This window comes from Pelophylax lessonae, assembly GCF_965119305.1.
Source record: "Pelophylax lessonae genome assembly, chromosome: 2".
In the NCBI taxonomy this organism is placed as follows: domain Eukaryota; kingdom Metazoa; phylum Chordata; class Amphibia; order Anura; family Ranidae; genus Pelophylax; species Pelophylax lessonae.
The window spans coordinates 251,012,506-251,156,684 of record NC_138769.1 but is presented as its reverse complement, the minus strand read 5'-3'; the positions used below and the strand labels follow the sequence as shown (position 1 = coordinate 251,156,684).

The 144,179-nt window shown below is 41.0% G+C and overlaps 1 protein-coding gene across 1 annotated transcript; it reads left to right on the top strand.

The window, feature by feature from the left end:
- The first annotated feature begins 38,599 nt into the window (after positions 1–38,599).
- Positions 38,600–138,999, top strand: CAMK1G (calcium/calmodulin dependent protein kinase IG). The gene is made up of 14 exons (XM_082246860.1): positions 38,600–38,741; positions 95,419–95,477; positions 97,559–97,679; positions 111,557–111,685; positions 114,460–114,534; positions 117,791–117,929; positions 119,622–119,745; positions 120,702–120,777; positions 122,122–122,234; positions 122,553–122,631; positions 127,020–127,107; positions 127,507–128,657; positions 135,132–135,264; positions 137,863–138,999. The coding sequence occupies exons 2-13, from the start codon at positions 95,441–95,443 to the stop codon at positions 135,220–135,222; spliced, it is 2,223 nt and encodes a 740-aa protein (XP_082102986.1). The 5' UTR covers positions 38,600–38,741; positions 95,419–95,440; the 3' UTR covers positions 135,223–135,264; positions 137,863–138,999.
- Positions 139,000–144,179: the final 5,180 nt, after the last annotated feature.

The window sequence follows — 144,179 nt, the reverse complement described above, 5'->3', positions numbered from 1 at the left end:
TGTTTAACTTTTTAATATCTTATTCATTATTGTTCTGTGTTATTCTAATCCTATCTTCCGATACATTTCTGATACAGTGGCAGGAAGGACTTGTAGGCCAGCAGTAACCCAGCAGTGGTCAACGGAGAAATGACAAGCTGGAAAACATTGAAAGGGCACTGTTGGAGGACATAGAGAAAGATAATATAGTCATAGCTTTAAAGAGAGAACATTAGCAGGTGACTTCATTCCAAAAGTATTAATAAATATCATTAAATGTTCAGCTATGCTGTTGTCTGGTACATCCAGGAGGGCACTTTGGTTAAAGCCTCCATTGCCAGATCCGGCATATAAAACATTCTGAAGCAAAATTCCTTATGACGGATTGACAGCTTTTTCAAGTTACCCCATCTTTAACGACTTTACCACCGGAGGATTTTGCTGTCTTACGTCCAGGCCACTTTTTGCGATTCAGCACTGTGCAACTTTAACTGACAATTGCGCAGTCGTGCGATGCCATACCCAAACGAAATTTACGTCCTTTTTTTCCCACAAACAGAGCTTTCTTTTGGTGGTATTTGATCACCTGTGCGATTTTTACTTTTTGCGCTATAAACAAAAAAAGAGCGTAAATTTTGAAAAAATAACAATATTTTTCACATTTTCTATATGAAACCCCCCCCCCCCCAAAAAAAAATGTAAAAATCAAAATTTTTAAAACATTTTGGCCAATTTGTTTTCTGCTACCTATGTTTGGTAAAAAAAATCACAATAAGCGCATTTTGATTGGTTTGCGCAAAAGTTATTGCGTTTACTAACTAAGGGAAATATTTCTGTCAATTTTGGTGTTTTTTTTTTTTAATGAGTAATGGCGGCGATCTGCCATTTTTTTTGTGGGACTGCGACATTGCAGCGGACAGATCGGTCCCTTGACTGACATTTTTGACACTTTTTGGGGTACCAGTGACATTACTGCAGTAATCAGTGCTATAAATATGCACTGTTACTGTAAAAATGACACTGGCAGGGAAGGGGTTAATTTTATTGGAGAGGGAGGGGTTAATGTATGCCTGGTGCTTACTAACGTGTGTGGGGGGAGGTGACTGAGTGACACAGGGACAGATCGCATGTTCAGCTATGCTGAACCCTGCAATCTGTCACTGTCTGTCACTTAGGAGATCCGCCTTCTTTGTTTACACAAGCGGGCGGATCTCCAAACTCGATTCCCCGACGATCGGGGAAGAGCGGCGGTGATCACTGCCGCTCCTCCCCTGGCCCGACTCCCGCTGTGACTGAATACAGCGGGAGCGAGCCTCCGGCGGTGCGCGTGCGCCGCCCACAAGGGGAGGAGTCCAGTGACGTAGGTCTACGTCGCTGGACAGGAACTAACCACTTTGCCACAGTAGAACTCGAGTGAGCGGTCAGCAAGTGGTTAAAGTGGAGTTTCTCTGGTGATGAAACTAAGCTTAGCTTAGCTGTGAAATTATCATGTGAAAGAGTCACTTCTCTGGGTGATCTATGTATATTTTCCTTTTTTTTAACAAACTTGGTTGTAGATTCTTACCTTTTGTTATTCTGAAGTAATAGTTGTTTGATAATTGTAAAGTCTCTCCCATTCACATAAACTTTGCACATGGACACAGACAAGCGATCAGCTGCTGCACTTACAGGGTTCTATTGAGGAATGTGCTAAGGTCTAAATCCCCTTAGACATGATTTCCCTTTGCGATAACTTTTTTGTTGCGGAGGATGCCCAAAATATGACTTGTATCTTAGTGCAGACTCCTGGGAATATCAGTAAGTTTATCACACAAGCAAGAAATTACGTATCTGGGGAGGGGGGGGGGGGGCGTTCCATATACCATCTATGTACAGAACACCTCCAGGTAGCCATATTGCATTGCATTTTACAGAAAATTACAGAGCTGCAGACTAAAAAGGAAAGGTAATATTTATTACCATACAATTACAATATGACTTGTGTAGCAATTGTATATGCTATACATTTTTTGTTTGTTATTTTTTTCCCATGAAGTGGATATACCCTTTAAGGGTCCACTTCTAGGACCAAGTGGCACAGGGATGGATGACATTTGATCTCTGAATTATGTATCAAACATGCTAAAACTTAGGCCTGCATAAAGATTTTACTAGTGTTTGCCCTTCTGTTGGATGAAATTAGGGTTATTTTGCATCTGGACAAAAGGGCAGTAGCGTACATTCAGAGACAAGATGGGATAAGAAACCAGACCCGATGAGGGAGGTCCAGTCAACTATCAAATGGGTGCAACAATAACTGTTGGACTTGAGAACATCTTCAATCGACTAGCTCTTTTGTGGGGAACACAACAAACTGACCTGGCAATGATACCTTAAAAGTCACAATGGGATGTATTTCTTGCACCATCTATGGTTCAATTGGGGATATATTTTTCCCCTGACTCCTTTTATATCCAGGTTCAGTACCATCAAGTGCTTGACCAGTATCAAGTACCATCAAGTGATGATAATAACAGTAATACCATTCTGTCCAAGTAGTTTGGGCCTAGAACCACTAGTTTCCCTCTCAAGCTCCCAGAGTGTTTGTAGTGTCAAAATCTCCACCCAGCTAGTGAGAAATGACATCTGATGGTATGAATATTGAGAGGCAGAGATTGCTAAACAGCAACCTAAAATGAATGTGTAAAACATTTAGGAGAATCATAAACTTCATAACATCTTTAGCCTAAAGCAGTACCACCAATATACCACAAGGTGGCAACACGTGCTAATATGCAAAGCACATACTAGCTACATTACTACAACTTCAAAAAAGGAGTATTTGAATGTTGAATAAGAAAAATATCAACAGTTGTGGAAAAGTAATGTTTTAAATATAGTGAAAAAAAGAAGCATAAATGTAATAATATGTTTTATGTGCATTATATAGTATTTTATGCATATATGTTTACTGTTATTCTTAGTATAAATACCACACAAGGTAATGTGCTTGCTGAGGTCTACAGCTATGTTTTGAAGCTGGAATGATTGCTCCCTTGTGCAGAAACCACAACTTACCTTTTAAAAGCTTAAGATGAGGCTGTTGCTGCCCATTTCCTATAGGGGTGTAAGGTGAGTCCTGCTTAGGGTTGCCACCTTATCCCTTTAAACCCAAACACATATGAATTACACAGGTCCTGAGGCTAATTTAAAGCAGAGTTCTGCCCACAAAATCGACATCGTCGATTTTGGGCCATCCGCTTGCTTTTCGTCACCTGAAAAAGAAATGGATAGTTACGATTTTTTTTTTTTTTTGTTTACTTACCTTGTTATTGAAAGAAAAATATACTCACCTTTCTTCCACTTCCTCCCTCTGCGGCCGCGGCCCACGCCGTCACTTCCGCTTTGCGTTGATTCCTGGGAGCTGAACATCATCGCTCCCAGGAATCAATGCGCCTGCACCGGCCCCGCTCGTCACTTCCTGTGCGGGCACGCCATTCCCTTCTAAACAGCTTCTGGGCATGGAGGGATGACGCACCCTCACCGGAAGTGGCGATCGGGGCCAGTGCAGGCGCATTCTGGGAGAAGAGGACATGGAAGAGGACGCAGAAGAGGACGCGCTGGCTTCAGCTGCCCACATCCGAGATGGCAGCGCTGGAGAATAAATTTACAAGGTAAGTATTTCTTCTAAAAGGTAAGTGCGACCCGGGACAGTACAGAGGCTATCCATTGTGAAATGTACTAGCCCTGACTGTCCGGGGGGTATTTTTATTGAAAAAACTTTTTTTGTGGCCAGAACTCCGCTTTAATGCAGATAAGGCACCAAGTAAGTTTAATTACTACCTTAATCAGCCCAGAACCTGTGTAATTCATATGTGTTCAGGTTTAAAGGGATGAGGTGGCAAAGCTAGTACTACTCAATATTGTCAAAATGTAAGAATTGCTTTAAAGAGGCAATGCAAGACAGGGAAGAGGGGGTCTCTGGTTAATTGCACCTAGGCCCACAAAGCAGTGACAAAAAAGCAAGCAAAAGCTTGTGCAGGCTAACTCCTGTATAGGTAAAAAAAGGAAGAACTTTTCCTCTGGACAAAGAGTATACTTGAGCATCAGGTGATGCTTTAATGTATAGAAATGTTAGCCAAAGAAGTTAATTCTTAGTAGTAGTAGTAGTATTAGTATTACGTCGCTCGCCCAGGAGCCTGTAGGTTCCCTCCCCCGCTCATTCACGGGCATCCCCGCGTGTTTGACCGGCGGCTCCGATGTCCGCCGGCCACTCGCGATCCCGCTCAGGAGAGGGAGAAAGGCAGACGGCTGATGTAAACACAGCCGTCTGTCATTCTCTCTGATGTAAAGGCAGAGACTATATGATCCTGCTATGTAGGATCATATGTCTCTGTGCTTACATCACTAGCCACACCCCCCCACAGTTAGAAACACGCCCTCAGGGATACATTTAACCCACTGATTACCAATAAAGTTAACCCCTTCCCTGCCAGTGTCATTTTGACAGTAACAGTGCATATTTATAGCACTGATTACTGTAGCAATGTCACTGGTACCCCCAAAAGTGTCAAAAATGTCAGTCAAGGGTCCGATCTGTCCGCCGCAATGTCGCAGTCCCTAAAAAAAAAATTGCAGATCGCCGCCATTACTAGTTAAAAAAAAACAATAAAAATGTCATAAATCTTTCTCGTAGTTAGTAAACACAATAACTTTGCGCAAACCAATCAAAATAGGCTTATTGCAATTTTTTTTACCAAAAATATGTAGCAGAAAACCAATTGGCCTAAAATGTTAAAAAATTTTGATTTTTACATTTTTTGGGGGGAATTTCATATAAAAAAATGTGAAAAATATTGTTATTTTTTCAAAATTGACGCTATTTTTTTGTTTATAGCGCAAAAAATAAAAATCGCACAGGTGATCAAATACCACCAAAAGAAATCTCTGTTTGTGGGAAAAAAAGGATGTCAATTTTGTTTATGTACAGCGTCGCACGACCGCGCAATTGTCCGTTAAAATCATGCAGTGCTGAAGCGCAAAATAGGCCCTGGTCTTTGAGCAGCCAAATCCTCCGGGGCTTAAGTGGTTAAACTTAGCGCTGCTTCCTTATATCAATAATACATGTTAATACATAAAGTGTCAGTACATTTAATGATCCATAAAGTGCCTGTGCAATCAATAATACATAAATTGAAGGTGCAATCAAACAAATAAATGTCACTCAATGATAGTAAGGTGCAAGTGCTAGTGATGTCTTCCCATATAGGTTTCAGGTGACACTCCGTGCTCCCCTCCTAAATCCCCACTCACCAGGTTAAATAACAAGCAAAGCTATTTACAATACAGACACTAGAGGTCAGCATAACCATACATGTGTAAGAATGTTTGCAGGCCGAAGTTATTTGTCCAGTCCTAAGCCTAGAGCAGAGAAAAGGATTATATTATCCTATTGTCCTGGTACACATTGCTTTAGGAAGGTTCAGATCAATCCTGGATCTAATGTGTCTGAATGTGTTCATGAAAATTAAGTGGCTTTACATGAAGTCATTGTGGATCATAATTTTATTGGTATAAGAGTGGGACTAGATGATATCAATAGATCTAGAAGGTGCTTATGTTTATATACCAATAGCCCAGAGCACTCAAAAGGAACTCGGATTTGTAGGTTCCAACCAGCAGATCTGCAATTTTGGTGGCCCCTGTTCAATCTGTTCTCATCCCTGCTGTAAAAAAGGGTTCATCTTTATTATTTATTTATTTTATTTTTTACAGATTCCTATGTTTAAATCTGAACTTAAAGTTTAAGCGCCGGTTCACACTACCGCGACGCTACTTCCCGGGGCGACCTCCGAGATCGCGGTGCGAGCAGCGCGCCGCGACCTCGGAGCGGCCGCCAAGGACTTCATAACATTGAAGTCTATGGCGGTCGCCTCCTGGTCGCCCCAAAGAAGCTCCGGACCCTTTTTCTAGGTCGGAGCGACTTGTGTCGCTCCTATTAGAACGGGTCCGCAGCTTCCCTATGGGAGGCGACCTGCGGCGACCTGTGAGGCGACCAGGTCGTCTCACAGGTCGCCCTAGTGTGAACCGAGGCTTAGAGAAAGTTTGTTTATTTGGGCCAAGCTGGTCCAAATGAACTATTACCTTAACTACCAGATGTGTTCTCTGTGTTCCCTGTATATATTGTATGTAGCCTCAGCTACAGTACATACAGTATACAGTGTTAGGTTTCGGCAGCAGTTGAGTAAACTATCTGTTATTCATTGAGTAAACTATCTGTTAAAGTCATCATTCAACCTGCTGCACACACTTTCAGACTGGGTCTACAAGAAGGTCACAGGTACAATCGATGCTGAGACAGAACAGTAAATTTCCATGAATCCATCACATGGTTATCTCTGCAGCTTCAGAAAGTAAATTTCCAGAAGAATCCATCACATGGTTATCTCTGCAGCTTCAGAAACGTGAGTATCCACATGCCTATGTGAATAACAAACACCCTAAGACAGGAACCCATCGTCAGACTGTGCACTGAAAGTCAATGCCTGTGTGTTACTGCTGCAGTCACCAGAAGCATTACTCTGCATATGAAGCCAGCCACCTACTGAATGCTTCATTACTGTTACCAGCTCCTCAGCTCAGCCTGCTTACTAACAGAAGTCACTACTTACAGAGCCGAGGTCTGGCAGATTTCTAACAAGACACCAAAACGACAGTACTTGTCATTATGTCTGACAAAGATCCCACAGAGTTACCTGCATTTAGTCAAGATAAAGCAGACTCCTTACTTCATTCTCCTCGTCCTGTTAGAGCCCCTCATCCATCCTTGAAGGCAAGGGAGGTTTATGAAGCAAGTGAGGAAGAAACATCTAGTAACCTGACTGTATTATGGGAAAAGACTTTAAGTTGTATAACAGCCACTAATGAAACTAGCAACAATTCTGAGCAATTGAACACTGCTCTCTCAAGGGTTAAGAAGGCATTTGAGAATTATAAAAGACTTTCTGAGAAGTACTATTCCCTATTGTCACATTCCAACATAGAGGAAGCAGCATTGGAATTAAAGGACTTTAATTATACTGACCAGCAGAGGCATAGCACATATCTTGAAGCAAAGGCACAGATAGAAGGTAGATTAGCACAGCTACATGAAACTACATCCTGTAAATCTGCTTCTTCCAGACACTCAGGAAAATCATCTAGATCTGCCCGCTCATATCATAAATCTTCTTCTAAGTCACTGCGGTCCTGCTCTATAAGGTCAATACTGAGCGACCAAATACTCAAAGCTCGCCAAAAGGTTGCAGTAGCCCAGGTTCAAGCCGCCTGCTCTGAAAAAGAAGCAGCCTTCAAGGCAGAAGCTAAATGCAAGGAAGCAGAAGCTAAACGCATTCAAGCAAGAATACAAGCAAAAACAGAGGCTCAGCTAGAAATTCTTCAGAAGAATAGAGAAAAGGAAGTAGCCTTAGCAGAGTTATCTGTCTTGGAACAAGCCCTATTGGAAGAAGAAGGAATAGCTTGTACCAGCTTGGCTGCTTGTCAAGACCCTGTTGAAAGGACCCTACAGTTTGTCTTAACTCAGAACCACGACAATACAGTCCCACCTACAGTTGGAGATTCTTCTCATAATCATCCAACAAGTGGATCAGAAGGCAATGTGTCGCCAAAGCAAGCTGGTCAACTAGACACACCTACTAACAGAGACCCTCCACAACTACCGCACGTCACAAAATCAAGTGAATCAACCTACGCAGCTCATGTGCCACCACAACCCTATGTGCCTAGAGATTACAAGGACACAGCAGAAGACTACAGAATGAACTCTATACCCCCTTTGATACAGCTCTCTTTAACTTCAAATGCTCAGAGACCTTCAGACGACAGACCCTTACCTAGATTAAACCCATCTGCAACACCTTTCTCTCCACCTACCAGCCAACATCATATACCAACCATGGTCCAAGACGGCGCACCATCAGTACCCCCTGTGGCTATAAAAACTGAAAGCACTGACATTGCAGAGTTCAGCAAGTATATGATTCGACAAGAGTTGATTACAACTGGACTTTCTAGATTTGATGACTGCCCAGAGAACTACAGGAGTTGGAGATCTACATTTAAGGCAGTAACCAAGACATTGAACCTCAAGCAGAACTTGACTTACTAATAAAGTGGTTGGGGCGTCAATCTTCAGAACAAGTAAAGAGACTTAAATCTGTCTACATTTATAACTTTAAAGCAGGCCTTGATGCTGCCTGGGAACGTCTAGAACAAGACTATGGGAGCCCCGAAGTCAATGAATCTGCCTTATTCCAGAGACTAAACGACTTTCCTAAGATCTCTGTTAAGGACAATCATAAGCTTAGAGAGTTAGGTGACCTCCTTCATGAACTTGAAATTGCTAAGTTAGATCCTAGTTTACCAGGTCTTAGCTATTTAGACACTGCTCAGGCCGTGAATCCTATTGTAGCAAAGTTGCCTAGTTATCTTCAGGGAAAGTGGACTAGTGTAGGATCAAAGTATAAGTATGAACATCATGTTTCCTTCCCTCCCTTTTCTTATTTAGCAGAGTTCGTGTGGAAGGTTGCAAGATCCAAGAATGACCCAAGCTTCTTCTATCCAGATACAACCACCATTCCTTTAACTACTTCAAGGGGTATTGCCACCAACAGTAAATTCAAGGATTTAAAGCATCCTATTGCCGTGAGGAAGACCGCGATAGCATCCAACGTCTTGGCTACAGACATTAAAGCAAGCAATCTTAATCAACAGTGTCCTATTCATAATGCGCCACACTCTCTCTCCAAATGTCCTGCATTTAAGGACAAGCCTATTGAAGAACGCAAGTCATTTCTCAAAGAGCATAATATCTGTTTCAGATGTTCTCTTTGTAACAGTGCCAAACATGTGGATGCTCTTTATTCAGACCTGTTCAAAAGGAAACCTCCATACGGCAGCAACCCCAAGACTACATCAGATGATGACGGGGAGAGAACTGAGCAATATGCCAACCCCGTAACCACAAGGTGTACAGAGGTATGTGGAGAAGGGCTTCATAGCAAGTCTTGTAGCAAGATATGTCTTGTAAGGGTTTTTCCTGAAGGATGTCCACAAAATTCCATAAAAATGTATGCCATACTCGATGATCAGAGCAATCGCTCATTGGCCAGTACAGAATTCTTTGACCTATTCAACATTCAAGGAGAGACCTGGTCCTATACCTTGCAGACATGTGCAGGAAAGATCAATACTTCTGGAAGAAGAGCCCATGGCTTCATAGTTGCGCCAGAATATGGGGACACAGAGTTTCCTCTTCCAACTCTAATCGAATGTGGTCAGCTACCGAACAACAGAGAAGAAATCCCCACACCAGAGGTTGCACGTCATCACCCTCATTTGAGCCACATTGCTAACTACATTCCACCACTTAACAAGGATGTTAAGATTTTGATTCTACTAGGGAGGGACATTCCTAGAGTTCATAAAATAAGAGAGTTATGTAACGGTCCAGATGATGCTCCTCAGGCCCAGAAACTTGATCTTGGATGGGTGATAATAGGAGAAATCTGTTTAGACCAATCTCACAAGCTCTTGGATGTAGCTTTCTACAAAACTAATGTTACCTGTCGATTGATGAAATGTCCATTGCACTATTATGTGAAGGAAAGACTTGATTTCAAAAATGAAGTTCCATATCAAGCACTCCAAAGTATTAACTGCAAGCAGACTTCTCAAAAGGACTTTGGTGATTCAGTGTACCAGACTACTTGCTACAAGATTGCTCCTTCAGTCAAAGACAAGGAGTTCATCAAGATTATGGATGAAGAGATCTTCAAGGACAATTCCAACAGACCCAAGTTTTTAATGGACCAGTCTTCTACAAACTCAGAAGAAGATATCGATTTCCACCTGGAGGATCCAGATACTGATCCCGAAATCCGGCCTTAAGTTGTAGCATTGAGTTCCAACATCTGCTCAAGAAGAAACTTGGAGGTAAGGCGTTTTGAACGTTTCTCCTCTTGGAAAAGGTTGGTCAAGACTATAGCAAGATTGAGTCATATTGCACAGATTTTTTGCAAATCTAATCAGACATTGTCTTGCCATGGATGGCACACCTGTAAGGAGTCACCCAATGCATTAGAGTATGAGAGGGCTGAGCTGTTCATCATACGTCGTGTGCAAGAAGAAGTCTTTGAGGAAGAGATTAAGTGCTTAAGAGGCAATGGACCAGTCCCAAAATGTAGCCCACTATTCACACTGAACCCAGTGATCGACAACGAGGGCATGCTCCGAGTCGGTGGACAACTGAAAAGGTCAAACCTGCTAGGAAAAGAACAGAACCCCTTGATAATGCCAAGAAACTACCATTTGGGAACATTGATTATACAGCATTACCATGAGAGAGTCAAACATCAAGGAAGACACTACACAGAAGGTGCAGTCAGAATTGCAGAATTCTGGATAGTTGGAGTGAAAATACAAATAGCCACGATCATTCACAACTGTGTTAAATGTCAGAAGTTACGGGGTAGACAGCATTTTCAACAGATGGCTGACCTACCTGCAGACAGACTGAGTGAAGATACACCCTTTGCATATGTCGGAATCGATGTGTTTGGACCATGGACAGTAACGGCTAGAAGAAATCGTGGTGGTCAAGTCAACAGCAAAAGATGGGCTGTAATGTTCACTTGCTTAACTGTAAGAGCTGTGCATATCGAAATAATCGAGTCAATGGATACTTCGAGCTTTATTAATGCTCTAAGGAGATTTCTTGCTCTAAGAGGTCCCGTGAAGATGTTGAGATCAGATTGTGGAACTAGCTTCATTGGTGCTTGCAGAGAGTTACAGATCGACCGACAACAAGTTGGAAATTATTTGAGTGATCTAGGCTGCATGTGGAATTTCAACCCACCACACGCTTCACACATGGGTGGAGCATGGGAACGTATGATTGGGATGGCAAGGCGCATACTGGATTCTATGTTGCTTGATGTGAGTTCTTCACGTCTTACCCATGAAGTACTTACTACATTCCTTGCTGAGGTCGCAGCAATAATCAACTCAAGACCGTTGACCGCTGTATCCACAGACCCAGAATGTCCGACTGTTTTAACTCCAGCTGCATTATTGAGACGGAAAATTGGACAAATCCCAGCGCCAAAGAGCATCTTTGATGAAAAGGACATATATAAACGTCAATGGAGATACGCTCAATACCTTGCAGATTGTTTCTGGGACAGATGGAGGAGGGAATACCTCACACTTCTCCAAGGACGTAAAAAGTGGCAAACCCAGAAGCCTAACTTAAAGGAAGGGGACCTGGTTGTTCTAAAAGACAAGCAAACTCACCGGATCCAGTGGCCAGTTGGAGTTATTACAAAGGCCATTGCTAGTGATGATGGAAAGGTCCGAAGTGTGGAAGTCAGGATTGTAAAGGACGGGAGCCCAAAAACCTTCCTGAGACCAGTCACTGAGACAGTCCTAATTATGCCTGCTTCCAAAAATTCTGATTCAGTGTTATGTGAAGGAGTCACTTAGACCTCTAGTATAGTTAGCTTAGACTAGAGGGCTACATAGCATTCTACTGTATGCAATGTTTATTGTATGTTCATGGAAAATAATTGTGTAGTGGTATCTCACGATACCAGGCGGGGAGTGTGCTGCCACGCAGCTTTAACTGTCTAGCAATTGTTATTACATGTTATGTTATGCTATGTTATTGGTATCATCCTTGCACCCCTGCTGTTTCTGGCTAGTTGGTTGCTCCCACTCTCCATTTCCTGCTGTAACTTCATTTTGTATAGTTGTTATGAAGAGACTGCAGAGTGTGAAAGCTGTGTAACTTCATTGGAAATTTATCTATGGAAAAGCCTCTATGTTTATGCCTTTGCTAGCTTGAAGCATAAAGAAGCATTGGAGAACACCTCTGGAGTCTTTATTCATTGAGTAAACTATCTCTTAAAGTCATCATTCAACCTGCTGCACACACTTTCAGACTGGGTCTACAAGAAGGTCACAGGTACAATCGATGCTGAGACAGAACAGTACCCATCTTCTGATGGCTGCTTCCAGCAGGATAATGCACCATGTCACAAAGCTCAAATCATCTCAAAATGGTTTCCTGAACATGACAATGAGTTCACTGTACTCCAACTGCCTCCACACTCACCAGATCTCAATCTAGTGGAGAACCATTGGGATGTAGTTGAATTGGGGGATTAGCATCATGGATGTGCAGCCAACAAATATGCAGCAACTGCGTGATGCTATAATGTCAATATGGATTAGAATCTCTGAGGAATGTTTCCAACACCTTGTTGAATTTATGCCATGAAGAATTAAGGCAGTTCTGAAGGTAAAAGGATGTCCAACCTGGTACTAGCAAGGTGTTCCTAATAAAATGTCTGATAAGTGTGTGTGTATATATATATATATATATATATATATATATATATATATATATATATATAAATAGATAGATAGATAGATAGATAGATAGATAGATAGATAGATAGATAGATAGATAGATAGATAGATAGATAGATAGATAGATAGATAGATAGATAGATAGATAGATAGATAGATAGATAGAGATATACTGTATATATTTAATAACATATTATAATTAATAACTTAAAAAATCATACTGTTTCCTGTAAGTCAAAAACTATTACAAATTTATCTACCTGCTTATCTATCTATTACAAATCTTTCTGTTGAAGCTCCATATAGATCCAGACTTTCCATTCGATCATATTCTCATAGAAGAGGACTCAATTAATTTTGATTGTTAATTCATCCCTATTCAAAAGTTGAAGTACCTGGGTGTGTTGTTCGGCATTACAGCAATAAATATATTCCTGCCCTCTCTGAAGGTATCCAATTATGCTGTATGTACCCAAATGGTGATGCATTCTCCTATTGTGTGTTTTAAGGATTGTCTTAGTTTCCTAGCATGCATTAATCCACCATCATGGTTGTCCCCTGAGAAAGTATTCTGTGAGATACAATGAGACTGCAACACTCAAAAGCAAACTATTGATGTTCCTTTCTAAATCAGGAATGATCTGACTTGGTGGACAGTAATGGGCAACCTTTCTTTGTAGAAGCCTTCTCATTTATAGCACCCAGACTACACTTAGGCCAATTCTTTATCTTCTCAGGTTTAAGTTTATTTTGGCAAGATCCACCTCCCTGCTGTTCTAAATCCCCTAGAATTGAGGGAAACTCCTGAAGCCCTTTTAATTTTTAACCAACTCCTCCAGCAAAAACAAGTCAAGCTATGGACAACATAATAGAGGTGTCATATAGAGCACAATTGGGGATCCAAAGCCATACATTTACCAAACTGCAATGGAGATCTTCCAGTTGATGGAGGGACATGCAGTCTTTGGCCAAGTGGAGAAATAGGTGATAGAAACTATACTTTTTGCTGTTTGCTAACCCCAATGAGTGATCTCTGATTGATGCTTATCTACAGTCGTTTTTTTGTAGTATGATAAATCTTGATATCTTGATATCTTAATGATATCGTAAAGCTTCTCAACACAACTTTTGTTTACCCCACTTTTTCTCTCTTTAACTGTGCTAAGGCTGCATTTCTGCAGTAGACACCAAACAAAACCGTGAGTTATTACTCATTAAAGTCCAAGTTTTGGCATTGCCAGCCTTGACAAGGTTTACTTGGTCAAATTATTCCTTGATAACCCAGTTTCTTTTAGCCTTGTTTAGACTGATTATTTCATTGAAAACATTTTTTCCTAAGCGGGACTTACCTCTGATGCTCTATGCCTTGATGGACCCTTTGTTTGATCTCACAGCTTTTCTCACAGCTATATTTTCAGTAAGAAAAGTTTTAGCAAAGTACCCTTGCATTAAAATGCTTTAAGTTCATTAGTCTTTGTACAATCTTTGTGCTGAGGGTGTGATGTTTTCACTAAACTTAATAATTAGTTCTCCCAGCTTTTTCTGCATCCTCCTCCTTTGCCAGTAAAAGTTCCTAGGAAGCACCTAACCTGATGCATCTAATTTTAACCTACCTTAACTAAATAAGCTCCTGTCCAGTAAAACATTTCCACTACCTACAGAACCAAAAAAGGGTCTGGAAGCCTCATCCAAGGTCATCTGCTCATGGGTCATAATAACATTTCAGAGTGCATATGTCTTGGCATGTCTTCCTTCTCTTTTGGAACTCAGTGTTCATTTCACAGATGGTGTGCTGGCATCCTGGGCTTTATATGCAAAGGTATTAGCAGAGACAATTTGTATGGCTGCCAGCTGGATTTCAAGGCTAGCCCCATGTTTAGGTTCATCTGTGCTGTTTGTAACTCTATCCATCCATTAAACAATTATGTTATTTGCATTGCATCTGGTGTCGTTATTGTGCTCTCTTCTCACTGATTGAATATTTCTAACTAAAAAGTATGCTTGTATAATGACATGACGAAGGCCCCCAAAAAATTAAAATTGTATAAATGTGATTCTAGCAGCACATTTGTCCTACTTCAGTTACCACTTTGCCCACTTCAGTTAAAGCCCCTCTTTAACTGTTTAGAATTTCACTTTACTAGCACCTTGTGATAAGTGATACTGTCTTTTAAACATAAAATATACAAAATATATTTTCTATTTTACAGAGTCTGTGTGTTTATTTATAGGTATTGTATAATTGTAATGATTGTATAATTCTATACTATATAGATATGCTCTGCAAATATTGTTGGTTGCCATGGCAACCCTTTTCTACTTGAATGCAGCTACTATAGAGATAATTCTTCTACTTTCACTGTTTAAATAAGAACATTTTATAGGTATGTATAAGTTATACATCAGGTAGCAAATACTTGAATGATATTTGAAGCAGAGTATATAACTGTTGTGAGAGATAGGCAGCTGAAGTATTTTGATAACTGAGATAACTTGCAGCATTTTCAAAGGGAGGCCAGCAAAGACAGACAACATATATATATATATTTTTATGATGGGTGTATTTTAACAACTATTTTACCCCTAGGCGCTGACAGTTCGCAAATATGTGGCTTCTCAGGGGGTGGGCCTTGTCGCAGAGCAACTGCATATTTGCATACCAATTAGCCAACACAGCAGTGCCGAGAGCTCATGCCCTGCGCACTCCCGGCACAGTTACCTAAACTTCTTAAGCTTCTTGCGATCGGAAACTTTCTGATCATATAATCGCCATGACAGCCAATTATGGCAGTCACATTATAATAAAACCCGCCCCGCCTCCCTCCATCTGAAACCTCGTAAAGGTCCAGGAGGCGCTGGTGAAAAGGGGTTAACTGTGAAATAAAGGTTGCAGAGGACCCGGAATCATTTTTGGCTTCCCCATTACTATGGATTTAAGGTGAATCCTGTCGGTTAGAGACTCATGGTCCCGGCAAATAGTGATGTACTGGGTTTGGTTTGAGCAGGACTCGGCAAACTTCAAAGAAGATTGGATGCCAAACCTGAATCCCATTAAAAATCAATCTGTCAAATTAAAGCAAAGGGTTGTTAGAAAATAGCATGGGGGGGGGGGGGAGCACTGGCCTGGGGAACACGTACCAGTGCAAAAAAATAAAAAAGGAACATTCTGCCAGGAGCCATGATTTCTTTTTTTTTTATGACTAAAGAGAAGCTGGCAACAAATATAATTTGCCAGCAATTTAAAATGTATTATGTATTTATTTATTTTTGTTGTAAATAATCCTCCCCTCCTAAATGCACACCTGACCCTCAGGTATAGTTTTTAAAGGGGATACCCCTAGCAAAAAAAAAATGAAAAGAAAAAACTTGACATATCAAAAGGAGAACAACACAGGTACTGGAGAGGCTGCACACCCCAAATATACTAGAAAAAGAAAGTACCCGAGTACAAAGCCCCAGGGGTTTTTTTTTTAGCAGCGATGACTTCTAAGAGTAAAGTGTGAAAGACTGTAACATTGTCTAAAAAAATCTTCTTTATTATCAATAGCAAGGTAAAAAAGCATATGAGTAAAAAAAAAAAAAAAAAAAAGCATATGAGTAAAACATCCCCACAGGGGGAAAGGTATATTATGAGCTCTGGTTACAGAAAACGACATATGTTACAAAAGTAACAATCGCACAAATAATCATCACATAGAGATGCAGGAACTACAACGCGTTTTAACCTATATGGTAAGGTCTTCCTCAGGGGGTCTGTGATGTATGGAGAGAACATATTTTACAATTATAGTACACTCATACAAAATTTGTGTAATAACACATAGATGTATACAAACATGTGAAAATATCTTTATCAGTTTGGCGATGTCAAACAGGGACCAGGGGGGGCGTGGCTTGCGCGCGTGCTGAATGGACGCTTGAGCTGAGAGCTCTCTGTACCCGGCCGAATCTTTCCCCAGCATAACCGAAGCACAGCGGCTCCTGCTACTCGACACATACCGGACTATCTGGCCGAACACATCAGGATAATGAATAACCGCAAAAGGAAGGATGAGCGGGGCCCGAAAAAGCTCACGGCCTTCTTCTTTCCCCAGCCGCTTCTCCCTGAGAGGATCCACGATGGCGCCGCGGCGCGCCATGACGGCGGGAGTCCTGCGGCCTACACGGATCTCCCTGATGCGGTACCAGCGACATCGCCTGAGGACTCCACATCGCTACCCCCCATGCCGGATTCATCTCCTGCTACGCCGGTGACAGGTAGCCCAGCGAAGTCAAGGATGCGCATGGACCCTATTAACCCTTCTGGGATTGCTGTGAGTACCTCCTTTGCCTCTATGCATACTATGTCTGCACTTCAATCTTCTATTGCTGCGTTCCCCACTACTGGCCAGCCTGTACTGGACACTACAATGAAGAATATGCTAATGACTTTCCAATCTTCTCTTATGGCTAATCTTACCAGCATAATGGACAGATTTGCAGGTGAAATGAGGCACATGGGCAGCAGGGTGTCACATATTGAGCATGGTATGCAGGAGTGTGCTGAAACTGTGAATGACCTTGTTGATGCTTATCAGGAGCAGAGGGAGGACACGGATTGGATTAAATCCAAGATAGCGGATTTAGAAGATCGTTCGCGCCGCAACAATATCAAGTTGCGCGGCATCCCTGAATCAGTTCAGCCGAATGATCTTCTCCAACATGCATCCACCCTTTTCACCACCCTGGTCCCAGAGCTGGCTCCCATCGAATTGACTATTGACAGGATACACAGAATCCCTAAACCCCGCCACCTGGAAGATTCTGTGCCCAGAGATGTGCTTTTACGCATGCACTTCTATCCTGCCAAGGAAAAAATCCTTAAAGTCTCCAGGCAGCTGGGAACGCTACCTGATCCGTATGCAGAAGTGCAGCTCTACGCTGACTTGTCTCAGCATACACTGCAACAACGGAGGCAACTGAAAACCCTCACAAAGGCTCTCTTCAATCATAAAATTATGTATAAGTGGCGCCATCCGGCGACTTTGCTTGCCACTCACAATGGGATCCCACACACCATATCCACCATAGAGGGAGGGATGCGCCTCCTTCACTCCTGGGGTATCATCCCGGATCCCCCGAGGAACTTTCATGATGGCTCTCAACATTCTTCCTCAGCTCGCTCAAGAGCTCATCAGGGACAAGGACGCCAAAATCATCGTCCATGACATGCTGTGCTTCCTTACCTCCTCGTCCACTAGCCCGGCGGGCTACAGTTCTTTCTTTATTGTGCTCCAGTAACTGGTTTCTCCACCCTGGTGGAAGTCCCCTATCTCTTGGTCAGTAGGCCTTTTCACAGGATACTCCTACTGCCTCCCAGAGCACATTGGTGATTCAACCATCCAACTAGCCTAGTTTGAGCAACCTCGGTTGGTTGCCCACCAAGAGAAATATTTCATAATTTTTGTTCTTTCTATTGTTTACTTTTATTCTTGGAGTACTTTAAATTTAGTGCCTTCACACGTCATCGGCAGTGACTCTCGGAACTAGCGACAGCAACTGGACTCTCCTGCCTTTCTGGACACCCTTCTACACCTGGAATCTTCACTAGTAGAGTAGAGCAAGTTCAGCTATAAGCCACCTGTCATCGGGACTTCAGGTACTGTCTTCCTCTCCTTTGTCATATCCCTTCCTTCATTCACTCTCTTCTTCCAGGCATGTCTCTCAATGTGCTTTCTCTGAACGCCAGAGGCCTCAACCACCCAGCAAAAAGGTCCTCGTTATGGAAATCTGCTCTCTCCTTTCAGAGTGACATAGTATGTGTGCAGGAAACGCATTTTTCCCAATCCGCAACCCCCAAATGCTCTCATACCCAATTTCCCCACATTTATCTGGCATCAGGCAAGAAAAAGCGTAAAGGGGTTATGATAGCCATCAACCAGTCCTTGTCATACCAACTGCATGACTCTATTTCTGACCCAAAAGGTCGTTACATCATCCTCCGGTGCATTATCGACAATCGCAACTTCACGCTGGTTAATATCTATGCGCCTAATACTCACCAGATGGCCTTTATCCGATCGATTGTGGACAAAGCTAAATCCCTCCAATGGGGATATTTACTTATGTGCGGTGACTTTAATTTGGCTCCTGACAGTGCTATAGATTCATCTGCTTCCCCTAAGAAGCACAATTCTTCCCTGTGTAAGTTTTTGTGGGAATCTGACTTGTACGACGCGTGGAGGTGTTGTCATGCAGGGGAGAGGGATTACTCTTACCTTTCCCCTCATCACGGCACCTACTCGCGTATTGACCTGTGTATTACTGACAAACATCTTTTGGATCATATATCATCTATCGAGCTACACACTGCCACCTGGTCGGATCACTCCCCCTTACGCATCTCGATTGCCTTAGGTGCTCCTAAGATGCCCACATTCGTGTGGAAGCTGCCTAGCTACCTTTTAAACAACCCGGGCTACGTGGCGGAGATCCAGAAACAACTAGAATGCTTTATTACTGAAAATGCTTTACCGGATATTGACCCGGTGACAGTGTGGAACGCTCATAAGGCTGTATTACGTGGTTTGTTCTTACAGTTGGGCGCTAGGGAACGGAAAAGGAGAACGCAGCATATGGATACTCTTACCAACAAACTAGCGTCCCTGGAGGCACAAAATAAGACAGACACTTCCCCAGTCCTCCAAGCTCATATTTTTGCGACTAGACAGGAACTTCGGACTTTCTTGCTGGAGAAATACAGTTTCTCCCTCAAGAAATGGAAAGCCAACACTTACGCTACTAGCGATAAAGCCACCAAGGCTATGGCCCTTCGAATTAAAGGTCAGCGGATCAAATCCAAAATCCCTTGCATGACTCATCCCACGACAAAAGAGAAATTGCTTAAACCTACACTTATAGCCAATGCTTTCAGTTCTTACTACGAATCCCTTTATAACCTTAAGACAGACCCCTTGACTTTTCAACCGACCCCTGCGGATATTGACGACTTTCTCGCACAAATTGAACTCCCTTCCCTGGTACCCCAAGATATTGACTCTTTAAACAGACCCTTTTCCGACTTGGAAATCAAGACTGCTATAGCTTCACTTCCCAACATGAAATCACCTGGACCGGACGGATATTCTGCGGATTATTATAAGAAATTCAGTGACACCTTGACCCCCCTATTACGAACTGTATTTAATTCTGCTGCCTCCTCCTCATCCTTCCCGAAGGAAATGTTGAGTGCATTGATTGTAACCCTACCTAAGCCTGGGAAGGAACCTGATCAACCTCAAAATTTTAGACCCATTTCCCTATTAAACATAGATGTAAAGATTTATGCCAAAGTTATAGCCGCCAGACTAGTGGACCTTCTTCCCCAAATTATACATAAAGATCAATCTGGTTTCACTAAAGGACGACAAACGTCGGACGCGACAAGACGTGTGATTAACGCTATTCACCATGTGGGCCTCAGTGGGACGCCTTCTCTGCTCCTTTCTTTGGATGCAGAGAAGGCGTTCGATAGGGTCCACTGGGGGTTCCTATCGGCCGTCCTTCAAAAATTCGGTTTTCGCGGATTTATTCACGATGCCATTATGGCATTATACTCCACGCCCTCTGCTGTAGTCCGTACAACGGAAGCTATTTCTACTTCGTTTAATATCACTAATGGCACTCGTCAGGGATGTCCACTCTCCCCCCTGATATTTAACATGATTATGGAAACTTTAGCCACACACATCCGCTCTAATCCCAAAATATCTGGTATACATATGGGAAATCAACATCATAAAATTAGTCTTTTCGCGGATGATGTGATACTTATGGTATCAGAACCAGCTACGTCCCTCCCGGAAATTCAAAGGATTCTTCAGTGGTTTGGTAAAGTCTCCTTTTACAAAGTCAATGAGTCCAAGTCCAACATACTGGGTATTGGCATCAATGCCACAATGCGTAACTTATTACAACACCAATTCCCGTATGCGTGGACAGATCAAAGCATCTCTTATCTTGGCGTGCAACTGACTGCATCTACGAAAAAGTTGTTTCACCACAATTTCCTCTTGGCTCGCACTAAATTGCAGGACAATCTCAAGCATGTGGCTTCCTTTGAATTCTCCTGGCTGGGTCGGTTAGCCGCGTTTAAAATGATGTATTTTCCCCAACTACTGTACCTTTTTCATGCCCTTCCGATCCCCCTCCCAAAGTCTTATCTTAGCTCCCTTCAGTCCCTAATCTCCAAATACATATGGCAAAACAAAAAACCTAGATGTGCTCATGCTAAACTGATTAAACATCGTTTGGCGGGTGGGGCGGGATACGTGGACATCTCTGACTATTACTTGGCATCAGTATTGGCTCCACTGCAAGATTGGTTCAGGGAAACCCCTAATACATTGTGGAGTGCGATGGAGGCCACATACTGCACCAGACAGAAATTATCTGATTGGTTGCTGGCGACTACCCTAGGCACCAAATTGCCCTCCTTTCTCCCTCCGTTCATGACTGCTGCAGCTAGGGCGTGGAGAACCCTTGTAACACAAGATAATTCAACTTCTAAAAGGTACCCCACTCAATATTCCATTGTCGACATTACACTCGCTTATACCCCACATTGACGTTTCTGTCTGGCTAATTAAAGGTGTTACCCATCTTGGGGACTTATATGAAGGCCCCAAACTGATTCAGTTTAGCACACTACAAGCGAAATTCGACCTTCCCAGATCTGCTGTATTCACGCATCTTCGGGTGTCACACTTCCTTGATTCCGTGCACTCAGGGCCCGTGACTGTTCCTTCCCAGGCTTGGCAGTTCCTGTCAGATTCAGGACACTCTAACCAGAAAGGAATAACGGTCTTTTACAATCTTCTCCAGGGTAAGACTTTCTTCTCCAAGTCCGTTCCCCACGTTCAATGGGAAAGGGATATTGGTCAAGAATTTACTGACAAGCAATGGAGCAGGGCTATCCGTTCCATCTATTTGGCTACCAGTTGTGTCAAACTGTGGGAGTTACACATAAAGTTTTCCCTCAGGTGGTATCTCACGCCTTCCAGGATATGCAAATTCGACCCCCAAAACGACGGTAAATGTTGGCGTATGTGTGGACACGACGGTACACTTTTTCATGTCCTATGGAGCTGTCCAAAACTTGCCCGTTACTGGACCCAGGTCTTTGATTTACTGGAAGAAATCTTACACTGTCCACTCACAATCAAACCTGGTCTAGCACTGCTGAATCTTGAGATTGAGCAGATTCCTACCCCCTACAGAAATGTTACGACTCACATTCTTCTGGCAGCCAGACTTACTGTAACACGTGCTTGGAAACAACCTGAACCGCCAAATTTTAAGGGAGTCATTGACCTTGTCAATACTCATCACACATTTGAAAGCTCAATTTCCCTCAAGAACCATGCTAGGGCCGCTGTTGTAGCCCGTTGGAAACCGTGGTGTGACTGGATGGAGCATTTGACACCAAGTTCTGGTTTATTATAAATGCCTACCTTGACATGTTTCCTACAGTACTCTGAGAGGATAGGAGCGACCACCCAATCACACTCCTCGCGCCTGGGCACAGTTTAGTTCCCGTTAGGGGTGCCCAGGGGCGAGGAGCTAAGCCAAGCTCTGCCTAGTATTATGGTGGTTCCTGTGAATGTTCTAGAGGTACGTCCCCATAGGCTCTAATACAACGTGTATGACAAGGGTGTAACATTTTTACGGTGTGCAGAAAGGCGAGGGACCCTGCACACTGTATATGCATTGTCTAGTTGATCCAGAATGTGGTTGCTATTTTGTGCTGTCTCTACCTAGCTCCTTTTGCTCAAGTTAAGAGTATACCCATTCACTGCCACTGACTTACACAAAGCTCAATTACTGTTACAATTGTTATGACCGTTGTTGTCTCTGTACCATCTCTTACTTTATTTACATTGATGTATGTACCCCTGCTATGAGTACGAAGGTGGTAGCTTGTACGCTACTTGTTTTGTTTTGTATTGTTTTGAAAAATTAAATAAAAATAAGTTGAAAAAAAAAAACAGGGACCAGAAATCAAATTAGTGGCTGAAAAGTCCTCTTGAAACATTGAGATATAGGTTCCCCCACCAGAGGTAGCAGGGAAAATGCATGGGCTACAAGGAGTCACAAATAGTGCCCACCAGAATGGGGCATGGACACCTGCCTGGAAAACCACATCGTGTAATTTGTTAAAAAAGGAAAAAATGTATCCATATTTTTTGATTGCAATTAGGGGGGGGGGGAGGGGGAAGAGAGCAAGTACCGCCTAAAAAAACCTTTTGTACAATTAATTGATTAGCCTATCTGGACCCAGGGTTTTAACCTTTGCACAGTGAGGCTTCATGCACAGAACCACAAAAGGGCAAAACATGTACAATTCAGGTGTAATTCTCAACCCTGGAGTCAGAGGTGCAGTATAGTCTGCTGCCAGCAACCTGTCAAAATTAATGACGGGCTGTATGCAATATACACACATCCAAGAGGTACTTGCATACAGGATACAGGTGCGTGTGCGCATACATCCCTGTACACAATTGCTGCTTGGATGTGCAAGCAGAAAATTATACTCAAAATATATGCTGTCTGTCCTCCTGCGGTCATGTGCATGCAGCTTAAGAGATTGCCTGCAACACCTCCTCTTCAGTAATGGCAGCATACTCAAAGAGGGCAGAGGCAAAATAGCCAAGAAGTTACCCCTTCTGTTTGGATCAGTGAAATTGGCTGTGTACAGGGTGCAGCAGTATTAGATATCATGTATGTACAGTGCCTTGCGAAAGTATTCGGCCCCCTTGAACTTTTCGACTTTTTGCCACATTTCAGGCTTCAAACATAAAGATATAAAACTGTAATTTTTTGTGAAGAATCAACAACATGTGGGATGAAATTTATTGGATATTTCAAACTTTTTTAACAAATAAAAAACTGAAAAATTGGGCGTGCAAAATTATTCAGCCCCCTTAAGTTACTACTTTGTAGCGACACCTTTAGCTGCGATTACAGCTGTAAGTCGCTTGGGGTATGTCTCTATTAGTTTTGCACATCGAGAGACTGAAATTTTTGCCCATTCCTCCTTGCAAAACAGCTCGAGCTCAGTGAGGTTGGATGGAGAGTGTTTGTGAACAGCAGTTTTCAGTTTTTTCCACAGATTCTCAATTGGATTCAGGTCTGGACTTTGACTTGGCCATTCTAACACCTGGATATGTTTATTTGTGAACCATTCCATTGTAGATTTTGCTTTATGTTTTGGATCATTGTCTTGTTGAAAGACAACAAATCTCCGTCCCAGTCTCCATCAGGTTTTCTTCCAGAATGGTCCTGTATTTGGCTTCATCCATATTCCCATCAATTTTAACCATCTTCCCTGTCCCTGCTGAAGAAAAGCAGGCCCAAACCATGCTGCTGCCACCACCATGTTTGACAGTGGGGATGGTGTGTTCAGGGTGATGAGCTGTGTGGCTTTTACGCCAAACATAACGTTTTGCATTGTTGCCAAAAAGTTCGATTTTGGTTTCATCTGACCAGAGCACCAGCTTTAAACTTCTCCACAACAGTATCTCGGACCTGCCTGGTGTGTTCCTTGTTCTTCATGATGCTCTCTGCACTTTAAACGGACCTCTGAGACTATCACAGTGCAGGTGCATTTATACGGAGACTTGATTACACACAGGTGGATTCTATTTATCATCATTAGTCATTTAGGTCAACATTGGATCATTCAGAGATCCTCACTGAACTTCTGGAGAGAGTTTGCTGCACTGAAAGTAAAGGGGCTGAATAATTTTGCACGCCCAATTATTCAGTTTTTTATTTGTTAACAAAGTTTGAAACATCCAATAAATTTCGTTCCACTTCAGGATTGTGTCCCACTTGTTGTTGATTCTTCACAAAAAATTACAGTTTTATATCTTTACGTTTGAAGCCTGAAATGTGACAAAAGGTCGCAAAGTTCAAGGGGGCCGAATACTTTCGCAAAGCACTGTATAAGTACAATAGTACCCTCTTTTGTTATTTAAAGTTGTGGGGCACTTTATTTCTTTATACTTCTGTTCACTTTTCAGAACAGTTTTGTTTCAAACTCTAGTCCATCAAAATCATTGGTTCTATGTACTGCAGTGACCAATAAGCATGAAAAAGTCAAATGTAGTTTGGACTCAATGGCTGTACAAATAATAAAGATATGAGTATCAGAGTAGCAGATTTTGTTAGACTATTAGCAAAGCAAATAGTTGCAAACATTTCTCACTTGAATAATAGCAGCCTTTCTTGAACTTCGTACCTTGGAAAAAAACTTTGAAAAAATTAGGGTACCCATAAAACAATGGTACAGCTCGTGGTATTTTAGTGTAATGTGATCAGTGAGTTGTAGATATTGTAATAAATAAAATAAGACATAATAACTCGTAAAATGTACATCTTTATTGTGAAACCTGGCGATTGGTGATGACACAAGTGTGACTTGGTGCTCAGTGACAACATAAAACTTACTTTGGTGCTCAGTGTAAACACCAAATTTGCTTTAGTGCTCAGTGATAAAGCTTGATTTAGAGTGGTTGTAAACCCACTTTATTTACTTTTACTTATAGGTAAGCTTATATTAAGGCTTACCTATAGGTACTGTAAATATCTCCTAAACTTGTACCGTTCAGGAGATATTTGCAGTGCATGCAGCCGATGACGTCATCGGCTCATGCGCTCTGAAGAAACGGCCGCCTGTGCCATTACTTCAGAGCCCAGTGCTGTGACTGGCGGCTCCCGCGCGCATGCGCGTGGATGACATCATGCGGCTCCGGCCAGTAATACTGCCGGAGTCCGCAGACCCGGAAGAAGACGGGTGAACACGGATGTGGCCAGCAGCGTGGACATCGTTGGCTTCGTTGGAGGTAAGTGTCATATAATGTGCTAGTATGCAATGCATACTAGCACATTATGCATTTATTTTGCAGGGAAGAAAAAAAGAAAAAATTTTTTTGAGTAGTTTACTTCCTTTTTAATATTAGAACATACAATAGAAACATGTAATTTGATTACATTTCATTGTGGTGACCCCCTCTTCTATTTTCCTTATTTACATTGGAAAATGTGAGTTTTATAGACCATGTCCAATAAATGCAGCTTAACTGTACAGTATCTCACAAAAGTGAGTACACCCCTCACATTTTTGTAAATATTTTATTAAATCTTTTGATGTGACAACACTGGAGAAATGACACTTTGCTACAATGTAAAGTAGTAAGTGTACAGCTTGTATAACAGTGTAAATTTGCTGTCCCCTCAAAATAACTCAACACACAGCCATTAATGTCTAAACTGCTGGCAACAATAGTAAGTACACTCCTAAGTGAACATGTCCAAATTGGGCCCAAAGTGTCAATATTTTGTGTGGCCACCATTATTTTCCAGCACTGCCTTAACCCTCTTGGGCATGGGGTTCACCAGAGCTTCACAGGTTGCCACTGGGGTTCCCTTCCACTCCTCCATGATGACATCATGGAGCTGGTGGATGTTAGAGACCTTACGCTCCTCCATTTGAAGATGCCCCACAGATGCCCAATAGGGTTTAGGTCTGGAGACATGCTTGGCCAGTCCATCACCTTTACCCTCAGCTGGTCGTCTTGGAGGTGGGTTTGGGGTCGCTATCGTGTTGGAATACTGCCCTGTGGCGCAGTCTCTGAAGGGAGGGGATCATGGTCTGCTTCATATGTCTCAGTACATGTTGGCATTCATGGTTCCCTCAATAAACTGTAGCTCCCCTGTGGCAGCAGCACTAATTCAGCTCCAGAACATAACACTTGCACCACCATGCTTGACTGTAGGCAAGACACACTTGTCTTTGTACTCCTCACCTGGTTGCCGCCACACACACTTAACACCATCTGAACCAAATACGTTTATCTTGGTCTCATCAGACCCCAAGACATAGTTCCAGTAATCCATGTCCTTAGTCTGCTTGTCTTCAGCAAACTGTTGCAGGCTTTCTTGTGCATCATCTTTAGAAGAGGCTTCCTTCTGGGACAACAGCCATGCAGACCAATTTGATGCAGTGTGTGGCGTATGGTCTGAGCACTGACAGGCTGACCCCACCCCTTTAACCTCTGCAGCAATGCTGGCAGCACTCATATGTCTATTCCCCAAAGAAAACCTCTGGATTTGAGCATGTGCACTTAACTTCTTTGGTCAACTATGGCGAGGCCTGTTCTGAGTGGAACCTGTCCTGTTTAATCACTGTATGGTCTTGGCCACCGTGCTCAGCTCATTTTCAGGGTCTGGGCACTCTTCTTATAGCCTAGGCCATCTTTATGTAGAGCAAAAATTCTATCTTTCAGATCCTCAGAGAGTTATTTTCCATGAGGTGCCATGTTGAACTTCCAGTGACAAGTATGAGAGAGTGAGGGCCTGCTCCCCATTCACACCTGAGACCTTGAAACCCTAACGAATCTATGATACCGGAGAGGGAAAATGGCTAATTGGGTCCAATTTGGACATTTTCACTTAGGGGCATGGGCGTAGGAACCGGGGGGACACATCCCCCCCAGGAAATAATGCGGGGGGGACGGGTATGGTGAAATCCCCCCCAGTTTAGCAGTGGCTGAATCCCTCTGCGCGTCCGAGTGCAGTACAATTGAATGTCCCGTGCTCGGACCGTGCAGCCGCAGACGTGGCGGCCAGGGAGCAGCAGTGCGCCCCGACCCGCCCATTCTGTGACAATAGCGAATGAGAATTCGCTATTGTCACACGGATCCTCCTCCCGGCCAATCAGGGAGCGGGTCCTCCCACTTCCTGATTGGCCGAAAGGCAAACACCGTGCCATTGGACGAGGAGGAGGCGCCGCAGGAGGACTGAAGACTCGGAGACGCGGGGAGCCGGGGACTGAAGAGAAGCTGTGAGACCGTCCGTGAGGTAAGTGCGGGGGGGTCGCTGGCACTCTGCAATCATTAGGGGCAATGCTGTGGCTGGCACTCTGCAATCATTGGGGGCAATGCTGTGGCTGGCACTCTGAAATCATTGGGGGCAATGCTGTGGCTGGCACTCTGCAATCATTAGGGGCAATGCTGTGGCTGGCACTCTGCAATCATTGGGGGCAATGCTGTGGCTGGCACTCTGCAATCATTGGGGGTAATGCTGTGGCTGGCACTCTGCAATCATTGAGGGCAATGCTGTGGCTGGCACTCTGCAATCATTGGGCATTGGGGGCAATGCTGTGGCTGACACTCTGCAATCATTGGGGGCAATGCTGGGGCTGGCACTCTGCAATCATTAGGGGCACTGCTGTGGCTGGCACTCTGCAATCATTGGGGGCAATGCTGTGGCTGGCACTCTGCAATCATTGGGGGCAATGCTGTGGCTGGCACTCTGCAATCATTAGGGGCAATGCTGTGGCTGGCACTCTGCAATCATTGGGCATTGGGGGCAATGATGTGGCTGGCACTCTGCAATCATTGGGAGCAATGCTGTGGCTGGCACTCTGCAATCATTGGGGGCAATGCTGTGGCTGGCACTCTGCAATCATTGGGCATTGGGGGCAATGCTGTGGCTGGCACTCTGCAATCATTGAGGGCAATGCTGTGGCTGGCACTCTGCAATCATTGGGCATTGGGGGCAATGCTGTGGCTGGCACTCTGCAATCATTGGGGGCAATTCTGTGGCTGGCACTCTGCAATCATTGGGGGCAATGCTGTGGCTGGCACTCTGCAATCATTGAGGGCAATGCTGTGGCTGGCACTCTGCAATCATTGGGCATTGGGGGCAATGCTGTGGCTGGCACTCTGCAATCATTGGGCATTGGGGGCAATGCTGTGGCTGGCACTCTGCAATCATTGGGGGCAATGCTGTGGCTGGCACTCTGCAATCATTGGGGGCAATGCTGTGGCTGGCACTCTGCAATCATTAGGGGCAATGCTGTGGCTGGCACTCTGCAATCATTGGGGGCAATGCTGTGGCTGGCACTCTGCAATCATTGGGGGCAATGCCGTGGCTGGCACTCTGCAATCATTGGGGGCAATGCTGTGGCTGGCACTCTGCAATCATTAGGGGCAATGCTGTGGCTGGCACTCTGCAATCATTAGGGGCAATGCTGTGGCTGGCACTCTGCAATCATTAGGGGCAATGCTGTGGCTGGCACTCTGCAATCATTGGGGGCAATGCTGTGGCTGGCACTCTGCAATCATTGGGGGCAATGCTGTGGCTGGCACTCTGCAATCATTAGGGGCAATGCTGTGGCTGGCACTCTGCAATCATTAGGGGCAATTCTGTGGCTGGCACTCTGAAATCATTGGGGGCGAAGCTGTGGCTGGCACTCTGCAATCATTAGGGGCAATGCTGTGGCTGGCACTCTGCAATCATTAGGGGCAATGCTGTGGCTGGCACTCTGCAATCATTAGGGGCAATGCTGTGGCTGGCACTCTGCAATCATTGGGGGTCCTGTCCTGTCCTTGGGGGTCCTGTCCTGTCCTTGGGGGTCCTTTCCTGTCATTGGGGGTCCTGTCCTGTCCTTGGGGGTCCTGTTCCTTTGGGGGGTCCTGTCCTATCCTGAGGGGTCCTTTCCTGTCTTTGGGGGGTCCTGTCTTGCCCTGGGGGGTCCTGTTCTGTCCTACAAACACAGGCTGGCAGGCGGGTGGAGGGGGGCGTGCACAGCGGAGTGGCATCATGCAAGACGTCTCACCAGCATAGGGACAGTGCGCGGCGCGCACCAAGCACCCAGCCTAGGCGGCCAGGCCTAAAGTGCATGCGGGAGTGGCGTCACATGGGCAGTACTGACTGACTACCTAGCAGTCTGTCCACTGTGTGTCAGGGACCGGGACCGGACAGTGAGGAGGTTCCGGCGGCAGCGCAAGGCAAGGCACTGGCAGCAAGCATATGCCAGCCCAGCCAGCAAGCCAAGCAGCAGCACCAGCACTAATTTTTATTAATGCCATGGGATTAATTTGGGGGTTCATTTTTATTAATGCTATGTGGGTTAATTTTTATTAATGCTACGTGGGTTATGTGGGATATAATAAACAAATTTGATGAATTAATTGTATTGCACGCACACACACTCTCTCTCTCGCAGTTTACTGAAAAAGCATATACCTGGCGAGTAAAAATGCTGTCCCCCCCAGATTTGTGTGGGTTCCTACACCCTTGCTTAGGGGTATACTCACTTTTGTTGCCAGTGGTTTAGAAATGAATGGCTGTGTGTTGAGTTACACAAGCTGTACACTCACTACTTTACATTGTAGCAAAGTGTAATTTCTTCTGACCATTGTGAGTCAAAGTGTGTCATTGGTCTGCTATAAATATCCCTAACAGTGCTCAGTGCTGAAGCCTGCAAAATGAACTAAGAAGCAGCTATTGGATGGATATATATTTGCAGCAATGGCAGCAAGCGGCAGAACCCCAGAGGACCTCTTCCAGAACCCTAGGGTTCTGCAGGAACCAGGTTGAGAAATCCTGAATATAATTAAATTGATCAGCAGTTTTCTGGTTTTCTCAAAAATATATTGCAGATCTGTCTGATGTGAAGAATTTTACACAGTTTGAAATCCACCCAATATAAAAAAACAAAACAAAACAAAACATTATTATTCACCAGTTAGATAAGGGCTCATGCACACTGCAGCTCAAAAATAAAATGCTGCTTTTACAGGCATTTGAGCTTTTATTTCAGCTTGAGGAAGCTTGTGATTTTTTTGTGCTCTTAGGTATGTTATATTATCTTCAAGCTCCTTTCCTTTGAGCTTCTTTAAACTTTTTTGAGCATAAGCATTTTTTTTTCATAAACCCCCCTAGATAGTATTTTCTTAACCACTTTATAAATAAAACATAAATCTGGAACAAACATTTTTGTGTGTTTTTGAGCTCTTTGGGGCACTAGCTCCTCTCAAAAATGCGAGATTGGTGGGTTTTTTTTTTCTGCCTGTAGGAGCATATGCCTGCAAAGCACCTAAAAAAAGCCATAGTGTGCATGGACACATTGGCTAAAATGGAGGGGAGTTTCCAGAAAGAAAAAATAAGAGCTTAAAAGAGCTCAAAAGCCTGTAGGAGCCACTTCTTTGAACTCCTTTGAGCTGCAGTGTGCATGAGCCCTAACTCTGTCTGAAATTATTTGGGTGATCCAAAAATGTGTGATTCATCAAATTGCCCTACATTTTAGTTCCTTCACCCCTACACCCACCCCTACTTTGAAATGCACAGCACATATAAATATCTAGGTAAATCAATCAATGGAGAGCGAGCGCTATGAATAAACAAGCTGCTGGTACTAAAAGGTGAATATATACCTTCTAATTCGCAAAACAATCAAGAGGTGAGTGCAGCGCTAAATAGTAGTTAGAAAATGCTAAATAAACAGTCCATAAATGTAAATAAAAGTTCAAATCTTGAAAAGTCCATAAATCATAATTTCCAATGGAAAAAGACTAAATAACTCAACAGGTGTCCGAGAGTAGAACACGGTTCACACAAGAAATCCACAAAAGGGTGACAGAGCTTCCTCAGCCTGTGCATAACATAACACACCAATCCTCCACCATATATAAATATACATATATATATACAGTGCCTTGCGAAAGTATTCGGCCCCCTTGAACTTTTCAACCTTTTGCCACATTTCAGGCTTCAAACATAAAGATATAAAACTGTAATTTTTTGTGAAGAATCAACAAGTGGGACACAATCATGAAGTGGAACAAAATTTATTGGATATTTCAAACTTTTTTAACAAATAAAAAACTGAAAAATTGGGCGTGCAAAATTATTCAGCCCCCTTAAGTTAATACTTTGTAGCACCACCTTTTGCTGCGATTACAGCTGTAAGTCACTTGGGGTATGTCTCTATCAGTTTTGCACATCGAGAGACTGAAATTTTTGCCCATTCCTCCTTGCAAAACAGCTCGAGCTCAGTGAGGTTGGATGGAGAGCGTTTGTGAACAGCAGTTTTCAGTTCTTTCCATAGATTCTCAATTGGATTCAGGTCTGGACTTTGACTTGGCCATTCTAACAACTGGATATGTATATTTGTGAACCATTCTATTGTAGATTTTGCTTTATGTTTTGGATCATTGTCTTGTTGGAAGACAAATCTCCATCCCAGTCTCAGGTCTTTTGCAGACTCCATCAGGTTTTCTTCGAGAATGATCCTGTATTTGGCTCCATCCATCTTCCCATCAATTTTAACCATCTTCCCTGTCCCTGCTGAAGAAAAGCAGGCCCAAACCATGATGCTGCCACCACCATGTTTGACAGTGGGGATGGTGTGTTCAGGGTGATGAGCTGTGTTGCTTTTACGCCAAACATAATGTTTTGCATTGTTGCCAAAAATTTTGATTTTGGTTTCATCTGACCAGAGCACCTTCTTCCACATGTTTGGTGTGTCTCCCAGGTGGCTTGTGGCAAACTTTAAACAACACTTTTTATGGATATCTTTAAGAAATGGCTTCCTTCTTGCCACTCTTCCATAAAGGCCAGATTTGTGCAGTATACGACTGATTGTTGTCCTATGGACAGACAGGGGCGTACCGTGGTTTCTGGGCCAGAATGGCGCCCGCCAGGGGTGCAGGCCTAGGGGGCGCAAAAACACTGGCAGTGTAGTTTAGCAGGTGCAGTGAATTACCAGTGCCCCCCCCTCCGCTCCAATCCCGGAAGCCACAGCTCTCTGTCTGTGTCTGAGGCCAGGCAGGCGGTGATAGTCAGTGTCGGAGCTCCGTGGCTAGGCGGCTCCCCTCATCACAGGGCTCCGCCTCCGCCCACATGCCCTCATCAGTCGGCTCCTCTAGGCAGCTCCAGGCAGTTCAGTGGTGGGTGAATGTACTCTGCAGTGAAGGAAAGCCTGGCTGGCCTCTCAGGTGCAGAGAGCTGCTGTGTGTCCCCCAGGGAGCTGTGCTCAACGTGTGTCCTCCCTGGATATACTCCCCCACCACCACCCTCTGTAGTGTGCAGCCGGTATGTCCCCCCCATGACTGGCTATAATGTGCAGGGTCATCTGTGTCTGCATTGTACCTCTCTCTCCCTGTCACCCCCCATCTCCTTGTCACCCCCCTCTCTCCCTGTCACCCCCCTCTCCCTGTCACCCCCCTTTCTTCCTGTCACCCCCCCATCTCTCCATGTCATCCCTCTCTCTCTGTCACCCTCCTCTCTCTCCGTGCCACCCCATCTTTCTCCCTGTCACCCCCTCTCTCCCTGTCCCCCCCCCTCTCTCTCCCTGTCACCTCCTCTCTCTCCCTGTCACCCCCTTCTCTCTCCCTTTCACCCCCCTCTTTCTCTCCCTGTCACCCCCCACTATCTCTCCCTGTCACCCTCCTCTCTCTCTCCCTGTTACCCTCCTCTCTCTCTCTCCCTGTCACCCCCTCTCTCTCCCTGTCACCTCTCTCTCTCTCTCTCTCTCTCCCTGTCACCCCCTCTCCCTCCCTGTCACCCCCTCTCTCTCCCTGTCACCCCCCTCTCTCTCTTTGCCATCCCCCTGTCAGCCCCCTCCATGTCAACCCCCCCTCTCTCCCTGTCACCCCCTTCTCTCTCCCTGTCACCCCCCCTTTCTCTCCCTGTCACCCCCCTCTTTCTCTCCCTTTCACCCCCCTCTCTCTCTCCCTGTCACCCCCCTCTCTCTCTCTCCCTGTCACCCCGTCTCTCTCCCTGTCCCCTCTCTCTCTCTCTCTCTCTCTCTCTCCCTGTCACCTCCTCTCTCTCCCTGTCACCCACCTTTCTCTCTGTGCCACCCCCCTCCCTGTCACCCCTCTCTCATTCCCTGTCACCCCTCTCTAACTCCCTGTCACCCCTCTCTCTCCCTGTCACCCCCTCTCTCCCTGTCACCCCCTCGCTCTCTCTCTCCCTGTCACCCCCCCTCTCTCTGTCCCTGTCACCCCCTCTCTCTCTCTCCTTGTCACCTCCTCTCTCTCCCTGTCACCCTCTCTCTCTCTCTGTCCCTGTCACCCCCTCTCTCTCTCTGTCCCTGTCACCCCCTCTCTCTCTCTGTGTCACCCCCTCTCTCTCTTTCTCTCTCTCTCTGTCACCCCCCTCTCCCTGCCCCCCCTCTCTCTCTCTCCGTGTCACCCCCTCTCTCTCTCTTTCTCTCCCTGTCACCCCCTCTCTCTCTTTCTCTCCCTGTCACCCCCCTCTCTCCCTGTCATCCCCTCTCTCTCTCTCTCTCTCCTTGTCACCCCTATCTCTCTCTCCCTGTCACCCCCCTCTCTCTCTCCCTGTCACCCCCTCTCTCTCCCTATCACCTCTCTCTCTCTCTCCCTGTCACCCCCTGTCTCTCTCCCTGTCACCTCCCTCTCTCTCTCTCCCTGTTACCCCCTCTCTCTTTCTCTCCCTTTTACCCCCCTCTCTCTCCCTGTCACCCCCCTCTCTCTCTCTCCCTGTCACCCCCTCTCTCCCGGTCACCCCCTCTCTCTCTCTCCTTGTCACCCCCTCTCTCTTCCTGTCACCCCCTCTCTCTCTCCCTGTCACCCCCTCTCTCTGTCCCTGTCACCCCCTTCTCTCATTCCCTGTCACCCCTCTCTCTCTCCCTGTCACCCCTCTCTCTCTCCCTGTCACCCCTCTCTCTCTCTCCCTGTCATCCCCTCTCTCTCCCCCTCTCTCTCTGTCACCCCTTCTCTCTCTCTGTCACCCCTTCTCTCTTTCACTGTCACCCCTTCTCTCTTTCTGTCACTCCCCCTCTCTCTCTCTCTGTCACCCCATCTCTCTCTCTGCCACCCCATCTCTCTGTCAAACCCTCCCCCTTTGTCTCTCTCTGTCAAACGCTCTCTCTCTCTTTCTCGGGGTGGGGGGGGCGCCGATACAGCTCCTCGCCAAGGGTGCTGGAGACCCTAGTTACGCCTCTGTGGACAGAGTCTCCCACCTCAGCTGTAGATCTCTGCAGTTCATCCAGAGTGATCATGTGCCTCTTGGCTGCATCTCTGATCAGTCTTCTCCTTGTATGAGCTGAAAGTTTAGAGGGACAGCAAGGTCTTCGTAGATTTTCAGTGCTCTGATACTCCTTCCATTTCAATATTATCGCTTGCACAGTGCTCCTTGGGATGTTTAAAGCTTGGGAAATTTTTTTGTATCCAAATCCGGCTTTAAACTTCTCCACAAAAGTATCTCGGACCTGCCTGGTGTGTTCCTTGTTCTTCATGATGCTCTTTGCTTTTTAACCTCCCTGGCGGTATGATTATGTCTGGAAGTTCATACCAAAAGCGGTACAATTATTTTCATGGAAATTTGGTGTTATGTATTATAGGCCTACAATTCTTAGTAATTACTGACTTAAACTTGAGCAAAACAAGACTCTAGTAGACATCCCAGATGTGATAAATTTTGAAACACAAAATCATGAATTATAATCTCATAAATAATGTAATTTTATTCAATAATGCAGTAAATAAGGAAATTTGTCAAAGAAAGAAAATTCAATACAAATGCTGCGTGTGATAAATCTTGAAACAAGGAACTACACAAAGTCCAACGTCACAGTCAGGACAAAGGAACCTAGTTTCCTTTCGGACTTTCTTTCCATTTCTATCGCGTTTCGAGCAGCAAACAACACACATCCTGGTTGGTGCTGCCTTTTTTGCAGTTGGCGGAATATAGTCTGCAAAGTGACGGCCGGTCAGACGCTCTGGGTTGACCACGTCAACAGCGCGACGTCCAGGTCTATTTTCAACTCCTGATGGTGTCTGGTACTTTGCAAAAATCTGCTCAGCCACCTTCCAGACAAACTCGGAATGAGCAAGAGGGTTTTCACTGTTGGCTTTGTGCAGGATGTAAGCGTTCCATAGACATTGTTCCAGAAGATGTCTAAATATTTTTTTATAGTATTTTTTTTGCTGTTTTCGTACAGCGGGATAGAAGGTCATGGCCTGATCGGCTCTGTCCACACCTCCCATTGTTTTGTTATAGTCAATTACGACCTGTGGTTTCAGTCCCACGTTTTGTATGGACCGTGGCAGTGGAGGTAGTGTGAACAGTGCTCATAAGACACACATCCTTCTTGTCTCTCCATCTCATTGCCATCATCTTTCCCTTCTGCCAGGCAACCATTTCTCCGGTTTTTAGTTTTTTTTTGGCAAAAAAAGATGGCATGTCTCGACGGTTAGGCCGAACGGTACCATATGCGTCGGTTCTATTTTGTAGCAAAACATCATATAGTTCCGGGGAGGTATAGAAGTTGTCCGTCGTCAAACAATATCCCTGGTTTAGCAAGGGGTCAAGAAGTGTCAGGACGGATGATGTGGCAATCCCATAGTTGCTGTACCTGGGGTCGAATTTAGTGCCTTTGCCGGTGTAAATTATGGAATTCCATATGTACCCCGTGGAAGACTCGCAGAGCATATATGTTTTGATGCCAAACCGGGCTCTTTTTGATGCGATGTACTGAATCCAACTTAGGCGACCCTTGTAGGCCATCAAACTCTCATCCACGCTGATGTCCCTTTCTGGCACGTAGGTCCGCTGGAAATTTCCCACAATAAGTTGCCATACCTCCCAGATCTTTTTCAGTTTGGGCGCAGGATGCGTGGCCTCATCAAATTCCTCATTGTTTGTGAAGTGGAAATACTTCATAATCAGGGAGAAGCGATACTCAGACATCACGGTCCCAAAGAACGGTGTGGCCAGTAACCTGTTGGTGGTCCAGTACCATTTTTGGAACGGTTTCCCCACCAACCCCTGAAGAAAGAGGAGTCCAATAAACAGCCACATGTCCTCTTTCGTTACCGGTTCCCACCTTCTGCTTCGGGAAAGCCTGGCATGCAGCGTTGCAGATTGCTGCTGTTGGTAGCGATTCGTCTCGGCGACAATTAATTCAATTACCTCCTCAGTGAGGAATAATTGCAGGTAGGCCAGAGGATTGTCATGCTCGACATCTACCTTCATCCCAGGTGATCCGGTGAAGGAGAATCTTGGGGGCGCTACCTGGTCCGCATCGCAATCAATAGCGCACCAAGTGCGCACATCGCTGAGGTCAGGGTCATCGCCGTTCTCACTTGCCAGATCCGTGTCAGTGTCGGATGACAAATCACCGCATGACTCACTATCGCTCACTTCCGCGAGCACCTCTGGGTCGCTGTCGCTGCCGCTGTCACTCAGCTGGTCCAAAAGCGGTTTAGACTGGCGCTTTTTTGATGCCATAATATATATTTTTTTTTTGGGCACAAATCACAAGTTTACTGAAGAGAGGGGCACTGTAATGTCAGATCTGAGGTGATCTGTGGTGATACAGTGTAATCCTATCAGATTACAGTGTATCACCTCTTTTATTTTGTTTTACTTTCAAAACTCCTGCCCAGTTCCGCTCCCGTGCGCCGCCTCTGCTCGCAGGGAACGGAACCAGGAAGTCAGATGCCGGTCACCCGGCGATCGGAGCGAAGGACATCGCTGGATCGCCGGGACAAGGTAAGTGGAATGCTTCTGGGAGCCAAGGGAGGCTCTGCTGGCACTCTGCAACTCTACCCCGAGCGTGACTCGGGGTTACCGCTCTTGATATGAAAATTCAACCCCGAGTCACGCTCGGGATTACCGCCTAGGAGGTTAAACAGACCTCTGAGACTATCACAATGCAGCTGCATTTATACAGAGACTTGATTACACACAGGTGGATTCTATTTATCATCATTAGTCATTTAGGTCAACATTGGATCATTCAGAGCTCCTCACTGAACTTCTGGAGAGAGTCTGCTGCACTGAAAGTAAAGGGGCTGAATAATTTTGCACGCCCAATTTTTCAGTTTTTTATTTGTTAACAAAGTTTGAAATATCCAATAAATTTTGTTCCACTTCATGATTGTGTCCCACTTGTTGTTGATTCTTCACAAAAAATTACAGTTTTATATCTTTATGTTTGAAACCTGAAATGTGGCAAAAGGTCGCAAAGTTCAAGGGGGCCGAATACTTTCGCAAGGCCCTGTATACTCACCAGAATTCACCAGGAGCCAAGCCTTAAATCGAATCCCAATGGAGAAATTCCCCGAGGTTGCAAGATCATTCTTATTCTCACCGTGGGTGCACTAGATGAAAAATGCTCACCACATCGAGCCAGGGATATTTTGTAGTGTAGTATATTTATTCCAAATGGTCATAAAACATGTACATTAAAAGCAATGAAGCAAAAACTCACATCAGATAGTCTGCTGTTCCACGGCAGGGATATAGGGGATGGACGCCAGCATGTAGGCCAAGTCCTGAAACCAAGCAGGACTTGGCCTACACGCTGTTGTCCGTCCGCTGTATCTCTGCCGCGGAACAGCGGACTATCTGATGTGAGTTTTTGCTTCATTGCTTTTAATGTACATGTTTTATGACCGTTTTGAATAAATATACTACATTATAAAATATTTCTGGCTCCATGTGGTGAGCAATTTTCATCTAGTGCACCCACGGTGAGAATAAGGAGGACCTTGTAACCTCAGGGAATTTCTCTATTGGGATTCAATTTAAACCTTGGCTCCTGGTGAATTCTGGTGAGCATACACACACACACACACACATATATATATATATATATATATATATATATATATATATGTGGTGGAGGATTGGTGTGTTATGTTACGCACAGGCTGAGGAAGCTCTATCACCCTTTTGTGGATTTCTTGTGTGAACCGTGCTCTACTCTCGAACACCTGTGGAGTTCTTTGCTCTTTTTCCATTGGACATTATGATTTATGGACTTTTCAAGATTTGAACTTTTATTTACATTTTTGGACTGTTTATTTAGCATTTACGAACTACTATTTAGCGCTGCACTCACCCCTTGATTGTCTTACATATAAATATCTGTGTTTATAAATTAAATCTAATCTCATCAAAATGTTTGTCTATTCTCCTTTTTTTATTCGATTATTATGTATTTGCTCAATTTTATATGAAAGTCTTAAAAACAGAGACTGTTGCTGATATTAGTGGTTTGGTTTAATCACTCACTGTCTTTATTTGCTATAGAAGCACCAGTATATGCTTATAGAGAAAATGTGCACTAATATGACATATACACACAACATGAATGCCAGAATATAAAGAATAACACTATCAAAACATACATTAGGATTTGATACGGGCAGCAGCACACAGAAGCTGTTAAGGAAGATAGGTTTAACCATTCATTCACAATTGCACTACAAGCATTGGCTTTTTTTTTTTTTTTTTTTTTTTTTTTAGTCGATAGCTGTCTTGAATACAAATAAAGACACATAAAGCAACTCTCCAGTTGTGGTAGTGTATGTTATATGGCTCATTCCATCCTCCTCTGTGCATGCTGCTTAGTAACCATACAGCGGAGAGAATAACAGCTCTCCTCCCCTCTAATCCCTGATTCTTTCTAACAGAGTACAAGGGTCTATTCTGATAGTCTCAGCTTGAACTGAACATCTGATCAGAGCATCCTATCTACAGATCTCTAGGTAAGGATCCCCAAACTTATTTATTCTTTACATATCATAAACAGGACATGACCTTTTTTTTCTGTTACATCTGCCAACCACCAAGGTAATCTTTAGCGAAATGTACTGTGTGAAATGTGTTGCATCCTCTTCATTTCAGTGTAAGTTTGCTGCAGGGGAATGTTCTGTGCGTGTTACTTCTCAGCCTGCCATATCTGCAGCTTCATTCATTTTTTTTTTTTTGTGTGTTCTTGCATCCATAACACTGATGATACAGGCCTGGCCAGTAATATAAATGTCAGCAGACTGCAGGACTTGCATTTCCAGACACATCATAAAGCTATGTGTCACTATTCGACATTGCAAATAGAAAAACATAAAGGTTAACTTAATTGGGAATGAAGATGCACGCAAGGGATAAGTACTAGTCTACACGGTATAATCCTGAGTTTCAGCTATCATAAGTTCTATTTTTTGTGTTCCTATGTTATAGACAGTGCTTGTTGGTGATGGTGTTGACATCATAGGTTGTCTGTCCATATGTCAAAATAAGCTATATATTAATGGCATAATGTAGTCTGGAACTACAAGAGTTAACAACGCACAAGTGGGAACCAGAACCTGGAAAAAAATCAGGCTCATTGTCAACATGCATTTGTTGTTCAAGGCCACCTTGCATTGTGACTTGTGCTTAAAGAACCCTTTTTATAACACCTATATGTCTACAAGTTCTTCAATATCCTTAGCACATTTTAAGAATTTACCAATGCCAAAAAAATTGATGTGAATTTATATGTAAACTATAGCATGTTGTTTAAGCATAAAATGGAATATGGGGCAAACAACGGGATTTTAATGGTACCATCTCGTCTATGACTAATAGTACTACGTGAAAACATGAATCTTGTTCCTAAAAAATCACATTTTATTATAAATTTTCATTTAAAAACAGTCAACAAGAGACAATAGCAAGTCATATTATAAAATGTGTACACATCTGACAAACATATATCCAATGATTTGATAGTGCAACAAAACAGAGGAAAATCACAGACATCCGGGCACGACCTCGGTATAGTTTGTGAAGTACTCAATACATATACCCACTACCCGACATGTTTCGCAGAGATCCACTTCCTCAGGGGCATAGTGATGTGCAGTATCATAATAAACGAAACAAGGGCGCCAGGTCAGAGTAGTGTTTGAATTAAAAACAAATTTATTGCAATGCACTTACATTTAAGAGAATCCACATCAGCATTCAGGTGAAAAGCATGGATCCCCAACGATAGGTGCCGAGGGGTGGTTGGGACGCAAGCTCCCAGCCACAGGTGTGTTCACACATTCAGGGATGGAGGATGGGGAGTGGATGGTCCGGAGATCCCGAGGGAAGGGGATCTCGCTGTGCCTCCTCCTCCTGGGGACATCTGACGAAGGAGGTTGATCCTCTGAAACGACGTTGCGGCCCACCCTCTCCACAGTCTCAGCTGTCTCCTGCCGGCTTCCGTGGAGGAGCCGCAGATGTCCCCAGGAGGAGGAGGCACAGCGAGATCCCCTTCCCTCGGGATCTCCGGACCATCCACTCCCCATCCTCCATCCCTGGATCTTTGAACACACCTGTGGCTGGGTGCTTGCGTCCCAACCACCCGTCGGCACCTATCGTTGGAGATCCATGCTTTTCACCTGAATGCTGATATTGATTCTCTTAAATGTAAGTGCATTGCAATAAATTTGTTTTTAATTCAAACACTACTCTGACCTGGCGCCCTTGTTTCATTTATTCTGCATGTCTGGAGGGATCCCTCACCTCTTCTAGGAGCAGCCGGTCTTGAACCTCAACATAATTGGACTCTCTCCCCCACATATACTACAGAGACCATCTCATCTTTCAACCCAGGACACCACAATGAAGCACACCTGTGGACAGTTTTTTGGATTTATGACTATGTGACATATATAACATTATGTACAGTCCTTCATTATGTGATTGCAGTGAGCGCTGATCCATTGATCCTGGTCGGTGTAGTATTGTTTTGTATGTGTGCAGTATCAGGAAAGGTATAGTGACTACAATATGAATATATAAAAATGTCAAAAAAACATCACACAGCAGATATTGATACTTTTTTTCTAAAAATGATATACACTTAATGACATTATCTTGTTTTATTAGTATTTGAGAGCATGGCCTCTGGTTCCCTTATGACTGCTGTCTTACAGGTGGGGGCTCTTCGGTCTTACTTGCTCAAATACTAATATAACAAAAAAATGTCATCAAGTATATATGCTTTTGAGAAAAAAAGTATCAATATCTGTTGTGTGATGTATTTTTGACATTTGTATATCTTTATATTGTAATCACTGTACCTTTCCTGATACTGCACACCCCTATGCCCCTGAGGAAGCAGATCTCCGCGAAACATAAGGGGTAGTGGGTATATGTATTGAGGACTTCACAAACTATACCGAGGTCATGCCCGGATGTCCATGATTTTCCTCTGTTATGTTGCACTATCAAATCATTGGATACATGTTTGTCAGATGTGTGCACTAACACACATTTTAAAATATCAGACCCCTGCTGAGGAAGTCGTGGTTTCGACTTAACACGTACGGGGGAGGATCCTGCACACGCTGTAGTACCCATATCGCTGTCCATGCCCGCACTGGCTGAGTGCCAGCTCATAGAGGAGTGTGAGGAGGCGACCACCCTATCCCCTTCATTGTGTCAGTGAAACTGGGGATCTGGTCATCTTTCACCTGGACTACCTTTGTACAGAGGGAGGACAGGAGGAAGCTACCTATCCATACCTATTAGCACCTGTGCGTGCACAAAGCGGGTTTGGCTCATTATAACTTGTGAGCCAAACCAGGAGGTGAGCGGCCAGCATATGCACCAAGGTACTTTTTAGTTATCCAAGCACTAGCACTTGGTCTCTGGATACCTACACAGTTTAGAAGATCATCACCCACTTTTATGGACTCTGGTGCACTTATTTTTATTTTTATTCTCATTTTCACACTATTGTATGTATATGTGTGACCATTTATTTGCATGAGCACTTATTGTGATTTTATTCCTTTATCATAACAATTGTTTTATTCACCAAAATAGTTTTTATCACCTGGATTGTTTTCTTATCACATAATTTAAGAGCACTTGCACTTTGATTGTGATAGATTTTTATATGTATTTATTCATTTACAGACACAGATGTTTTGCTAATTGACACTCATCGTGTATATATAATGTATTTATCCTTTGGCGCTACATAGTTATTATTTTTGACATTATTTAATATGACTTGCTATTGTCTCTTGTTGACTGTTTTTAAATGAAAATGTGTAATAAAAATTTGATTTTTTATGAACAAGATTCATTTTTCCACATAGTACTATTAGTCATAGACGGTACCATTAAAATCCCGTTGTTTGCCCCATATCCCAATTTTTGCTCAATTGTCTCATTTGGTATGAGATACCTTTACATTTTCTTCTCTAGTATCTGAGCTTATTCTATTGTTTATAGCATGTTGTTGACATTCAAAGAGACATGGAAGAAAAAAACAGCAAAGAAAAATAACATAGTTGGCCTTAGCAGAAAAACTTTTCATATCTTTAAGGCCCCCTTTTTTTTTTTGAAGGGATGCCCCATGCATCCCTAAGGGGCAGCGGATGTTAGCAGAGACATGTCCGCTGATATCCCATCCAATCCGATCCGTCAAATCTGGATGGATGGAAACCCTATTTTCCATCCGTCTGGCGGATCGGATCGAATGGGATCGGATGAGAATGGGCGGGCGGTTCGTTCTCATCTGATTCCCCCATAGAGGGCAGCGGGGACCTGGCAGCTCCGTCTCTGCACACAGTGTGGAGACAGAGCTGCCATCTGCCTGCTCAGCGTGACATCGGCGGATCGATCCCCTGCTGAGAAAAACGGAGTCTGCCGACGGAGCGGACAATTTCAAAGGGGCCTAAATGGAAAAGTTATAGTTAAAGTTATGAATAAAATCTGTAGGCAATAGTTCCACTTTTCTGTAGTTAAGACACCTGTAAACAGGGATATTCAAACCTCTTTAATAAAAACGTGAGCTACAAGAAGTATCCCCGATAATACATTCTATTACTTCCATGGCTCTAGTCCTGCCTCCAGAATTGTCATTGCATTTACCTATACCAATTTGCTATATGAGGAATACAAAATGATGGCTATTAAACGAATGTGATAACATTGAAAATGTATGACGAAGACAAGTATTTTTATATAGATTTCTACACATTGGTTGTTTGTGTTTTTAAACCAGTCTAGTCCTGTATTTGATTCACTAAATCTAATGCCAGTTGTCTTCTCATAATCTGATCAGTAATAAGATTATTATTCATCAGTATTATTATTAATTAGTATTAGGGTTAATAGGACCGGTGAATAATGGAAGAAAACCGCTCATAGCGTAACTCTGTTACCAACTTTATTAATCAAATAAACCCCCCTTTTTACATAATGATAATATATAAAATATAGATATATACTGTAGATAAAAGATAAATAGCACAATCATGAATGTCATTATCTCTGTGATTTGTTTTTTTAAAGAGAGCGTAAAGTCTTGTTTTGATTTCTATTAAACTTACAAACATGTTATACTTACCTCCTCTGTGCAATGGTTTTGCACAGGGCAGCCTAGATCCTCCTCTTCTCGGCTTCCTTGCTGGAGCTCCTGGTCCCTCCCTCCTGTTGAGTGCCCCCACAGCAAGCAGCTTGCTACGGGGGCACCCGAGCCAAGCTGCAGCTCTGTGTATCCATTCAGACACAGAGCTGCCATTGGGCCCCACCCCTCTCTCTCCTGATTGGCTAATCAAGTTTGATTGACAGCAGCAGGAGCCAAATGCCATAAATTCACATTCAAAACGTTTTTTTTTTTTTTTTTTAGGAAGTAGGTTATTCCAAACATCTAGGAGTAACATTCACAGTTCTTTCATTGATTTAGACTGTCTTAGTTGCTTCTGTCTCTTTGTGTAATCTCAGACAGACTTAATGATATTGAGATCAATGTGGGGGCTCTACCATCACTTCCGGAATGGGCAGGTGTTCAAATCAAATCTCTCTTCACTTTATTCAAAACTAAAAAAAAAATGTTTTTCCTTTAATTATACTTTAAGCAAAATCTTGACATGTCTATGCACCATTTAAAACACACAGTAAACTGCACTTTATGTATTCAAAGTCAAGTCAAGCGTATGCTTAGCTAGATAGGTTTAGCAATTCAGCTCCATAAAGTTCCTTTGGTTGCTATCAGCTTTCCACCAGCTGATTTTTCCACAATATGCTAAGCTCAGGATTTAGGTGAGGGATACACTGGCAATTAAATCACTTTGCTACTGAAATATGTAACTGCTTGTTGTTTATTGTCTAATTAACATTATTGAGTCAAATGTGCTTTAACATTATTGAGTTCAATGTGCTGCAAAAGAGGATACTTCAAACAAACAATTAATGTCAGTGGCTAAGATATCTAATTTCCCATGTAGCTCTAGCTTTGGTTCTGTAGCCCATTTAAATGGTTACAATTTATTAAGACCTTAGGTTTGTTAAAAGAATTACATTAGTTGTTTGGTGTGTTGGTCTATATATCGGTCTGCTAGTATGTTAGGCACCTTAAAATAAAGAGACAGAGCACCAGGGATTATTTGTAGAGGTGCCATGACAATCAAACTAGGATCTTCTTTAACTTTTTGATCTGTTTGGTGCACTCTTTATTACAAGTGTAGTTATTTTTGTTCATATGCTCTATATTAACTCTGCATGGTTTCCTTTGTCAGAAACTTTATGAGAAGTACATGCCAGATGGACAGCTCACAATCTCATAAATTTAGCTGCAGATGACAACTGGCATGAGCTGTTGAGCTTGAAGGAGAGTTACCTGGTCCCAGAAGGCAGCGCAGTAGGCTGTGGACTAGTTATGGCAGGGACATTTGAGAGGGACTACTTGGATCTCTGACTGGTGCAGGCTCTGAGAAATGAACATTATTGCAAGTTGTATCTAAAAGACTTATTATCAAGTTGAATTGTTTACCTTGGAAGGATCAAGAGTTCCAAAGTTATATTGCTCCAACCCGTAACCATTGAAGTATATGTAGGAAAGTGTAGATTAAATTTGTTATTCAGCATTTTCTACTTTGTGCCATGTAATAAGCCAACAGTTGACTGAGATTTATCAACACTGTGTCTTTAGAGACTTGTGTTGGCTATTGTGAATGATAGCATTCATTAGGGTGGAATGCCCAAATAATTCACCTGGTCCACAAACTGCGAACATGTAGGGTTCAGTGCAAACCCTTTACTGTCAAGAGCCCAAATCCCATCCCTACTGTCTACTATCAAGTTAGCATCAAGATACCTTAAAACATGAAAACAGTTGACAATGGTAGTGCATACTTTCTTAGTTACACATAATGTGTGTGTTAAATGGCTTGCTTGCAGGTTTTTGGTTTGGAATATGTAAGGGATGAACTAAGAGTTGATGAAGCACTTTTGCAAAAAAAAAAGTAAAAGTGGCTATAACAGTCTAAAAAAGTGGCACTTATGGGGATCAATTAGGATGTTTTGTATACAGGGTTTAGGAAAATTGGGTGAACTATATAAATTAATGAATGAATGCTTGTTAATGTGTTGCGCCTAATTTGATAAACATCTGCAACAGTTGTGGTTCTGACACTGACTTGTATGCCAAATTGAGGGATTTCTAGTATTGCACCACTTCTACCATTGTGGCGCAATGCCTGTGCTAAATTCAAAATAAAATACAAACAGTTTGTGTCTTGCGAAAGTGGATCTAATTAAGACTAAATCTATTTGATTTACAGAGAAACAGAGGTCAGAACGGATCCACAAAGATGTGATACATGTATTTGTGCTCAACTCTCTAGCCTAGACCTTTAAATCAAACATCATAAATTTAAATTTAAATGTGTATGCTTACAAAATAAAAATGACATGTAATACTCTCAAAACTCTCATGTATTTATATATTTTTTAATGTTAGTGGGATAAAACAAATGTTAACTGGGCAAATGTGGGGGGTATGCTCACTTAGGTTTTTGAATGTGCAAGGGACTGACTTTAAAACCTCATATTTTGTAAGAACTATCATTGTATATTAAAAGTAATCAGCTGTAACAAAAATTGCTAAGTTAAAACTTATTTGTATTACCTCTTGTAAAATATTTTAAACATGTTAATCTATATCACATGGAACACTAAACCATGATCAAGTAAAAAAAGGAAAGAAAAAAACAATGGAATGTAGTGCAGTGGCCACTTTTTATTTCTATGAGTCCTGTAAGTTATTTGTTTGAAATGTAATTTATGGACCCTAAAAAGATAAAATGCATTACTGGGAAAACTAAAAACAGTCAAGTCAACAACAAATATGGAATCAAAGCCATGTAGCTTACAATGCATGGCATCAGCCCATACCATGATACCTTAGTGTTTTTTTTTTTTTTCTTCCTATGTAGTATATCCACTTCACCTTCATTGCAAAAATAGACAACAATAGGAAATCTTAGAAAACAACAGGAAATTCTTCAGATAGACATTTTAATGTCTCAGGTACTGTAATTTGATAAGTCTCCAATAAAGATGTTACCTTAACCACTTGGTTTGGTGGTGAATTGGCGCAAGAAGAGGTCTCAAAAAAAAAAAAAAGTCTGGTCCTGGGGACCCGGGGGAGGGGGAGAAGGGAAACACCAGGGGTAGGGGGACCCCCAAACAGTTCAGGGGGTAGCTGTCCACTGTAGCGGCTGCCGGCGGAAGAGACAGAAGAGATCTCTGGGGGGAGACAAGAGGGAAGACAGCGCAGCGCCTTCTAAGTGCAGCAAGACATTTATTGAAGTATGTGCAGCAGTATTACACTCACATTTAGTCGGTGAATAAGATGCAGTTTGTCAAGTAATGTTGATCATCAGGAGCATCACTGGAGCAGGTCCTGGTGGTGGAGGCAGTGGATCCCGGTGAGAGCGGCAGGGGGTTCCTCCGTGTGTACAGGGATGGCCTCGGTGGTGTCCGTGGGCTCCTCGTCAACTGGTGGAACGCTGGCACTCGTGGGTCCTGGGATCCTGGAGTCACTCCTGGCGGTGATGCGGGATGCTACGGTGACGTGTTATCGGAGCATGCGCTCCTTCCTCAGGCCGTGGATGCACCATGTTTGGACAGGGCATTTATGCAGTGATAAGGACGGTGGCTCAGGGGAGGCAAAAAGCATGGCTTGAAAGTCTGCAATAGGTGGAATATAGGTGTTTGGCCACTAGGTGGGGTGTGTGGGTACACAAACTGATGTGGTTAAATGCATGGGGAGGGGAATAACAGACCATGTGGGAAACTATAGTGTAATAGGACCGTAGTTGAAAACTAAAAATGGGAGGGGGTTTTGTTTTGGGGGTTTTTTTTCCACTGGGAGGGATGGAGATGACAAGGGAGGGGGGGGGGGGGTTTTGGGGGGATTATGTGTATAAGTGTCATGGATATGTGTTGCTGTGTGTATGGTGCTATGGGATAAGAATAGGGTATATGGTTTGGGCACGGGGACATATTGGGGGGGGGGAGGGGAAGGACATGTTGGGTGTTGGGGGGGGTGGAGGAGGGGAAGATGTGATGTAAAAAAAAAAAAAAAAAACGCATGTACAATAACTGGGGATGGTTTTGGTTGGTTGTAGCTGTTTTGGGGGGGGTTGTGGGGGTTTTTGTTTTCACGGGCAGTTTGATCCATTGATCCGGGGGGGGGAATGGAAGGGTGTTGTGTTGTCTTAACGGAAAAAAAACAAAAAAAACGCACAAATCAATTAGTAAAATCAATTAGTATCAAATCCGAACTTTTGCAACAGGCGATGGGGGGGGGGGGGTATGGCTGGGGATGGTTTTGGTTGTGGTTGTTTGGGGGGGAGGGAAGGGTTGTGGGGGTTTTTTGTTTTCACGGGCGGTTTAATCCGTGGGGGGGTTTAGTGGGGGGCGTGGAAAGAAGGTGGGTGGGGTGCATGGAGAAGCATTACAGTAAGGTGTTGGTTTCTATTTCCTCGTTAAGGCCTCCAGGCGCGAGGGTGTCAAGTGTGTAGATCCAGAACGTTTCTCTGCGACAAAGTCGCTTGTAACGTTCAGTTTGTGGGAATGAGTTGGGGATGGACTCGATGACCCAGACACGCAGACCTGTGGACGATTTCTCATGGTGTTCGGCAAAATGTCTGGGCACACTATGTTTGTCTTTTCCGGCCTCGACTAGGCGGCGGTGTTCGCCAAACCGCTTTCTTAGGGTCCGGATGGTTCTCCCTACATAGACTGGCCACAAGGGCAGGTGAGGCAGTAGATCACGTATTCGGATGAGCAGTTGTGGAAGTGTTTGATGGTGTATGTTTTGCCTTTTAAGGTATCCTACCGAAAGGCCAGAAGCATCAAAACTCTTGTAGCACCGAGCAAACTAAAACAAGAACAAAAAACCCCACAGCCACCCTATGCCTCATCCCGCTTGTTGGGATGTATCAATGCCGCAAAGCCCTTTGCCTCACCTGCAAGCACATACAACATGGACAAAAAGAATTCAACGTAAAAGGCAAAACATACACCATCAAACACTTCCACAACTGCTCATCCGAATACGTGATCTACTGCCTCACCTGCCCTTGTGGCCAGTTCTATGTAGGGAGAACCATCCGGACCCTAAGAAAGCGGTTTGGCGAACACCGCCGCCTAGTCGAGGCCGGAAAAGACAAACATAGTGTGCCCAGACATTTTGCCGAACACCATGAGAAATCGTCCACAGGTCTGCGTGTCTGGGTCATCGAGTCCATGCCCCAACTCATTCCCACAAACTGAACGTTACAAGCGACTTTGTCGCAGAGAAACGTTCTGGATCTACACACTTGACACCCTCGCGCCTGGAGGCCTTAACGAGGAAATAGAAACCAACACCTTACTGTAATGCTTCTCCATGCACCCACCCACCTTCTTTCCACGCCCCCCACTGAACCCCCCCACGGATTAAACCGCCCGTGAAAACAAAAAACCCCCACAACCCTTCCCTCCCCCCCAAACAACCACAACCAAAACCATCCCCAGCCATACCCCCCCCCCCCCAATCGCCTGTTGCAAAAGTTCGGATTTGATACTAATTGATTTGTTACTAATTGATTTGTGCGTTTTATTTTTTATTTTTTTTCGTTAAGACAACACAACACCCTTCCATTCCCCCCCCCCCCGGATCAATGGATCAAACTGCCCGTGAAAACAAAAACCCCCACAACCCCCCCCCCCCCCCCCCAAAACAGCTACAACCAACCAAAACCATCCCCAGTTATTGTACATGCGTTTTTTGTTTGTTTTTTTTTCTTCTTTTTTTTTTTTTTTTTTACATCACATCTTCCCCTCCTCCACCCCCCCCAACACCCAACATGTCCTTCCCCTCCCCCCCCCAATATGTCCCCGTGCCCAAACCATATACCCTATTCTTATCCCATAGCACCATACACACAGCAACACATATCCATGACACTTATACACATAATCCCCCCAAACCCCCCCCCCCCCTTGTCATCTCCATCCCTCCCAATGGAAAAAAACCCCCAAAACAAAACCCCCTCCCATTTTTAGTTTTCAACTACGGTCCTATTACACTATAGTTTCCCACATGGTCTGCTATTCCCCTCCCCATGCATTTAACCACATCAGTTTGTGTACCCACACACCCCACCTAGTGGCCAAACACCTATATTCCACCTATTGCAGACTTTCAAGCCATGCTTTTTGCCTCCCCTGAGCCACCGTCCTTATCACTGCATAAATGCCCTGTCCAAACATGGTGCATCCACGGCCTGAGGAAGGAGCGCATGCTCCGATAACGCGTCGCCGTAGCATCCCGCATCACCGCCAGGAGTGACTCCAGGATCCCAGGACCCACGAGTGCCAGCGTTCCACCAGTTGACGAGGAGCCCACGGACACCACCGAGGCCATCCCTGTACACACGGAGGAACCCCCTGCCGCTCTCACCGGGATCCACTGCCTCCACCACCAGGACCTGCTCCAGTGATGCTCCTGATGATCAACATTACTTGACAAACTGCATCTTATTCACCGACTAAATGTGAGTGTAATACTGCTGCACATACTTCAATAAATGTCTTGCTGCACTTAGAAGGCGCTGCGCTGTCTTCCCTCTTACCTTAACCACTTGCCTACAGTGCACTTTCATCCCCTTCCTGCCCAGACCGATTTTCAGCTTTCAGCGCTCTCACACTTTGAATGACAATTACTCATGCAACACTGTACCCATAAAAAATGTGTGTGCTTTTTTTCACACAAATAGAGCTTTCTTTTGATGGTATTTAATCACTACTGGGTTTTTTATTTTTTGTGCTATAAATAAAAAAAGACTGAAAATATTGTGAAAAAACGCATTTTTCTTTGTTTCTGTCATAAAATTTTGCAAATTAGTAATTTTTCTTCACAAATTTTGGCCAAAATTTATACTGCTACTTATCTTTGGTAAAAATAACCCAAATAAGTGTATATTATTTGGTCTTTGTGAAAGTTAGAGTCCACAAGTTATGGTGCTAATCATTGAAAATTTATCACACTTGATCACACCTGATGTACTGAAGGCCTATCTCATTTCTTGAGACACTAAAAAGTCAGGAAAGTATAAATACCCCCCAAATGACCCCTTTTTGGAAAGTAGACATTCCAAGGTATTTAATAAGGGGCAGGGTGAGTTTTTTGAAGTTGTAATTTTTTCCCACAACTCTTTGCAAAATGAAGATTTTTTTTTTTTTTTACAAATTGACGTATTAACAGGTTATTTCTCTCACACAGCATATGTATACTTGCAACTACACCCCAAAACACATTCTACTACGCACATGTGTGAGACTTTTTCACAGCCTAGCCACATACAGAGGCCTAACATCCAAGTAGCACCGATTCTAGGAGCATAAATTACACATATAATTTCTTGACAACCTATCGCACTTTTGAAGGCCCTGGAGCACCAGGACAATGGAAACCCCCATAAAATGACCCCATTTTGGAATGCAAACAGCCCAACGTATAATTTTTGAGGCATAATGAGTCTTTTGAATATGTAATTTTTTTCCACAAGTTTTTGGAAAAAGTGGAAAGAAAATGAAAACGCATTTTTTTTTTACACAAAGCTGTCCATTTATGCAATATTTCTAACACATAGCATGTACATAGCAAAAATTGCACCCCAAAATACATTCTGCTATTCCTCCTGAGTATGGCGATACCACATGTGTAACACTTTTACACAGCCTAGCCACATACAGAGGCCTAACATCCAAGTAGCACTTTACACAAAGTTGTCCATTTATCCACTTTAAGACTGGGCCTATTTTTGACACTTGGTGTTTACAAGCTAAAATCATTTTTTTTGCTAGAAAACTACTTAGAACCCCCAAACATTATATATATATTTTTTAGCAGAGACCCTAGAGAATAAAATGGAGATTGTTGCAATATTTTTTATCACACCATATTTGCGCAGCAGTCTTCCAAATAAAATTTTTTTGAAAAAAATTCACTTTTTTTAATTAAAAAATAAGAAAACAGTAAATTTAGCCCAATTTTTTTCCATAATGTGAAAGATAATGTTACGCCGAGTAATTAGATACCCAACATGTCATGTTTCAAAATTGCGCACGCTCACAGAATGGCGCCAAACATTGGAACTTAAAAATCCCCATAGGCAACATTTAAAAAATTTCTGCAGGGCTCAAATTATTGCTCTCGCTCTAATGATCGCGGCGATACCTCACATGTATATGCGGGTCCGGTAAGCTGGGAAAACGTCTGGGACGCGGCGGGAGGGGGGGCACCGTAAGGGTAATTCCGCTGTGAATCCGCCACTGGGACCACCCTTATCTGAAAGCCGACCGCCCGCCGTTTAAAAAAATACCAGGATTATGGCAGCTATCTGCTGCCATAACCCCAGTATTTAGCTTTTAATGGCCGACGTATATAGTCGTTAGGCGGTCGGTAAGTGGTTGCATGTATATAGCAAAAATTGCACCCCAAAATACATTGTATAAAGGAAAGTGTACAGAAATAGTCCGAGTCCATCTCCCATCCGCTACTATTAGCGATGTCAAATTCTGAATCGGATTCGGGATTTGATTTGGATACTGATGAGAGCTCCCCGTGCTCTCATCAGTCATGGAGAGGACCTGAAGGGCCTCCTCACTGCTGTACATCCTTTTTGACATGCTGGCTGTGATGGGCTGTGCGACGGGTGACGGTTGACTGCGGATGATCACTGATGGGTGGCAGGTGACGGTCACTGATGGGGTGACAGATGACGATGACTGATGGATTGACAGATGACGATAACTGATGGGATGACAGGTGACAATGAGTGATGGGGTGACAGGTGACGATGACTGATGGGGTGACAGGTGACAATGACTGATGGGGTGACAGATGACAATGACTGATGGGGTGACAGGTGACGATGACTGATGGGATGACAGGTGACGATGATTGATGGGGTGACAGATAAAGATCACTGATGGGGTGACAGGTGACGATGATTGATGGGGTGACAGATGACAATCACTGATGGGGTGACAAGTGACGATGATTGATGGGGTGACAAGTGACGATCACTGATGGGGTGACAAGTGACGATGATTGATGCGGTGACAGATGAAGATGACTGATGGGGTGACAGGTGACAGTGATTGATGGGGTGATAGGTGACGGGCGATGGTCACCGATGGGTGACAGGTGACGGGCGATGGTGCACGGCGGTACTGATGGCAGTCTCTGGTGACAGGTGAACTTTAGGCTACGTTCACATGTGAGCGTAGCGATCGTGGGCAGAATCACCGCGATTCTGCCCGCGATCCGGAAATCATTGCAAATCGCGGGACACCTGTGCGTTGCCCGTGATTTGCAATAGCACCCCAAACGCTGTGCGATGTTGCCACGATTTCCGCCTGCCGAATCACAGTAACATCGCGCAAACAACGCATGACGCCCCAAAGAAGCTCTTGTACCTTTTTTGGGCGTCATGCGTTGTTTGGCGGAAATCGCGGCAACATCGCACAGCATTTGGGGTGCTATTGCAAATCACGGGCAATGCACAGGCTTCCCACGATTTGCAATGATTTCCGGATCACGGGCAGAATCGCTGTGATACTGCCCGCAATCGCTATGCTCACATGTGAACGTTATGGGTGTCAATTTCTGGGCACTGATGAGGTGACTATTGGGTGACAGGTGCAATTGGGAGGGGCTGAGGACTGTGTGGGGACATTTATTGGTGTGATTTTACTTTTACAGGTACACAGAGCAGTAACTCACTGTTTCTGGCTCTGCTCTCCTCACACTGGAAACTGTGTGAGGGGAGAAGAGCTAGTAACAGTGAGTTACTGCTCTGTGTTTACATTTTGTGATCGGCTGTGAATGGATTCACAGCTGATCACATAGTAAACAGTCACTGTCAGTAACTGTTTACTACCGCCGGTGACTAGCTGTGTTCCTAGGGAACACAGAGTCACTGACATGACCGTGCTGCGCGGTCCTGATCGCGCATGCGCGGTCTTCTTCCGGGCTCCTCTATTGTGATCAGCTGTGTCATTGGAACACAGCCGATCACGTGGGAAACAGCCATGCCCATTGGCTGTTTCCCCCCTGCCGGTGACGGGCTGTGTCCCGGGGACACGCCGACACCGGCAGTGCAGGGCGGCGCACACACGATCGCGCGCCTGCCCTGCTTGAATGGGCGGATGTCATATGACGTCCGCCCAGAACAATGGCCGCACCGTCCCGCCGTCATTTGACAGCGGGCGGCAAGTGGTTAAGAAATAGCCAATAACACATTTAGACCACCGGTTGACCTCAAAGATGCATGCCCCAGTTGAAAAGCATTGCACCAAATTCAAGTACAAGTTCTAGACTGGTACATGAATTTAAAGCATGGTGCTCTACCTTAAGAACTACCACAAGACACTTTTGAAAAATCTCTCTGCACCGTCTATCATTTCTAGGTAATATGTGTTGTTTGTTTATGGTATTTTCTTTTTTTTGTTTACTATATATTCTGTGTTTTCAGTGAACTTCTTGAAATCAAAACCAGCAGAAAGTCCACTAAATCCAAACCCCATTAAATTCCATGGGAGCCGAAACTAGCTTTTTCAAATCCCTTTTCACTTCTATTAGGTATTATTTTTGAAAAAAGAGCACAAAGAGCTTGGCACTTCCATTGGGGACATATACAAATGCAAAAAAATGTTCTCTCCACTTTCTGAACCACACCAGGTATCATGCTCTTCAACATATATTGAGGGACTAGGACCTCTTCCCCACATAAAATGCTCCAAGAAAATATGGAAGATTGTGGGGGGGAGCCTATAGGAATCTGGAAGACTGCCTTATAATAAGGGGCCCCCAGATTCCCACCCCCTCTCAAAGGGAAGGAGTATAAGGATGCATTAGTACCTCTTACCCAGTACTACAAATTAAAAGTAATTAAAGACACCCAAACCTGTAGGAAAGTCCTTTATTACCAAATAAAATGTAAAAAAAAGTTCCCCCAATGTAAATCCATCATCAATCTTGTTGTCAGCTGATGTAGATCTATCATCAGTCAGAATGACCCGCTGTCCAAAATATTTACCTGCTAGCATGAAAGATGATGCTTCCTCACCACATTACCACTGCTAAGTGAAAAATTACCCAGCGAAGAAAAAACTGGCCATATTTGACCAGTTCACCCATCTGAATTGCCAGCTGATAGAATGAAAATCCACAGCCTTGGGGATCCTGGGGGATGTTTCTGACCAACAATGGTTATGATCATATTTGGGCAATGTTGTCACCTGGGATCCCCAGCTACTTGGTTTAAATTCTAGTAACTGGGGATTCAAATGAGCAAACTTGTCAGATATGGCCAGTTTTTTCAGTGGTTTTTATGTACCTCAAATAGGCTTTGTGTCAAATGTAAAAATAACCTAAATCTCATTCCTAGTCATTAGCTAATACCATCAGTATTTCCTCCTAGGAAATAAACAGACTTATTTGTATATAGCCTGCACCAGTACCATAGCTTAAACCAGCTTCAACAATACCACCACCTTACAAAGTTACATAGTAGGTGAGCTTGAAAAAAGATACCAGTTCATCCAGTTCAACCTGTGGTGTGTGCATATGTTTATGTCATTAGTAAATAGTATATCCCTGTATGTTGTGATCGTTAAGTTGCCCATCGAAAAGTTTTTTGAAACTATTGACTCTCCCTGCTGATACCACTGCTTGTGGAAGAGAATTCCACATCCTTACCGCTAGTATATAACCCTTTACACAGTTTGAGGTTAAACTGCTCCAATTTCAGGGAATGGCCATGTGTCTTTTTAAACTTCCTTTCACTGAAAAGTTTTTTTCCCAATGCTAGGGTCACTAGTAAGGTATTTGTATATTGTTATCATATCCCCTCTCTAGCATCTCCTCTCCGGAGAGAATAAGTTCAATGCTTGCAGTCTTTCCCCATAGCTGAGATCCTGTAGTTCCTTTTTAGCTTTGTTGCCCTTCTCTGAACTCATTACAGTTCCAGCACATCTTTTTTGAGGACTGCTGCCCAGAACTGGACGGCATACTCAAGATGTGGCCAGACCAGAGTCTTGTAGAGCGGCAGAATTATAGTTTTATCTCTGGAGTAAATCCCCCTTTATTGCATGCTAATATTCTGTTGGCTTTGCTTGCAGCAGCTTAGAATGGCATGCCATTGCTGAGCCTGTCATCTACTAGGGCCCCCAGGTTCTTTTCCATTCTGGATTCCCCCAGAGGTTCTCCCCCTAGTGAGTAACTTGTGTTAAATTTTTTAGCACCCAAATGCATTACTTTTACATTTTTCAACATTAAACCTCATTTGCCATGTAGTTGCCCACCTCATTATTTAGGTTGTCTTGTAAGGTTTCCACATTCTGCACAGAAGTTATTGCCCTGCTTAGCTTTGCATAATCCGCAAATATGGAGATTGAGCTATTTATCCCATCCTGTCAGGAAGGGATTGCCAGCAGACAAGATGGCTCCCTCAGGCAGCTTCATGTTTCATGAGTTCCACATATAATGGGTGCATGGGCGTGGATGCATACGCGCCGATGCACCAATGTTCCCCGGAATGCGAATGGCTGTGCACGTGCGTGCATTGGCGTGCACGTGCGTGCATTGGCATGCACTGCGCATCCCGTAACAGATGATGGTGCCAAATAGACTATTTAAAATGGGTCAGTACCCAGGATCAGTGCTGTCTTGTCTACAGCGTTCCTGTGATTGTCCTGTTTCCTGTTACTCTGGATCTGTTTCCAATTATTGACCCAGCTTGTTCTGACTACTCTTGCTCTCCAACTGTATCGACCCCAGCATGTACTTTGACTCCTTTCCTGTCTCCGCATCTGTACCTGATCTGACCGCATGTGTATGACCTGGCTTGTCTGACCCTGTCTATTTACCAGTCCTTATGGAACTACCTAGCTGCAAGCATCTGTCGGTTAGTCACTGAGGCCTGCTATTCTGCTCACTACATCCAAGTACCCGCCTGTTCGAGTTCACAGAACATCCGCTGTCATCTAGCATACCAGCCTAACAGAAGTCCAGCAGCTAGCAAGACCACCGGCACTGCATTACTGCGCTACCTGTCTACTCTATCAGGGGCCCAAGTCAGAGGTGTAAAAGAGGCGTTCCTCTGCATATTAGGCTCTTTTACCAAGTACTTACCACAACTTCCATATCATTTATGAATAAATGAAACAGAATTGGTTCCCAGGACAGAGCCTTGGAGGACCTTACTTTCCACACCAGACCATTCTCAGTATTTGCTGTATTTAGAGTATTATCAACACCCCTTGGGCCCACCCCTGCAGCCAGTTTTCAATTCAGGTACATACCCTATGGTTCATGCCAACAGACCTCAATTTGTAAAGTAAACGTTTGTGGGAAACTGTATCAAATGCCTTTGCAAAACCCAGATACACCCCATCCACAGGTCTTCCTTTATCTAGATGGCAGCTCACTTCCTCAAAGAATATTAATTGATTGGTCTGGCAAGAACGATCTTTCATGAATCCATGATGATTACTACTAATGATACTGTTTTCATTACCAAAATCTTGGATATAATCCATTATCTCCTCCATTAGCTTACAGACTATTTATGTTAGACTGACTGGCCTGTAGTTTCCAGGGATATGTCTCGGGCCTTTTTTCAAATATTTGTACCACGTTGGCTTTCCTCCAATCAGCTGGTACCATTCCAGTCAGTAAACTGTCCATAAAAATTTGAAACAACAGTCTAGCTATCACCTAACTGAGTTCCTTTAGGGCCCTTCGGGTGCCAGCCATCTGGTCCTGGTAAATTATTTGTGTTAAGTTTTTCAAGTCTATTTCTGACACTGGCTTCTTCTGCCACAAGGGTGCATTCTGTGACGTGTTATTAACACTACTTTTTTTGTGAAAACTGAGAAGAATGAATTTGAAAGCAATGCCTTCCCTTTGGCTTTTGTAACCAAATTCCCTTCATTATCCTTTATGGGGCCAATATGCTCAGACTTACTTTCTTACTGTTAATATATTTAAAACATTTCTTGTGTTTTTTTTTTTACTCTCCTCCACTCTGTGCCTTTTGTGGTCTATTTTAGCTGCTCTGATTGCGTTCTTGCACTTCTTATTGCTTTCCTGGTATTCTTGGAATGCTGATACAGCCTCATCATCCTTATATTTTTCGAAGGCTCTTTTTTCACTTTTATATGCATTTTTGCATTATAGTTTAACCACCCAGGTTTATTCTTTTTTTTTTTTTCTTCTTTTTCCCCAGGTTTATTCTTAGCTCTTTTTTATGTATTGGCCATTGGAATAGACTGGCCAATATCTTTTCCTAGTATATTTCTGAAGCACTCCCATTTTTCCTCAGTGTTCCTAGGATTTTAGCCCATTTAATATTGTGCAGTATAGAGCATAGTAGTTGGCTCTTTTGAAAGTCAGTGTACTTGTATCTCCCTTGTGTTTCCTTTTCTTGTGGTTTATACTGAATATAATTACCCTGCGATTGCTGTTTCCTAGGTTGCCCCGTGCTTCCCATCCCCTCTCAGGTCTGTGTTGTTTGTAATCAGTAGGTCTAGTAATGCCTCGTGTTGGTGCATTCATCAACTGACCCATAAAATTATCCTGCAAGACATTTAGAAAATTGCAAGCCTAAAATGAGTGAGCAGTGCCTTTTGCCCTGTCAATATCTAGATAATTAAAATCCCCCATCAAAATAGCACAGCCCTGCCTTGCCACCATTTCTAGCTGTGATAGGAGGTCAGCCTCCTCCTCCTCCCTTAGGTTAGGGGGCCTTTAGCATAAGTCCACTTTTACTTTCCCATTAGTTCGCTCCCTTTGGAGCTCCAACCACAGGGATTCCACCTCCTCCCTTGCTCCATAGGCAATGTCATCCCTCAAATTTACTTACAACTCATTCTTTATTTACAGGCATATCCCTCCCCCTTTCCTACCCACCATGTCCCTACAATATAGTGAATTGGAGTAAGTATAAGGAGTTTCTAAAATTCACACAAAATCCTCCTCGTAAATAAGCAGCTCCAGGTCTCCATTTTATTAGTTAGACTTCTAGCATTTGTTTACATGCCTCATAATTTTGTCCTGTCGCATACTATTTCTTTGTTAGTTGTTATGAGGCTGCAATTGAAATTTGCCAACGTACTTACCTTGTGTTTAGGTATACTGGTCTTCTACCACTAATGCCCCAATATAACCCACTGAACCTTGCTTATTGCTGGCTATCACTCCATCTGGTCCCACCCCCACCTAATATGGCCATCTGTCCTCCCAACAGAGCTGCACCCTACCCATTTAGATGCAGCCCATCTCTGCTAAAGAGCCAGTAACTGACTCAAGTCAGCCCAGTTCTCCAGGAACATGGGCTCCCTCCTTTTTATACAAGCTTCTCAGCCTAAAGTTGCTTTATTACTACTGCCATTATGCCATTCTGACACAATCTGTCAGTTGTGCTATTGAACAAAGAATATCTATTGATTCATTTTTGCACCATTTTTGGAAATCTATCAACCATAGTTGCTTCCTGTTGTTAGTGCTGTATTCTACCATCGTTAAAAAAAAAAGTGTCTGAAAAAAATTCAGAAAAAAGCTTTGGGTTTTTCAGTTAGCAAATTGCCCCACACTATTATCACCTAATCCTTCTATGTTTGTAAAAAGCAACAGTTATTTCAGTCCTACCGTAACCTTATGAAGTCTGACCATCCTTTTCACAGACCCATTCTTTCGATACCCAAACAAAAAAGTCCATAAAATTAATTTAAGGGAATATATGGAATATCATGGAATATATAATCCAGAACAATGTCCTAATGTTCACTAGGAAGTGAGGGGACACAGTCAGCATTGCATACCTGGCAGGGGATCTAACCCTTTAAAAAAAAAAAAAAGTCTATTTGGAAATTGAGTGGTTTTAAATGAACAAGGTTTTTTTTTTTTTGTACTTTAATGCATTCTGTGAATTAGGGTAAAAAACCTTTTGCATGCAGCTCCCACTTATACTTATCTTAGTCTAATCTTGATCCAGCAATGTGCACAAGAGCAGCAGCTCTCTTGGCTCTCTCTCACTCCTCATTGGAAATTGAAGCAGCAGTGGTGCCACTGGCTCCTGCATCTGTGAATCACAACCAGTGAGTAGAGAATGGCTTGGGGAGCCAGTCTGCATGATGAGGCCACAACTTTTTGCATTTAGAACAAGACTAGAGATTTTTTGAATAAATTCTGGTGTCTCTTTCGCAGACTTTGGATAGAAGTAACAGGTGCAAAAAAATTGGTCTTTGGGTGTCAGTGGTGCCTTCATACTGTAACCCTATAGAGGTACTCTTGATGAAAGCAAGAATTGGCCTGGCTGTCAAAAACTGAAATGATATGCACCTGTCAAACAAGTGTGGGAAAACTGGTCTTTGGGTGTTGGTGGTGCCTTCACATAGTAACCCTATAGAGGTACTCTTGGTGAAAGCAACAAGAATTGGCCTTGCTGTCAAAAATTTAAATGATATACATTTAAAAAGGTGGAGAAAATCTGGTCCTCGGATGTTGTGCCCATGAAACCTACACTAAAAAATTTCCTCCAGATTAAATAAACACCCACAAAGCTAGGCAGCCTGGACAGTTTTTCAGAGATTCAAGATCCAGAAAGTACTTAATCAGTGACATCAGCATCAGGGGCTTGATAGCTGCTGGTAATCCAGAACTGATTCATTTTGATAAATGTCAGCTGCTCCACAGAGTCTATGGACAGACGCGCTCTCATATCTGTCACAAAACCTTTGGCATCACTGAATTCCACTTGCATACAATGTCAACTGCATGAATGTCAATTGCATACTGAGCAAGTTCTGGCCAGTGGTCTATTCTCATGACCCAGTAACCCAGTGGATCATCAACTGGAAAGCTCTCAATGTCTGGTTTTTGCCCCTGAATAATCTCCCACAATATTATGCAGACGCTGCTGATGGAACGTGGAAGCTGACAGCCCTGGGCGCAGAGGACTAAAAATAAATTTGAAATGCATTTTTGAGGCGGCTCTCTTTCCCAATGCTCCTCTCGTGACCAAGAGAAGCCTCAAAACTACATTTTCCACCAGACAGTAACCTACCAGAGTCGGGAAAGGCATTACATAAGCTCCTCTTTAAGGTGTTCTTAAGAGATTTCATCTTCTGCTCCGGATGATGTCTGGATGGGACAGGATGAGTTGTGAGACTTTCTCCTTGTAACAGTCAAGGAGGGTTGCTAACCAATAGTGATCCTTCTCCTTGATGCCACATATTCTTGGGTCCTTTCGCAGGCTTTGATGAATTAGGAAGCCCATGCACCGCAAGTTTGCGAAGGCATGAGAAGCAGACTCCTCTGGGTTATTGAGGATTACAGTATTTGGAACTGCCCCCTCCCAGCCACGTACTACTCCCAAGGGTTCTGGGAATGGAAAACCATCTGTTAAGGGTTGATATATGTCTTGCTCTTCTCCAATGCCTTGTGTGTTCTGTGGCGTGGTAAGAATAGTATCTGCATAAAATGGGCCATGAGAGAAAAGGAAGTCCCCCTCTTCACTCTGTCTCAAGTGCTCTGTCCATAATGCCACACAGTCTGCTCCAGCAGGAACACAACAGGGATTCTGTCACTGAGGCATGCATTGTCATGGCTCATCATCCTTGTGGCCTCCTCAAATGGTGACAGCACAGTGCATGCATCCTTTGCCAGCAGCCATTGGCGTGGGGCCTATCATTGAGCCATACTCACACAGGTACTCATAGACGGCCCTCTACTGGATGTGCAGCCACTGTTGGTGGGCATGTCACAAATCAGGAAGCCAACCGAGCACTGGCTGTGTATGAATGCCTGAAATAGCTACAGACTCTTCTGGTCTGCTTTAGCAGATCTTCTGACCCTAGGTACCTATTTAAGAAACACTTCACCACCAAATGGAGGACATGTTCCAGGCATGGCATATGTGTCAACTTCCCTGTCTAAGGGCAGACAGGAGGTTTGTGCCCTTATCCCACACCACCATTCCTGGCTCCAGCTGGCGTAGCGTGAACCACCTCTGGGCCTGTTCCTACAAAGCTGAAAGAATCTCTGCTCTGGTGTGGCTCCTGTCCCCTAGACAGACCAGCTGAAGCACTGCATGGTACCCTTTTAGCCTGACTCATTAAATAGCCCCTTGATCACTTAGGGGGTACTTCTGGTTCATAGGACAATTCAGCAGAGGAGGGCATGGAGGAGAAGGAGGAGGGGGTGGAGCTGACAAATCTTGCATCATCACCACTAGCTGTATGGAGACATGGCAGCACTACATGTTGTAGAACTGTGCCCTGTCCTGCATCTTTCTGAGTTGCAAGCAGTTACCCAGTGTGCTGTGAACTAAATATATCATCCCTGACTGTTCTTGCTGGACCCCGTGTCAGCAGTAACGTGGATCTTGCGGCTGACTGCCTTGACCAATGATGTCAAATGTTGCCTTCCATGTGATGGTAGAGAGCTGAAATGGCCTTACGTGAAATGAAATAGCGACTGGGAACCTGCCAATGGGGTACAGCACATTCTGCAAATTCACTGAAGGGGGCAGAATCCACCAGATGGAAAGGCACGAGTGATAAAGCCAGCAGCTTTGACAAGCTTGAATTTAGACGTTGGGCATGTGGGTGGCAGTGACTGTATTTTTTTTTTCGCTGTAGTAGATGGGGCAGAGTAATTTGCCTGCTATAGTCTACAGCTGGTGGTGTGCTACTGGCAGACATGCTGCAAGGACCTGGGACACCCTGCACTATACCAGCATCACTGTCAGTGAGAGATCATGTGGTAAAGCGCGGGTAGACCGGAAAGGGGAGGAATGAAGGGGGAGCAGAATTGCATCCCTTTTCTGTGGATTTCAGGTGCTTTTGCCAATGGGCTGAATGGTGGGAGGTTTAAAGCCTTGTCAAGCATGTGGTACCCAAATGGCTGGTGTTTTTGCCACGCTTGATGTGCTTGAGGGAAAGTTTGTAAATTGCAACTGTACAATTGGCTGCACGTGTTATAAAATAGGCCCAAACAGCTGAGCTGTGGGAAGTGGGCTGGGAGATAACAGCTCCACAATCTGGTGGAATAGGGAGGCTGCTCTCTAGTCTTCCATTTTAGCTGCCTCTTTGGGGTATTGCCAACCCTCACTTTCCTCCTCTGCTCTATCAGCCACCTAAATCACATCAGTGACCTCATTATCATCATCCCCTCCATCCTCATTATCACTGGAGACAACTTGGCAATACACTGTGGCTGGGGGAACATGAATGCCAATATGGTGTTTACCAGTGTTCTCCCCTCTCTGTAGGCTCATGTTCCTACCTTCCTCAACCTCAGAACCGAGATCTGAATAAGGTAATGACTGTGCATCATCAAGAAGCAAATGGCTAGTGCTGTGTTCAAATAACTCAGCTGACTCCTCCATGCTTAATGCTGGGGCTATGTCCAGAGTAGTTAGGGGGCCGACAAGGAGGCAGGATAAGTCACTCGTCAGATGCAGTGGACTGTGCACTAGTCTCTGCTTAGGTGATGAAGGATGAGGATGGTTTAGTAAACCAGTCTACCACCTCCTCTGCATTCTGTGGCAGGATAGCATAGGCAACATCCTAAATAGAGGAAATGATGCCCTGCCTGAGGACAGAGTATGTCTACGTGGACACATACCCTACTGGCCCCCTCACAGTGCCATGGGAACGTCTGCCTCTCTTGGTTGGCCTCCCAGACATGATGGGGGGGGGGCTTATTAATAAATTGTAATAAAGATGTGGAAATGTGTACGTGGATGCACTTTAATCAAAAGAAAGTGATGTTTGGTGCACTTTAACTTGAGTACTCACTACACAGACACACTCCACTGACACACTACAATATACTGCACTGTTGTAAAATTGCATGGACACACTGCTGCAATATATTGTGGTAAAGGTGCACTAATGCACTGAAATATACTGTACTGAAATATACTGTGTTGAAATTGCACCCACGCACTGAAATATACTGCGTTATACATGCACTAACGCAGTGCAATATACTGCAGTAAACATGCACCAACGCACTGAAATATACTGTGTTAAATGTGCACTAACACACTAAAATATACTACGTTAGAAGCGCAGTAACGCATTGAAATATACTGCGGTAAGTGCGCACCAAGGCACCAAAATATACTGCGTTAAACGTGCACTGTTGCACTGCAATATACTGCAATAAACGTACACCAGCGCACTGAAATATACTGTGTTAAATGTGCACTAACGCTGAAATATACTGCGTTAAACGTACAGTAACGCCCTGAAATATCCTACGTTAAATTTGCACTAACGCACTGAAATACACTGCATTAAACGTGCACTAATGAAATACACTGCGTTAAGCCTGCAGTAACACACTGAAATTTACTGCGTTAAACATGCAGTAATACACTGAAATATACTGCAGGAAACCTGCCTAGACAAAATAAACTGACACTAAAGGAAAAATGTATGGTCAAACTACACTCACACTGCACTATCACTAGGTTCACACTAAACTGATATTCTACAATGACAATAGACTCACAATAGCACACTAACTCAATAGTAGCACTGAACATTGACCTGTTCTTTCTCTCTCCACACCAATATCACACTGTAAATGGCCACTATGGGGAGATTGTTTTATAGTGTGGGGTGGGAATAAGACTAATGAACCATGATTTGGCACAGTCATCATTACTTTCTCCAATCATGGCTCTGACAGTGCTCTGTGCCCTGATTTGGCAAAGCTTTCATTGCTTCAGCTTATCAGAGTTTCTAATGCACTTTGCGGCAGTGCAGTTCATTGTGGTTGTTCAGCGGAACAATTTGGGTGTTCATCAAATGGGCGAACAGCCCATTTTTGGCCCAAACTCATGCTCAGGCTAAACCATTTGCCCAACTCTATTCGTGAGGAGAGACTGGGGCAGGGCTGAACTGCGCTATGTGTATCAATATACACCCAGGGGTTGATTTACTAAAACTGGAGAGTGCAAAATTTGGTGCAGATTACCCAACCAACTTCTAATGTCAGCTTGTTCTAATAAGCTTTGGCAAAATTTAAAAAAAAAAAAAAAAAGCCTTAAAGCCGATTGGTTTCTATGTAGAGCCACACCCAATTTTGCAATCTTCAGTTTTAGGAGATCAACCCCACAGAGTCAGCTCAGAAGAGGGGAAGAGCCCAGAGCATCAGCGGGGGATGAGGAAGAAAGAGGAGGATCGAGGCTGCCCTGTGCAAAACAATTGCACAGAGCAGGTAAATATGATATGTTTCTTATTTTAAAAAAAATTGCATTTAGAATCACTTGATACACACTAGGGGAGATTTACTCAATCTGATGCACTCAGAATCTCGTAACGGAGTAACCAATCAGCTTCTAACTTCCGCTTGTTCAATTAGGCTTTGACAATAAAACCTGGAAGCTGATTTTTTTTCTGTGCAGAGCTGCACCAAATTTTGCACTCTGGGATCAGTAAATAACCCCCATTGTTCCATGTAAAGCGACCATTGTAAGGCACTTGTGTAGGTGTGAATTGGCTAAAGTTTCCCTTTACCTTTCACACAAAATATTTATACAGCAACATGCATGAATTCTGCTGTGTCTACATGGATAGGTGTGAAAAGGCCATTGATGATAGTTTTTTTTATTTACAATCAAGGTGTCTGCAAGGAGTCTGCCTTTTGAATTCCATGTCCCTTCTATGATAGGTCTCTCTGGTGTCTGTAGCTTTTAGTAGCTATGCAAAGTTCAATAAATAAATTAAATATGATATGACTATTTTAGAAAATGAAGTATTGTAAAGATTTTCCCTAAATATCAGTAGCTTTTAGTTCAGCTTTGCATTTCTAACTTAGTAACATTTTAATATAGTGTCCCTGAATAATTAATTAATATCTCTAATAAGTAATGAAAAAATGCCATAGGATTCTCAAATGAAATAACTGAGTGATTAAAAAATATGATAATTTGATTCCTCTTTTTTCATGTTTATTCCGAAGGCAAGTTTCTGTGCAGGGATCTATTTGCAGAACAGTAATGTTTCTGCTAGAGCTTCTGGGGATTGCTTAATTAGCCAAGACTGGGCTTGATAAACTGGAAAATGATAAAAGCAGCTTATGTGTTGCTATGTAAACAAAGTGGTAATTAAAAATGAATTACTATGTTAGCAATGCTACTTTATACATCTATGATACAAGGTGAAAGAAGATGCTGCAACCTGCATGCTCTGGTGGTTAAAGTACTGAATATGTGAGTCCTTACCTTGTAAAACAGCCCAATCAGTTTAAAATAGAAATAAGAGGCAAAACAATTACAAATCAATTGTGTGTGTGTGAATATATATATATATATATATATATATATACAGTAATCCCCCCTCCATCGCGGGGGTTACGTTCTGGACCCACCCGCGAAAAGTGAAAATCCGCGAAATAGAAAGACCCTATTTAAATACACCCTAGGCATGTTTTGTTAACTTTTTAATAGCATTTAAAGGTCTTTAAACAAACTTTTAAGCAATAAAAACACATAAAAGATAGAGAGAGAGCAAGAGCATTGTAAAAACACAAAACTATTGTGCTAACAGTACAGTACTGTATACTGTACAGTAGTAAAAAAAAGTACAGTACAACTGTACTGTACAGTATAGAGAGAGAGCAAGAGCATTGTAAAAACACAAAACTATTGTGCTAACAGTACAGTACTGTATACTGAACAGTAGTAAAAAAATACTGTACAACTGTACTGTACTGTACTGTATAGAGAGAGAGCAAGAGCATTGTAAAAACACAACTACTGTACTGTATTGTGCTAACAGTACAGTACTGTACTGTGTACTGTACAGTAGAAAAAAAAGAGTACTGTACAGTACTGTACAGTACTGTATAGAGAGAGAGCAAGAGCATTGTAAAAACACAAAACTATTGTGCTAAAAGTACAGTACTGTATAATGTACAGTAGTAAATAAAAGAGTACTGTACAGTATTTGTACAGTACTGTACTGTACTCAGCAGAAAAGAAGGTGACGATAAGCAGCAAATAAGAACAGCTACTGTCCTTTTGAAGGCGCAGGTTCAGCAGGCGCTTCTTTTGGTGTAGGTGGGTCGTCTTCTTGCTGCTCCATGACCTCCACTTCTACATCAGAGGTGCCTGTGGAGGTACTTGGGGTGGATGTGGCCTTCTTCTGTTTTGTGAAGAACATAGTTATAGGCAGTTGCTGGGCGTGTTTCTTCTTTTGGGCGAGGAGGTTCTTGTACACCTGAATGGCTCCTTAAATGCTGTTTTGGAACTGCAGTGAACGAACCATGTCAGGATCCCAATCAGCTAACATCTGTTTCAGGTCATTGGCCGTACGCATGACCCTGCCAAGGCGCTCAATTGACAAGCCTTCATCTTCTTCCTCCCCCTCATGTTCCTCCATTTCCTCCTCACTCGCTGACTTGGTGAGTTCTGTCAGATCCTCATCGGTTAGTGGAGCTGAATGGGTTTCAATTAGGTCATTGACATCGTCCTGGGTCATATCCTGAAAACCTTCACCTCCTAGCAACTTCGCCAGCCTAATTGATTTGTCCACAGCTGAATGATGAACTTCGTCAGGAGAGAACCCTTCATATTCATGAATAATTTCTGGCCAAAGCTTCTTCCAACAGGCATGCAGGGTCTCCTTCTTCATCTCCTTGAGGGCCTTTTGTATGTTCTCCAGACAAGTTGCAATGGTGTAATTACGCCAGTAGTTCTTCAAATTGAAATTATCATCATTGTTCATGGATTCAACAAGATGATTCAAGGAGTTGCGAGTGTACAGCGCCTTGAATGCTCGTATCACACCCTGGTCCATAGGCTGAATTAAAGACGTGGTGTTGGGTGGAAGGAACTCAACTTGCACTCCTTCGTACGATAGATCCATGGCGTGGCCTCCTGCATTATCCATCAGCAGAAGCACTTTAAAATCAAGACCAAGTTCGGCAAGGTAGACCTTGACGGCTGGGATGAAACAATTATGGAACCACTCAGTTGTGAGGCGTTTAGTCATCCAAGCCTTAGGGTTATGCATCCAATAGACTGGTAGCTGGTTCTTGTTTTTATGCTTCAATGCTCTGGGGTTCTTGGCCTTGTAGATCAGGGCTGGCTTGATCATAAACCCAGCAGCATTTCCACACATAACCAAGGTTACTCTGTCCTTATAAGCCTTGAATCCAGGGGCTCGGGCTTCCTCCTTCATGATGTAGGTCCGTTTGGGCATTCTCTTCCAGAACAAGCCGGTCTCATACATATTAAAGACTTGCTCTGGTTTGTACCCACCCTCCTCGATGAAACTCTTGAAGGTCTCATTGGTGTACCTTTCAGCAGCTTCTTTGTCCGCAGATGCAGCTTCACCTTGCAATGAAACACTCTTCAACTGATAGCGTTTCTGGAAGCGGTCAAACCACCCCTTGCTGGCAGAAAAGTCTCCTGATGAAGATGTACCTGTACTAGAAGTAGAAGGCTGATCAGGATTGTCGTTGGCTGACTGTTCGGCTGCGGCAGAGCCTTCTTCAGAGCCTCCTTGATTGGCAAAAGTGTCGTACAGCTTCTTTGCCTGAGTCCTGATGATGTTACCATCCAATGTGATGCTTTTTTTTCTGCAATCTTGGATCCAAATGGCCAATGCAGTTTCCATCCTAACAATGGTTTTATTGCGGGAAGAAACAACTCTTTTTGCAGCTTGGTTTATGGACAGTGCAGCAGTTGCCCTGATATTCTTGTCATCCTTTTTGATGTATCGAATCGTTGACTCATTCATACCATAATGGCGGGCTACAGCAGCATAACTCCGTCCTTCCTTTATCATATCAAGAAGTTTCACCTTCTCCTGAATTGTAAGGAACTTCCTCTTCTGTTTTGGCTCACCAGAAGCCTTAGCCTTAGATGATGGGCATTTGGGTGGCATTCTTGCGGGAATTCTTGCTTGTGGTTGGCAAAGGAGCACGGAGCACATCTGCACATGCTCCGAATCGCGTTACCGGCCCCTCTAACGTCACCGCGCTCGGTGCGGTCCACGAGCGAGGCATGCGTTCCACCACAGCCTCGCTCTGATTCTCTCATTCACCGCTACATAACCGCGAAATGGCGAAATATTACAGCGATATCCGAATTAATGGGTCCTAATTAGAATAGCGCGAATTACCGGGACCGCGATATCCGAATTAATGGGTCCTAATTGAAATAGCGCGAATTACCGGGACAGCGATATCCGAATTAATGGGTCCTAATTGAAATAGCGCGAATTACCGGGACCGCAAAAACTGAACCGCGATGTAGCGGGGGATTACTGTATATATATATATATATATATATATATAATTATATACTGTGTGCATGTATGTATATATATATATATATATATATATATATATATATATATATATATACACAGTATATAGCTGCTATTAAATTTGGGTGCTCCCTTATATTAACCACTTAACGACCAGCCACGTAGATCTACGTCGGCTGACTTTGAGTGGTTATACCGGGATGATGCCTCTAGCTAGAGGCATCATCCCGGTACCGTTGTTTGAAGCCGACGGTCGGCTTTCTGTCGGTAATGATCGATGCGGCTCGGGAGCCGCTCGATCGTTACCCGGGGGCGGGAGGGGACGTCCCCCCCCTCCCGCCGCCTTCCGCGGCTTTGCTCGGGGCTCCCGTCCCACCGGGAGCCCCGAGCACCCAGCCGGCGCGTCCGCCGGCTGGATGGAGTCCCGATGAATGCCGGAAACGGCATCGATCGGGTCCCCGATGACGTAATCCGGGTTACTGTGCTGCAAAAGGTGGCAGATTTGAAAGACGGCTGTATGCAAAAATGCCGTTTTCGGCGTTTTGCATACAGGGAAGTGTAGTGGAGGGGTCTAGGGTCTTTTAGACCCTCGATTCCTCCATAAAGTGTACCTGTCACACATATTGGTGTCACAAGGGATGTTTACATTGCTTGTGACAGCAATAAAAGTGATCAGATTTTTTTTTTTTAAAAAAAACTGTAATAAAGTTAAAAAAAAAGAAAAAATAAATAGGAAAAAAAAAAAATTTAGCCGCCCCCGTCACCGTTAGCTCGCGCACAAAAAAAAATGTATACGCAAGTCGAGCCGCAAATGAAATCGCTGTTCAAACCACACATGTGAGGTATCGCCGCGATCGCCAGAGCGTGGGCAATAATTTTAAAAAAAGAGCTACACTCTAACTCTAAACTGGTAACCGTTAAATAAATTTAAAGCGTCGCAGATTGAGATCTCTATTGACCGTAGTTTGTCGCCATCCCACGGGGGGGGCGCAATTTTAAACCGTAACATGTTTGGTATCTATTTACTCGGCGTGACATCATCTTTCACAATATACAAACAAAATGGGCTAACTTTACTGTTTAGTATTTTTTAAATGCAGTGAAATGTGATTTTTCAAATTTTTTCCAAAAAAATGGCGTTTTAAAGACCTCTGCGCAAATACTGCGTGACAAAAATTTTTGCAATGACCGACATTTTATTCTCCAGAGTCTTTGCTAAAAAAATATATATAATGTTTGGGGGTTCTAAGTAGTTTTCTAGGAAAAAATACTGGTTTTAACTTGTGAACAAAAAGTGTCCGAAATAGGGCTGGGGGTAAAGTGGTTAAAAGAAAAAATCAGGCAAGGCTAAATTGAGGACAGGGGTCTGCGTTCAAAGGTGGTAGCAGGAAACATACATGCAATAATGGCACTTCAACCCATTAATGCAATCAGGGTAGACAAGAGCTCTCTGTTTCCACTCACCGTGCCTGACTTGCAGTCTCCACACCGCAACATAGGTGTCCTTCCATGTAGATAAAGTCAGCAACGAGGTGAGAATAAATAAAATGTCTCTTTATTTTGTCCAAGGAGTAGACATGTTCCAATCAGAGCCTACACTAACATACACTATATGGAAGGACACTTGTGTTGCGGGGTAGAGGATAACAATTTCTGCAGAAAAAAAGTGGTGGTGTGGCCTCACCATCTTCCAGAGGGAGGACAAGTCTACATTTTCTATCTCAGAGTGGCTCAGCAGAAGGAGGAGAAGTAGCTGACAAAGCTTTTCTCTTATTCCTCCTCTGAAATGCAGAGCTGCCAGTTGTCTGCTAATTCTGCTAATGTGTGCTTTTGCTCCCCCTGTTCCTCCTCTGCTAATCCCGTCATAGCTCTGCAAACTGGCTAGGAGGAGTTGGCATGATCATTTTATTAACATGATCACTGACTTGGTGAAGGAGGATGATCTTGGCCATATGCAAGCATTCCTTCTTCCCAATATTGAATAGGAGGAAGACAGCATCTTCATGGAGGAGGAGAGTTAATCCACAGAGCAATCAGAGGTCAACAGACAGGAAGCAGCAAGAGACAATAATGTTGCAGTAGCTGGAGCTTACTGTGCAGTAGGTTCCAGCAATGAGGAGGTGGAAGATAAGATGGAACCCTGTCCAAGGGTGCCACCAATGGGAAAGGGCAACATTTCTGAGGGAGAAGCAAATAACAATGATTAAAAATAAAAAAGAAATGCACTCACAAGGTATTTAAGGTCTCATCACAGAGTGAAATACACAGCCTTGACTGGTATATGCAGATTTTATTGTTTTCCTCTGTATAAGCCGGCATCAAGAGAGAAGAAAATTCCTGACAGTCAGGCTGACACCATCATGACTGCAGAGGTGGAAATGCTGAACCTGCTATAAAAAAATCCACCATACCCAAATGTCAACACGCATATTCCAAAGATCTGCCTCAGAGTCCCTCTTATGCTCCTCCTATAACACACACTGTGTGGCCTAATATATAGGCTCAGCAAAAATAAAATTACTCCAAATATTTCCATATTTAAAAAAAATGTTCCTGGATTGGGCGGTCCCACACTAACATATTCCTACCTGGCATTGTTTTTATTTATTTATTGTTTCTATTATTTACATTTTGTTTCTCCTTAAGGCAGTCCCTGTATATAGCAAGCAAATGCAGTGGCAAGGCCAGCAATTTAAATTGTCAAAAAATCCACTACTGAAATTGTGCTTTATTTGTGGACAGGCAACATACTGTCCTGTCTCTGCTTACTTTGTTTCACAAGTATATTTTTAATTTATTACACTGTAGATGTTATTGTAGAACGCATACTTCCCTTTTTTTTGCCTGCACAGTTAGGACTATTCTACCTGGATATGCTAAACTGCCATATTGCTGTAGATCAGCTTTTTAAAGTGTCTCACAAAACTGTACTGCTGCTGGTAATTTGTTTAAGATGATACACATTAATTTTTAGTTTAGCAAAACACCTGCCTGGATTGTGTGTCCACATTTTAGGCTTATCTTCCTGAATCCTGACCATATTCATGTACAACCTTGGGAGAGGCCAACTTTAACCAAGCAATGCCTAAGGGTCTTAGCTGTAATATTTTTGAAGAATTAGGTATATGGGGATATGGCAGCGGGATGCCTTGCATCTTTTGGTGAGGGCGTTTTGGGAGCACAGTGCTTTTACATTTTTTATTGTTTCAAGGAATGTAGTCAGGTGCTGCAGAAAGCTTTCATGAAAATAGTAGCTGTAATACTGATACAAAGGTCCTTGTTTGGGCATAGTGTGGTATCGGGGTGACAATGCTATGTGACTGTCTCCCACAATCTCCCGTCTGTAGATCCCATCACATGTTCTCCCAAAGGAAAATGTAAACTTCTGTGTTAATGCACACTACCCCTGCATACAGTATTTCACTGTTGACAAAATTTGAAAAAAGCCTTGAAGAAAACAATTGCAGCCAGCAAGAATTAGGAACTATACCCTGTGAAAAAACACATGCCGACTGATATCACGGCAGTGCATGTGGACAGGCTATAAAGTGGCCTCTTTCCCCTGGTTTCTTTCACAGAGAGAGGCATTACTAGTAGCATTTATAAAATGTGGTGCTTCTAGATATTTAGGCTGTGATTATGTGGGGGAACCACAAAATATTGGAACATGTAATACAGTTATACTCACTGAGGTAAACAGATGGTCATTGCAGTACAAAACATGAAATATATATTTTGATTTGTGTGAAATGCTGAATTCAATACATGAGTAAAACGACTTAAAATCTACAAAATCACTTTTGGGAACATCGTCAAATTATCAGATCTGGGATGAATATTAACTTAGCAAATCGTTTTAAGCTCAAAAGTTGCTAAAATTTGACTATTGACGGGGTAGAATCACAAGCAAGGGGAAAATTGTAGGAAAAAAAGAAAACAATTTGAGGCCCCGTACCTAAATGGGCTAGGTGCTAAATTAATATATAAATACATAAATAATTACATAAATATTGAATTATATAATTTAATTAAATAAGAATATTGAATAAAGTCCATTTAATTAATCCAGCCCAAAAAAATATCATCAAGTGTAAAAAAATTCATTCAGTGCAAAAAAATTCCACCACAATAGTGACAAAGTGCTCTGACAAGTCCTCTTGCTTAAAGTGCTTGTGCTTGTGCTTGTGTTATCCTTCACCCGTTAGTATGAGGATAACTCACCAAAAAACAGAGGGCCTCCAGGACCCAGCTTGCTCAATTAATAATCAGATAGCCTCCTTGGGTAAAGGATACGCTTATGATGGATGGCCCCCTGGGCTCACAAGAGATCGTAATGAGCTTGTCCACCAATCATATAGTTGTGCCGTTTTCTAAAAAAGTAAAGGCATATAATTGCGCAATATCATTTAATATTTATTTGTATTATTATAAACATTAATGAAAACACTCACATTTAAAAGTGCCAAGATCAGCACACTTGAACAGCCAAAGGAAAGTATCTGAACATCGTTTGATTCTGGCATGCGTTCAAAGGTGCTTTCCAATAAGGAGCCGATATGACGAACCCGGAAGTAGTAGTAGTAGTCTCTGGACCAACCTCAAAGCATTTTGCAGTAACACATCATCAGGAAGTTACTGAAGGGGAAAATGTGTTTCAATTCTGGCTAGAAGGGAGGCATACTGGATATTCATCCTTCTTACATGGAACCTACATGGTTTAAACCTTGAATAGGGCTTATAACACTACTATGAATCAGTTTTTCCCTTTTCTATCCCTTTCACTTTCCCTCTTTACTCTCCCTGCCCATCCTTCATACCCTTCTATTTCCTCCTTCCTCTTTCATTCCTATTATACCCTATTATTCCTTGTTAGCTTTTAATCTCTCCTGATTTTTTCCTTTTTATTCCTCTTCTCTTCTTTTCTTCTGCTATTTTGTGTTTTCACATTAATCCTAAGGGTTCTATCATTGGAAATGATCTACATAAGGTTTATTAGGATTTAGGGCCTATTCACACTGTCTGCACATGAAACCATAATGGTTTAGTGAGCCGGCAGTAGGGGGCAGTGTAATGTGTATTTTACCACATCACACAGCTTCTTTTTTTTCCAAACTTTATGTGACTAGGTCAAAGTGACAATTCACTCATGTCACTGAACAACAGTCCGTATGTTGCACTGCTGTACAGTGACATGGGGTGCCTTCCTGTGTGATGTGATAAAATGCAGCATGTCTGTATTTTATCACAGCTTACTGCATCCAGTGCCATCTTAAGAGCAATAAAAGGCCCTGGGCAATGCATTGCACTGGGGCCCTGCCTACACAATTACCCAGGAGAATAAAAATGCAAATTATCGATAAGGCGATATTTATTGGTACAGCAGTGCCAGGCTAATGACAGCTTCCAATTTTGGCAGCCTTGGTCCGGTAAACACACACACTGACAGGAATCAGACTCGACTCTCCTGTGTGTGCCTGTTCCCGTGGAGGTGGACAGGTATTCCTGCAGTTGTGGGCTCCCCCTCCATAGTGCTTGCCACCTGCTAAGTTCAGCGGCGGGATACAAATGGAAATCGGGACTAATGCTTGACTGGGGCTGGGTCGCCGGGCAAGTGAGGCCCCCTAGCAACTGCCCAGTGTGCCCTTTCTGTAAGATGGTCCTGACTGCACCTCAATCCCAGGCTGTGTTGCAGTGCAAACAGGGCACACAATTATTTTCTGTGTGTCCTAGCAGTGACTGGTGTTCTTCCAGTGTGGAAAAATAAATGCCATGTATGGATGAATAGGAACCTATAAGGTCCAGAGACATAAAGAATGATATATGTTTTATTAGATGGTGCTTTTTTAATGCGTAATCAGAGGGGAGCTGAGACTGGCTATTGAAGTTTTAACAATTATGCTGATATTGTTTTTGCTTCTTCTTTAATGCACATAGATAAAAGAGAGAGATGGAGCTCTGCAAGCACAACACCCAATGCTGGCATTTGCAGCCATAGCACCTTGTAACTATCAGTAGTGGAGAGTTGTGCTTAATTGAACAGCTCCACGTGTATGTAAATAAAGTACCAGTATGTACAGTAACAGAAGGCATTTCAATCAATTTTTGGTTTAGAGGTTTAGATTGGTTAAATACTATACACTCCTAAACAAAGTGAAGGTCCCACTAACCACACCCACAATATAACATCCTTTCTGAATAAAAAAGATTTTCACTCGTTCAGCTTGTTCTTCTCAGCAGGGATCAGTGTGTGGCTAAGCATCAGATTGAAATGCCATTACTGAGTCAGCAAAGAACAGGTCTTGAATAATAACACTGTGACTTCATATAAGCTGCTTTGCTACTTCCTTTGACAGTATGTGCATGTATGGAGTTGATAAAGTTAAGCAATATAAAATAAAAACTAAGCCAGCAATTTCAGCACTCACAAGTAGATTGAAATGGAATAACTGTACAGACACATCATATATGAAACCAGTACAGCAGCACAGCACAGCACAGTTTAGTTCCACTTTAATTTATTAATTGATGCCTGCAATCTACCAGTTGCTTTTTTTGTACTCTGAGGCAACACTAACAATTCCAATTTTACCAAAGTATCATTTAGAAAGGAGATCATGCACTTGCCATGTGCAACTGTTGCTAAAGATGGCAATAGACATTTTGTAATGCTAACTTGTCTGGCTGATTTTGGGAAAACCAGGCAATTATTTTGGGTACACAAGAGTAAGCAACCTGGCTAACTGTTCTAACTGGTCTAACTCAGGGAAATGATTCAGCTGTGTTGCATTTTTCACACAAGCTCCTGTGCAAAGTGATATCCCCCATTCCCAAGCAGAGCATAGCCTCCCACTGTAAACATATAAGAGCCCCAAAGGAACAGTCCACATGCCCAGCCACTTTGATCTATACTCACCTTCAGCATGTGCAAATACTCACAATTCTGCTAAATAAATATTTGCAGCATGCATAACCTTACCTTGATCATATAGCCTTTGGTCCAGTCAATATCTCAATTATTAAAATGTAATATGCTTACATAAACAATAGTATTTAATTAGTAGAGTGAGGAAGGGTTTTTATTGCAGTGTTCCTACTGGACATCCTACTTTCCCTCACTTGCAGCATAGTAACTACAACAAGAAGTGAAAGGAAATCTTCCTAGTGATGACTAGTCAGATTGTAGTCAGAAATTAAAAGTGGTGCAGTGAGTGCAAAAAAGTATTTGATCCCTTACTTATTTTGTACCTTTGCCCACTGACAAAGAAATGATCAGTCTATAATTTTAATGGTAGGTTTATTTTAACAGAGAAAGACAGGAATAACAGCAAAAATAACCAGAAAAATGCATTTCCAAAAAGTTATAAATTGATTTGCATTTTAATGAGTGAAAGAAGTATTTTATCCCCTATCAATCAGCAAGATTTCTTGCTCCCAGGTGTCTTATATAGAGGTAATGAGCTGAGATTAGGAGCACTCTCTTAAAGAGAGTGCTCCTAATCTCAGCTTGTTACCTGTATAAAAGACACCTGTCCACAGAAGCAATCAATCAGATTCCAAACTCTCCACCATGGCCAAGACCTAAGAGCTGTCCAAGGGTGTCAGGGACAAGATTGTAGACCTACACAAGGCTGGAATGGGCTACAAGATCATCACCATGCAGCTTCGTCAGGGGGTGAAAACAGTTGGTGCGATTATTGGCAAATGGAGCAAACACAAAATAACTGTCAATCTCCCTTGGTCTGGGGCTCCATGCAAGATCTCACATTGTGGAGTTTCAATGATCATGAGAACAGTTAGGAATTAGCCCAGAACTACATGACACAATCTTGTCAATGATTTCAAGGCAGCTGGGACCATAGTCACCAAGAAAACATTTGGTAACACACTACGCCATGAAGACCCAAAATCCTGCAGTGCCCGCAAGGTTCTCCTGCTCAAGAAAGCACATTGTAAAGGGCCGTCTGAGGTTTGCTATTAAACATCTGAATGATTCAGAGGAGAACTGGGTGAAAGTGTTGTAGTCAGAAGAGACCAAAATCAAGCTCTTTGGCATCAACTCAAATCGCCGCGTTTGGAGGAGGAGGAATGCTGCCTATGACCAAAGAACACCATCCCCACTGTCAAACATGGAGGGGGAAACATTATGCTTTGAGGCTGTTTTTCTGCTAAGGGGACAGGACAACTTCACTGCATCAAAGGGTCAATGGGCGGGGCCATGTACCGTCAAATCTTGGGTGAGAACCTCTTTCCCTCAGTCAGGGCATTGAAAATGGGTCGTGGATGGGTATTCCAGCATGACAATGATGGCCAAGGCAACAAAGGAGTGGCTCAAGAAGAAGCACATTAAGGCCCTGGAGAGGCCTAGCCAGTCTCCAGACTTTAATCCTATTGAAAATATGTGGAGGGAGCCAAAGGTTTGAGTAACCAAACGTCAGCCTCAAAACCTTAATGACTTGCAGAAGATCTGCGAAGAGAAGTGCGACAAAATCCCTCCTGAGATGTGTACAAACATTGTGGCCAACTAAAAGAAACGTCTTACCTCTGTGATTGCCAACAAGGGTTTTCTAAGTCATGTTTTACAAAGGCGTTAAATACTTATTTCATTCAATAAAATGAATCAGTTAAATCAGTTAATAAAACAAAATCAGTTTTTCTGGACATTTTGTTTTTATTCTGTACCTCACTGTTAAAATAAACCAACCTTTAAAATTATAGACTGATCATTTTTTGTCAGTGGGCAAATGTACAAAATTAGCAGGGGGTAAAATACCTTTTTCCCTCACTGTATGTGAGTATATGGTGCAACATATTGATTTGGTGTCTAAGAGCACTAGAGACTTCTTCTACTGCTAGATTTACAGTATAACTGGAATTACCTTGCTGCAATTTACAAGAAACCTCTTAAAGGCAGTGGATGAGCGAGAGAGCTATGGAATCTCAGACCAGAAGGAACAGGGTTAGCCAATACATCAGAAGCTGCATATAAACTCTACTGCAATAAACAGGTTCACCCACTCTGATACAGCAAAATGACCACTGCACATAAACACACATATCACAGACCAAACTATCTGGCATAGTGCAAGAGATAAAATCAAAGGGACAGATAATCTTTTGTCACCAGTCTTTAAAAACATACATCTATACACCCAGAAGCTATGGACAACAATAGTAAACTATTACACATAGAAACACTTATCTAAAAAAATCAGATTCTGGTCTGGATTAGTAGCAGCTCTTTTCTAGTAGGACATGACTCTTTCCTACTTTCTCCTTGTGGGGTTTGCAGCCCAGAAACCCAGAGACAGGAAGTATTTATACAAATTGACTTCAGCCAGGCTGAAAAAAAAAAAAACTGAATGGATTGCCCCATCCACACATTTGAGTTGAATAGGGCAATCCTCCCTGCTGCGCTATTGTATTCTGATAGCGGGACTTCCACTGCCAGAATACACTGATCAGCATACATTTTCCAGCAGTCCTGTTTCGGAGGAGTCTCTGTTTGGTTCTATCATTTTCAATAGCCAAATTTAAAATTAAAATGTAAGAAGGAACTTAATTTTCCTACAACGAAGACTATGAATATGACCATGGTTTCCCACAACTATTATATACACAGTTTGTTATAGTATTAAAACATACAATGATTCAAGAAATCAATCTGAATGCCATTGTGGGGTTTAGTGGGCATTTTCCCCTTGATAAGGAAAAGCTGTCCAAAGCTGCCAAAGCTTTGTTTTTTCTTCCTTGGGACCTATATTTCTCTTTTATATGGCAGCTTAGATTTTGGTAAACGTGTCTCTTTTCAACCTTAAGCCTAGTACACACAAGCCGAATGTCGGGGGGCATCGCCTGGTTCAATAGAAACTGGCCGACATTTGACCGATGTGTACTCCAGCCGGTCAGACAGAAGCCAGCTTCTATCAATGGGGTATGACCAAAAAAGGTCTGCCGTACGGCTCCCATTCAGCACTTTCAGCCAATGGTTGAGAATGCTGACCAGAGTGTTCTGTCAGGGGGCACGATAGCACAGCAGGCTAGAGCGCTGTACTAACATCGCAGCTTTTCTACCCTGCTGGGGTGACGATTAGTGTGTACTAGGCTTAAGCAACTATGTAAATATGCAGCACTTGAGAGTGGTAGTGTAAATAGACTTGAGTTTATAGTTCCACATGTCATTCCATACAATAGTGCATTGCTAGAAAACATCCATGTCGACAATAATTATTCATAAGGATTGTTACAAAAAGCTGTAAAATTTCACTTTCTGCTATTTGTGGTCATCAGATTACCAAAGCAGTTAGTGATCTGACAGCTGCAATTACTGGTCACTAAGAAACTGCATGCTTACAAGCATGCAATTTTTGTTATTTGCTAAAACAGTATGTTTGCATACAGTATGTTTGCATGTCAATTCAAAATAGGTAAAGGAGCGTATTATGCAGCAGCTTATAATCATCATTACGTTTATTTGTTCACTTGATACTTTTTTAATTGTATTTCACTAGCTCAAAACTCATTATGCAGTTGGGTTTAAACAAATGCATGCATACAAAAGGAAAAAAAAAAAACTTGTGTAGCTGTATGTGTGTATGGGCATGTGGCAAACAAATTAATTGCAATGTCTATGTAGTAAAATTCATCTGCAAAAATGAGCTAAAAATGAGATACATTGCTTATGACAACGTGAACAACTCATGAATGAATAGAAATATTGTTACTCTTATGCGTTCTGACAGCCTTTACATAGCAGAGATTTCACGAAAGGAAAGCATTATTGTCACAGAGGACTGCGGGAAGATGTCATTTTGACATTTGCAGCTCATACCAGAGACGGTCAAATGTACTGACCTTCTCCTTCCCTCACAGTATATCTACGATGGACACCTAAGGAGATTTAAAGTGAGCAGCTTTATGCTTTAAGATCACATGTGCTTGTCTATTCCCTGCTCCTTCACATAATCCGATCAGACACTCCCCACTTTTACACCTCTAGCAAACCTTAGGAAAGATTAGTCCATTATTGTGGTGATAGTCTGGCATACAGGAGCAGGTTGTCTCTCCGGACTTCAGGTAGGAATTGTCTCTATATTACCTTATAGGACAAGTTAGAGGACTAGTTTGAATATCAGAGATGTATAAAAACATTACTACCTGGCGCTGGGTGGTATTCACCGCCATTACAAAGCAAAAACTGAAAAATAAATTTAGGATAACTTTAGCATCAATAATGCGTATTAGTTTAGATCACACCAAAAATGTAATTGGTGAGAGGGAACTGGCTAGTAAGTAAAATCAAATTCCACTTTTTCATGTTTTAATTAGTAAGGAAAGTTATTGTACATCATATACAGACAATTTTGAACATTTGTAGATAAAGGAATATTGATCCAAATCAGAAATAATTCAAAAAGTCTTGGTTTTGTTATGGGTGAAATAATTTACATGTGTTGTTTAAAAAAAAAAAATAACATAGCTGATTTTATTGCCCCACAAGTATTTTAATAGAAAACCTTAAGAGAATATGCATACATTCCCTGTCCTTGTTGAGCGGCACAAGATCCACCCTTCCAGTGATTTGACCTCCTTCGCTAACTAGCGTTGATTTCCTAAGTAATATAGATTGTTCATAATGAAAAGAGTATGTTGACTTTGCTAATTAAATGATAGTAAACAAAGGGGTTGATTTGCTAAAACTGGAGGGTGCAAAATCTGGTGCAGTTCTGCACAGAAACCAATCAGCTTTCAGATATGTTTTGTCAAAGTGTAATTAAACAAGCTGAAGTTAGAAGTTGATTGGCTACCATGGAAGCTGCATCAGGCTTTGCATTCTCCCGTTTTAGTAAATCAACCCCACTGTGTTCACTTTTAATGGTTAATTGTGTTTGAGGGAACAAAGGAAAAAGCTCAATAAACATTCAGCCTGCTATGCAAACAGTCGTTACTCCTTTAGTAAATCAACCCTATTCAGCTAGTGGAACTGCAAGCAAATGTATGTAACTTTTTCATTATTTTCCGCTATAAATTGCATCCACTCACTTCCTCACCCAGCAAAACTGTTTGGGGTTAAGGAATATTTTGTTCACAATATCTGTTTATTCAGTTTTCCAGTAACAGAATAAAAAAAACATATCAAACACACATGTCATGTTGATACATAGTTACATAGGTACATAGTTAGTCAGGTTGAAAAAAGACACAAGTCCATCTGGCTTAACCAATAAAAATAAAAAAAAAGGAATTCTACTTTTTGCCTATAAAAACAAGACAGCATAGTTTAAAACGTCAAACAGGAAAAATGTAAAAAAAAAAACTTAAAATATCATATGCATCATAATTTTATCAAACCACAATCCTTTCAACAATTTCAGGATATAATAATGAATAATAACTACATGATAAAAATGGAGAGATTTATAATTTGATCACTATTGCAAAATTGTTAAAGCTTGATGAGGAGCCCAAGTCTATTGAAGCTGAACCAATCTATCAATTTATCATATAACCAAGGTTTCAACCACACAGCTTTAGTAAACTATTACTAAGATTGAATTAAAAACTATAAACAAAACTTTAAGCTATCATGAAAATCCATGTGAAGCAAATTTCTTTAGGTTGAGATTTGGTTTTTTTACAGACTCTTAATTATGACTGCAATCTGCAAATGACTTAGTTGTTTTTTTTTTTACGTTGCATTGTACAGGTAGATAACGTACATTATTGGTTAGTGTACAAACAACCTGTATATATTAAATTGGCTTTTACAGTATGGCAGTATGACAGTAGGAGTCCTGACACCGTTTACTGTCGTTCCACGTGTTTCTCTTTTGGAACTTTTCAAATGTTTCCCATTGCTATAAAGATCTTTTCTGTTGATGCATAGAGTTATAAACTACGTTGTAAATTAAGAATGAGCATCGCCAGTTCTCTTTATTATATTTGAGTCATGGTTGGGGGAATTGTAGACCACTAATGTACAGAAGCCTAAGCTAGGTTCTTATAATAATGTGGTAGAAGGATGCGGAAAAGAGCATCTATTCAAAAAAGTGTACAAATTAATTGTATATGTAAATGCATTTGATAAAATAGACACATTCATTTCAGGGAATTGATGGGCCCTCCAATCCAAAGAAGGTAAAAATTAAGGTTTAAATGTAAATTTTGAAGATAATAAATAGTAGTATTTCTTATCTTTAGGAATCACCTTAAAACTTTGAATTTATTATACACCCCCTATATATACACATATATATATATATATATATATATATATATATACATACATATATATATATATATATATATATATATATATATATATATATATATATATATATATATATATATATATACTGCATGTTATATACTTAAAAAGTTATTTATGTATTAACTATTCTTATAAAATTCCATATATGTATCATTTATATCGAAAAACAAACACAAGGGCGCACCGGCCTGGTGCATTATCCTCCACAAAGATTTTATTATTAAAAGGTATAAAGATACTCACAAACAAGTTCTTGGTACAAGCATATCAAATGGATGTGTTGCCATCAGCATCAGAACCAAAGGGTGTATCATTCTCCGGAGCTTGAAGACTTATTTATGTATCATTTATGTATGAGTTAATTACTTTAGTGTTCTCGTGCAATATTGACTTTTTGCATGTTTGTATACAACTATTGTCTGTTTTGCAAATAATTTGTGAATTTGTAGCCCTTTATCTATTGTATTGTAGAAGGAAAATCATTTAGCATCAAATCGACTTGTATTATGCTGGCCATACACTATACGAAAAACCGTTCAAACGTATTTTCGAAAAAACGAACACTCGGCCGTGAGAGCAAATGATCGTGCCATCATGTAATGACTGATAAATCGTTCAGCGGACATAAACGAATCAGTTTTTTGTTTGTTTTTTTACATATGCCTAGTGCAAACCGTTTGGACAAGAAACACATTACCTTTCAATTTATCGTTCGGCAAAAAATTTCCAAACATGTCCTTTGTTTTTTTGGCTCAAAAACGTCACAACTTATTACTGATTCATGCCCATTAACTGGCCGAAAAAGGAAAGAACTGTCCAAATGACCAAATTTCGGCTGATTTTTCACATAGTGTATGGCAAGCATAAGTCGTTTCACTTGTTGACAGTTTTTGATGTCTATACAATATATTACTAAATCATTTTCAATATTTATTACTCTTTAAATGTGCTTTTTCTAACCCTCGTGAAGGGGGCTCTTTGGAACCGCCAACCAAATGCATTTATGTATTGAATGCAATGATATTTTCTATTGTGTGGATATACAGTCGCTATGACAATGAAACATTTAAACAAACCCAGCATAGTTGTACAGTAAGTACAATTTCCAGACAGGAATCAATATAAATTGCTCATGTGAAACCGGATGGAGGGGAAGCCTTAATAGCCTATACGATCATAAGCAAACAAAATGCAAACACAAATATTATTCTTTGTGTGAATTATGTACTGCTTTGTTTTATATATAATTTTGCACTTTTAATGCACCACTGTGCAATGTTTTGCTTGATAACGTTGCCCTGAGAAATATGTTCAAAATTGTACTTTAACATAAAGATTGACTTGATAGTAAGAAAATGCAGCTTTCTGCAATATAAAGGAGACTTGTGCTGTCATTTTACATGTTTATGCCTTACTGTAAAGAAGTTTTATAAAGATTATCCATATCCAGCATTGCAGGTTCATAAAGTAAGGGAGCTTTTTAGGTTTGAATTAAATCTGTGTGTCATTGTGGACAAACATTCATCTTCCTGTAAGACATCCTTTCATTTTATCACAGATGTACCAAAAATACTGCAATATTTTGATGCATTTATACGATTAGCCTATATATAACACACCTTTTGGAAATTTAGGTTATGATATCCAGTCTAGATCTTACTGTCTATGATTAATAAAACTAGAAGGGGAATTACATATGGGATGGTTTACTGAAGGAGTTGATAATCTTCAATGACTGCAGATCAAAATCAAAATAAATTGTGTGAACTTTTTAATTATTTCATCATGGGCAGATGAAATAAGTACAGACATGATTAGATAATTGAAAGAAATATTCACACAATTTATTGTGTAACAATTCTCTCTCAACTCCTTTAGCAAGTTGGCCTCATGATGTTTGGTCCCAAATAATGACTTCACCATAAGTCTAGATATAAATATGGTACATGCAGAGATGAAGACAGTGTGATCATGTATTCCGTATTGAAGCTAATAGGACACATTTTACACAACTGTTATTTTTAATTACGCGCCACCAACACAAAGCTACAAATGTTACATGGTAAGCATAGTGCACAGAAACATATTACCTCATGGCTAGTGTTGAGCGAACACGGACTGTATTATTCGTGTTCGTACCGAATAATTGGATTTTTTGTACCCGAACACGGACACGGACACTTTACTGTATGTTCGGGTAAAAATCCGTGTTCGTCGTTTTATTTCCGGGTTTTGCATGCTTTGGCGCTCTTTTCATGGCGGGCTTTCAACAGCCAATCAACAATCGTTTAACTGGTGTGCCTTAAGCCATCCCAGCCATGCCTGCAAATGTCTCAGTAGCTGTGATTGGCCGTCTGAAGCATGTGACCAAGTCTTTATAAGTTCGAGGCAGCCGCAGCGGCGTCATTATGCTGCTTAGATTCAGGGACAGAGCACACATCAACGTGCTGGCTGCTGATTAGGGAAAGATAGGCAGGAAAAAACCATTTGTGTCCGGATAGAATTGAGGGACAGGTCGGAGTGTTTAGGCAGGGCGAGTTGTAGGCATTTTAGGGATAGAGTCTGCTGAATTATATAGGGTCAGTGTCTTCTACAAACTACAATCGATATTGCTGTGTGGGGGGTGGGGTCTGCACTCAATCCTGATCTACGATCTCTTCTCAATCCTGTTAGGGACAGAGTCTGCTGAATTTTAGGGAAACTGTGTTCTACAAACTACAATCGATATTGCTGTGTGGTGTGGGATTGGAGATAGGCAGGTGTCAGTGATCCACATCCATTTTTCTGTGTGTGAGCTGCAGTGAACACAATCTTTTTGGGCTGCAGTGAACACAATCTTTTTGGGCTGCAGTGAACACAATCTTTTTGGGCTGCAGTGAACACAATCTTTTTGGGCTGCAGTGAACACAATCTTTTTGGGCTGCAGTGAACACAATCTTTTTGGGGTGCAGTGAACAAAATCTTTTTGGGGTGCAGTGAACACAATCCTTTTTGGTGTGCAGTGAACACAATCTTTGTGGGGTGCAGTGAACAAAATCCTTTGTGGGGTGCAGTGAACACAATCTTTTTGGGGTGCAGTGAACAAAATCCTTTTTGGGGTGCAGTGAACAACATCCTTTTTGGGGTGCAGTGAACACAAACTTTTTGGGGTGCAGTGAACAAAATCCTTTGTGGGGTGCAGTGAACACAATCTTTTTGGGGTGCAGTGAACACAATCTTTTTGGGGTGGAGTGAACAACATCCTTTTTGGGGTGCAGTGAACAAAATCCTTTTTGGGGTGCAGTGAACAAAATCATTTTTGGGGTGCAGTTAACACAATCTTTTTGGGGTGCAGTGAACACAATCTTTGTGGGGTGCAGTGAACACAATCTTTTTGGGGTGGAGTGAACAACATCCTTTTTGGGGTGCAGTGAACAACATCCTTTTTGGGGTGCAGTGAACACAATCTTTTTGGGGTGCAGTGAACACAATCTTTGTGGGGTACAGTGAACAGAATCTTTGTGGGGTGCAGTGAACACAATCTTTGGGGGGTACAGTGAACACAATCTTTGGGGGGTACAGTGAACACAATCTTTGTGGGGTGCAGTGAACACAATCATTGTGGGGTGCAGTGAACTCAATCTTTGTGGGGTACAGTGAACACAATCTCATACTGAAGGTTTGAGGGTGCTGCCTGTTCCATACTCCCCCTACTCCTCATCTAGCCTTTTAGGGGTACAAACAATAGTAATTGGGGCCTAGTGTGGTTGTGTACGTGTGATATACATACACTTTTTTGGGATCATATTTTCTATTCCGCTATTTAATCAAAAACCTTTGGGGATCAGTTAAATTGGGGGATAGTCTGTGTTGGTACGTGTGAGAGAGATCCACCTTTCCAAGTTGTTGGGGTTCATCTCATACTTCTGAAGGTTTGAGGGTGCTGCCTGTTCCATACTCCCCCTACTCCTAGCCTTTTAGGGGTACAAACAATAGTAATTGGGGCCTAGTGTGGTTGTGTACGTGTGATATACATACACTTTTTTGGGATCATATTTTCTATTCCGCTATTTAATCAAAAACCTTTGGGGATCAGTTAAATTGGGGGATAGTCTGTGTTGGTACGTGTGAGAGAGATCCACCTTTCCAAGTTGTTGGGGTTCATCTCATACTTCTGAAGGTTTGAGGGTGCTGCCTGTTCCATACTCCCCCTACTCCTAGCCTTTTAGGGGTACAAACAATAGTAATTGGGGCCTAGTGTGGTTGTGTACGTGTGATATACATACACTTTTTTGGGATCATATTTTCTATTCCGCTATTTAATCAAAAACCTTTGGGGATCAGTTAAATTGGGGGATAGTCTGTGTTGGTACGTGTGAGAGAGATCCACCTTTCCAAGTTGTTGAGGTTCATCTCATACTTCTGAAGGTTTGAGGGTGCTGCCTGTTCCATACTCCCCCTACTCCTAGCCTTTTAGGGGTACAAACAATAGTAATTGGGGCCTAGTGTGGTTGTGTACGTGTGATATACATACACTTTTTTGGGATCATATTTTCTATTCCGCTATTTAATCAAAAACCTTTGGGGATCAGTTAAATTGGGGGATAGTCTGTGTTGGTACGTGTGAGAGAGATCCACCTTTCCAAGTTGTTGGGGTTCATCTCATACTTCTGAAGGTTTGAGGGTGCTGCCTGTTCCATACTCCCCCTACTCCTAGCCTTTCAGGGGTACAAACAATAGTAATTGGGGCCTAGTGTGGTTGTGTACGTGTGATATACATACACTTTTTTGGGATCATATTTTCTATTCCGCTATTTAATCAAAAACCTTTGGGGATCAGTTAAATTGGGGGATAGTCTGTGTTGGTACGTGTGAGAGAGATCCACCTTTCCAAGTTGTTGGGGTTCATCTCATACTTCTGAAGGTTTGAGGGTGCTGCCTGTTCCATACTCCCCCTACTCCTAGCCTTTTAGGGGTACAAACAATAGTAATTGGGGCCTAGTGTGGTTGTGTACGTGTGATATACATACACTTTTTTGGGATCATATTTTCTATTCCGCTATTTAATCAAAAACCTTTGGGGATCAGTTAAATTGGGGGATAGTCTGTGTTGGTACGTGTGAGAGAGATCCACCTTTCCAAGTTGTTGGGGTTCATCTCATACTTCTGAAGGTTTGAGGGTGCTGCCTGTTCCATACTCCCCCTACTCCTAGCCTTTTAGGGGTACAAACAATAGTAATTGGGGCCTAGTGTGGTTGTGTACGTGTGATATACATACACTTTTTTTGGATCATATTTTCTATTCCGCTATTTAATCAAAAACCTTTGGGGATCAGTTAAATTGGGGGATAGTCTGTGTTGGTACGTGTGAGAGAGATCCACCTTTCCAAGTTGTTGGGGTTCATCTCATACTTCTGAAGGTTTGAGGGTGCTGCCTGTTCCATACTCCCCCTACTCCTAGCCTTTTAGGGGTACAAACAATAGTAATTGGGGCCTAGTGTGGTTGTGTACGTGTGATATACATACACTTTTTTGGGATCATATTTTCTATTCCGCTATTTAATCAAAAACCTTTGGGGATCAGTTAAATTGGGGGATAGTCTGTGTTGGTACGTGTGAGAGAGATCCACCTTTCCAAGTTGTTGGGGTTCATCTCATACTTCTGAAGGTTTGAGGGTGCTGCCTGTTCCATACCCCCCCTACTCCTCATCTAGCCTTTTAGGGGTACAAACAATAGTAATTGGGGCCTAGTGTGGTTGTGTACGTGTGATATACATACACTTTTTTTGGATCATATTTTCTATTCCGCTATTTAATCAAAAACCTTTGGGGATCAGTTAAATTGGGGGATAGTCTGTGTCGGTACGTGTGAGAGAGATCCACCTTTCCAAGTTGTTGGGGTTCATCTCATACTTCTGAAGGTTTGAGGGTGCTGCCTGTTCCATACTCCCCCTACTCCTCATCTAGCCTTTTAGGGGTACAAACAATAGTAATTGGGGCCTAGTGTGGTTGTGTACGTGTGATATACATACACTTTTTTTGGATCATATTTTCTATTCCGCTATTTAATCAAAAACCTTTGGGGATCAGTTAAATTGGGGGATAGTCTGTGTTGGTACGTGTGAGAGAGATCCACCTTTCCAAGTTGTTGGGGTTCATCTCATACTTCTGAAGGTTTGAGGGTGCTGCCTGTTCCATACTCCCCCTACTCCTCTTCTAGCCTTTTAGGGGTGCAAACAATAGTAATTGGGGCCCAGTGTGGTTGTGTACGTGTGATATACATACACTTTTTTGGGATCATATTTTCTATTCCGCTATTTAATCAAAAACCTTTGGGGATCAGTTAAATTGGGGGATAGTCTGTGTCGGTACGTGTGAGAGAGATCCACCTTTCCAAGTTGTTGGGGTTCATCTCATACTTCTGAAGGTTTGAGGGTGCTGCCTGTTCCATACCCCCCCTACTCCTCATCTAGCCTTTTAGGGGTACAAACAATAGTAATTGGGGCCTAGTGTGGTTGTGTACGTGCGAGATACATACACTTTTTTTGATCATATTTCCTACTCCGCTATTCAATAAAAACCTTTGAGGATCAATTGAATTGCGGGATAGTCTGTGTCGGTACGTGTGAGAGAGATCCACCTTTCCAAGTTGTTGGGGTTCATCTCATACTTCTGAAGGTTTGAGGGTGCTGCCTGTTCCATACTCCCCCTACTCCTCATCTAGCCTTTTAGGGGTACAAACAATAGTAATTGGGGCCCAGTGTGGTTGTGTACGTGTGATATACATACACTTTTTTGGGATCATATTTTCTATTCCGCTATTTAATCAAAAACCTTTGGGGATCAGTTAAATTGGGGGATAGTCTGTGTCGGTACGTGTGAGAGAGATCCACCTTTCCAAGTTGTTGGGGTTCATCTCATACTTCTGAAGGTTTGAGGGTGCTGCCTGTTCCATACCCCCCCTACTCCTCATCTAGCCTTTTAGGGGTACAAACAATAGTAATTGGGGCCTAGTGTGGTTGTGTACGTGCGAGATACATACACTTTTTTTGATCATATTTCCTACTCCGCTATTCAATAAAAACCTTTGAGGATCAATTGAATTGCGGGATAGTCTGTGTCGGTACGTGTGAGAGAGATCCACCTTTCCAAGTTGTTGGGGTTCATCTCATACTTCTGAAGGTTTGAGGGTGCTGCCTGTTCCATACTCCCCCTACTCCTCATCTAGCCTTTTAGGGGTACAAACAATAGTAATTGGGGCCCAGTGTGGTTGTGTACGTGTGATATACATACACTTTTTTGGGATCATATTTTCTATTCCGCTATTTAATCAAAAACCTTTGGGGATCAGTTAAATTGGGGGATAGTCTGTGTCGGTACGTGTGAGAGAGATCCACCTTTCCAAGTTGTTGGGGTTCATCTCATACTTCTGAAGGTTTGAGGGTGCTGCCTGTTCCATACCCCCCCTACTCCTCATCTAGCCTTTTAGGGGTACAAACAATAGTAATTGGGGCCTAGTGTGGTTGTGTACGTGCGAGATACATACACTTTTTTTGATCATATTTCCTATTCCGCTATTCAATAAAAACCTTTGAGGATCAATTGAATTGCGGGATAGTCTGTGTCGGTACGTGTGAGAGAGATCCACCTTTCCAAGTTGTTGGGGTTCATCTCATACTTCTGAAGGTTTGAGGGTGCTGCCTGTTCCATACCCCCCCTACTCCTCATCTAGCCTTTTAGGGGTACAAACAATAGTAATTGGGGCCTAGTGTGGTTGTGTACGTGCGAGATACATACACTTTTTTTGATCATATTTCCTATTCCGCTATTCAATAAAAACCTTTGAGGATCAATTGAATTGCGGGATAGTCTGTGTCGGTACGTGTGAGAGAGATCCACCTTTCCAAGTTGTTGGGGTTCATCTCATACTTCTGAAGGTTTGAGGGTGCTGCCTGTTCCATACTCCCCCTACTCCTCATCTAGCCTTTTAGGGGTACAAACAATAGTAATTGGGGCCCAGTGTGGTTGTGTACGTGTGATATACATACACTTTTTTTGGATCATATTTTCTATTCCGCTATTTAATTTAACTGGGCCTCCATGCGAGACCTGTGTGCCTTGTTGCGCTGTTTTGAGTACTCCACCAACATGGCCAGTGGCAATGACGCCGTTCTCAGCTTAACTATCCCACTTCCATGCCTCCTTGAAAAAACAATTCGGGCGATGATGGAAGAGGATGTGGCACAGGATGAGGAGGAGGAGGAGGATGAAGAGGTAACATTTCCAAGGCTTTCAGGGCAGTCATTCGCAAGGGGCTCCGAGGGTGGGTTCCTGCACACGCAAACGCCAGGGACGCAATTGTCCAGCAGGGGCACAGTTCTGGAGGATGAGGAGGATGAGGAGGAGGAGGAGCTGGAGGAGGAGATGGAACCATGTTCACAGCAGGGTGGCACCCAGGCCAGCTCATGGCCATCACTGGTGCGTGGCTGGGGGGATACAGAGGACACGGACGATACACCTCCCACAGAGGACAGCCTTTCGTTGCCTCTGGGCAGCCTGGCACACATGAGCGATTACATGCTGCAGTGTCTCCACAACGACCGCCGAGTTGCCCACATTCTAACTTGTGCTGATTACTGGGTGGCCACGCTGCTGGATCCCCGTTACAAGGACAACGTACCGTCCTTAATTCACTCACTGGAGCGCGATCGCAAGATGCGCGAGTACAAGCGCACGCTGGTAGACGCCATGCTGCTGGCATTCCCATCTGACAGCGGGGCCACAGTGGAAGCACAAGGCAGAGGAGGAGGAGGAGGAGGTCGCCAACGCAACCAGGGCACCGCCAGCACCTCAGAAGGCAGGGTTAGCATGGCCGAAATGTGGAAAAGCTTTGTCAGCACGCCACAACAAACAGCAGCACCAGCAGCTCAGATGGAACGTCTTAGCAGGAGGCAGCATTTTACCAACATGGTGGAGCAGTATGTGTGCACACGCCTACATGTAGTGAATGACGGGTCTGCCCCCTTCAACTTCTGGGTCTCCAAATTGGGCACATGGCTTGAGCTTGCCCTTTACGCCTTGGAGGTGCTGGCGTGCCCTGCAGCCAGTGTATTATCTGAACGGGTATTTAGCACGGCTGGGGGCGTTATAACAGACAAGCGCAGCCGCCTGTCCAGAGACAATGTGGACAAGCTCACGTTCATTAAAATGAACCAGGCATGGATCCCACGGGACTTTTCCGTACCTTATGCAGAATAGCAATGGATACCGACCTTACCCACCCATTGTTCCATTTTTGCTCTTTCTCACTCTTTTGGGGTGTACCCTCATTTAAAATTTTTGAAAAGAAGCAGTGTTGGCTACCTCGTCCTCCTCCTCAGGGCCAGATTAATGTAGGGGCTATTGGAGCTGCAGCTCCAGGCCCCTACCTTTTATATAGGCCCCGGGTTGGCCATATTCACTGTTACCGCTCTTCTGTCACTTGTAAACACAGAAGTCTGGCTTCTATGCTCGCTTCCCCAGGCAGCACCCTCAGAACCTCCCCACACAGCGTGAAGGCCGGACAAGGAGGGACAGTTGGCGATGCATGGATGTGTTTATGGGCTTCAGAGACAGCATCCCATGTTGAATTAGGCATGCATGGCTGCATCCTTCCTCCTCTGGGTGCATGGCAAGGCACGGCCCTTAAGGCCCTTCAAAATCCTCAGCACCAAGCCCATGATGCTGTTAATCCGGCCCTGGTCCTCCTCCACCGCCGCTTCCACCTACACCGCCCATAGGTGTGCGCAGCCTATTGCATTAAGGTGTGCACCCCAAAGTTGAAATACACATGCATGTGTTTGCCAGCAGGGAGAGTAATGTATCGGGGCCATGTACCTGTAGGCAAGGAGAAATAGAGCAGAGCAGGTCCCAGGGAGATCTTTCCCATCTCCTCACTGGCAATGCTATGTGCCCTAGGTGATTAGGGTGTGCCCAGGCACACCCAGCACACCCTGTGCGCACGCCTATGTCACCGCTAGGCTTGTGACGGTATCAGATTTTCATGCTGCGATTAATTGATTAAGGTTTTGCCACGGTATACGGTATTATCACGGTATTCTATTATTAAATTTAAATTATTAAATTTCCACCTCACTTCAATTTCATTGCTGAATTTAGGGGCTTTGGTTCACTTATGCACATTATTATATAGTCAGTCAGTACAGACTCTGTGAACCAGGCCTAAAATAGGTCATCAAGCAGTGTCTGGCCTAACTGGTGATAACTGGTTCTGGCGCTCGGCTCCGATCCGATGGCCTGGTCATTAAGAGGGCAAATCCTTGTGGTCAAGAAGTGGTTAAACCTGAAGGAGGTGTTGTTTATAAATTACTTTACTATTGCTTTAGGCCTGGTTCACATGTATGCGGGTTGGTGGTTCACATTTGCACAGGCATAGCAGCCCATTGATTTGAATGGGCTGCTATGCCCTCATTTTCCGCAGAAAAAAGGTGCATGCAGCATTTTTTTAAAATTCAGTGGCCTTGAAATCCATCCTGCTTTTGCACCATGCGACTAACCTGCAGTTCCTGCTCTGGCAAGCTTTCTGCATTTTTTGTATACGTGGGCACGGCATTTAAAAATAAACAGTTTGCGTGTGCAGCAACGGCAGGTAAGTCGCATGGTGCAAAAGAAGGATGGATTTCATGGCCACTGCATTTTTTTAAATTCTGCATGCACCTTTTTTCAGCTGAAAACGCAGGCATAGCAGCTCAAGCCCATTCACATCAATGGGCTGCTATGCCTGTGCAAATGTGGGCCCCCAACCCGCATACATGTGAACCAGGCCTAAAGCAATAGTAAAGTCATTAATTGGTTAAACCTGCAGGAGGACCGGTGTTTTTATCTATTAATGACTTTACTATTGCTTTAGGCCTGGTTCACATGTATGCGGGTTGGGGGCCCACATTTGCACAGGCATAGCAGCCCATTGATGTGAATGGGCTTGAGCTGCTATGCCTGCGTTTTCAGCTGAAAAAAGGTGCATGCAGAATTTAAAAAAATGCAGTGGCCATGAAATCCATCCTTCTTTTGCACCATGCGACTTACCTGCCGTTGCTGCACACGCAAACTGTTTATTTTTAAATGCCGTGCCCACGTATACAAAAAATGCAGAAAGCTTGCCAGAGCAGGAACTGCAGGTTAGTCGCATGGTGCAAAAGCAGGATGGATTTCAAGGCCACTGAATTTAAAAAAAATGCTGCATGCACCTTTTTTCTGCGGAAAATGAGGGCATAGCAGCCCGTTCAAATCAATGGGCTGCTATGCCTGTGCAAATGTGGGCCGCCAACCCGCATACATGTGAACCGCCAACCCGCATACATGTGAACCACCAACCCGCATACATGTGAACCAGGCCTAAAGCAATAGTAAAGTCATTAATAGATAAAAACACCGGTCCTCCTGCAGGTTTAACCACTTCTGGATCGCAAGGATTTGCCCCTTTAAAGACCAGGCCATCGGATCAGAGCGCCAGGACCAGTCATCACCAGGTAGGCCAGACACTGCTTGATGGCTATATAATAATGTAATGTGGGCTGCTAGGCGTGTGTGTGTGTATATATATATTTATTAGAGCTGCACGATTCTGGCCAAAATGAGAATCACGATTTTTTAGCTTGGAATAAAGGTCACGATTCTCTCACGATTCTCTGTGTAACAAAAAAAAAAAAAAATGGGATAACTTTACTGTTACGTTTTTTTTTTTTTTTTTATTCATTAAAGTCTAATCATTGCGTTTGAAAGACTGCTGCGCAAATACAGTGTGACATAAAATATTACAACAATCGCCATTTTATTCTGTAGGGTCTCTGCTAAAAAAATATATAAAATGTTTGGGGGTTCTAAGTACTTTTCTAGCAAAAAAAAAACTGATTTTAACTTGCAAACAGCAAGTGTCAGAAAAAGATCCAGTCTTTAAGAGGTTAAACTTCCTTTCTCCCTGGCAGAGGGAAGGAAAAGATACAAATGTAATCATTTTTGTTTATAGTTAGGAGACTTAATGCTGAAAGGTGTTAGCTGAGTGAGTGAATGAGTCATCCAGCTCACTGAAATGTATCAATTCACAAGTCAGGCAGACTTGACAGAGAAACTCGGTATTTTAAAAATGCCACAATAACAATACCGTGGCTATGCAATACCGCGATATATCGAATTACCGAAAACCGGCATATGTCTAGTCACCGCCACATCCACCACCACCTCAACCTCCCTCCTACTCCATATGGGCCTCGTCCTTCAGAGATGAAGAAGAACATTGTTTTATTTTTCTGTTTTTTTTTGTTGTTTTAAGTTATTTCCCTATCCACATTTGTTTGCAGAGCACTTGCCATGCTCTTAATTACGTTTTGCTGCCATTTGCAGCACTCTAGCCCTTTCCTTTGGTGTTTTAGAGCCATTTTAGTGCCTTAAAGTTTGGGTCCCCATTGACTTCAATGGGGTTCGGTGTCCGGGAAAAGTTCGGTAAAAGTCCGGGACACGGACCCGGACTTTTTTTTAAAGTTCGGCCGAACCCGTCGAACACGGACATCTAGGTGTTCGCTCAACCCTACTCATGGCACATGCCTTGTAAAGCAAAAGAGCAATGACTGCAGATCAAAATAAGGACTTGGGTACATGATGAAAAAAGTCTGAATGCTAAGTGAACTGTCTCAACACCTTTAGTAAAAAACCTCATTATTTTGACCACAGCCAGATAAGCGTTATTCACATATACTGGGCTTGATTTAGTAAATTAATTAGGTAATGTTGTCTTTTGCCTCGTTTCCACTGAACGGTACGGTTCGGTACAGTTCAGTAGGGTTCAGAACGGTACACCTTGATCAGGCTTGCGTTTCCATGGCCAACAGTACCTCAGCTCAACAGTTCCTCAACAGTGTAGCTCCACCCTGTTGGTATGGTACTAATGTGCTTGGTACCCCAACGAAAGGGTCCCAAATAAGTGGTACGGTTCGGAATTAGAGTACCCTTCACAACTTTTGACAATGGAAATGGCAAAAATGACATACTGTAATGAACCGTACCGCTCAGTGGAAACGACGCATTAGCTAAGTACATAAGGAGAAACTTTGTTTAAAAAAAACTACTAAAACATGCAAAGGTACTAAAAAAAATAGGATTTTTTCTTTGCATGATGGTTGAATGAAGTGAAATATAAAAGTTTTTAGTTAACATATACTTTAGTTAACATATACTGGGTTAATCCAAAAATTATTAGTTAACATACATAGGCCTTGATTTACTATGTAACTACTTACTAATATGGTTAATTTTATTAACAAAATATATGCAAGGTATATAAAAAAAAACAGTTACTTTGCCTTGTGAACAGTCTCTACTCTCCTAGTAAATAAACCAAACTAGTAAATGAGGCCAAGAATCACTAGTTCTAACTGCATCTCTGTTTTCTTTATTGGGAATGAAACTACTACAGGAATGGTATCATTTTATATATAACATTTTGATTTTATTTATTTTAGGTTGGCTCATATAGCAGCTAATATGCCAAGTGCCAAGCTGGCTGCATTTTCCCCAGTTGGTAAGTTAATTTTCTTTTAAAATAGCTAATAACAATTTTTTTACAATTTAACTTAGTTGCTATAAACTATGTAGATTAATGCCATGAACCTTTTGAGAATTACATGGAAGTCATCATTTGCTCTGTGGCTTCTCTGACACTGGCTTATTTATGTCAGCTATTGCATGCACTATTTCTGCGAAACATTTTTTTTTTTAATCCAAATAGTTATACAAGACTGGTAATAATACCTATCTGAAAAACCACTCTGACAAGATTCTAAATTGACAGAGCCAATCATAATACAGATCGATTAAATGATTATTTTAGTAGATAAGATACATCATTTTAATTTATCACTGTTGGGTCATATTTTTGATTGCTATTTATAATTTATTGCAATGTGTTGAACAATACTGTGTATGATATATGGTCCAATATTTTATTCGATGGGCACTGTCTGTGAATGCTCATACTTAGTTGAAAGGGTATCTTTGTATTTACTTTGGAAGTCTGTGAGGATACATTACTGGCTTATCACAATAAACAGTTGCAATATATATATATATATATATATATATATATATATATATATATATATATATTTTTTTTTTTTTAACTGCGCCTTTTGATATTAAAGTGGTTCTTCAGTGTGGAAAAAAAAGCCAGCCGCTAAAAATACTGTAGCTGTTGACTTTTAATGAAAGAACACTTTTCATATTTCCTTTCCAGGAACCCAGCTTTGTCCTTACTCGGGCCAATTATTCAATGGTCTTCAAGTCTCCAGCATTGGCATCTTTGGTGTGGGAAGCTGACTGTGACTCCTTGAGGCTTTACAGCCATCCTCCCACTGAGCATGCATGAGTTGAATGGTCTTGCAGCCTTTTAGGACCTGTGATGTGTCCCAAGAGGCTGCTGGCAGAGATTGAGGGTGAAAAACTTCTGCTCAGGTCAGCTAGGTGATACAAATGGAAGTGGGAGTGGGTACCTGTCAAAACCAGGTACCCGCTCCGCCAAAAAAATAGTAATGTACCAAAGGTAGGGGAGGAGTCAAAAAACAGAACTTCCCCTTTTGGGTGAAGTTCTGCTTTAAACTGCAGTCCTCAAGCTGCAGTCAGTTGACTTTACCTAGGCTTAGATGTTATCATTCTGCTGCATGCAGGAGGAATCTAATAAATTAGCCTCTTTTAAAGACACTATATTTCCTTCCTTAGCTGTCCTGTATGCAAACTTAATTATACCAGGTACTCCTTTTTGGACCTTTTCAGACGCTTCGTTATTTAATAATTTTTTGGGTCTCCTACCCCAATAATTATGCAGCAAACAGTAAGAGGCAGCAGCAAGGGGTTTACCAATGTCCGATCTTGCAGACACAGCTGCAGGCAAAAGGATTTACGTGTCAGTGTCATCTCTGAGCAAGCATGTTAGTGCAGGAAGTAGATGCTTCATTTTTTTGTTCCTTAAGATCCATATGAGACAGTTGTAGAATAGGCTTTCAACAAGTTTGGAGGTAAATGGGAACAAGTAGGTGGGTCTTACGTTGTTTAAACTAGTGGGGCCCAGTGAGGACTATTTAATAAGGGGGTAACCAGTGCATGTTTTAGGGGGGTTGGGGGATGGCAGTAGAGAGGTGGAGATTTAAGATCAGGCAAATATAAGGATCTTTGTATTACAGACAAATGCAAAATCCAGGCGTCATGGGAGAAAAAATGAAACCCTCAGCAGGTAAACTAGGTTCTCTCTCTGCTTCTTAAGGGTTCCTTTTTAAGTATCACTGGAGTGTGTATCTAATCCACACATGATTCAAAAGTCATAAGTAATATTTAATACACAAGCAACCTTACACAAAATAGGCTATATACTTTATGGCTTGACTTTGATAGGCTCTTCATAACAGCTCTTTCATGTTAGTTACATTAAACTTATTAGTTCTTTATTGTTAAATGTATATTTATATTCGTTATGGTAATTATTATTACTGTATACTTGTACTTTTATGTTTATGTTGTGAACAATAACATAGGGCTTGACTGTATTAATTGTTTGTGTGTTTGTGTGTTTTCATCCTTAATTAATGCCTAATTTTTATCCTTCATTCATAGAATTCACCGTGTCCACTATAGATAAAATGGGACACAAGGAGCCGGAGGAAGATGGTTGTATTTGGAAGAAGCAAACAAATAACATACGCGACACTTTTGTGTTCATGGAAGTGCTAGGATCGTAAGTGTAATAAGTTACTGCTATATTTCCTTCATCATAAATATATGAGTGGGGTGCACTGCAGACACAGCTCCCAACTGCTCCTTTTCCCTCCTTTCCTCTTTGATCTTTCATAGGCCCTCTTTTTGGTCTCAAATATAACGTTAATCTTTATTTAAAAATAAACAATTTACCTACCAAAAGTGTTATACTTCACTAAACCATCATTGTGCTGCGTGTATTATAGTATGCATACACAGATATGCCTGCTATGGCCAGTGCCATGGACACAGTCCTATACACTGTTGCCTCTGAACAGGTTTCCCGTGAACACCTGTACATCTATTTTGACTCACAGCATGGTGTATGGGCTTTTAGACTTGCTGCTTTAAAAGCCTGTTATTTACAGAGCTCAGTACCTCAAGCTGAAATTTACACACACACACACACAAACCAACAAATGTTGTCAAAGCAGTGACTCATCCATATCACTAACTCCCCCTCACTGCCTCCCTCCATATAGCTCATTCCCATTTTTCAGCTGGTTATAGAAATGTTAAATATCTGCATGGTATAATTCCATCACATGGTAACATCACAGATTACGTTTGTTGGTAAGCTGTACTGCCTTTGTAAGGGCAGAGGAATATTTGAAATCCAAGTCCAACCATCACCTGGTCATTTTTTTCCAAAGCCAGAAAAGCATATTTTCAATGAAAAGATTTACTTTTTTTTATAATTATAACTGTTAAAGTATGCTGCATTCATCCATAGAGATGGCGATGGGATAACAAGGGAGATTTATTCCATTAACTTTCAACAAGAATACTGCGATCTAAATCCTCTAACATAATGATGGTGGTTTCTTGTATGTTTCCACTATTCACCAAAAATTTTTAGATCAGTGCAATGTTTAAATATCGCCCTGCAACTATACTCATGCCTGAAATGATTTCATAATACAGTATATTATTTAATATGCTTAGTATGTATGAATGATCATTGGTTGTTAGGTGAGACATTAAAGCCCCATACACACGGGCCGAATGTCGGTCGGCATCGGCCCGTGTGTACTGCAGCAAAGTATGCACGAAGGGGCATGTCTGGAAAAGGTCTGCCGATCAACAGTGTTCTGGTGGGGGGTTGGCTCCCCTGTCAGAACACAATAGAACGGGAGATCGCTGTACTAGCTCTGTACTGTCTTTTTTTACTTTGTTTTGTTTTTTTATGTTCAGCTCGCTGGGTTGAATGAAAAAAACTAGATTTACTAGTTGTTTACTAGGCTTAAAGTGAATCTGTGCTTTGTCCAATCAAGGTAATGCAAGAGAATCACTTTAATGGAAGCTCTTGCTGCTGCTGCTTATACTTACCTTGCCTTCACTCACCTGTTATTCCATTCATTCATGTGAGCGAGGAGAAGAAGCCCTGTGTAAATGTCAAGTGGCATCATTATGCTTTCCATCCTGACACTCATCATGGAGGTTCCAGGCAGTGGGTGGCACATTACTGTATATGTTGAAGTTATTTTTTACTTCTTATGCAGTAAAAGCTAACAAATAACTATGCTGCTCAGGAAAGATTTGTTGATTTGGAATTAAACCAAAATTAGAACTGCACCACCTTGCATGCTGGCAAGGAAAAAAACAGTGCATACTTTATCAACATTTGTGTTTGCTTATCTTTGAACACCATTGTTGTTACTTTTGTATAAATTCGTGTTTCATTTTTAAAACCAAGGTTCTCAAGTGCAATCAATTTATAGTGTTTTTGCAACTTTGTTAAAAATATTCCTGTTTGTATTTGCCTGTTGGTTTATGCACCAGTTTCAGCTGCTATTTATATTTCAGAGATCTCCTGCATGAGATGGGATTTTACATTTTTTTTTTTAGGGGTTAGGGACTTAAGTTGCCACCTCATGCCTTTACACCAGGACACACATTAATTACACAGGTTCTGTGGCTGATTAAGGTGGTAATTAAACTCACTTGGTGACCTATGTGCATTACATTAGCCTCAGAACCTGTGTAAATCATATGTGTTCTGGATTAAAGGGATAAGGTGGCAACCCTAGTTAGGGTGTTCTCATATAAAAAATGAATCCTTTATCAAATGCAACAATATGATCTGTGTGGTTTGTGGAGTTATGAGGGGATTGTGGTAGCCTAATTTGTAGATTTCAGTACTGTGCAGGGGGCCTGTTGCACTACTAGAGCCCCAAACCATTGAGCTCCATTTGAGAGCCTTCCTCTGTGCTGGTGACACAGGAAAGCTTTTACACATACGTCCAAAAAATAAATCTAGCACTACTCCCTTGGGAGCTGCTGATTACGGGTTCCCCTGGGTTACCATTAGCAACAACATGACATTTTGACATTTTCCCAAATGTTTTAGTTCAGAAAACAGTCCAATAGCTTTGGTTTTTGTGTTTTTATTTGGAACTTGGATAGGAGAAGGGAATGAGTGGGATACTCCAACTTTATACAACTATACACAATTGGCTGGGGCGACTTGAAAATGCTGAGTAACGCTGAGTAACGCCGAGTAACGCTAGTCACAGCTAGGCCACTGCTTCACTTTGCCCTTAGCTGTGAAGTATAAGTGAATTAAGTTTCTGAGGTAATCTGTACTGTACTGCTGAACAACTTCAGGGCCCTTCCTGGCACCCCCATTGTTCCTAATGTTCAGGGTCAACTACACGGCACCCCCTTTACTGATACACTTCATGTGGGTGCTAGCTCCTTGATCCCCTGACTTCTCTGGAGTGGTCCCCTCTCTCAGGCAGACCCTTAGGCAAATCCTCACAATACTGTGTTTCCCACAAAACTCTGCCAGCAGCTCCACTTGTCAGCACTCTGCATCCTTCTGCAGCTCAGCTCCACACCTGGTTCACTAGGCCGACCACTTGAACCACTTTCCTCACACCTGCAGGAGAAGAGACAGCCGTCCACCTCCTCCTGGGACTTTGCTCCCGCCAAAAGACGCCCTGTCATATGCTCCCTCCGGATTTATTGCCATTCCCAGGATGCATTGCAGCAATGCCCACCCACTGAGACAGCCATAAACCCTGATGTGCTACTGGTTAGGTTTCCTCCACTGTCCAACAAGCTCCCTCATTGGACACAGTGGGGACACTCCTCCAGACCCAGCAAATCACACCTGGAAACATGTGACAGATAAAACAAACAAATCTGGCTTCCCTGATAAGCAGAAGGAACCACTTGATGTATTTTCCTAGCACCTACCTATGAGGGTGCTACATCTACAAAGTTGGGAGAAATTTAGTATTGAAAAAATATGAAGTACTTACCAAAAATTGAAGTAATTTGAAATGTTCAAAAATGTAATTACAGGTCAGATCATATTTTAGCTTTTAACAGTTTAGAGTTGGCAAATCAAGGAAACATTGGTTCTGTTTAGCTGGTATGTGTAAATGCACTTTTACCCCCGCTGTTAGGGAAAGCCCTTAAACATCTCCAGGCCACATAAGACAAACATGAAAATGTGTTTTAGCTACTTGCTGTGAGATATATTTTCCTCAGCCAAGCACATGCCAGTATGACGTTATGTGCACGTGGAATCTATTGAAACTATTGAAGCTAGGATCATTGGTATGCTTAGTTTGCACTACCTTGGATACATATTGTAGATACTGAAGCCTTGGTAATGGATCTTCACAGCATGCAGAAAGATTGACTTTGGTATCCTGGCAACCTATGATCTTTAACATTACAGGAATGCTGTTCTGTATTCACTTGATGACAGTATAATTTAAAGGGAAAACATGTACTTGGAATCATAACCATGAGATTTTCACTGAAATTGTTGGTGTAATTAGCTTCATTTTAAATCATTATTTGTGGTTTCAGACATTCCCAGCATTTCATAACTATATTTAGATTGCTCTGGATGTGAAAGTGAACCTCCACATTATTTTAAAGAGAAAGTAGTTTTGTGAATTTTTTTCCCCCGATCAATCCAATCCCAATTTATGCAAATAAATATGTTGTGTTCTCACTTGAGCCAGAAAGGGTGGCCTTTATCCATCCCTAACCACTTCTGGACCGGAAGGATTTTCCCCCTTAATGACCAGGCCATTTTTGCGGCACTTCATTAATTTAACTGACAATTGCGCAGTTGTGCAATGCTGTACCCAAATAATATGGATGTCCTTTTTTTTCACACAAATAGAGCTTTCTTTTGGTGGTATTTGATCATCTGTGCGATTTTTATTTTTTGCGCTTTAAGCACTTAAGCCCCGGAAGATTTTACCCCCTTCCTGACCAGGGTTTTTTTTGCGATTTTTTACTGCGCGAATTTAACGGACAATTGCGCGGTCGTGCAACACTGCACCTAAACGAATTTGACGTCCTTTTTTCCCACAAACAGAGCTTTCTTTTGGTGGTATTTGATCACCTGTGCGTTTTTTACTTTTTGCGCTATAAACAAAAGAAAATCAACATTTTTTAACATTTTTGGCCAATTTGTTTTCTGCTACATATGTTTGGTAAAAAAAAATGCAAAAAGCGTATTTTGATTGGTTTGCGCAAAAATTATTGCGTTTACTAACTAAGGGAAAGATTTCAGTAATTTTTGGTGGTTTCTTTTAATGCGTAATGACGGCGATCTGCGATTTTTTTGCGGTACTGCGACATTGCGGCGGACAGATCGGACCCTTGACTGACATTTTTGACACTTTTGGGGTTACCAGTGACATTACTGCAGTAATCAGTGCTATACATATGCACTGTTACTGCAAAATGACACTGGCACGGAAGGGGTTAACTTTATTGGGGAGGGAGGGGTTAAGTGTGTCCCTAGGGGCATGCTTTTTACTGTGATTGGCTGTGGCTACTAGTGTAGGAACAGTGATCAACGGTCCTACATAGTAGAACCGTATGATCACGGTTTCTACACAGGGGAGAATGACAGGCGGCTTGTTTACATCAGCCGCCTGACTTTCTCCCTCTGTACCGACGATCGGCGAGTGACCGGCGGACATCTGGTCCGCCGGTCACACGCACTGACTTCCCTGTGAACAAGCCGCCCGCCCGCTATTGGCTCACAAGGAAGTGACAGGCATGTGACGTAGATCTACGTCACTCTGCCTGGCCGGGGCTGACCGCCACAGTAAATAGTCGTGCGGCGGTCGGCAACCATAAAAAGAGCGACAATTCTTGAAAAAAATAACTATTTTTTTTACTTTCTGCTATAACATTCCCAATAAAAAAAAAATTAAAAATAAAATGTTTTCATCATTTAAGGCCAATATGTATTCTGCTACATATTTTTGGTAAAACAAAATGCATATATTAATTGGTTTGTGCAAAAGTTATCACATCTACAAACTAGGGGAAAGATTTATGTCATTTTTTTTATTTTTTATTGTTTTACTAGTAATGGTGGCGATCAGCGATTTTTAGCAGGACTGCGACATTGCGGTGGACAGATCGGACACCTTACTGACATTTTTGACACTTTTGGGGGGACCAGGGACATTACTACAGTAATCAGTGCTAAAAATATGCGCTATTACTGTACTAATGACACTGGCAGGAAATGGGGGTAACACCAGGGGCGATCAAAGGGTTAAATGTGTCCCTAGGGGGTGCTTAAGATCTGTGTTTCTAAATAGGAGGAACACAGGATCCCTGTGTTCATCACTGATAGAATAGCGGTCTGCCATGTTTACATCGGCAGACCCTTGTTCTGTCTTCACAGGAAGTGGCCGCGGGTGCCCAGCGGACATCGACTCAGCCGGACCCACTGATTGGCTCCTCCGTAGCCAATCAGCGGTGGTGAGTGCGCGGCCCCACTAGATATCTCACGAAGCAATGTACAGGTACGTCGTTTCACGGGACAGAGCCGTCCCTCCGCAGTATAAATATGGCGGCTGGTGGGCAAGTGGTTTTAAGTCTAATTTCACCTTTGAGGAAAAAATAATAATTGCACATATTTTTTCAGGAGAATGTGTATTTATTATTTTTTTCCCACAGGAGCCTGCAAAGGCAGATGCAATATCAGGCTCCTGCAAACAAGTATTCCGGCTTTCCGGCCATATCTCTTTATGGGTTTTTGGTTGAATGCTGGAGGGCTTGTGAATAGACTACGAGCACACTGATCAGCATACTCACAGTTCATTGAAATTAGAAGTCCATGTGCCATGGTGGCAGATAGGCTTTATAGCTTATTTATCTTATTTATCAGATCTCTGTCAGTGAATGATGTGGCTGTGCTGATAGCGCTCAGCATAGCTGCACCAGTTTTAAATGTGGCAACAGTTGCAGGGAGAGGAATTCCTGCCCACTGTCACCGGGGGTGAGGAAAACCGTAAATATGGGTGTAAGTATGGGTGTTATGTTCCAAAAAGTGAACTTATCCTTTAAACCAATTGTTTAGAAAAGTTAGCAACCAAAGCATATAGCAACTGAATGTACCAGCCTGTTGTCTGCTGGAGAACAAAGTTTTCTGACTCGATGCAGAGCCAGGTCACCTACAAAATTACCTCAGAGGGTGCCCGGGGCAAAGGGAATGTAGAATTCAGATACTAGATATATTTGGATTTTATGAATTTTATACTGTCGCAAATCTTACATTTACTGAAACTTAGAGAATATAGTATGTTTTAAATGAAAAAAAAGATTTTATAAAAAGAGGTGCAAATACAGTACATGCAGTATTTATATTATATAGGCCCTTTTCTTTTAGAAAAGATATAGGTTTAGGGGAACATGTGAAGAATGTGAGAAAAAGTGTTGAATATGGGAGGGGGGTTAAAGTCTTTAACCTGTCTATGGCCTTATTTAGTTGTATTCTTGGCACACATGATCTGAATTTTAGCGGTTCAGCAGGAACAGTTGTACAGCTGGACAGTGTGTATAGCTGCCTGTCCCACAGAAGCCAGGAGTGAGATATATCGAATGGGCATGCTGAAGAGCCAGCATCCATCCAGCAGCTGATCAGCGCTCGCAGCCAATGGCGAGTGGGTGTAATCTCGTGAGGGGGTGTGTTCTGGCGAGGGGGCAAAAAATCACAGATCGCCACCATACACAAAACACAATAGCACAGTGGGGCAGATAGCCACACTAACATAGTTTAGTTGCTATGGTCACCTCTCATCCCACTAAGTTGAACAAAAATAAATTAACATGTTTATCTGGCATTGATTGGAAGAGTCAGGGATTTAGGTGTTTAACAAGCCTGTAATTTGTGAGTGCAAGCATGTGTGTATGCTTTTTTTATGTCCATTACTCAACTTACCTTTTCTTTCTGTGCATTCTCCATATCCATGATGGTACACATTTAGACAGTTTTCCAAAGTTTCAGTCACAGTCTAAAAGAAAACAACTTCATCTGTGCTCCCTCATTATCAGGTGGGCCAAAAGGGAACCCAAAAATAACCCCTTCTCTGAACCAGTGCAGAGTACAGTAGAACCGCCTTGAAAGAGAATGTATTTAGAAACAAGGAATCTATTACTCCTTGTACAATAGTGGGCAGAGCCATGCATGTTATTCTTATTTCCCTTATACCTGTAATTTCCATCATAAATACCAAAAAAAAAGATTTATATTCCCTCTTGGGATAGTGGGCAAAGCCATGCAAATCATTCCATGATGCCACTTGGCTAACTGTATAGCCAGAACACTTCTGGATATATATTCAACAGCTTTTGTAATACTAGAATGTATCTATGCTATGGATGTACATCTGGCCAATGGTCATTACGGAATCATTTGCATGTCTCTACTCACTAACCTAAAATGAGGAATAAACCCCTTATTTTTGGGATTTGTGATAGAAGTAAGAGCTGTAGAAATCATCTGTTTTAGGAAGGTTCTGCTGAGCTTTGCACTGGTTCAGTTGAGGGCTTTTGGTTCCTTTTGGCCCACCTTACTATAAACTATCATGGTATATTTTCTCGTTGCTTCCCCAGCTTTACTTTGTAGAAACTATTAAATCCACATACTACATGCACAATGGCCAACAAGCCTCAAATAGCTGTTTGCAGTTTGGTATAAATGGTTCTAATACATCAGACTTCCGCTTTGTTATAAACCATCAGTCTTCGATGCACACTTTGTATAAAGAGCACAAAAGAATGGTAGGCATGGCTCTGCCCACTATTTTCAACTGAGGATTAAATACTTTTTTGGGGAATTTGTAATGCAAGGGAGATAAAAGATCTCTTCTGTTTTAAAAAGGCTCTATGATGCCCCATACTACAGAGGAACTGTAAAAGCTGCTACTACTTTTTTATGACAGATAGCTTGACAACCTTGTCTTGATAAAGCATAGGCTGGATATGCTTTAGAAGGAGCAGTATGCTCCGAGATGCCCCAAGGGTCCAGAAGGTTTTTTATTCTGAAATTTAAAGAGCTATAATAAAAATTGTGTTTATGCAGAGAAGGTGCTGGTGGTCCAAAGCATTGTGATGACCTCACAATAGCAGCATGAGCTTCTCATGGAAATTTTGGTTTCTGCTTTATTTCAACCTGCTTTTTTTTAGCTTGCTTTACATATGAAAGATTTCCAATAAATGTTTGCATTAATCATGAAACATATTCATAGTTTTTTGTTTTTATATTTAATTTACAAGGTATATAGAGGTATAGACAGGGAATATTTACTATGTGTGGTATACTCTTTCTGTCAAGGCATGACTAGACTAAAAAGAAAAAGCGTTGTGGTTTGCACATAAACCTTAACCAAAAGATAATCAAACATGTTGGGTAGAAAAAAAGAACAAAAGGCTGCAGATAATTTGTTGATGGGTCTTTGCCTGGTCAAGCTAGCTTGCAGATGGTAAAAGGTCTCTTGCATAACACTTTCTTGTATAATTAGGTTTTCAGCTTTATATTTGGATAAACTTAAGTGCCTTACCACAAATTACCTTTAAATCCAGGGCTTAGAAAATGTTGCACTGGACATACTTACTGACTTACTCGTATCATTAGATAATGAATTCCAAGAGGCCCTTTGCAAGCATTATTACCCTCATTTACTGTCACATAATAGAACAAAAGTTTTAGATGTTATATAGTGAAGTCTTTTCAATTGGCCATCTCAATGTGGAAAAGTGCATATTCACTTATTTTAAAAAAAAATGCTTAAATAATTATTTACTGCTCTGAAGCACAGTAATCATGAACAGATTTTAAAGTTAGGAAATCTAAAAATTGTTGGTTATATAGAGTGTTTTTTAATTCAAAATATTTGGTTGTTCTCCAAGAATATTGTTAGTTGCATATAAAATGGTTCCATGCAAAAGAATACTAAAATAAGGGCTGTAAAAAATTATGTAATTTTTTTCAAGGCAAACAATATTTTTTTATTGCTTATAATATAATCTAATGTTTATGTATTTTTCATTATTTGTATACAATCGTCAATGGCATTTGGTTTTTAGTAAATGATAAAAAAAAAAGCCCAGCACTGCCTTTGTATATGTTGACTGCTTCTGAATATTGAAATACATATGGGTCTGTCCCTGCCTACAGAGAATCAGGGGTGTAAACCTTTTCTAAGGTCCTATCCATAATCTACATTATCGCATACCAGTAACGACTCTCCATTGCAGTGTTTACTCCACACTAAACCTGCATTATACAAGTAATTCATAAAATGTACGTCACAGTGTGCAGCCTGCAGTGTCTTACAGAGTGTTCTCTGCAAAAAAGGTGCAGAGATGGCAGTCACATGACAGCATCCCATTACTTTTTTTCCATTTATTCAAATGAATGGGGCTTCACTTGTTTTGTGTGCAATCTGATATCTTACTATTCAGGGTTATTCATAACATACAGTCAAGCAATCTGAAAAAAGAAACAGGCAACTTATAGTTGAAGTAGCAATAGCATAGGCAATCCTGCATAAAAAGAAAACTGTGAAAATAAAAATAAAAAAATCTATGTTTTAATCCTGAAAGTAATAAAATATAATTTTCAGAAGTAAATAAATGTGACTATTCAAGTACCTCTTTGTATTAAAAAAGAGGTAAGCCACAGATCATCAAAGGGCCTGAACATCATACTGTATTTATTCTGCTGCAAATGTTCCCTGGGTAAAGTTAAGCATTTAAGGAGGCTCCAGTGGTGTTGGGAATCTGTCAGTGATGATAAATCTCTAATTTCCTATCATTATGATGATAATTCTGCTTTATATTGTATGGCAAGTTAAGGCAGCAATCATTTAAATGAAGAAGTGTTTTTTTTTTTTTTTCTTCCACTGTGTATCATACAACTGTAACACTATAACAAAAAGACCATTTTACTTTCATATAGCCCCTGAAAAAAATAATTGTATAATGGTCTCTTATGTATGCAGAGTGGTATCAAAGGGGACACACAAGACCCTAGTTTAGAAGAAGAAATTGTTTCTACTTCATTTCATTTTCTGTTTCATCTTGATGTTTTGTAAGCATTACTTAGCTTTTCCTTAGCTTTTCTGTCTATAATATGAGATCCCCTGTGTTATAAAATACAGCTTAACCGGGGCAGATACATAACACTTACACGCATTACATAAACTTTAAAAGCAAACATTTTAATAATGTATTATCCAATAGATGACATTTACACTTATCTTATTCTCAAAATTAGCTGCAGCACATGCTGTGTGCTATACTGTAGATTGCATGTAACAATCAATGTCATAGAAAAACCAAGTGTAAATGTCATATATATACTGTGTGTAGTGTGTAGAAATATATATATATGTATGTGTGTGTGTGTATATATATATATATATATATATATATATATACATATATATATATATATATATATATATTATATTATATATATATATATATATATATATATATATATATATATATATATATATATATATATATATATATATATATATATATAATATATGATGGGAACGGTTATTTAAAGTTTCCTTTGTATTCATAAAATACAAAGACTTTTTTGGGTCCAGCATCTTGATCTGCAACAGCGTAAGTTAAGATTTTCATGGACTTAGAAAGGATTTATGTCTGCTAATAATGGAAACATGTAGTTGATGCAAATTAAATATCCTAGATTAACCAGTAAAGGAAGAGGTAAAGGTATTTCAACTACATACATCATAAAAAGTGACTTTTATAAGGAAACTTGGGTAATATATTAAAATAAGTAAAAAAAAAAAAAAAAAATTAGAGAAAAGCTCACCAAGAAGTCATCCCCATATCATCCTTTAATAGATCTAGACTAACTCACGATAACTGAAATCCACTTATGGACATCTTTCTAAGGAGCAAAACATTGAGGTGAAAAAATATTAAGCTGCTTAATCAGTGCAGAGTTTTAGTAAATAAACCTTTTATAACCAGAGGTCAAGATACCCAGTTCAAATTTAGCAGTGTCAGTATGTATCAGTTAATATGAAATTATTTCTATAATAGACAAAAATGTTTTTTTTTGTTTTTTTTTATGCATTTGTTTATTTTACACATTGCAATATACTGTCATTGTTGCATCCTACCAGTGTCAGCTGTCACTGTGACTGGAGTCGGCAGATTTGTTTGTGAGCAAACTTTATGTGCTCACCTTGATTGGTCATCATGGTGATCAGGGTAGTTGAGATACATGCTGATTGGTTACTTACTAACTGTTAATACTAAAAAAAAAAAAATACTGGTCTGGTCTCAGAACTAGAAGCGCACATCACTGTGCATTCCAAGTTTTAAAATATGCCAATATGTTTTGGCATTGGGCAACATACCTGAGAATGTCAAGAATGGATGGGAAATAATATTCAGGGGTTATAACGTTTACTTATTTTTTCAAACCTTTTGCTGCCAGGCCCTGTTCTACACTTTTAGCCTTTGGTGGTTAGATCATTTTTGCTATTTTTCATTTTTTGTCATGTTTTATTATTATTTACTCACAGCATAGAAAGTTTGTAAAACACCCCTCAAACCATGTATTTTCTGAAATCAAAGGGCCCATAGAAAAAATATATGGTTCTGCTATTTTTGTACATTCCCGAAATAGGTGCACAAATGTTTATCAGACCATATTTTCATTAAAAAAACTAAATTCATTATTAGTGCACACAAAAACAATATTACTTACACAATTACTACTAAAGATAAAATTGTATTAGGTCAATACCTAAAAAATGTTCGTAAATTTTAAATTGTGTCTTTTTGACAAATGGTGAAAATCAAAGGTAAGCAAAACTGTAAATAAGCAACTAATTTTAAAAAATCAGAATGCTATGTGTGTACTGTGTTGGCAAGCATTGTGATAAAATAATGCAGCCAGTGTGCAGCACTGTGCTATTAGGCATAGAGTAGAATAAATGTAATAAAAAAGCAAAAAAAAACAAATCAAGCACATCAGTGTACATGCACACCATTGTATGTTATGTGTACCATAACCTGTGTCCACCAATGTTAAATAGTACTTAGTGTGTTGGTGCAGTGCACCAACTCATGCAATGTGCATTACCCTAGTTTCTGTAGTGCACATGTATATGTTATATGCGTGTGTAATTTGAATGTGTGTGGTAGTAAGGTCACCAGGAGATTTTGGGGAAATGTCAGGAGTCTACAATGACATTCATGTTTATGGTATCAATCCCTTCAGTTACAATTGAACATGGGAGTGCTCAGTACTGAATATGTCTGTGTTCATTTAGGAAATTGAAGGGACTGGTACACAAACATAAGGTGAAAGTGTGAAATGTGACATGTGCAGCTTGCTGGGGGACAAGTAATTGTGATTGGCATAGATTTAATCACTGGACACCATGATTGACATAGATTACCTAATTGGACTCCATAATTGACATTGTATTTACATCTGGGGACATTAATAAAATGTATTTTAAAAACAGGTAAATATGTGTTTGTGTTTTATTTTATAAAATTATTTTTAGTTCTATGTGTTTATATCTTTTTATTTTTAACTCACTGTATAAATGGATAGGGGTAATAATGTACCTCTGTATTCTCTCCCCTGGGAGGGGGTGGATATCTGATTGCCCTCTTATTATAAAGAGGGCATTCAGATTTCACCATACATCCCCACTTTTACCTCAGCCTCCTTATTATTGCACATGGAGGTAGGAAAGAGGCCCTTGTCCCACAATACTGGGACAAGTGTTCTTTCCAAAGGAAGCAAAGCTTTGCTGCCTTCCCCCTTAAGAGGTACCTCCTAATGTTCAAAGGCATATTCCCTGGTATGGTACAGAAAGGAGGGCACCTAGACTGTGTGCTTGGATAAGGGTCTTGTTGAAAATTTTAGGAGAACCCCAAATCTTTTTCTTATTATTTCTTAATTACTACATTCAAACTGTTTTATGGAGCTTTTTTTGTCGCATGCAGAGAAATGCTCTAATCTGCAACTACAACTTATATGAATACAAAAACATTCAATATTAATATCCAAAAAAAAAAAAAAGCCAAATGAATACTATATACACAATGAGAATATGTTGGTTACACGCACATACACCTATAAGGCAGTTTGAAGCCACAAAGAGGATGCAGAACATGGGGGCCGGTTTACTAAAGAAATAGAACATGTATACTTTGTAAAGTGTACATTCACTTTGAAAAAGTATTATTCACATAATTTAGTGAATGAGGTAAAGCTGTGTTTACTTTAATCTTCCAATCATGTGCAAACTAAAGTCCTTTTTAAGATGATTGGGTATTAAATTTGAATATAACTCCACCTTATTTACTAAGCTAAGTGAATATATTCACTTTGAAAAGTTAACAGCCCCTACTCTTTTAGGAATATCAACCTCACTAAGTGTGATTTCAAACATTGTAGGCCTCCAGTCATTATGTTTTTAGGACAAAAAAGTTGAAAAATATTTAGGTATGATGTTATATATGATATTACCTTTTGTAACAATGTCATCTATTTTTTTTTCCTTGCAGTGGTGCCTTTTCTGAGGTTTATCTAGTAAAACACAGATCAGCTGGACAGCACTATGCTTTAAAATGTATAAAGAAAGTAAATAGTGCAAGAGACCGAAGCTTGGAGAATGAAATAGCAGTTTTAAAAAAGTAAGAATGTTTGATGTGATTTTCTATGATTATTTTGCTTTATATTTTTTTTAATTTGTAGAAAATATATATCATATTCAGAAACATAAAAAAATATTCATTATCTTTCTTAAAATAATTTCTTAACCACAAATACAGCAGGCTTGCAGGACTTGTTCAAATTATGTAATAATCATGTAGGGAAATTTAGTTCAGAAAATAAATTTTACTTCCCCACAAGTAATGTGAGACATAATGGGCTTTCAATAGGTTGCCAGCTCATTCCTTTAATTGCTGCCCCATTGAAATGATATAGGCTGTGTAACTAATTAGATTTAGCCACTGGTTTATATGAATTTATTTTTTAATTATCCAAACAACCTGAGTAATTCATGTGTGTCAGTAATTAAAGTAATGAGCTGGCAACTGTTGCAGGCCTACACTAGCAATATGGCATTTCTCAGAAGATCTGGTATGTCTAAGGGTATTTGTAAGCTACTATGATCTTCTGCAAGGTGATTGTCCTCATTTCACTCTAAATAAAATGTCAGAATTCACTGTATTTTAAATATGTGTGTTTCATATTTTTATTATATTCAGACTCTCGCATATTTCTTCTAGTCCAGAAATCAAAGTCGCATTAGCAACTGTGTTTATGCCATCAGTATGCAAATTTATACAACTATTATTAAGAATTTTATTTTCAAACAAAATACTTTTAACTAATCTACAGCAACAAAAATATTGCTTTTTACTAATCATTTAAAATATTTACCATTTGATTTGACATGGATTTAAACCCAAGACCAAAAATGTTCTGCAGTTACACACCTCCTGTCTTAGAGTGACAATACTCATTCAATGTATTGTATTCATGGAGAATTAGTAATGTCACCCTAGTGTGTGAAGAAAGTGTGTTAGGACTACAGAATATGTAGTATGTACCATACATATGGACACACCGGAGATAGATTAAACATTTTAGGATTTAGGCATAACATAAAGTGATGAGCTAAAAAGATTTGTTACATATTTAACATTTTGTGGTTTTCTAAGGTTATTGTGGTTTTCTAAGGTTATTGTGGTTTTCCAAGTACACAAATTTTTTTAGTTACATATATTTATTATTTATTAACTCAGTCTTAATTGTTTATCTTAAAAAGTAGAGTTCATACTGTATGTGTTTGTATATTATAATATATTTATATGTTTTACTAATGTTAAGAGGTATCTAAACCCGAAATTGAAAATTGGATATATTGCAGTTTACTAGTATTTAGATGAGGTGGCTTCATCCATTGTCTTTTTTCAGACCTCTTTTTCTTTATTTTTACCTGGTAATCCTGTGACCAATACTCCCTTCTCCATTGTATCTATGGGGGCATCCATGGTTTTAAAACATTATGGACTTCAAACACATCTGCCTTTGTTTATTTTCATTACAGGGTGGATTATTAGTATTAGTAGATTAAGCAATAAGGATGAGGTTCTTTTTGCATTATTGTATGCTCACATGAAGCGAAAAGGGCACTGTATTTCTGACAAGATCAACAAATATTTTCTGTACTTGCAAAAAAATGTTATTGGCCTGAAAAATGAAAACAAATGTATCCACTTCATCTAAGTATACATATGAGTATACTAAGTATGATAAACTGCTAATAATACATTATCAAGTAATTGTAGAACAAACAAAAACAGAACTACCATCTTTTAATTATTTATGGCAGTAGTGGTCAACTTTCTTGATGCTGCGAGCCTCAAGTGCAGCCCCTGATATCACCAAAGGGCGGCACATAACATGCAGTGAAAGTAATGCTTCAGAAAGCTGTCAGACATTGTAGATAAGAAACAACAGAGGGCAAAAGATTATGGGTATGCTACAATTGATGGTCAAAGACTACAAGCATGCTATGGGAGATGTTGGAGACTGGGAAGTCATAGACTGGAGATGCATTGTAAAAGATTGCAAAAGATCACTTAGCTATTGCAATCCCTTTACATATTAATGCTTCCAAGTTTGGCCTCACTACAACCCCCTTTAAAAAAGGGTTTATGCCACATTTGATATTTCTTCCAGCAAGATTTATAACAAAAGCTGGTGGGGAAGTTACATACAATGTTAAAAGGGGTGGGAAGCTACTAAAAGCCTAAAGAATATATTTTCTTCATTGACCCGAGCAAGCACCTAGAAAAGGTGCAGGGTCTCTGAAGACTCCACAATAAGTGGTAAATGACTCCATGTGGTCATTGAGCCACAGGTTGAGAACTAAGATTATAGGGTATCAACCTTCAGAAAATATATTGTTTTGGGGTCTTCTAGCAAAATGTAAACTCTATAATGTGCGTTGTAAATAAGATTGAGAAAACCCTCCAACAATGCAGCATTATTTATTTCCCCAAATGGGCCATTGGAAATGTTTTCTACTAGATATAGAGGTTGATAGCACAGGGCTAAAGGAAGATGCTTCACGTGGTAGACAGCTATAAATCATTATAAATGTGGGGCTTGTGTGGAGATATACACTAGGGATTAAATACTAAACGAATAAAGGCTATTTAATTCAGGTAAAAGTGTTTGTTTACAGTTGGTTACGTTTACAAACCCAGTGATATGTACAGGGGAAAATCTTCAAAATCTTAGATTTATTGAAAAATCAAATAATAAATTAGTATGAGATACTAAAGCACTGATCTAGCATTAAGTCATGCCTAAAGTACTCTCTATTTCATCTATACTTTTTTCCTGGATAAAAATTGAAGCTTCAACTAACATTTTGTTCTATTCTCCGAAGGATCAAACATGATAATATTGTGACACTTGAAGATATCTACGAGAGCTCTTCACACTTCTACCTAGTCATGCAGCTGTAAGTAGAATAGTGCACTGGAATATGATTTCTAGCTGATATTTTGTGTTACAGAACACTAATACTGCATAATAAAATAATGACTATATGAGGAAATACTGCTGTCAATGTAAGATATTATATAAGAAATAAATATCAATATCCCCCTATAGTACGAGAACTTTCTTGTATGCGTACTTATACTTCTGTAAATGCATGAACTTTCTTATATGCAATATTATCTCAGTATGAAAAAACTAAATATACAGCAGTATTGATGAGAAAATTTGTATCTCATTTATTGGTAGAGAATATTGGTAATCTTATTTGGAGAACTATAACACTTTCTAAGAAAATGAGTTGCAGATAATAAAAAAATACATCCCTGATTTTTAAAAATGTTGTAGTAATAAATTAAATGTACAGTGTTTTGGCATATTATACTTATGATTAGGATCTAAAGTGATTGTAAATTCTTGTTTTTTTTTTGTATGAAAATAACATGTTATACTTACTGGTACCTGTTCTGTGAAATGGTTTGCACAGAGCAGCCCAGATTCTCCTCTTATCGGGTCCTTCTTTGGTGCTTCTAGCCCCTCCCTCCCTAGTTTACTATGGGGGGCAATTGAACAGACAAGGACTCACTGCTCAAGGTGGTGTAATTGCCTGATGACTCACACCGGTGCATGCCCCGCCTCGCCTCCGTGAAAACTTGATAAAGGAAAAGCAATTGGCAGCACTCCAGGTTGAGTCAAAATCCAGATTTATTGACTGGACATCCAAATTATGACAATCGTGACAAGGTAGACGCGTTTCACACACTGACTGTGTGCTTAATTATTACTAAAACAAAAAGTTTTTGTAATGATTAAGCACACAGTCAGTGTGTGAAACGCGTCTACCTTGTCACGATTGTCATAATTTGGATGTCCAGTCAATAAATCTGGATTTTGACTCAACCTGGAGTGCTGCCAATTCCATTTCCTTTACTATGGGGGCACCTGAGCCGAGCAGCAGCTCCCTGTGTCCATTCAGACACAGAGCCACATTTCGGGCCTGCTCCCTCTCTCTCTGGATTGGCTAACTGACTTTCATTGACAGCAGCGGGAGCCAATGGCGCCACTGCTGTGTATCAGCCAATCAGGAGGGAGAGTCCCGGATGGCCGAGGCACTCGTGCAACATCGCTAAATAGAGATGGGCTCAGGTAAGTTTTAGGGGGGCTGCTGCACACAGAAGGCTTTTTACCTTTAAGAATGCATTAAGAATCAAACCTTCTGTCTTTACAACCACTTTAAATTTAAAAATGTAAATATATCATATCTACATTTCCAGCCAACAGATGGAGCTCTGGGATCTTTTTTCTCATGGTTACCAGGCTAGTACTAGCACATTTGCTTAAGAGTATTTTTCACTGAGCTTCATAGCTTAAAGTAGAACTATACTCATCTCCACTCCAGAGATGTGATGGTCAGGAGCTTCCTCACTGCCTGCTTCTACCTGGTTCCAAACTTCAGCTATTTTGTTCAGTTAGGCCAAGATGACATTGCTCCCATGCATGCATGAGAGTTAATTAATCTCAGCAGATGCAGAGATTGTACATCAGCAGCAGCTCAGTATACAGTGCAGACCAACAGGTAAGAAACTTAAATGCAGGGACCTAGTATGTCTCTTCTGTATTAAAAAGCCTGCATGCTTGAATTAAAAAAAAAATAAAAAATCCACTTTAAGTTTACACTAAAGCTGAATGAGCCAGAAGAAGGAACCCACCCACACCCTCCATTCGGTCAAGGCTGTACAAAGTTTAATTAAAAGTGATAAAGAGTCTAAAAGAGTCTAAAAGAAACAGCTTCTGCTGAGAGATGGACAACACAGGCCCAATGCAATGACATGCTGAAAGCTATTGTTTCTAATAGGTCCAGTTCTCTCCAATGCTTTGCACTCATGTGTGCTAAAGATGAAAAATGCTTAATTTGAACGCTACATGTTAAAGTGGTAATAAACTGTGGATTAAAAAAAAAAAAAAATCCCTGCAAGGAAATTGCATAATGTGCTAGTATGCATCACATGATATACTTATCTTAAAACAAAGCCCTTCTGCGGTGCACTGTCACCGCTTACAGAGCTTCCATCTTCACCTAGTCTTTCCTCCGGGTTTTTGGGCTCCACCAGTCATGGCCACGGCGCAGCATTCTGAAGGAACGGCACACTGTCATGGCCATGGCATAGCACTCTGAAGGAACAGTACAGAGTCATGGCAATGGCAAAGAACTCTGAAGGAATGGCACAGAGTCATGGCCATGGCATAGCACTCTGAAGGAATGGCACAGCGCTCTGAAGGGAGTCATGGCCATAGCGCAGCACTCTGAAGGAACGGCACAGCACTCTGAAGGAAAGGCATAGCACTCTGAAGGGAGTCATGGCCATGGCACAGCACTATGAAGGAATGGCACAGCACTCTGAAGGGAGTCATGGCCATGGCACAGCACTCTAAAGGAATGGCACCGCACTCTGAAGGGAGTCATGACCATGGCGAAGAACTCTGAAGGAACAGCACAGCACTCTGAAGGAAAGGCATAGCATTCTGAAGGGAGTCATGGCCATGGCACAGCACTCTGAAGGAATGGTACAGCACTCTGAAGGGAGTCATGGCCATGGCAAAGCACTCTGAAGGAACGACACCGGTATGCCGTTCCTGCAGAGCACACGCGCCGGCAATGTCACCGGCTGTCAAAAGAGTGAATATTTCCTAAATGGTGTACATTTAGGAGATATTCATTTAACCTTTATTATAAGCTTACCTGTAGGTAAAAAAATCACAAAGCAAACTTACAGCATTTATTAGTAAAGTAAAGATTTTATATGAATAGTGATAAAAGATATAAAACTATTTTAATCATGTACAAAGCTTAAATAATTTTAATAAAATAGACCAAATATGTTATTCTTTCTCTGTAATGGTAAATATTTCATTTTTGTAGGACATAAAATGCACAGCTATGAGAGAGTGACAAAATCCACACTCTCCATTAAAGCTATGTACGCCAGTTGTATACATTTTAAAGCTTGTTATAAACCAATTAGGATATTGTTAACATTGTGTGCACAGAGAAATCGTTGGCATTTGAATCCTAAAAAGAAATATGCTTTCACTCCTGTCTTTAGAGAATTCTTTCATGTCAGCTATTCAGTTTATAAAAATGCTATGTTACTGTAGTTGCTAAGATAGTGTGTATTCATAATATAACATCTGACTGCTTGTACAATTGTATGTTGTAGGGTATCTGGAGGTGAGCTCTTTGATCGTATATTGGAGCGTGGAGTATACACAGAGAAAGATGCCAGCAATGTTATACGCCAGGTTCTGTCTGCCGTCAAATATCTTCATGACAACGGAATTGTCCACAGAGATTTAAAGGTAAAACTAAAACATGCCTCCATCTAAGAACAAAAATTGATAGTGTTGTAGTTAACCTTTACTGATATGTGGTGGCCAAATCTTTTTTTTTTTTTTTTCAAACTGTCTTATAAATTTTACTAGGTGATTGTGCCACTTCCTGTCCCAAGGTGACAACCCTACTGTGTCTAGGAGCAGTGTTGTCATCCTAGGAATGGCGTGCATTATGACTATATACTGTAATACCATAGCATGGGAGTAGGGTGTTTTGAAGTAAATGGAGATAGCTGAGAACAATACTAATACATAACTGACTGCAGAGGCAAAGAGCACAGAAAGTTATCAGCTCTCGAAATGTTTTGCTGGATTCCCAGCTTTTTTTATTTGCATTTGCCAAACAAATATAACAAAATGATTTCAATGGTAAATTTTACAGACCAAAAGGGAACAACTAAGTAAAATGTAATGATAGAGGTCAGATATACTTTAACCCCTTCACGCTGACTGTACTCAAATATGAGGCCCCACTGGACTGGGCTTTTTTCCGTGGGCCGCATATTTGCGTATATCCCTTTATGCTGGAACACTGCGCTCCCAGCACAAAGATCGGGTTCTCACGGAAAGCCTCAGGACCCGGAACTTCCGATTCCGGGTCACCTGATCGCTGTGATAGCCTCTGATTGGCTATCACAGTGATCAGCCACTGTGAAGCCTGCCCCAGTGTTTTCTTTCTCTGTGAGGGTCAGTATTTTATTTTATTTTTTTTTAACAGGATGGTTTTTGTTGTTTTTTTTTTCTAGTATCAGTGTGTTTTAAGTAGGATAACAAAGCAAAAGCAAAAAAAAATACATATATGTGGTATTACCAGGAGCAGGAGAATTTTATTTGAGTTGTTCTTGGGTGTAAAGTTGGTAGTAGCAAGAAATAAACAGCAACATTTTCAAAAATGATTATTTTTTTTTACTATTTTGGGCAAGTTTTTTTTTTATAATAAAAAACAAACAAACAGGAGATACCTTTTACCATTTACCACCAAAAGAAAGCCCAATTTGTCCTGAAAAAATGTGGTATAATCCACCTAGATGCACAAAGTAGTTGTAGATGTTATGTACAGTTTTACTAACATGTGCCAACGTTGCAAAATTGTGCTTAGGCATTTAGATTTGTTTTACCCTTAGGCATGAAGAGGGTTAATAAACATTGTTTTAGCAGTAACAGCCTAGTGTATGCAGTTATAAATCTCTAGCATTTTTGGGGATTAAAAGAATGACATCAATAAATAACTTTTTTTTTTAATTGTATTTTTATTAAAGGTTTTAAGGAAAAATAATACAGAGTTTGCATTTTCAGAAAAAAAAAAAAAAAAAAGAAAACATTACAAAGGGAGTAAAAAAATAGTAGTACACAGAGCAGATCATTAATCCAATGAATGGAATGACACATATATAAACAATGAATAGAACACAATGAATAACATTTAGTACAAAAAGGTTAAGGGAGTTTGCAGTATAAATAACATTAAACTTCCTATTAAATCCACTTTTAGTGGAAGTGTGATTTCAACCTTAGAAATTACACAAAAAATGCAGCATTTATTAGCTAACCAGTGTTAAAAAATATATATATATATTAACGTTATTCCGCTATATAGTAGTATGGCAATTATTTAGATTTTATATTATGTCCTTTACAGTATTTAAATTTTCATTACAGCCAGAAAACCTCCTTTACCTCACTCCTGATGAAAACTCCAAGATCATGATAACAGATTTTGGTCTTTCCAAAATGGAGGAAACTGGGATCATGTCCACAGCCTGTGGCACTCCAGGCTATGTTGGTAAGTAGATTCATTCTTACTGCTATAGCTGTAAACTTGCCAATCTCACTAAAGTACTTTGGATTTATTTTATTTTATTGACTCATGTTAAACCTCAAGAGATGACACATCAATTAAGCCAGATGGATACAGCAAGCGAAAACAACTATGAGCATGCAGCCTTTTTAAATCATGGTTCCTCTTGAAGTGTTACTAAACCCAGAACCTGCATTCACTATATTTGGTCTCTCACAGTACACAGAACATAGAAATGCAATTATTTTAGTAAATACAAATGGATAAATATATTTTCTCATCAGCAGTATATAGCAACCTTGTGACTTGTATCAGTTCCTAATAAAGCTTGTAGGAGGAGTTTTCATTCTCCCCTGATCCTCTGTCTGGACATGTATTGACAGTGCTGATTGGCCCTGTGCTGATCACATGCACCCTCCCAAGAAAAAACTCTCTAGCAATACACACCAAACTGAGCATGTGCAGCCTGTCCCCTGGCTTTGTAAATATCAGGTTATTTTTTGGAGACAGTGGAAGAAGAAGAGGATCAGCGAGAGATGATCAAACAGCCTTTATACACAATGCAAAGAATTAACCCCTTAGGTTCCCCAGTAAGAACAAGCATGCTTTACTTCATATACAGACTGATTTTACTGTTGCGGGTTTAGTAACACTTTAATATAATACATTCCATTGGCATCACCACTATGATTATAAATTACAGAGTCCTCCAATTTACACATTTCCTCATATCTAAGCATTTGATTTTTATTATTTAACTGTCAATACATTGAATTGTGTGCCTTATTTATTCAATATAAAGTATAATTAAACCCTCCCAACAGAAATCTTTTTATGCATTCTGTTCTTAATAATAGGCTGCATTACTGCTTTTTACCTAAAAAAAGTGTTATTATTTGAATTATGCTCTCTGATTCTCGTTTCACCTGATTTTTTTTCAGCTCCCGAAGTTCTTGCACAAAAACCATATAGTAAGGCAGTGGATTGCTGGTCTATTGGAGTTATAACATATATTTTGTAAGTACAGCAGTGATAATGAGAAGCATAATGGGCCTTATGAGCTTTGCTTGGTGCAGTATATATTTGGGTGCATAAACATGTACAAAATGCCTTTAACCACTTTGGGACCGGAAGATTTTCCCCCTTAATGAGCAGGCCATATTTTGCGATTCAGCACTGTGTTATTTTAACGGAAAATTGCACGGTTGTGCGACGCTGTACCTCAATAACATTGATGTCCTTTTTTCCCACAAATAGAGCTTTCTTTTGGTGGTATGTGATCACCTGTGCAATTTTTATTTTTTGCGCTATAAACAAAAAAAGAGCGACAATTCTGAATAAAAATCAAATTTTTTTAACATTTTAGGCCAATTTGTTTTCTGCTACATATTTTTGGTAATAAGCGTATTTTGCGCAAAAGTTATCGCGTCTACTAATTACGAGAACGATTTATGTCATTTTTATTGTTTTTTTTTTTTACTAGTAATGGCGGCGATCTGCGATTTTTTGTGGCAGACAGATCAGACCCCTAACATTTGGGACACTTTTGGGGGGACCAGTGACATTACTACAGTAATCAGTGCTAAAAATATGCACTGTTACTGTAATAATGACACTGGCAGGGAAGGGGTTAACATTGTGGGTGATCAAGGGGTTAAATGTGAGCCTAGGGGAGTGATTCTAAATGTGGGGGACGTGGCTTGTGAAATGATCATAGACACCTGTGATCCTATATAGAAGGATCACAGGGGCTCTATGATCATTCCAGAGAGAAGAACGGTCAGCTGTGTTTACAGTTGACCGTTCTTCTCTCTCAGCGGGAAGCGATCACGGGTGTCAGGTAGCAATCAGAGCCACCTGACCCATGCGTCGGCTTCCCACTAGCAGCCTGTGCGCGACCGACGTAGGTCTACGTCGATTCTCGCAGCAGAGCCACATTGCCGCAGTAAAAAGGCAGCGGCCGGATGGGTACCGGTTAAAAGACAGAGATCACAATTTGAGGTTTTTCATGTTTCCAGGGCACATATCTCAAATCTTCTTCAACATAGGCACACTATGTTTGTTGCATGCACCAAATAAAAAACTGCTGGAAAAGCAAAGTTTGTCTAGTCCACTGTATATCTGTATATCTGTTCAGATTGATTTTCTTTTTTATTTTTCATGATAATGAGGTTTCTTTATTAAAGAAGCGCATGTTAATTTCGCAAAGTGAGTTCCCACTTATCTTAGTGAATGAGGCAACACAGTGCACTGAGATTTTACATTTGCGACTAGTCAATTTATAAGGAGGTCAATATAGAGGTATGATTAAGATAATTAAAGTTCCATCAATTTTACTTTGTTTTTTTTTTTTTACTCCAGATTATGTGGCTACCCCCCTTTCTATGAAGAAACAGAATCTAAGCTGTTTGAGAAAATCAAGGATGGCACTTATGAATTCGAATCCCCATTTTGGGATGACATTTCCATATCTGGTATGTGTTACTATGTGCATGCAAGTAGATATGGATAACAACTTCACTTTTATCTATATATACATATATGTGTTCTGTCACTTTAGTGCAGTATTACTTTAGTAGATATAAAAAATACAAAAAAAAAATGAAAAAATAACGAAAGAACTGCTTGAGGGCAAACTGTCACCTTTTTAAATGAAAAAAACTCTGTTTTTTAGCACCAAAGGTACTAATTTGTACATAGGCCCATTAAAACATTACCTTTTGTACACTAAATCAGCAATCTTAGATGAACTATCAATTTTCCTAATCTTGGTGTTTTATCTTTTCTTCCAGCAAAAGATTTCATAGGTTGCCTCTTAGAGAAGGATCCCAAAAAACGCTATAACTGTGAGAAGGCCCTTAAGCATCCATGGTAAGATTGCACTTAGAGGTTCTAGTGGCAAAAACATAATAATGTTACTGTGAAATTACTCTAGCAACAGCTGTTAGCAATGCACAGTGGCACTTCATGTATTATTTCCACACATCTATCTTAAGTGGCATTTAAAAAAGGAAAATAAAATGTCAATTTAGTCGATAAACATTGTATTGCAATTTAGAGACATGTCAGTATATAACAGTCATGCTTAATGATATGATCATCTAATTATCTGGTGTCTGGCATTAGGAACTAAAGACTATGAATAAATGATCTTGTTAACGGTTCCAGAAAAAAGCAAAAGTTTTGAGTCACAGTATGTGCTGACAAAAAAAATGGCATGTTGTGCACAGCTTTTCTTCTAAAATGCTGAGGTTTAGCGCACATTAAAATGGTATATGTAAATCTCATTATTGTGTAAAATTAATCATATGTATAAATAATATAGAATATGTATTCCTGTGCACAGCTTTTGTTCTAAAATCCTGAGGTTTAGTGCACATAAAAAAAACTTTACGGCAATCTCTTCCATAGAAATAAATTCACTTCCATAGTTAAGTTATAGCCTTAGACCGAGCAGACTCAAATATTTCTTTGAACATAACCACATACTAGTTTTCAATATTTGCATATTTGAAGTTTTTAAAAATAAATTAAAATGATTGACTTTACAAGAAAATAATAAAACACTAATCATTTTCATTCTATAACAAATACTGACTTTTTAACACCTTAGAACTATTAAACATAGAGTATCGCTGTAATAACCTTCAAATATTTTACATCTTATTTATAAGATATTGTACCATAATTTATTTGTCTTATCGCTCTTTCTCAATGATATACTGCATTTATTGAATTTCCTCCTGGCTAGCCCACCATCTGGGGTGGTGGGGAGTGTTGTGATTTTCGATTCAAAATGTTGTTTGCCTAGGAAGGAGATGGAGAAAACCATTGTAGTAACATTCTCTGACAGCTACAATAGCTTATAATAGAGCCGCTATGTTACATTTCGCCTTCAAAAAAGGCAAAGAGATAACAGCAGTATTAATTTGCCAGTGCTCTGAGGATTCTAACCATAAACATCTGCCCCTTACATATTTTAAACTATAAAGCACATTTTTAACCACTTTAGCCCAGGAGGATTTGGCTGCTCAATGACCAAGCCTATTTTGCGATTCGGCACTGAGTTTAACGGACAATTGCGCGGTCGTGCAGCGCTGTACCAAAATGAAATTGACAAACTTTTTTTCCCACAAACAGAGCTTTCTTTTGGTGGTATTTGATCACCTGTGCGATTTTTACTTTTTGCGCTGTAAACAAAAAAATAGCGACAATTTTGAAAAAAATAACAATATTTTTCCCCCCCAAAAAAATTTAAAAATCAAAATTTTTTAACATTTTAGGCCAATTTGTTTTCTGCTACATATTTTTGGTAAAAAAAATCACAGTAAGTGTATTTTGATTGGTTTGAACAAAAGTTATTGCGTTTACTAACTGAGGGAAAGATTTCTGTCATTTTTGTTTTGTTTTTTAACGAGTAATGGCGGCGATCTGCGATTTTTTTTGCAGGACTGCGACATTGGGGCGGACAGATCGGACCCTTTTTCCCATAAATAGAGCTTTCTTTTGGTGGTATTTGATCACCTGTGCAATTTTTATTTTTTGCACTACTGACTTCCATCATCCAATCATGTGCAAGCAAAAATTATGTTTTTTCCTTGCATGTGATTGGGTAATCTTTGTAAAGTGAAGCTTTACCTCATGTACTAAGCTCTTGAGCAACTTGCAAATTTCACAGTCTATTTGACTTAAAGTAGGACTATAGGCAACATTTTTGTTTTCATTTTGGATGGAGTAAAGGAGGGTTATACCTGTGTCCCCACTGAAAGATGTCCCCTTAATTACTTTTCTGGGGACAACCCAAAATTTGGAATTTTATTTAACTTTCACTTTTATCATAGTAATTGTAAACCAGACAAATAGAGAGGTCGAATCACCCAAATGGGGCACAGACAACAATAAAAACCTGACAGGTGTACTAAGCCACCTCCCCTCTATCCAAAACTAAAATAAAAGTTTTTTCTTTAGTTGTCCTTTAATTACAGTAACCCCAATGATTTCCATATTTCCATATTTAGGTTTCTCTGCATTTCTGTTGAGAGAACTCATCCATTATATATTTTCACATTTCTTAAATACTGATTGCCTGAGCCACTACTTAATTATAGGGATGATCGAACTTTTGAAAAGTTCGGTTCGGCCAGAACATCCGAATTTCCCGAAAGTTCGGCCCGGATTTCAGAACCCCATTGAAATCAATGGGACCCGAACTTCGGTAATCAAAAAACACCATTTTTAAGCCCTAAAACCCAATAAATGCCCCTAAAAAGTCCCTAGGGTTCTGGGTCATGCCCCATTAACTATTAATCACACAAAAAAAAGTTCTTAAAAATTGTCATTTTTGATAAAAAAGCCAATTATTGAAAAAAAAAAAAAAGAGAGATTTTTTTATTTTGACTTTGGATTTAGTATCTGGGGGGTCTAAAAAGTGTACATGTGACGTTTCAGCTCTGTAGCATGTCCAGAACCATGAAAAAAAAAAGATAATTTTTCAGTAGAACAGGGATGTGGGACCCTCCTTTTACACCTATATGATCTTTTTTTTCTGGTGTCGGACATGCTACAGAGCTGAAACTTCACAGGTACACCTTTTAGACCCCCCAGACACAAAATCACACAAAAAAGTTCTTAAAAATTGTAATTTTTGATAAAAAAAAGCCAATTATTGAAAAATTAAAAAAAAAAAAAAAGAGATTTTTTGATTTTTACTTTGGATTTCGTATCTGGGGGGTCTAAAAAGTGTACATGTGAAGTTTCAGCTCTGTAGCATGTCCAGAACCAGAAAAAAATTGTTTGTATTAGAAAACTTTCAGCTCAGGGGGTTAGCTTCTCTTCTCGGTTTTCACACCTTGCCGGTTTCAAAGCAGGCATTTTTTTGGGTTCTTTGCAGTCAGGAAAAACATCTGAACTTGTGTATAGTGGTACTGTGCACAAGTTCTGATGTTTTGCCTGCCTCCAAAAACTCCCAAAAAATGCCAGCAAAAACACACCTGGGCATTTTTTTTTTTGACGCTAGCGTTTTTTTGGGTATTTTTTGGGGTTCTTTTGAGGCAGGCAAAACATCTGAACTTGTGTATAGTGGTATATATACACACATAATTATATGTATATAGACACCTAGCCTTATATAGGTGTGATAGTAGCAGAAATATATTACTGTAAATGATTTCATTAGCGCAAGCATATATTTCTGCTACTATCACACCTATATATGTCTAGGGGTATATATACAGACATATATGTGTATATATACCCCCTATACACATGTTCAGATGTCATGTCTGATATCAAACATGTCCTCAAAAAAGCACTGGCAGTGGCAGCCCCTGCAGCATGAAAAATGCTTGGCTGGTGAGAAGCCATATTCCTGTCCCGAAGCAACTCAAAGAAATGATCATTTCTCTATAGCGGTCACCCTGCTATGGAAGGGTTTTGTCACCCTTCCATAGCAGTCACTGTCAGTTAACCCTCCACTACACTACGGTCCCTTTACACTTGACACTTTCCCTACAGAAACTACATTTTTGAAGCTAACTTAAGTGTAAAGGAGCACTCTAACTACACTAGATATCCCTTTCCTCACACTAAAAATAGCTAAATGACACTTTGTAACACATTAGAACAGAACAGCATTCCACTCTCTTCCATGTCCCGTACAAGAATCCTAGGAATTTGGAGGGGGCGATCTTATATACTGGGGGGCGTATTCACTAATGATTGGTCTAGGGACCCCCTACTCACTCCAATCACATTCCTAGCATTCTTCTGCCCCCTCAATTGGCTTTTGCTAATGGTTCTGGTCCAATCACAGGCTTTTAAAGCCCATTTCCTGAAGCATTGCATTTTGGTCGGTTCTGGTTGCCGAATTCCAAACTTTTTGGGCAAAAAGTTCTAAATTCGGCCAAACCTCGAACACCCAATGTTCGGGCCGAACCGATGGTGGACCCGAACCGTTCGATCATCCCTACTTAATTACTGCATGCATTTAATTATTTATTTCCTTCTGTGAATTGAGTTTAATGCCTTTTCATGCTGTATTTACCAAGGGTTTTCAGCGTTTTTGGTAAATACTGCAAAACGGCACAGTGAATTGACAGTTTCAGGATGGCATGTGATATTTAGGAAAATGTGTTTGGACCCCTAAATGCCACATGCGATCTGCTTTAGCCCATTGTTTTTTTTGTTTTTTGTTGTTTGTTTTTTTATATTTTGTTAATTATTTACTACAGGAGTAAACAACTGGTATTTTTTATCTACAGGATTGCTGGCAACACTGCTCTTCATCGAGATATTTATCGTTCAGTAAGCATCCAGATTAAGAAGAACTATGCTAAAAGCAAGTGGAGAGTAAGTGGTTTGCACATTTTTGTATAATGTTGGATAATTAGTCAAGTCCATCTAGTTCAACCAAAAGAAAATAAATAAATAGAAAACCTCTATATACAGAGTCCTATACCCATGCTTACTGTACACACAGAAAAAAAGGCCTCCTCATTTAAAAAAATATATATAATTTACACTGTCAAGCTGTAGCAACAATCTATACTTTATCTGCTCACTTGCAAATAAGTAAAGCCCAGTAATCCCACTTTCTATTTAAAAAAATCCAAATAATCTTGCACCAAAATATCATCCCCTTAGCATGCAGTGGTATGCTAAAAAGAAGGGAAAATTCTAAATTTATTGAGTAGGATGCAATAAATCTAAATGTAAAATCAGTAATAGTCTGCTATCTTTTTTTTGCAGCAAGCATTTAATGCAGCAACAGTTGTCTATCACATGAAAAAAATGCATATGCATAACAGTCAGCACAGCTGTGGATCTTCCTCTGAAATGAAGATTGGAGTACCCACTATCAAAGTATATGATGCTACAAGACCATCAACCCCAATCCTCAGCATTTCTCAGGATGGAGGCCTATGTGACAAAGATAGCTCACTTGCCCATGCAGCCAACAAACTGTCTACTGGTAGCACAGAGACAAAGAGTCTAGGTAACCTTTGTCATGATGGGAACAATCCTGGTATAATAAAGGCAACAAATGGTATTTGTGATAAGTTTTCAAAAGATACCAGTTCAGTGGATTTTCACCAGACAAATTTCGAGCAAAGCAAGAGGGCTAATGATAATTCATCTCACCATAAACCATCTCAAGGCCAAGTTCTTCCCAAGTCAAATCAAGGGGTGCAAAGTGACCCTCCCAAAAAATACCTCAGGAATGTAAAACAAAATAGTGCTACACAGACCAGTCCAGTGCACAATACACTTTCAGAAATAAATCAAGCTGGTTCCATAAATGATAAACACTCCCCAACAAAGGTTAAGCCACAGGCCAGTCAGGCTACAAAGTCCACTACTCTGAGTAAACCAACACAATCTGATCCACATTCAAAGGACAGCCAGCAACAGAAATCTAAAAATGTTTCCCAATCTCTTGATCTGCCATTGCCACCTTCTGAGAAAACTAAAGGACATAGCTTACAAAAAACGCCATCTACAAATACATCTTGCAAAAAGTTAACTTCACACGTTAATGTTATAACTAACACCACTCAAAAGCCTCCTCCTCAAGCAAGTCCAACCTCTCAGAAAACTCCCATAAAGGAATCCAGCTCTCCAAAGATCCCTTCAAAAAAGATCAATGCTCAGACTTCAGTTCAAGAAAACACAGCCAAGAAGAACAATACGAAGAAATCTAACTTAGATCATGATATCCTGTGCATGGAAATTCCTCAGTGCAAACCCTTTGACTTATCTAATGGAACTGCTAAGACTGATACATTTTCGGTTCCCACTAATTTATATGTGGCAAATGGAAGCTCAAGTGAAACCTATGAGAAAGGAAAGCCAATATCCTGCTCAGAACATGTTCCGATGAAGAAAAGTCATAAGAAACAGTAAGTTATGCAACATTATGTCAAAATTCTATATGACCTGCTCCCACCAAGACTAAACCAATTGTGTTAGATGCAAAAGAAAACAAACTTAAAATTTTAGGGCATCTTTTCTTCCCCCAAGTTTCCAGATGCTCATAAGTTTATGTTCCTTGGCCATGTTTATTTTATCAGTGTCACAAAACTCAAATTAATTTATACTTGTTAGGGAGATAATTGGACACCCTTAACCTCTGTTTTTCCAATAAAGTGACAGTGACAGGAAATAGTTGCCACATGCATGCATTTTAAACTATTAAGCCTATAAAGCCTATAAACTGAAATCCTTCACCTTGTTCTATCAGGGGCTCAGCTCCTACCTCCTGGAACACCTGCTTTGTATTTATATTAGAGATTAGAAGGCTACTGAATCACTACTGGGAGGTGGAGCAGGTGTGTGTGTGTGTGTGTGGTTGGGGGGGGGGGGGGCTGTACTGCCTAAGAGAATGACTTTAGTTATTCTATAAGCTTTTATTTGATGATGAATTACTATTCCACAGTACTTACTGCTTGTTAAAATACATACACTTGACTGTTCATAGCCTGGCCCAGGTTCACTTCAAGCAAGGAAACCCATATACAATAGTTTTCAGAATTATTTTTAAATATTATCTCAGAATTATCTTCAGACCTATTCTAAAGCGACCTGTGTTATAGCAACTGTTTTGCTTTTAACTGCAGTGTTTAACATTCATTTTAATAGTGAAAGAGATTCCTGAACTTTGTTAGGAAAATATTTCACATCACCTCTCCACTGGCTTGCAACCCCTGGCCCCCTGCAGTGATAGTCATCCCAATCCTTCTGGCCCTGTTGTTTTAAAGTACCAGGGGCTTGAACCTACACTCAGTTGGACCAGTAAGTACTTTTTGGAACTTGGTTTTTCATTTTTGGCACGTTGGGTCTTCTCATCTGATGGGCTATTGTCTTTCATCCGAAGCAAGTCTGACCCATATTACATTGTTTTGTATGCCTCTGCAAGTGGACCCCTGACTCAAACTCCTCAATACCACTTCATTAGTCCAAACAGGTGCAAAGAACTGACACTCACAGGCTAGTGAAATTGTGTTGGGTTGGTTGCTCTGGACGCCCACAAGAGGCTGGTCCTAAGATCTAATACTCCACTGAGCCAAGACTAAGATCTGCATTAGTCTACAGACTATGGCTACCTTACTTGGACTAAGAAAATATACACAAATATTAATATTTTAGATACTGACTCTCTTCCTTTGCTGGAAGACAAAAGCAAAATGCTGTTACTTATATTTCAGTAGTATAGGGCTTGCTGCAGACTTAGTGACTTATCTCCCTCATGGGTCTAATGTTCATCCACATGCTAAAGGCATCTTGGGTAAAGTCTTGGGCTACAGAAGCCACAAGTAAAAAGTTCTTAAGGAACAACATCTCTTTGGATCTACTCTTGAAACCATTTTAAGAATGTTACTGATAGCATTCATCTTCCTCAGCAAGAGCCAGGGGATTAGACCTTAATGTCTACACCTTCTTTAACTGTTCAGAAACAAACTTTCCATTCCTTCACTTCTGTGCCTTCCACATTGAGATTCCCCAACCTTGGCTCTACTCCACCTACAAGTTTCTGGTAATCAAAGTCTATTAATTCCACAATGGTGTGCCCCTACTTTCCAAAGTGTGTTGACATTGTTTATGTTTATGAACACTTGCACTGCTTATCAGCATCTCAGGTGTGTAAAGCAGAACTTTACCCAGAAGGAGGAGTTCTGCTTGTTTTCATCCTCCCCCCTTCACTGACACATTTGGCACTTTTTGAGGGGTAGGGGAGAGTGGGTACCTGATTTTGACAGTTAACCGCTCCCACTTCTGGTTAGATCTCTTCAGCGATCCATGCAGACGTTTGTCCCCCTCCTCACCCCCCCCCCCCCCACGGTTTTCTGGGACATATTACAGGTCCCAGAAGACTGTAAGACCATTCAGAAAGTGCAGCTTGGCTCATGCATGCACAGTAGGAAATTGACTGTGAAACTGGATGGCTTCCCTGTTAGTTTACCCTACTTAATCTACCGGTGCCTGGACCCAAAGCCAATTAAAGAATCGGCTCGGCAGAGGACATCGCTGAATCCCTGGACAGGTAAGTGTCCTTATATTAAAAGTCAGCAGCTACAGTATTTGTACCAACTTTTTTTTTATTTATTTTTTTTTGGGGGGGGGGGTTGAGGTGGCAACTTAGGAGTATAAACTGAAGTTTTATGCCCTTACACTTCTTTGGCTTTTTGTCTTCAACCTTTTTTGTGACAACACAGATTAGCAGATCTCCACTGAGCTATCCTGGGTTTTCTGTACCTAGGTGTCATTGCCCCAGTTCCTGTGGCAACACAGTTTCTAGTTTTTTTTTTTAACCTGTTTACTGCTCCTATATCCAGTGGGAGTATTTTCCACATCTTGAAGCTCTAAATTCTGAGGGTTGATTTACCAAAGACAAATGGACTGTGCACTTTTTTAACTTTCCTCGAACGTGATTGAGTACTCTTTGCAAAGTGAAGCTTTACCTCATTTACTAAGCTGTGGAGCAACTGCACTTTGCAAAGTGCGCAGTCTATTTGCCTGTAAATCAACCCCTGAATGTCTTGATTCTAATGCAGAACTTTTGGAGAGGATCTATTTGGTATTTTTTTCCATTCCCTGCATCAGGAAGATTTTCTGGTTTCTAATGACATAAAGGACATGTGTGGACAGTTTTATCCAGCACATCAACATTTCCTACGGGTTGCCGTAGGACTCCTACACTACCAGATTGGGACCCTGCCTGCCTTCTAATTCAGGACCCTAAACATCTTGGGTGTTCTCCGAGGTGATGGCCTCAGTATTGCAAGTAGTGAGGGCTGATGACATCCCCTTTGTGGCATACGTGGATAAACTTCTGATAAGAAAACAGTTGGTATGGATTCTGTCAAATACAGTGGATTTGAGAGTTCAGACATTAGATGGATCCTGCTCCTTCAAAATCAACACTAGAATTAAAGGGTAAGCCTACTGTGCCCAGGACCACTTGGAAGAGATTCACATTAGTGTGAGTGTACACTGTGCCTTAGCACAGAACTCTCTATAGATGACTGAGCACAGAAGCAGGGATCACTGTGGTTTGGTTGGCAGAGGTGATGATTTAAAGAGTTTGTTATTCCAACACTTCATATTCCTGATATGTGGCTGCTGTACCATGTACTTGTGTGAGAAAGTATCCTGTTCTCTTTGTATTGTTCATTTATGTGAAATCCCTGGTGTTCCTAACAGTCCCTCTGCTTTCCTATTAGAAACTGACCACACTTAGCAGGAGAGCACACTGTGGTCAGTTCTCTAGCTGTGCTGGGAACTCAGCCTGCTCTCCTCCAATGATCAGACTTGTCCTGACATGCCCCTGCTGCGCAGCCATTCACTGGAAAGATGAGTGTGCTGCTGCTTCTCCTCCCCCAGCTCTTATGCAGCTGAGAACAGAGGGAATGTGATTATTTATAAAAAAAGGGGAAAAAGGTATTTATAACTTTTTTTATATATCTATACAAAATGTTTTGCCATTCATTTGGAATGGGTTGTTTTACAAGGTGGTCGTTTACTATCACTTTAACTGTGCCCAGGAGCATTTGTTTATAGCCCAATAGCCCAATGTGAATGTGTATCCGTGGGGGGGGGGGGGGGGGGGGCAACTGAACTCTAGCACTGTTCAGTTCAACTGTTTCCTGTGTGCATAGACTCTGTTTCTTTACATTTATACCACTGCATTTGTGAATAACATTATTTTATGAATGCCACATTGTTTAATTTAGAAAACCTACATTTCTGTATGGCTGTGCTATATGTGTAGGTGGCAATTATTTTAATATGGAATGTGACTGTCAGTCCATGTGAGGTGCTCATGGTCCACATTCTGTAGATGGGGTAGAGGGGGGAGTGTCTGTGTTGTAGAATGAGTACACAAAGCATTATGGCTCTGCACGACATTTCCTGCATCCCTTGGAAAATTGGGGAAAAGTTATCACAATTTGTAAAGTTTGGGGTTGGTGCTGTCCCCTCTAATTCTGCTGCCTTAGACATGGATACCAATATAGTACATAACTGCCAATCCCATGAATAAAAGTTTTTTGCTTTTTAAAGAGCTAGGGCTATTTAGTACCGATAAAAGATATTCACTTAGTAAATGTTCATATTGAATACCCAGTTTTGTTCAAGGGAAATTAAATAAAAAAAAAAAAAAAAAAAAACTTTTTCCTGCGCATGACTGAGGTGAAGTTATGTTCACATGAATGATCCATTCACTAAGCAAAGTGAATACACTCTTAACAAAGTGAACGTGTTTTATTTCTTTAGTGAATTAACCCTATTTCCTGATGCCCACTGCTATGTTGCATCATGTAAAATATTTTAAAATGTGGACAAATAAGCCCAACATTAATTGTTTTTTAATCCAGCAATAATAAGCAGCATAATTTGTTGTAATTCATGTATTATTAAAATGCAACTTTAAAACAGGTACATTTGTGATTTTTAGAAAATATATTTTCTAAAGCAAGTAATTTATATATTGCCATATAGGCCTGTAGGTTTGGGAGGGAACATTTTCTATCCATATAGAATAAACCAAGATCACACGAGTTTAAGTGATAGTAGAAAACAAAGCACTTAGTGATGAATCTCTGAATAAAAGCACAGAAAAACAGTATGTAAATAGCTAAGAATACCAACCTATGAGCCTTTTCATTGTAAGAGGCAGAAGTGAAGGTGACTGTCTTTGATAATGTGCAGCAACATCATCGTGCTTTTAAACTAACAGTGGAATATAGAAATCTATTCTTGTGAAAATGCTTTCTACACAAAAGCCTTTTGTTGTAAAAGGCAGCGACAAAGTTCTTCATTTGTGTACAGTTTCAGGGATTTTTAATATAAAACAGTCATTCCATCCTGATTGACCTAAGAATGCCATATATATATATATACATACATACTGAATTTACTAAAACAAAATCAAACATAAATAATATATTGGTAGATTTATGTGATAAAGATAAAGAAACATAAATACATTGAAAATCAAATTAGTCAATAACAAGTCAAATTAGGCTCTTATTGTCCTTTGCAGATATTTGTGCTTATTTATAAGTGTTGCACAGAATGTAAACTAGTACATTTAATTTTACTGAAGTTAGATAAGTGAACAGGCTGAACTGGATGGACTGGTGTCTTTATTCAACCTTACCAACTATGTAACAATGAACATATATTCTGTTTATTTACTGCACTTTGCAGTATGGTTTAACAGAAATATGTTTTACGGAAAAACACGAGAAGCCGCTTTGTGATCATGACATGGGCTCACTCGAAGCAAGGAGTCTAAGCAGCAGCCAGTTTTCACCAGCGCTGTTAAAAGTGGAGATGAGTTTTACTGTGTGCTGGTAACAGGTTGTGACCATGAGAATCGCCCAAATGATTCAAAGGGTGAGCAGGGACAAAAAAGCCTACAGTGTGGAGACTGTACTCTAGGGGATCCACAAGATAATAGCCAGGTCTAGGCAGGGGTTGAGGCAGGTAGCAGACAAGAGAGTAGTCAAGTCAATCCAGGTCAGCAATGGTCAGGAAATCTGAAGGGTATTTATTATAATATTTGAAACAAGGGGTAGCTCATGAGAAGATAAAACACCAGGGCTGATGTTTTAATACCCCTATGAGTCAGAGGACATGCCCATGTCATTTCAGTGAGCACTGGACGCCTTAGTAAGAATTCTTTGGGCATCATTGGAATTTCTGGCAGAGATTCTGTGAGTGCCATCGGAATTATTGGGAGGGATTCTGCAAGCAGCATGGGAAAAACTGGAAGGGATTTTGTGAGTGCCATTTGAAGTGCTGGCAGGAATTGATGGGAGATGTAGGGGCAAGTTTGTTGGTGTAAAATATTATTGCACGCTAACTATATACACTTTTTAGCAAGCACATGCTCCCAAGATGGGCTGCGCATGTCCATAGACATACACAGCACCGGTAAGCCATGCCCCCGCTCCCGACTCACAGTAGTTTATCTGACAGCTGCAGGAGCCTGTGGTTCCTGCTGCTCTCAGTGTCTCCTGTGAGACCTGGAATTAGAGGAGCAGTGCTGCAGATGGCACAGTCCTGGAGCAGTGAGTTGAGTCAAGTAAGTGTTTAGGGAGAGGAAAGTAGGATAGGTAGTGGGGATTTTTTCCTCAATGTAACAAATGAATTAAGGAAAAGAAAAAATGAAAAGAAAATATATATATACTGTATATATATATATATATATATATATATATATATATATATATATATATATATAGTAGAACTGTTAGGACTAGTTCTGTTTATGCAATTTTTACAGTGGGTTTACCTGTCCCTAAAAGAAACAAAGATAAATAAAGATATTTAATACTCTAAAATGTTAATTTTGTTGTTTTTCATTTCAGGCCATTCATGAACGGTATCACAACTTCAGCAAAAACTACAAATTACACACACTGTGGCAGTGGACAGACAGGGGTCTGCTCAGTCATGTGACGGCACTACTCTATTCTGACTGACTGATTATGTTTCATGTAAGTTGAATATATTTATGGTTAAGAACATTTCTGGCTCAATAAAATGTGTGTTAAGTAATATCTGATTAACCACTCTACGTCTGCTCACATTGCTGCTACTGCAGCAATGTGGCTCGTTATCGTCCAGCAACGTAGACCTACGTCGCTGGACTCCTCCCCTTGTGAGCGGCGCGCACGCGCGCCGCCGGAGGCTCGCTCTCGCTGTGTTCAGTCACAGCGGGAGTCGGGCCAGGGGAGGAGCAGCGGTGATCTCCGCTGCTCTTCCCCGATTGTCGGGGAATCGAGTGTGGAGATCCGTCCGCTTGTGTAAACAAAGCGGGCGGATCTACTAAGTGAGAGGCAGGGACAGATTGCAGGGTTCAGCATAGCTGAACATGCGATCTGTCCCTGTGTCACTCAGTCACCTCCCCCCACACATGTCAGTAAGCACCAGGCATACATTAACCCCTCCCTCTCCAATAAAATTAACCCCTTCCCTGCCAGTGTCATTTTTACAGTGACAGTGCATATTTATAGCACTGATTACTGTAGTAATGTCACTGGTACCCCCAAAAGTGTCAAAAATGTCGTTTGGGTACAGCGTCGCATGACCGCGCAATTGTCAGTTAAAGTCACACAGTGCCGAATCGCAAAAAGTGGCCTGGACGTAAGACAGCAAAATCCTCCGGTGGTAAAGTGGTTAAGTTGCAGATCTCTATAATCTCCAAATAATGTGTCTGGGCTTCAAACCCTTCCAATGCTTCAGTTGACAATCAGTCTCTTCCTTTTTACTTTGTGTAATCATTTCTGTGTAAAACAATAAAAAAAAAAAAAAAAAACCTCTGTCCAGTGTATCATGGAGATGGTCGTTAAAGTCTATTTCTGGGGGAAAGTAAAAATCCTTTGCAGTAGGGCTGTCCCAGGAACTACAAGGGTTTAGGTCTAGGGGGTGGGAAAGCACTTTTAAATACCTGACACCCATTCCCCTGGCACCCATCACTCCCCTATGCTTCGGTGGAAGACTGTTCCTCAGAATCTACATGTCCAATGCATGGACCTACCTTTTAGGAAGCATCCAACCACTGAAGCACAGGAGAGAGGAGGCAGCAGGGGCTGATCTAGCAGCCTCAGGGACGCCTGCAGAAGCAGGGGATTGGGTAGTAAAGTTGCTTTTCCTAGTACCCTAGACATAATTAAACATGTAATCCTTGCTGTGCAGGGGCAGCTCCACTTTCCCAGAGTTCAAGCAACAACTTGCACCTGATTAAAAGGCTGCTTATTTAAAAAGATGGAAAGTCAGCAATTGGGAGAAAGATTACTTTAAAAAAAGATAAGAAAAATAGTTTAACAACACTACAGGTAAAGTGGTAGGCTAGTGTAGCAAATTAAAATATTCCCAGTTCCTCAATGGTGACTTCTAGTAATTCCTTATTAGGACTGTGCAATGTCCTTTCATATAGCACTGTGCCCTTTGCCAGTAAATATAGAGAGAACCCCTCCTAGCTCCTGCCAAGGTGCAGGATGCTTTTGGCCAAAACATACCATGACCTTTTCATAAATGGAGGACACTCAAAGAACAGCTAAGCATTCTTAAGGAACCGTTTGCCAGTTTACAAAGGACACATTGGTGTTGATGGCCCCCACTCGACTCTATGGCCTTGGAGGACTGAGGCAACGTCAAACATTGCTTCCGCCCAACAGCCTGAAAGTGCCTATTTTTTTTTTTTACTTAAAAAATATAATTTTTTTGCTTTTAAGTGTAGATGTGAGATCTGAGGTCTTTTTGAACCTAGGTCTCACATTAAAGAGGACCTTCCTGCTTATTTCTATTACAAGGGATGTTTACATTCCTTATAATAGGAATAAAAGTGATCGATTTCTTTTTTAAAGGGACAGTAAAAAATAAAAGGCAAAATCAATAAGAAAAAAAAATTAAAGTGCCCGGTCCCTTCGAGCTTGCGAGAAGAAGCGAACGCATACGTAAGTAGTGCCCACATATGTAGACGGTATTCAAACCACACATGTGAGGTATTGCCGCGATCATTAGAGAGAGAGTAATAATCTCTGTAACTCAAAACGGGTAACCTGTAGAAATTTTGAAAGCATTGCCTATGGAGATTTTTAAGTACCAAAGTTTTTTGCCATTCCACAAGCGTGCGCAATTTTGAAGCATGTCATGTTAGGTATCAATTTACTCGGCATAACATTATCTTTCACATTATAGAAAAACATTGGGCTAAGTTTAATGTTTTATTATTTTTTAATTCAAAAAAGTGTATTTTTTTTTTGTACAAATACAGTGTGGCATAAAGTATTGCAACGATCCCAATCTTATTCTCTAGGGTCTCTGCTTAAAAAATTATATATATATATATATATATATATATATATATATATATATATATATATATATATATATATATAAATATATATATATATATATAATGTTTGGGGGTTCTAAATAATTTTCTAGCAAAAAATACAGATTTTAACTTGTAAACAACAAGTGTCAGAAATAAGCCTGGTCCTTAAGTGATTAAATGATTTTCCAAATAATTGAAATGTGCTGTTGTTATGTGATATGTAATAATGCATGATTTCTTTTCTCTGTCAATAGAAGGGCTACGCAGTTTCCTGTGTATCAAAGCCACATACTGATCTTGCTTCAGAATAAAGGCAGAGAAGATTGCTTTAACTTTCTCTTTGGGAGCATTGACTGAATATGGGCATTTTTCTGAAGGATACGGAAGTGATTTTTTATCAATAAAGGATTGATAGCTTACTGAGGAGACAACGTCAGATCTATAAAGTTCCATGACTTAAGGATCATCTCCAATCATGGACATCACAGGGGGGACTTACCTACGTGTACAATAAACTGTAAAACATTTACAACTATACTGTACATCTTACTGGCAAAACTGCTATGTACATAATGTGTATGAAGGTGTAGGAACTTTTTTTTTTTTTTTTTTTGTTAAACAGTAGTGTTTTGTAAATGCATATTGATCTACAGTGACCATCAAAAGCCTTTTTTTAGTTCCCATTACAGTGGTCTGTACAGAGCTGTTGCACATATATGCTGTACACAAATGCAGTGTTGCCCTTAGAATCTGGCAGGGACACTGGCTCTATAGAAGCATGTTGATTCTACTTTTTACCCGTCTGCTTCATTTTAAATGTATCGTACCATCTATCTCCAAAGGCTAAGACTTGCACTGATGAGGGTCATATAACATGAAACATTCCAATTTCTAGGCCTCTGCCGAACAGTTTTTCATCACAATTGTGTTTCAGGTGATAACAACACTGTGCTTCTAAAATTGTACTGTATGAGCATTGTACAGTATTTTGCTCTACCAATACATTTTTTTTCATAACAAAATATGAAACATGCATTTGAATTGTTTTGCACCTTTAAATAAATAGCTCTTTCAGTCTATCAGGCAACATTGTGGTATTATATGTAGTATAGAGGGCTTAGCTTCAGCTGGTGCCATGAGCTAAGCATCTTTACGACAGTATTTCTACTTACAATACTTGTGAAAGCATTAAAGAATGAAGTTCATAGGACAAAGGGAAGCCTGGCAGTTCATCAGCAAATGGACTCACTAGCTGCTTTTAAAAGCCTGTTTAGTTTCTGGCTATGAAATCTGTTACTTTTATTAAACATCGTTATCTAAGTCCTTGTAAATATAAATGTAATTTCTTTGTTCTGCTTCTGTAATATGAATTCATTAATAAATATGACTTTTTATGTGGCAGCAGATTTACTTTGTCCCATAAAATGACTGTTACCAATTTATTTGAGATAAAAATTGAAGGTCATTCACATACAGGTCACAATACAATTAGGCAATGTTAAGAGTAACAGGCAGTTATTTATAACAACCAATGCAGTGTAATTTAATTTTCAAGTATTTTGTTTTTCAATAGGTCTTTATTGCATTTAAGAAATAAAGAGAAAGCATAGATGCAGGAAAAGTAAAGATATAACAATGTCATGAAGGGCAATACAAGTTTTTAAAATAAGATTTAGAGAAAGCAGTACAAAAAGAAAATGCATTGTTTACCAGTACATATTTTAAGGGGATCATTCAAGGTACATAATGTCGTCCAAGCCAAATGCTCCATAGACACCATTGGTTATCAAAGATCAACAAGTCACTTTTCATACCCAACCTTCACTCATACAAATAATGTGCTTTAATGATCTCAACAGCCTCTGACGGGTTAGGTTCTAAGTAAATTTGATAGTGTCTTGTTATAGTTAGCTGTGCTGCTAGGAGAAGGGGGAGATTTACTAAAACTGGTGCACACAGAATCTGGTGCAGTTGTGCATAGTAACCAATCAGCTTCTAACTTATTAAATTAAGCTTTGGCAAAAAAAACCTAGAAGCTGATTGGTTACTTTGCACAGTTGCACCAGATTCTGTGTGCGTCCGTTTTAGTAAATCTCCCCCATGTTTCACTTTAGAGGAATGCACTGGGAAGGTGTCAATTTCCAGATTTAAAATGGCCAAAGCTGGGGTTCGGTGAATTCCAGTAATCTCTGAAAGAATTTGAAATATTTTCCACCAGAAGACACTAAAGTTTTTACAGAACCATTAATGTAATGTTTCCAATGGAGCCACAGCCTCTGCAGGAAAGTGAGGCATGAGAGGGCAAGAATTTAGCTAGTCTAAATGGGGTCAGATACTCAGCAATTTTTGTGTCAGTTGCCAGTGGTTAATACAACTGGAAGTTTTATATACTGATTTAAAAGTTCTTCTTCACTGGATAGTAGTGTAAGAGGCACCAATATCACTTTCCCATTTGCCACTTTTTATAATATTTTTTCAATTGGTAATCAATAAATGGTTTATACATGTTTCTAACGTCATAGGAGGAATGGGAACGAATAATCTATGGCAGGAATCTTCAGATAAGGAGCTAAGAATTCTCCATGCCAGGACTGATGTGTGCACAGGTAGGGAAAGAAGTTTTAAAAGGGAGAGTTGCCACACATCAGCTAGTAAAAAGGTACATAGATTTTTCATAGGAATATAGTCCTGCTTAATCTAACTCTATAAAACAGTAGAGGATGGTGCAATCCAATGTTTGAGCTGATCGAGACGTACTGCTGTATAGTATTTATATCTACAAATTCCATCTCAACAGCAGTTCTATCTTTAATTCGTTAGAACTGGGAGCTCCAAGCTTTGCCATTTCGCCATATGAACTTTTTCAACTGGAGGGATAAAGACTGTAGGTGGACAGGTCAGATTGGATTCGGCAACATCCATAATACATAAAGGATTTAGGGGAAAAGCACAATTTTAAAGAATGCAAGCCGCCCACACCAAGAAACTTCAAATTTACCAATATGCAGTGATTCCTCAATCAGCTTATTTATTTATGTATCACCTGAGGATTGGTACGCCATAAGTACACAGGGATATAGTTACTATCTTCCACTACAGATAAAGAAATTGCAAAATAATCAGACAACATTATATCGTACATAGTGGAAGAAGAAACTATTTCTAAAAGCCATTTATCTACCACAAACAAATCAATTGGTGAATAAGAGTTGTGTCTACAGGAAAAAACGTATTTTTCACTCACGTGTTGACATCTCCACATGTCAAAGACATCTTCCATATGAAAAAGTGAGGGTGGTAGTCATTTATTGGACCTCATGGATTCCAGCCTATAGTCCATCATAAGGTTTAAATCCCCACAGACGATAAGTAAACTTTGTCTGAGTTGTTTTAACTTGCTAAAGAGTCTATCAAGAAAGCATTGTTTCTGTGAAATAGGAGCATAAGGCTGGGTGCACACTGGTGCAATTCTAGACATCACATGTGATTTGCACTGCACTGCACAGATTTTATAGCTGAATTTGAATCACATTTGCACCAAAATGGTGCAGGACCCCTTTTTTGGTTCGCACTGGAATCGGATCGCATGGGTGTTCACACCCATGTGATCCATTTTCTGCACCATTTGGCAGTTTGCACTGCGAACCGATCTGGAGGTGTCATTAACTTTGTATTGGCACCCACAGCAGTTAGCATAGGGCAGTGTGAACTGCCTGCCAGAGACATGTGACGTGGTAACTCACACTGGAATCGTGCTGGTTCCCACATCGCAATAGGGTGAACCGAGCCTAAAGGTTCACAAGGGTATAAAGCATATTATTGATTTCACAAATATCTGCCCATCGGGTTCCAAGTGGATGTCCATAGCATGAAAGAAACAGCAGGGGATATTTACTAAAACTGCATGGTGCAAAATCTGGTGCAGCTCTGCATAGAAACCAATTGGCTTTCAGGTTTTAATGGCAAAGCTTAGTTGAACAAGCTGAAGTTAGAAGCTGATTGGCTACCTTGCACAGCTGCACCAGATTTTGAATGCACCAGTTTTAGTAAATCTTCCCCAGTGTTCCTTATAGAAATAAACACACCTTTATGTTTTGTAGAAGAAAATACTAAAAAATATATATAGGAGGTTTTTATGAAGGCACTTAGGGTTGCTTTTTTTCTGAAAGTAGGTTTCTTGAACACACATGATGTCACATATTAATTTATGGGCTTCTTTCCACGTAGTGAATCTTTTGGAGGGATGGTTAAGTCCATTTATATTAGGGAGACAATTTTGAACTCTATAATACAGATGAGGGATAAAGTATGACTGAGAACTCACAGTAGTCTATAAGTATAGGCAATCAACGTACTGGATAGAAACAATGTATAGCTCAGAAGTTGACAATAGCAATCTCCTATTAGGATGATTTTACTCCCTTGCATTTATGAGTGACCAATTGCCACTCACGCAATATGACAGGCTGGGATGGAGATGAAGGTTGAGAAAAGCACTGCTCTGGAATTGTCTCCAATTCACACAGAAGCTTAAAGCAGGCCATACATGATACCAGTGGATTGAACGACAGAAAATTAATACATTTCCCCATCCACACATTTGAGTTGAATGGAGGAATGCTCTGTGTTCTAACAGTAGGGAGACTTCCCCGCCATCTGAATACACTCATTAGCACCTCCAGCTATAGCCAACAGGACTGGTCAAGCAAAAGTTTTCAAAAAGGCTGGTTGTACAGAAGTTAATCAAGAGATTGACTTTTGTACAACCAGTTTGCCAATACGATAGATGGATCAAAATTCAGCCAGTCCCTGCTGAGCCCGTTGAATTTCAATCCATCCAAGGCTGGCTTAAGGCCTTTTATAGTATTGACATCTAAGGTGGACCCATTACTAGATATAATAGGCTACTAAAGGGTAGCCCCAGTAATAAAGAATTTTGTAATTGCGTAGAGCTTTGGTGAGAAAGAAGCAGATTCTCTTGCATCTGCCGTGTGTACTGTGAAAGATTAACCTCCTTGGCGGTAATCCCGAGCGTGACTCGGGGTTGATTTTTCATATCAGGAACAGTAACCCCGAGTCACGCTCGGGGTGGATTGCAGAGAGCGCAGCGGTGTTCTCTTACCTTATCCTGGTGATCCAGCGATGATCTCTCATTGCTGAGATCGCCAGCCGAGAGACCCGCCGCTTCTCCGTCCCTCCGTCCCTCCGTCGGTCTGATCACTTCCTAGCTAGGGAGGGAAATTCAAAAAAAAAAAAACGTTGCACAAAACACAAAACACATTTTATATTATATATATAAATATATATATATATATATATATATATATGCATATATATATATATGCATATATGCATATATATATATATATATGCACATATATATTTATATGCGCATATATATATATATATATATATATATATATATATATATATATATATATATATATATATGCATATATATATATATATATATATATATATATATATATATATATATATATATATATATATATATGCACACACACACATATATATATATATAAAATTATATTATTGATTCAATTATAATTCATGCGTCATATATTATATATATATACACACACACACACATATATCTATATATAATATATAATGCATGAATTATAATCTAATCAATAATATAATTTTATTATATATATTATATATTAAATAATAAAATAATATTATTGATTCGATTATAATTCACGTGTTTGTGTTTCAAATTTATCACATCTGGGATGTCTACTAGAGTCTTGTTTTGGTCAGGTTTAAGTCAGTAATTACTAAGAATTGTAGGCCTATAATACATAACGCCAAATTTCCATGAAAAGCATTGTACCGCTTTTGGTATGTAATTCCTGACATAATCTTACCGCCAGGGAGGTTAAAGACATTAGAATAGGCAAATATTTTTTTGAAAGATCGGCAGGTTTGTGGAAAGCATCTGGTAGTTTCTCTTTACTTGAAAAAAAATGGATGAGTATGAGAACATCTCAAGGAATAATATTAGGCAAATCAGATGGTTTGGGCAAGCAATTCATTTTATTTATCACTAGACATTAAGCCCATTAAATTAACCACTTGCCCACTGCTCACTGTGCTGCTACTGCGGCACAGTGGCTCGTTATCGTCTGGCGATGTAGACCTACGTCACCAGACATTCCCCTCTCTCGACGGCACACGTGCGCCGCCGGAGGCTCGCTCCCGCTGTATTCAGCTACAGCGGGAGTCGGGCCAGGGGAGGATTGGCGGTGATCACCGCTTCTCTTCCCCGATCGTCCGGGATCTAGTGTGGAAATCCGCCTGCTTGTGTAAACAAAGTGGGCGGATCTCCTAAGTGACAGGCAGGGTCAGATTGCAGGGTTCAGCTTAGCTGAACCTGCGATCTGTCCCTGTGTCACTCAGTCACCTCCCCCCACACACGTTAGTAAGCACCAGGCATACATTAACCCCACCCTCTCCAATAAAAATGAACCCCTTCCCTGCCAGTGTCATTTTTACAGTAACAGTGCATATGTATAGCACTGATTACTGTAGTAATGTCACTGGTACCCCC

Excerpts from the sequence above, each read along its gene's own strand:
- CAMK1G (XM_082246860.1), top strand. The coding sequence starts at position 95,441 with ATGCCAAGTGCCAAGCTGGCTGCATTTTCCCCAGTTG. Across the intron at positions 97,680-111,556 it reads TTCATGGAAGTGCTAGGATC|TGGTGCCTTTTCTGAGGTTT; the intron begins GTAAGTGTAATA and ends TTTTCCTTGCAG. Across the intron at positions 117,930-119,621 it reads TTGTCCACAGAGATTTAAAG|CCAGAAAACCTCCTTTACCT; the intron begins GTAAAACTAAAA and ends TTTTCATTACAG.